The following is a 144,179-nucleotide window of genomic DNA, read 5'->3' on the forward strand; positions in this document are numbered from 1 at the left end:
TACCAATTTTGTATTCCTAAGATAAATCCCAGTTGATCATGGTATATAATATTTTACTGTATTGATGGATTCATTTGCGAATATTTTGTTGAGGATTTTAGCATCTATGTTCATCAAGGATATTGGCCTGTAATTTTCTTTCTTTCTTTTGTCTTTTCCTGGTTTTGGAATTAGGATATTACTGGCCTCCAAAAAAAAGTCCGGAGGGCTTCTCTGTCCATTACTTTTTTGGAATAGTTTGAGAAGGACAGGTGTTAGTTGATCTTTGAATGATTAGTAAAATTTGTCTGTGAAGCCATCTGGTCTAGGGTTCTTGTTTGCTAGGAGTTTTTGATTACTGTTTTGATTTCATTAGCTATCATTGGTCTATTCCAGCTTTCTGTTTCTTCCTGATTTGGCTTCAGAAGATTGTATGTTTCTAGAAACTATTATTTACCTAGGTTTTCCACTTCCTTGGCAGATAGTTTTTATAGTATTTTCTTCAATATATTTCTGTGGTATCAGTTGTTACTTCTACTTCTTTCATTTATGATTTTTATTGTTTGGGTTCTCTTTCTTTTTTTCTTTTTGATGAATCTGGTTAAAAGTTCATCAATTTGGTTTATCTTTTCAAAGAACCAGCTCCTGGATTCATTGTTTTTTTTTTTTGAATTGTAGTTTTAGTTTTTATGTCATTTATTTCCATACTGATCTTGATTATTTCCTTTTTTCTACTCACTCTCGAATTTGTTTGTTGTTTTTCTACTTCTTTTACATGTAGGGTTAAGTTGTTTATTTGAGATTTTTCTATATTCTTTAAGTAGGTCTGTAAAGATACAAACTTAGGTCTCAAGACTGCTTTCCTGTGTCCCATTGGTTTTGGATTGTTGTGTCCTCATTTTCATTTGTTTCCAGGTACTTTTTGATTTCTTCCTTAATCTTATTGTTGACCCATTCATTATTTAATAATGTGTTGTTTAGTATTTTACATTCAAATACTCCAAGTATTTTAATATTTTTGAGTTTTTAATTGAGGTTGATTTTTAGTTTTAAGTTATTGTGATCCAAGAAAAATTTTGCTATGATTTTTCTGTAATTCTTTTGTATTTGTTAAGACTTATTTTGTGTCCTATCATGTGGTCTGTCTTTGAAAATGATCCATGTGCACTTGAGGAGAATTTGTATTCCGTGGCCTTGGGATGAAACACCTGTAAATGTCAATCAAATCCATTTGATCTGGTGTATCACTTAAGGTAACTGTTTCCTTGTTGATTTTTTGTCAGGTAGATATATCCATTATTGACAGTAGGCTGTTATAATTGCCTACAATGACAGTGTTGCTGTTGATTTCTTCCTTAATTACTCCAAAATTTAAAAAATATATTTAGGTGCTCCTATGTTGGGTGCTTATGTCTACAAGGGTTCTATCCTTCTGTTGGATTGATTCGTTTAGTATTACATAGTAACCTTCTCTGTATCTTGCTACAACCTTTGTTTTGGAGTCTGTTTTGTCAGATATAAGTATTACCCCCACAGCTTTTTTGTCTCCATTTGCATGGGGTATTTTTTCCATCTCTTCACTTTCAGCCTCTATAAATCTTTTGTTCTGAGGTGGGTCTCTTGTAGACAGCAGATAGAGGAGCCATGTTTTCTTACCCATTCAGCTACCCTATGTCTTTTGATTGAAGCATTTAATCCGTTTGCATTTAAGGTTATTATTAATAAGCACTTATTCATTGCCATTTTTCCCTTTGAATCTGTGTTCCTCTTTCTCCCTAGTTCTCCTTCTTAAAGCAGTCCCTTTGGTATCTCTTGTGATGCTGGTTTGGTAAAAATGTACTCTTTTTTTTTTTTTTTGATCTGGGAAGCTCACTATTTCACCTTCTATTTTAAATGATAGCCTTTCTGGATAAAGTAGACTGGGTTGTAGGTCCTTGTTTTTTATTACTTAAATACTGCATTACAATCCTTTCTGGCCTATAGTTTTTCTGTTGAGAAATCAGCTGACAGCCTTATTGGAACTCCCTTATAGATAATTGTTTTTCTCTTACACCCTTTAAGATTCTCTTGTTGTCTTTCAACTTCAGCATTTTAATTGTGATGAGTCTTCATGTGGGTCTCTTTGGGTTTATGTTGATCGGACTGTCCATGCCTCCTGAACTTGTGTGACTTTTTCCTTCACCAAGTTAGGAAAGTTTTCTGTCATTATTTCTTCAAATGGGTTTTCTGTACCTCACTCCCTTCTCCTTCTGGTATCCTTATGATGTGACTATGTTACATTTCATGTTGTCTCCAACCCCCCTTAAGCCCTCCTCCTTCTTTTTAAGCTTTTATTTTTCTTTTTATGCTCTGACAGGGTGTTTTTTTCCTACCTTGTCTTCAAAAGCACTGATTTTATGCTCTGCTTTATCTAGCTTGCTTTTAATTCATTCAAATGTATTCTTAATATCAGTTACTGCATTCTTCATTTCCAAGTGGTTCTTATTCATAGTGTATTATGCTGATGTAGTTCCTTGAGCATCTGTAGTTCCTTGTAACTCACTGAGTTCCTTGAGCATCCTGATAACCATTACTTTGAGCACTATGCCTGATAATTTTCTTGCACCAATTCCATTTAGCTCCATTTCTGGGGATTCTTTCTTTGCTTTTGCTTGGAGGTTGTTTCTTTGTCTCTCCATGTTAGCTATCTCTTTTTGTTTGTTTCTGTGTGTTTGATAATTTGCTTTGAGTTCCTGCCTTGGTGGGATGGACTTAGGTGGTAGAAATGGGGGACCCAGTGATGCAACCTCCATGATCTACTGATGTAGGTGCTGCAGGAATGTCCTTTGTATGAGTTACGTAGACTCTCCTGGTGTATTTGGGTCCTAATAGCTGTTGGCCCATTCTGTGGTGGGATCGCCCCTCTGGTTGGCTGACTGAGAGGCTCAACCCCCTACTACGTCTTGTACACTATTGTGTAGGTGCTGACAGAGCAAAGCAAAATAATAAAAACACACACAAAACACAAAAACCAAAACAAGCAACCCTAACAACAGCAAAATCAGTGACAAAAAGAATAAATAATAATAAAAGTTGAAAGAGAAAGGGGATATTAGAGAAAGGGGGGAAATGAATAAGACAAGAGCAACAGAAAGAAAAGTGATTACAATAAGAGAAAAGAAAGAGAACTAATATGAGTAATGCATAGGACGAGGTAAACGGGAAAAAGGACAAAGAAAGCGAAAGAATATCAAAAATATGAAGAGGAAAGAAGAAAATGGAGTAAGCAAAGGTAATAGTCAAATAAGAGAATGTAAGAAAAGTATATCAACAAAAATAGAAAAAATTTAAAAACTTTAAAACATAATAAAAAGGTTATGAAAAAGAAAAAATCATGAAAAAGAACAAAATAGAATTTGTCTCAACAGAGTTTAGTTCTTACCTGCTGGGTTCTCCCTTTGGATATGGCTCTGACCTTGTCTGAGGCTGGTGTGAACCAGTGTCAGGTGCTGTCCCCACCTAGCCCTCGCCAGCCTATTCAAAACTACAGGCAACCCACAGGTTTTGGCTGTTTCCTACTGGCTTGGCTGCACACAGGATGAGTCAAGTTTTGTTCCAACGCTGTCTTTTATCAGCACTGGGTCCAGTGGTGGGTCAGCAAACACCGAAAGCCATTGCAGGATCTGCCTCTGCCTGCCTTTGCCTGCAAGCCTATGGTCAGTCTTAGACTACTCTCTGACCCTACTGTTTCTGATGGGGCTTCCGGCAGAATCTGAGGGATGGGACTCCTGAATCTCCTGTGGGAAGTGTCTGTGCCTTTCAGACTTCAGGGAAGATGGTGGTTGTGTTCCCCTTCCACTCTCTAAGCCGCTTGTCTGAGTCTAATGGGGTTTATTTCCCTGAACTCAGCTACATAGAGTCTGTAGGGGGTGGGGTCCTCAGAGCCTAAACTTTGGGTCTGCTGGAAACCAGGAGGGTTTTTCTCTAGCTCTCTCATGAGGGGGAAGAGCCAGTCTGTTTCCCCGGGAAAGAGTATGAAATGGCTGTGCCCTCCGACACCCCCTGACTCTGCATATGTTGCTGCATCCTCAATAGAGGTTAAGATGCAGGGGTGAAGATGGGGCAGGGTGGGGGGAGAAGAGAAAGAAGAAAAGGAAAAGAAAACAAAACCAAAATAATAAAACAGAACAAGAGACGCCAGGTGGGGCTAGCAGTATCCCACATGGTGGGGTAATTACTTTTCCCCTGGGAGTGGCTTGCTCTTCCCCTGGGAGTGATGGCTGCTGCAGTATGGAGTTATATCACTGCACAGCAGTCCCCACAGTCGCTCCCTCATTTCTCTCCTCTGTGCCTCCCACTCCAGACTTTCCTCACATGACTCCAATCTGCACCTCCTTCCCTTTGGTCGAACCCAAATTGAGTGTCTGCGAACCCAAAACGTGTGCTTTAGACCCTTTAAGGGGAAAAAAAAAGGTGCCCTTGTCTCCAGTGGGTTCTATTCCTCCCAGCAGACAAAACCCCCGTGGCTCGTCACAGCTGGAATGTACACGGGTTGCCGATCCAGGCATTGGCGCTGCTCTGTGCTTGGGAGCCTGGTCTGCGGTCCCTGCTTTGCTCCTCTCAAGAGCCGCACCTACAGCCAAGCCGTAACCCCCGGGGAACAGGGCCACATCCCTGGCCTTCTCGCCATCTCCAATTGGTTTACGGCTGTCCTTGGTTAAAAGTCCTCTTTTCAGGTTGCCTTGGGTTCTTTATTTTGTGTGGTTGCTCCTCTCTTTCATTTTATTTCCAGGTTTGTTCTGGAAAGAGGTGCATGATATACCCTCCTGCTCTGCTGCCATCTTGCGACCCCCGCCTCGGAATCTTCAAAGTTCCAGTTCAGCCTTAAATTCCGTCTATTGAGTGATTCCAAAATTGAGGCCTTATAAACCAGTCTTACATTATCATGATTATGTGAAGTATATTCACAGCAGAATCTAGCAGTGAGGTTGTCTTTCCTCGACACAGTTTTTGGACGAGTCTACTGAGGCTTCCTCCTTGTGGACTTAAAACACCATAAACTACGTGTGATAGAGAAAGCTTTATAATATTCTATCCCAACAGAAGTTTATGTATAAGATGAAAGTGATGATATTAAATACACTTACATCATCATAGCTTGTATTTCCATGAGAATTTTTTGCTTACATAAAACTTTGTAATGTCTTTTAGAGAGTAATGGAGACCTGCCTCCTGATACCCATAATATGAAAATGTAGATCGTAATTGGTTATTACTGTTGTCCATCACCTTGGGATAAAAGACCTGGACAGGCTGCCTCGCAGAAGAGATTCAGTTATCTGTAGATTTTGGCTCTAGCTGAGTCAAATTTTTTAAATCCACCTTTTTAAAGATAGAAGCAGAGTTGGTGGGTACAGAAAATCCCAGGTCTTTGAAACAAAGACAATACTCAGGTGACTGAAGTTTGAGAACCCAGTGTATACAATCACTGATTATTAATTAAGTTGAGTAGCAAATAAAAGGAATTTTTCCCCTGGAAGTCCTTAAACTAATGTTTGCATTTTAACGGTGTGAACTTTTTATTGCTTTAGTAAAATACCTTATTAATTAATTTGGCTCAGCAAGAACAAGGGAGTCTTTTTTGATCTTTGGCCAGAACAATTTCTTAAAATAGGTTAAGAGCAAGAAACATAATCCTGTGTCATTCAACTGTGCCATTGGAAGTATGCTATTCTAAGCATCAAAAGCACATATGTTCTTTTAGAAATATTCTTCACTGTGTTTTTTTCTTTATTTCTGCATTACAAAATAATTAAAGCAAAGTAGAAAAGATCTGTTGCATCTTCCTTAAACTGTTTCTTGCCTCCATAAGATAGAACCTGGCGGAAATATAATTAGTTTCTTCCACGCCTATGGAAAAGTGACAGAGCTTTTCTAGTATGTGGCTTCTATTTATGCTCAACGTTGTATGGCAAATTACTTGTATTTATTAGCTCTCTTTATTTTTTGTTTTGAAGTTACTGTTTTTCATGCTTGGTTTACTTGCTAGGCATTGTACTAATCTTCTCAAAGCCTTAATGTTGCCATTTTAGAATTAAGAGGATAACTGATGGAACCTAGACTCAGCTTATGTCTAACTCAGAACTCATCATTTATTTCGCTCCTGTGCATTGTACACAACACTGTATGCAGCTGAGAGAACAAGCAATGTCACATAACTCATAGTGTTCCATTTAATCACTTCAGCTTGCCTGCCCGCTTTAATAGTAAGTCTGAAGAGCCCTCCCCTTCAAGCTGTCATATCTTCTATACTAGACAATAAGCTCTTACAGGGAAGTAATGATCACTTAACAATGTATCTTCTTAAATCCTGTGCTTAAAATAATACCTTGGACTAGGAGGAGGTAATAAAGCTATATTATTGATGACAAAGATAATAACTATTAGCATTTGGTATTAGCAGATAATTTCAATTTCTGTTCCCTTCCCATGCACATTTCTTACAATTTCAACTTCAACTTTGAAAGCTTCCCACACTTCTCCATCCAGTTTGACTTCAGTTTTGTACTTCACACTCGGAACCACCACAGAGTGAGAAGCTCAGCTATCAGAACTTGAGAGTCACCGTTCTTCTTTTGAAATAAAAACTTATGCCAATCCTAGGGAGTGGGCCATATCATAATAATGGGATGGAGCTGAGATAGAGCTCATATTTTTAGAATGCCAAGGTGGAGTTCAAAACTTTTCTGAAAAGTTTCTGTAATTCCTAGATAGTAGAGGCACTAATTAAAACCTGCGGCTCCTTGCAGCACACACACGTGACAAATAGTGACACTGCACTCGGCACATCAGTGGCCTTTACTGTGCAGCCTGAGGAAGCCTCACCTGTGCCTTCTCCTATCAAATCACCTAAACTCTTCAAGGAGGTTAAATGACATAGCAATGGAAACAGCAATGGAGAGGCTGACAGTATTTGTTTTATGCTTTTTACTTGCTTTAGTTTTATATTTTTAATTTTATCTTTAAAATTAAGTTTATTGAGTGAAATTAATAGGACCATATAGGTTTAAAGTATGCATTTCTAGGATAGATGATCTGTATACTGCAATATTGCATTGTGTGCCCACCACCCAAAGTCAAATCATCTTCTGTCATTAGTACTTGGGCCCCTTTATCCTTTACTATCTTCCCATCCCCTTTCCTCTGGTAACCACCATACTGTTGTCTGTGTTTATGAATTTCAGTTTTGTACCTCACACATGAGTGGAATCATATGGTTCTTAGCTTTTCCTGACTGACTTACTTCACTTAGCGTAATATTCTCAGGTTCACCCATGTTGTTGTAAATGACAGTACTTCATCTTTTCTTATGGCCAAGTCATATTTCATAATATATATGCACCACATCTTCTTTATCCAGTCATCTATTGAAGGACAATTCAGTTGTTTCCATGTCTTGGTCACCGTGAATAAGGCTGCGATGAATATAGGGGTGCATGTATTTTTTCAAATAAATGCTTTCAAATTTTTTATAGGTACCCAGAAGACAGATTATTGGATCATATGGTAAATCTATTCTGAATTTTTTGAGGAACTTTATACTGCTTTCCACCGTGGCTGTGCCAATTTACATTCCCACCAGCATCGAGTGAGAGTACCCTTTCTCTACAACCTGTCCAATACTTGCTATTACTTGCCTTGTTGATAATAGCCATTCTAACACGTATGAGGTGCTATCTCATTGTAGTTTTGATTGGCAGTTCCCTAATAGCTAGTAAAATTGAGCATCTTTTCATATATTTGGGGTCATTTGCATGTTCTGAGTGTCTCAGGTCTTCTGTCCATTTTTTTAGTTGGATTATGTGTTTGATGTTGAGTTGTATGAGTTCTCTACATATTTTGGAAATTAACCCCTTGTTGAAACTGTTGTTTGCAATATCTCTACCCATTTGGCTGGTTGCCTTTTTGTTTTGGTTGCAGTTTCCTTTGCTTTGCAGAAAGTTTTGAGTTTGATATATTCCCATTCATTTATTTTTGCTTCTTCTTCCCTTGTCTTTGGGGTCAAATTAAAAAAATGTTCTCTAAGACCAAGGTCCATAAATTTAGTATCTATGTTGTCTTCTGTGTAATTGATTATTTCAGATCTTATATTTAAGCCTCGGACCCATTTTGAGTTAATTTTTGTCTATGGGGACAAATTGCAGTCTAGTTTTATTCTCTTGCATGTGGTTTTTCAACTTTTCTTGCAACATTTATTGAAGAGTATTTCTTCTCTCCATTGTCTGTTTTTGGCTCCTTTGTCAAAACTTTTTTTGCTTATATACATGTTATTTTATTTCTGGGCTCTCAATTCTGTTCTATTGGTATGTGTGTCTGTTTTTCTGCCAGTCATGCTATTCTGATTATCAGTGCTCTGTAGTATAATCTGAAGTCATACCTCCAGCTTTGTGTTTTTATCTCATGATTGCTTTGGGCATTTGGGATCTTTTGTGGTTCCATACAACTTGATGTTTTTTTTTGTTCCGTTCCTTTTAAAAATGTGATGGGTATTTTGATGAGGATTGCATTAAATTTGTATTTTGCTTTGAGTACTATGGACATTTTAACTTAGTTGATTCTTCCAATCTATGCAGATGGAATATTTTTCCATTTCATTGTGTTTTCTTCAATCTCTTTTAACAATGCTTTGCAGTTCTCCATTTATAGGTCTTTCACATCCTTTGTTAAATGTATCCCTAGGTATTTTTTTTTTTGATTGCCATGCAAAAGGAATTTTTTTCATTTCTTTTTCTAAAGTTTCATTGTTGGTATACGGAAAGCGGTAAATTTTTGTACATTGATTTTATATCTTGCAACTTTACTATATTTGTTTATCATTTCCAATAGTTTTCTGGTGGAGTCTTTAGGATTTTCAATATAATGAATTGTGTCATCTGCAAAAGTGACAGTTTAACTTCTCCATTCCCAATTTGGATGCCTTTATTTCTTTCTCTTCCTTCATTGCTCTGGCTAGGACTTAGATGTTGAATAAGGGTGGTGACAGTGGACATCCTTGTTTTGTCCCTGATCTTGGAGAAGTAGCTTTCAGTTTTTCACCATTATGTATGATATTAATTGAGGGTTTGTCATATATGGCCTTTATTATGTTGAGATACTTTCCTTCTATAACTATTGAGTATTTCTTTTTTTTTAAAGATTTTATTTATTTATCTTTAGAGGGGAAGGAGAGAGGGAGAGAAATATCAATGTATGGTTGCCTTTTGTGCGTCCCCTGCTGGAAAATGGCCTGCAGGGAACTGGCCTGCAACCCAGGCATGTGCCCTGACTGGGAATCGAACCGCGATCCTCTGGTTCACAGGCTTGTGCTCAATCCACTGAGCTACACCAGCCAGGGCTAACTACTGAGTATTTCAATCACAAATGGATGTGGTATCTTATCAATTTTTTGCATCTATTTATAAGATTTTTTAATTTTTTATTCTTTATTTTGTTAATGTAAACCCTTCAGGGTACCAACATTTGTAATTTAAATTCACACAGCCTTACTATAGAATACTGCAACCCAAGCAAGAGAAACCTTCCCCTAAAACATGGCCAGCACCTCAAAGAAGCTGTATCCTTTATCAGAATGCACGCACACACAGGCTTAATTTGTATTTGTGAGCAAAAAAACCCATGGGAATCATAAACTTGTGATACTAGAGAAGGCAAGTAAAGACCTGCCCCTAAATTTGAGTACACAGGTAAGGTTTTATAACTTAAAACTTTGCAAACATTGTTTAATGTGTACTTAAGTTGAGGTGATCCAGACTCACATTTGGTCAACAAAATAAATATGTACATAGAAATCAAGCAAATTCGTATTTTAAAAAAATGTCTCTCAAGTTCAACTTTCTATGGGTTTCATGCCCATCATCAAAACACAGCCCTAAACAGTAGTGATAGTTAAAATATCTAGCCGCAGGTGTGGCACGAGGCACTGACTTACAAGGACAGATGGCCTCAAAAGAACAAGAATGATATGATTTCACTCCTCTGTGGAATAAAAAAACAGAAAACAACAAACAAAACAAACAAACACAGATGAGTGTGGTGGTTACCAGAGGGGAAGCGGAGTTGAGTGAGGATGTAGAGGGTAAAGGGGTCAAATATATGATGACAAAAGGAGATCAGACTATGGGCGGCAAGCACACGATGCAATAGACTGCCAAGAATTACCAAATTGTATACTTGAAACATATAATCTTAGGAACGACTGTGAACCCCAAATATTTAATTAAATTTAAAAAAGAAGAAAAAAGTCAAAGAAAAGAAAAAAACCCAGATGGGGTCACTTTTGCCAGGCATTAACCCTTTAGGTGCTGGATCTTAGAGCCATATCAGGTCCCAGGGAAGGAACCAGGAGGGGCGGGGGGGAGGGGCACCTAGGGAGTAAGTGAGCTCAGAACAGCAGCTATATATCAATGGTACTAAAACGTTTCAATATTTTAACACCTTATCAAACAAATGTTAACTTCGCTAAAAGCTCATTTATGTTAACAGGTGACACTAGAATTTTGATGCTTAGAAATATAAAAGACTTTTAGTGGTAAAATAGAAAAGTTTAGAAATTCTTCCAGTTGTTGGAAAAGGACCTCAGGCTTGCCCATTAATCTTGAATATAAATTAAAGTAGTTTTAATGCTGATCCTCACTGAGAAATACAAAGCAGAAAAAAGTTAATTTCTTGTGTCCCTAATACATTATAGTCTCATTTCATTATCTCAATAACCCTGTAGGAGAACATATTAGTGTACTAGGGCTACTGGAACAAAGTACCACAGATTGAGTGGCTTAAACATCAGGGATTTATTTGTCACAATTCTGAACGCAAGAAATTCAAGTTTAAGGTGTCAAAGCTTGTTTCATTCAGAGGTGTCTTTCTTTGGTTTGTAGATGGCTATCTTCTTCCTGTGTCTTCATGTGGTCTCTCTCTCTCTCTCTTGCCCTCTGTCTGTCCAAATTTTCTATTCTTAGAAGTCAGTCACATTGGATTAGGGCCTACCCTGGCTACCTCATCTGATCTTAATTATCACTTAAAAAACCCTATCTTTAAATTTAGTTACATTAAGAGGAGGTATTGGGAGTTTGGACTTCAACATACGAATTGGGGGTAGGGGGGGTGAAGCACAATTCAGCCCATAAAAGAAAGTAATATAATCTCTCCTTTTTGAAAAAAATGATTATAAAATATTTTGTAAAGTTAATTTTATTAAGGTATAGTGTATATATAAAAATATATCCACATTCAGTGTTTGGCTTGAGTGTTAGCAAATATGTACACCCATGTACCAGCAGCAAAATCAAATTACAGAAATTTCCATCATTTCAAAAAATTCCCTTATGCTTCTCTCCTGGCACTTCCATTTCATCTCTGGCTTAGGACAGTCACTGGTTTGATTTTTTTACTAGTGTTTTATATAAATGGAGTAATAAAGTACTCATTTCATTATATCTGGCTTCTTTTTTGTAGCTTACTACACAATATTTTGAGATTCACCCATTTTGTAGGGTGTATTAGTAGTTTGTTCCATTTTACTGTGGAGTGGTATTCCAGTCTATGACTATACCATAATTTGTTTATTACTTATTGCTTTGGCTAGAGTTAATAGGAACATTTTTGTTATAGATATTTGTATAGCTAGGACATAAGCATATTAAAAGGTTTTATTTATTTTATTTTAGAAAGAGGGGAAGAGAGGGAAATAAACAATAGATGCAAGAGAGAAACATGAATCGGTTCTCCTATGTGTCCTGACTTGGGACAAAACCAAAAACCCAGGCATGTGCCCTGACTGGGAATCAAACTGGCAACCTTTCATTTTGCAGGATGATGCCCCAACAACTGAGCCATACCAGTTAGGGCAGGACACACATTTTTGTGTCTCTTAGGTAAATACATGAAAGTGGAGATACTATGTCATATGAGAAGTATGCATTTAAATTTTTTCAACTTTTTTCAAGAATAATCTGCTAAATTGTTTTTCAAGCAGTTGTATGATTTTACATTCCCACTAGCAATGTATGAGAGTTCAGGTTCTGCCATATTCTCACCACCAGTTTGCATCATTGGCTGTTATCATTTCAGTCATTCCTGTGGATCTGTAGTAGATGTGTAGTCTCATCATGGTTTTAAATTTGCATTTTCCTGATGAAAAATAATATTGAGTATCTCTTAATGTGCTTATTGGGAAATCATGTTATCTTCTTTTCTGAATTGTCTTTTCAAATATTTTTCCTGTTTTTTAGTGGATTAACTTCTTTTATGTTTTTTGAGTTCCTTACTTGTCTTATATGCAAGCCACTTGTCAGAGGCCTATATAATGTAAATATTTCCTTCTATTTCTTTGCCTAGAATCATCAGTATACTATGCTCATTTGAAGAACAGAATTTGTAGTGTTGATGAAGTTCAACTTTTTATTTGTCCTTTAGTTGGGCTTTTACATCGTCCTAGTTAGAAAATCTTTACTGACTCTAAAGAAGGCAGGTGTTATACACTTGGATTTCAAGTTGTTTTGCATGAGGTATAAACTAATTGGTGAGCTTCATTTTTATGCACATGTATCTGATTGTTTCAGAGCTATGTGTTGAGAAGATGACTTTTCTCATGAAATTACTATGACATCCTTGTCAAAAAGAAGTTGATAATATATACACATGTATATAGGGGGAAACCATACATTTCCTATTTAATATTCCATTCCATTGATTAAATTATATTGTTTTAATTATATTTTATTGATTGTGCTATTATAGTTGTCTTGATTTTTTTCCCCCTTTGTCCCCCTCCACCCAGCACACCCACTCCCTCAGGCAATCTTCCTCCCATTGTTCATGTCCATGGGTCAAGTGTATAAGTTCTTTGGCTACTCCATTTCCTAAACTGTATTTTACATCCCCAGGGCTATTCTGTAACTACCACTTTCTACTTCCTTATCCTCTCACATCCCCACCCATTCTCCCCCCCCCCACCCCAATCTGGCAACCATCAAAATGCTCTTCTTATCCAAGATGCTGTCTTGGTTCTTTTTGTTTACTTAGTTTGTTTTTTAGATCAATTGTTGATAGATAGATATGCATTTTACCATTTTATTGTTCACAGTTTTGATCTTCTTTTTCTTAAATAAGTCCCTTTAACATTTCATATAATAATGGTTTGGTGATGATTAACTCCTTTATTTTTTCATGTCTGGGAAGCTCTTTATCTGCCCTTCAATTCTCAATGATAGCTTTGTTGGGTAGAGTAATCTTGGCTGTAGGTTGCTGCTTTTCATGACTTTGAATATTTCCTTCCAATCCCTTCCAGCCTGCAAAGTTTCTCTTGAGAAATTAGCTGACAGCCTTAGGGGAATTACCTTGTAGGTAACTAACTGCTTTTCTCTTGCCACTTTTAAGATTCTCTATCTTTAATCTGTGGCACTTTAATTATGATGTGTCTTGGTGTGATCCTCTTTGGGTCGAACTTGTTTGGGAGTCTCTGTGCTTCCTGAAGGAAATAGACTTGCATGTCATTATTTTTTCAAGTATATTTCCAATTTCTTGCTCTTTTTCTTCTCCTTCCAGTACCCCTATGATGCAAATGTTGGAATGCTTGAAGTTGTCACAAAGGCTCTTTACACTATCCTCGTGTTTTGTATTCTTTTTTCTTTTTGTTGTTCCGATTGCTTGTTTTTTGCTTCTTTATGTTCCAGATCATTGATTTGATTGTTGGCTTCATCCACTCTACTGTTGTTTCTTGTGAATTGTTCTTTATTCCAGTTAGTGTATCCTTTGATTCTGACTGGATTTTTTTATGCTCTTAGAGATCCTCACTAATTTCCTTGAGCATTCTTATAACCAATGTGTTGAATTCTGCACCTGATAGATTATTTATTTCCATTTTGTTTAGTTCTTTTTCTGGAGCTGTTATTTTTTCTTTCATTTGGGCCATGTTTCTTTGTCTCCTCATTTTGTCAGCCTCCTTGTATTTGTTTCTATGTATCAGATAGAGCTGCTATGACTTCCTGTCATGCTGGCATGGCCTAATGTAGTAGGTGTCCTGTAGGGTCCAGTGGCATAGCCTCTCCTATCACCCAAGCTGGGTACTTGAGATGTGCCCTTTGTGTGGGCTGAGTACACTCACCTCTTGTAATTGAGATTTGGTTGCTTTTGGCGGGTCAGTGGTAGTGATTTACCCAGGCCAGTCAGCTGCAAGGACTGGCTGTGACAACTGACCACCAATCCCACGTTCCATGGAGGATCAGCTGTGCAGGGACAGGGTGGTAGCCCTCCAACATGGTTTGTATCTGTCCACTGGGTGCACCAGCCCTGGGATTTCCTGGATGGTAAAGGCCAAAGTCACACCCTACCTGTGTTTTGCCCAGGGCCACCCTGCCTGAGCTCTACAACAATCTGAGAGGGCTGCTACTTATGCTAGTCCTGGAGATTACCAGGTGAAGCCAAGCTGTGAATCGCAGCTGGCTCTTGCTAGTGCTGGGCCTGGAGCTCACTGAGGCCTGCTATTGTTTGTGTGAATGGATTTAGGAAGTTGTCCAACAAGAGTCAACATGAGCCATTCATATGAAAAAGCAGCTTGGGTAGGTCCTTACATTGGGTTTGGTGGAGTCTCTGGGGATCTCCAAGGTGAATCAAACAGTGTTGGACAGATTGATGGAGTCTTAGATATGGCACCAGCTTGTTGGCTCTGTGAGGGGAGAGTTTAGAAAAGAGTGCTGATGCTCAGAGAGAGTGAGTCTGAGTAGGTGAGTCTATGGGTGGGTTCTTTGATAGAAACTGCTTGAGGCTTCAGAATTTTCTCCCACCAATGCAATCCCTGCAGGTTTTTGCAGCCAAAAGTTGTAGGGACTTATCTTCCTTGCACTAGAATCCTGGGCTGGGAGGCCTGATATAGGATGGGACTCCTTGCTTCTGAGATATCTCTCCTGAATTTGTATCTACTACATGGTGTGGGACCAGGCCATTCCACACCTCTATCTCTCTTACCAGTCTGGGTGGATGTGGTTTCTTTAATTCTGTAGTTGTCAGACTTCCAATCAACTCAATTTCTGACAGTTCTGAGTGATGGCTGTTCTATATTTTACTTCTAGTTTTCATGTGGTTGTGTGAAGCAGCAAGCCATATCTACCTACACTGCCATCTTGACCAAAATCTAATCTAAATTATGATTTTAGGTCAATAGTGCACTGTCTTGATTACTGTAATTTTAAGGTAAGTCTTTAAATGTAGTGGTGTGAGTCCTTTATATTTAAATAAAATGTTTCAGCTATTATAAGTTTATTTCCATACAAATATTGGAATCATAAATGTCTTTCCAATCAAAGAGGAAAATTGGTTTGGACTGGTATTGTGATAGGTCTATAAATCAATTTAAGTAGAACTGACATGTTAATAATATTAAGTTTATGATGTTTTGATATGGTTTTCTTTAGTTTCTCTCATCTTAAAATGCACAGGGTATGTACATATGTTGTAAAATTTATCCCCAAGAATTCTATATTTGATAGCATTTTTGTAAATGGTGTACTTTTTCAGCTTTCATTTCTTTGTTACTTAGTAAAAGAAATCAGTCTACAACCACAACATATTAAACATATTAAATTATTAATTCTATTGGTTTTATGTAGATATTATAGGATTTATACGTGAATCTGTAATCTTCCTTTCCAATCTCTGTAAGACTTTATTTTCTTTGCACAGATGTATTTGTAGGACCCCTCAGATTTAATGTTGATTAGAAGTCATAAGATTGGATATATTCACTTTGTTTCTAATTTTAAATAAAAGCTTTTTATTTCTCCGTTTTATGTAAAAGTTAGCTGTAGGTTTCTCATAATTTTGCATTATCAAATTGAGGAAGTTTCCTTTTAATCCTAGTTTAATGAGAGATTTGATCATAGATTAATATTGAATTTTGTCAAATGTTTGTCTATATCTGCTGAGATAAGAATATATTTTCTTCTGTATGCTGTAAATATGTTGAGTTACAATGACTGATATTCAAATGTTAGACCACCTTAGATTCCTGGGATAATCTCACTTTTAATTTTTTTATATTGCTAAATTTTATTTGCTAATATTTAGTTAATGGTTTTGATATTTTTGTATTTATGTTCATGTGGGCTAGAAGCCTATAGTTTTATTTCCTTTTACTTCCTTGTAATGTCTTTGGCTTGTTTTTATTATTAAGATAATACTGTTCTCATGGAATTAATCATGAAGTGTCCATCCTTTTTGTCACTTCTGATTACATTTTTATTAACTAATTTCTCTCATGGCGATTGTTCATGATTTACATCTTTGGAAGCATCTATATAATTTTAAATTGGAAGATGAATATTTGGAACTTCATGTTGCTGAGTTGTTGTTTTGCTGCACATAGTTTGTTTATAAAGGTCATTAGACTTTGCCCTGGGAGATCTTTAAATATTTTGTGGATTAGCAGCTGTTTTCTTTCAAGGCTTGCTTTTAGGTCAGGTTAGGCCTTTACTTTAGGGGTATTTTTTTAACTGTAAATCATTTTTTATTTTTTCAATATTAGTTGGCATACAATATTATATTAGTTTCAGGTATACGGCACAGTGATTAAACATTATATAACTTACTAAGTGATCATCCCCCAAAATCTCATAACCCTATGACACCATTCATAGTTATTACAAATTATTCACTATATCCCCTATGCTGTAGTTTACAGCCCCATGGCTATTCTCCAACTACCAATGTATACTTCTTAACCATGTGACTTTTTTAACTCATCCCCCCACACTCTTCCCCTCTGGCAACTGTCAAAAAGTCCTCTGTATCTTTGAATATGTTTCTCTTCTGCTTGTTCATTTATATATTTGTTGGAATCAATTGTTGATATGTATGTTTTTATTGCCATTTTATTATTTATATTTAGATCCTTTTTCTTCATCTTAAAAGTGACCCTTTAACATTTCATATAACACAAGTTTGGTGCTGATGGACTCCTTTAGCTTTTTCTTGTCTGGGAAGCTCTTCGTCTGTCCTTCAGTTCAAATGATAGCTTTGCTGGGTAGTCTTGGTCATAGGTCCTTGCTTTTCATTACTTTGAGTATTTCTTGTCAATCTCTTCTAGCCTGCAAAGATTCTGTTCAGAAATCAGCTGACAGCTTATGTGAACTCCCTTGTAGGTAGCTGTTTTTCTTGCAGTTTTTAAGATTGTCTTTTTTCTTTCTGCTGTTCTGATTGGGTGTTTTCTACTTTTTTTTTTACTTCCAATTGATCAAAACTGGGTTTCCTTTAAAAAGCATCCAGAACAGGAAATAGGTATGCTCAAGCCCACAGGACAAAACCCCTTAAAGCAATGACGAAGCATGCTCATTTAATGGAACACGAGAAGTCTTGTTTGTGCTTGTGGGGAAATTGCTAAGGGGAGACCTCTGGATAATCCATTACAAATTCTCAGTTCAGGGTACCTATTATTTAATTAATCACAATGATGGATATCTTTAATATTAGGCAAAAATTAACGGTTTCATAGTCTTGAGATTATCATTACTCTAAACATAACTTTTAAAGGACATACTCAGCTTTCTTTTTAGGACCTTATAAAAACTCGAATGATCATAAAAAGAGCTTAAGTAAGACAAATCAGGGAAAGCTGGTAGGTTCATTGTTGGTGGTTCTCTGGTGTCCTGAGTTGATCCTCAGGAACTTAAGCATGGCAGGTAGACAACAAAGAAGGCACAGATTTGTCAGAAATGTAACGGAATATTTTGGCTCTGCAAGGGGAATTTAGAAGTTTTCCTCTGCTTGCTTGTCACAGCCAGTGTGACAGCCAACAATATCCTTTTACTGTCAGGTAACAATACTGCCAGTTAATTAGCTCTTGTTTATGTTTTGACTATTGATAGACTTAAATTATATTCATACGGTCTTGCAGAACAAACATATAGAAAAGTTTGCCTTGGATCTAAATACAACCATTCCTTTTCTATAGTGACATTAGAGCTGTACATCAGAATAAAAAGCTTATAACAAGTCAGGCATAAAAAGTAGACAATTTAAGTCAGATAATTAAAAACATCTGATTAATGATAATATTGGCTTGATAACAAAATTTCCTACTTCAATAAGTTTAAGATGATTTATAAAAATGCTGACATTACCTCTGAGGCTGATGGTACAAAAATGCCATTAATATCTCTGCAAATTTCTCAATCCTCTCATCACTTTTTAAAAAAAATGTATTAATTTATTTTTACAGAAAGGGGAAGAGAGAGAGAAAGAGAGGGAGAGAAACAGTAACGTGGGGTTGCCTCTCACACACCTCTACCTGGAACCTGGCCTGCAGTGCAGGCCTGTGTCTTGATTGGGAATCGAACTGGTGACCCTTTAGTTCACAGGCTGGCACTCAAACCACTAAGCTGCACCAGCCAGGGCATCACTTAAATTTTTTAAAGATATAATGTTAGAGTTCTTAGTATAAAGCATATTCTTTATGTGCAATTCTTGAGCCAGAATGAATTTCATTTTTCATTACCATTAAAAAGCTTTCCCTTTCTCCAATTGTTGCAAATTCTTCCAAAAGTTCTTACTAAAAGTCAAGAAAATGTTTTTTCTAGACACCAGAATGACATATCACTTGCAGTAATTTATATTGCAGACGAGTTTGTTTGTGTGCAGTACATTCTGTTTAACAAGGCTTCTGCTGAGAAGCTCAGTAGAGCATTCTAGGGGTACTGGAACATTTTCCTTCTGAAGACAAATGCCCGTGGATGGCACACTCTGGCCACTGTCGCTCCAGTTTAAAAGTCTTGTGGGTTAGAGTAGAGCAAGGACAAAGCATCTCTCAGGGAGAGTGTATGTGCTGAAGATCTTTGATCTTTTCTCTACCCTCTTACTTTCTTTTTCCCCTCCAGTTTCCTGTCTTTCTTCCCAAAGAAGCAGAAAGAGACACCAGTCAGAAATAGAGATATGCTTTCTTGGTGTCTTGATGTCCAGATATAAGGAAGCTAAAAGCAAGATGATTATTTATATAATCCCTAAAGCTGAACGTTTTGAAACACGCTGCAACAAAAGAAATTTAAAGGGCAGGTTTATATACAGCATTCTGTCTCTACTACCCTGCCCGCATGTCACTAAATTGATTTAGCATCGAAATCAGTTTAGTTCATCATAAAAGTTAAAGAGCTGCCACTGGCAGCTTATGAGTTTCCAAACTTTGCACAGAACTTCCACCAACATGACATTCTGATTGTATGTGTCCAATCAAAGAAGTGGTCAAGGTTGGTCTGTCAGCTTTCCACAGAGGAAAGTGCTCCCGATGGAGCGGCGGCTAAAATCTCTTGTGTGTGTGTGTGTGTGTGTGTGTGTGTTTTGGGAAAGGGATACACTGAAAAGTAATATCACAATTATATATTTATAAAGTGTTCATTTCTATAGACTGGAGATTTAACAATGGTTGCTAGGACAAATTATTACATTTCTAAAAGAAATAAAAAATGTACAAACAGTATTAAAAAAGAAAAACTTTCAATCCTGTTTATCTTCTTAGTGAATGCAGTACAGAGAGTTATAAATGCCCTTCTATCCTTGCTACATGGCATGAATTACAAATATACCAAAGATACGGTATGACTTACTTCTAACAGGGTCTGATATGTGACTTCTTTGTCCCTTTCTCAATTATTGCAGATGCCTTTCATTATAGAGTTCCCACAATCTCATAACCCATCCAACATATTCATAATTACAGAGGACAATACCATTGCCACTTTCAAAGTCATCTCATGATTTTTAGTATTTTGAATAGAGTAATTATTTATTACAAGTTACACATGAAAATATGAACAAAAATATCTTTATGTACAAGGTGGCACATCATGATTTCTAATATTTAACAATACACTTGCAAATTTCCCTGCATTAACATACTGGAAAACAATAAATACAAACATTAGGTAATAGAAGAACACTAAAAAGTAGGAAAGTCCCTATGGATAAAAACTGTCAGCTCTGGGAAGTTTAAACTCAAGGAAAGGTCCTAACATCAGTGAGCCCACACCCCTGTGTTCTCAGGTTAATGGCTCACAAACACCTTTCCTAAAACTTGTTCTGAGAATGTTCTTATAAAATGTACAAATGTGACTTTTCCTGTCTCAAAGGACAGGGGACATCCAGGATTTTTTGATTCTATCAGATTATTATATGTCATCTTGGTGTCACTTTGTTGGGACAGGTGATTGGTATGGATTGGTGAGCCGGATTTGAAGTCAGGATGAATTCCACAGGGCTTTTTCTCTTTCTACTTCTGGAGCACAGAAGCTGAAGATTAAGCCTATAGGGGAAAAAAACAGTTCATATTTCAAGAAAGTGAGTAAGTGGAGGTGTTGGGGGAGATGATGGGGGGAAAATAGCTGAATTTTTTTCCACCCAGTAGGATCACTTGAATCTCTCAAAAGCACTTCAAACACAACACACCTGAGAGGGAAACCACAATACTGCCTCCCAGACCTGTCCCCTGTCACTTCACGATTCCCAACTGCGCCCTTACCTCCGCGAGTCATCCAGATACTCATGCTAGAAGTGTGGACATCATCTGTAGTCCTAGTTTTCCTCATTTCCCACTGCCCACATTCAATCAAACTTTGGAGAATTTTATTTGCTAGACATTTCTCTATTCCATTCTCTCTCTTCATCTCCATCTGCACTGTCCCTGCAGATGTGGAAAAGCCCTTGTTTTTTTACCTAGAGAATGTTGCACTCGTCTTCCAACCTCTGCTTATAGTCTCACTCCCTTTGAGTTACTCTTCCAGAGTAACATTTGCTCTGTGTTTCAAGCACAAATTGCATCATATTTCTATTCTGATTAAAACTCTTAACTACTCTATCCCCAGTGGAACACAATTCAAGGTCTGTTGCTTGGGATGACAATGTAATTAAGAAATTTATTGACAACATCCATTCTTCAACTAATAAGTAGGGAGAAGAATGAACAGAAAACTCTCTACTTCTCCTTCACAGGAGAACCAGAACTTTGGTTGACTACATTTTTTTAAGCAGGACAGAAACAGCTCTCTCTCCTTGTCCAAAGAGAAGCAGGAGATAGTGGCGTCTGTGCCCCGAGTGGGAAAGGGGTAGTGGCCTGACCCAGCAGAGGTTAGAGGTTTTCTTCTGCTGTGGCAGTGCTGGGGGTTTGCTAGAGTCTGGGAGGAGGATGGTAGGGTGGGGGTGGGGGTTGCCAGTGGTGCTGGGGTGGAGACCTGAACCCTACTCTGTCATGGCCTGGTTGGCACAGGCAGGGTCCTCGGCAGGGATGGTTGCATGGTTGCCTTGCATGGGGAAGCTGGCCACTGGCTGCCGTGGCTTGGGGGCAGTTTGAAGATCAGGCAGTGACCATAGGCTCTCTGTCAAGACTTTGTCTGTGGGAAGAACTGCAGAGCAGAGTGTTTCTGATGTTCTCCCAGAGCATCTGCCAGTGACAGAGGGTCCAGCAGACGCCGGAGCATGGTGTGGCTCTAGAAGGAGCACCATGATTATACGGATGCCTGTGGAACAGACCCTCCGTCTCTAATTTTGGACTCATTTCCTGGGTGTACTTCATATCCAGAGTTGGAGGGTCTCCCCAAATGAGTAAGTGACTTCCTGATGGCATTAATGAAGGAGGAAAGAATCTGATTTTATTCTGTTTAGAAAAAGAAGGTATTTGACTCTCATACTATGAAGACTTCATAGTTTACTGTGGTAAATGGAACTTCCTGTGAGCTTCTGGTGCCTTTTCTGCTCCAGCCTCTTTTCCCAGCCCTCTGGAACTGAACTCTATCCTGTGGGCGCGTGCTTCCCAGGAATCCTACAGTGAAGAACCAGGAACTATGTGCCATGTGACTTTTGAAAAAATTTCTAATCAGCTGCCAACTGATTTTTTTAAATTACAATAACACGAATGGAATGTTGGAGCAATATCACATTGCTCTAACAATTTTTTATTTTTTAAATTTTAAAAAACATTTTATTTACTTATTTTTAGACAGAGGGGAGGGAGAGAGGGAGAGCAATATCAATGTCTGGTTGCCTCTCACATGGCCCCTATTGGGGACCAGGCCAAAAACCCAGGCATGTGCCCTGATTGGGAATTGAACCAGTGACCTTTCATTTGGTAGGCAGGTGCTCAATCCACTGAGCCACACCAGCTGGGTCTAACACTATTTTTTAAATATTTGTACTCAGTTTCTGTTACTCTCATCATGGAACAGTATCAATGGCTCACTGACCCAACAACATATGTATGCAGTGCAGCTTAACGCTAGCCAATTATGAATTACTTCATACATTATGCAACTTTACAATTCTCTGAATTTGTAAATACTGTTCACCATCCATAGAGAAACCTAGGTCAGTTTTTTTTTATTATTCTGTAAGTCCAAAAAACCATCTTCTTTAAAAAATTTGCCATTAAACTTCAAAGTGCCACGTCTGTCTTTCCATACCACTATCTTATTATTTCCCATATTATATTAAAGCAATATTCCTTATGTTTATTTCTTTCCACTTTTATGAGCTCCTTGAGGACATTAACCACGTCTTGTCCCTCTTTATACCTGGCTGAGTACTTGGCAAGGAGTAAGATCTCTGTTACTTTTTGTTCAACTGAATCACGCTCCTCCATAAGTGAGTTTCCAAGTGAAGTCAAGAGTTTGCAGCATAGATCGGCAAGGTAAACATCTGGATTTATGTGAGTAGGATAATGCTTATGATTAATATTGCATTAACCTTTCCCCCCCAAAAGATCTACCATGAATATAGGAACAAACTGAAATTTCATCAGAGTGTCCATAATAGCATTTTATCAGTGGCTGGACAGGATATACAGATCGTGGACACAACAATATTCTCTCCAGAAACTACCCCGATGCCTGCCATTTTTGTCAGGCCAAGTCTAGGCATGTATGTATTTTTGTTCTTTTTAAAACATCTATGGTTGTCAGGGGGCAAATTCTTCTGCACGTTCTAAAAAGCATCAAACACTAATTGTGAGGGCACTTAATTAATGCTTCTTATGAAAGCTAAATTAATCAGAAAAAAACCTTCGTAACAAGTCTAGGAAAGCAAAAGACAATCCCATGTTAAGCATGGACAGTTCCTTTCAGCAGGCCTAAAATTGGCCTGAGCTATTTTAATGAGCTAAGAAGCATTTAATGAATCAATGCTTTGTACTGATTCCTGGTCAAAGCATGAAGCATGCAGAATACCAGTGTTTCTTGTAACCAGAGTTTTGAAAAATTTAAATTATTTATTGATTAACTTATTGTAATGAAATTGACCATGTGCTCATGGTTTCAGGGAAACACCTGGAAGGCTCTGTCACTTAGCTAGTTTTATAGCAAGAATTTTCCTTCAGGGCCAGCTGAGTATAAAAGAGCCCAGGTGAGACTGCATTTTGGATCATCTTCTGTGAGGTGTTTGGTTCCTGGACCTAGAGAAGAAGTACATCTTGGTACACCCCTACTGAGGAAGGATAGTCAGACCTCTGGGCTGGCTTCTCTGGATTTCATGGCCTGAGCCAGCCTTTGCCTGTGATGTACATCCCAACTTCAATAGCTATTGTCTCTTAATATCTCCTGCAATAAACTACAGTTTGTAGGCATTGTCATTTGGAGCCCTTCAAGTCTTCAATAGCAATAGAATCCTGTCTAACTGGCACTGTCAGTGTGTGTATAATGGCCCAGGTAAAAGGAAACTGCAGTTAGAAGGAAACATTGTCAACAGGCAGGAGGAGGGAATTGTGTCATTCCTGAGGTAGGCAGGGCAATGGGGAGAATTTTTTACAGCCCCTGGGCCATGTATTACTCTGGCAAATCATTTCAGTGTTTGTTTTTAGACAAATAGACAATAATGATTTCACTAACACAGATCGTTAACTTTCCATCTTATAAAAGTCTTTAAGAATAATCTAAGCTGTACAGCCTAACAAAACAGGTATTAATGATGAGCTCAATGAATGAAATTGGGAAACTTACGTATTTACTGCCCAGGTGTGGGGAGGACTCATCACGCTGTCAGTTCTTTGTTTTTCCTTGTGTGGAGTGCTCACCTGAAAACAGAGGACATGTTTGCACCTGTAAGCTGAGAGGGCGACTAAGGAGGAAAATAAAGTTTCTTGGCTTGTTCTTTGTTTTTCAAGAAAAATCTAATTTCCCTGCAAGCATGACATTGAAGCCACAATTTACCCCTTGGTAAGGTCTGGAAATTGCTCGCAAAGATTTATGAGCCTTTTTCAGCCACCCTCTGTTTTCACCCTGAAGGAGCAATGCTGACTCCCTCCCTGGGAGGGGGCAGGGCTGTGAGTGGGCCATGATAGCAAGAGAGGCCCCCTAGGGAATGAGTGACTGATTTTCTCTTGTTCTATTAGCTGGCCCTGCCTGAGGAAAACTATGTCATATATTTAAAGCGTCATTTTGTCAAGAAGACATTCTAGGATCTTCTGTTTAATTCAGTGAGAGTTTTGTGAAAATGCATTTATGGGTCAACATGAACACTTTGGTGACATACTGAATGACACAGGAGACATTACTCAAAATAACAGTGTTACTCCACTGCCCAATATAAAGACAACTATTAACCTAGGAAGTTTAGAGATATGCCTCTGGATTTGTGGTCAACACATTTCACAGAACCTGTGTCATTCAGGTAGATTCAAGTTTCAACACCAGTCACACTATACAAAAACAACATGGATTAAAATTTCCAGCTTTGAGAATAAATGTCATCATTTTGCTCTAGGTTTTATCTACCATATAGGGAATCTGTCTTTTGGGGATGTCGTTGATGTCACCTGTTACCTGCCTGGTCATGGAAGTAATAAACAGGCCAGACACCTATGAGGAGCACAAACTGGGCTTGCTCGGAGGGCTTTCCTTGGGTCCCACGCTCTGAGAATGCCAGGCCCGGAGCGATGGCCCTCACAGCCCCAAGCCCAGAACAGATCTTTGCCCACTAAAGGCACAGCCCCACCTGGGAGCTGTGGATATGAAGTACAGGAATGACAAGTAAACCAAATAAACATTTACTGAACACCTACTGTCTTCCAGAAGTCATGTGAAACAAATGATAGGAAACTCATTACAATTCTTAACCTGTTCCTTCAAGGACTCTCTAATTGGGAATAAAGAATGTGAAAAAGATTCAACAGCAATCTGATTCCAATAACAGTGAGAATAATGTCATGAATGGTAAAAACAAATGGAACACATGTACCTAGAAAGAGCAAATGGACTAAAATACTCCAAACATCAACAGTGATTGCAACAAGGTTGTGTTTCTTGAAAATTTTTAATTTTTTTGTACTTTGCATTTTTCTATCCTCCGTCATGTGTAATGTGGTCAAATATTAAAATGGGAGTTTAAGCAATAAAGAGATATTCCAACATGGTAATGTATGTTGATTTGCTAGAGTATCAGTAAGAGGAGGGAAAGCCCATGTACAGCTGGGGGAGCTGAGGATGACTTAGTGACAATGCACACAGATGAGACAACTACTGAAGGACTGAGAAGGCAGAAGCTGAATATGGCTTTATAAATCTACTGATCTTCTTGTTGATCTTTACACTTTGGCTCATTTCTTGTTGTTGATAAACTTTTACTTGTAAATATAAACAAGCAAATACAAGTGTGCCTGTTAATAATACAATGACAATGGGTAATTACCATAATTTAGGCTGGGAGGGGAGGGAGACCAAGACACCATCTCCTCATTCAGAAGACCTTGACTGCATCAAGAGGGACAGGGCAGGGGATGAAGGACATTTCGGGAGTGTGCCCTGTTAAGTGGTTCAAAAGGGAGCCAGGGGAGTTTGGTACACCGTGGCCGGCCTAGCAGACACGCTAAAGTGTTTGGAATGAATCTGAGCTAACAAGATACCTATCAGAGTTTTCTAAGCAGAGCAATATTATAATGAATTCGGATCTGCTTTTTCTTCTTCCAAATGTTTTAAATTTAAGCAATGTTGTGAAACTAAATTCAAAGGTGCTATATTTTCTTTTTTTCCGTGGAGTCATGTACTTTTTTTAAACTAATTTAAGCAGTTTCTCCATAATTCTTATTGCCTTTAATATTACAAATGAAATAAGGTGTTTAACATTCTCAGATATGATGTCAGTGGAAATCACATTTAGCGTGCATTGTCTCACATGCATACCCTGCAGTTTGCCATGGCTGAGTTTAACTCGGCCCGATTTCTTACTGAAGCTGTGTGGTGTCTCATGTTTGGTGTTCATTTTTTCCTAAAAGCATGTTCTTATTATACTCTAGTAGGCTTTCTCTTTTACTTAAAAAAAACCCTCCTAATTTAAGTAATCAAATTTTGAACATGTACATGCTAATATTTTCAGCAGAAGATGCTGCTGGAGAGAGAACATACTTCAAAGAAGCAGGGGTTTGGAAAGATGAACACCATGGCTGGTCTGAGGAGGCTTGAAGGCAAGGAACTGTCTTATCAGCAATAACCATGGTTCACAGAGGCTTCTAGAAACCCAGACAATTTAGCACCCACTGGCATTTCCTTTGAAGGTAGGTGGCTGCAGGGCTGTTTCCTTGGAAACATGATTTTCTGACCTCTAAAATGACACAACTTATTTTCAGATATAAGACTAGAGTTATAAATTGAAATAGCTAGAGTTATTCAATTTATAAGTTTATAAATTGAAATACTGACCAATCCAGTGAACTAGTATGGTCACAGAAGCTCAAATTCCATTGTGTTACCACTTAGGCGCATTAGTGCCCACTGTGTTTCTTAGAAGTACACAGCATAAAATGCATCACTTACCAATTCTGAGTGATGGATAGTCAGGTATTTGTTCTATCAAAGGATTTTCTGTATTTTTAAAATTTCTTTAAAAATCTATACAAGAGTTAGGGGAAAATTGGGCTAAATCTGTGAACTTAGATCAAACCTAATCATTTCAGATTTTATTTTAGTTATATTTTAGGAAAGATATCACTATTGGTTAAAGATATTAAGTAAAGGTAATTACAATGTAACTTCTGTTGAGTGTAGTGAACATTAGTCTATAAAGAAAGCATGTCTGAATAAGTTTGAAATGCAGTGGAAAGAGATTTGTGAGTGTTTTCAGGGACCAGATTTCGATGAAACTGTGGCAGCACAAAGAGCATTTGGAGATCATTAGGTTTTAGATTATTAACTCTAGGCTGTGGAAACTGACTCTAAATCACCAGTTCAGTCTTGTCCTCTGACCAAACATTTCCCATGGCAATCAGCTGGGTTGACCATTAAGAGGTTATTGTATTAAACGAGGCGTGCGTTCTAAGCAGGGATTGGAAGAAATAGAAGTACCAGAGAACAGATCTCATTATTTCCATGATAAATGGGCCTCCCTATGAAGAAAATGGAGCTTGGAGAGCTGAGGGTCTTGACTGTCCTGCCACAGTCTGTCCCACTGCAGTTACTCTATAAGCGAGAGGTATCAGCTTGTCCAGCATTCTCCCTGGGCCTTAAAGAAGAGTCAGATATTACATTTGTCATCAAGTCACAGGAGGTTCTTCTGAGTTTTCTCCCCCAGAGGCCTCAATTCAGGTGTCAGTTGTCTTTCCCCTGGCAGAAAAGGATGGTGCGGTAGATGGTCTGGATCCCAGCCCCCTCTTCTCAGGGGCTCCTACGTGGAGGCTTCATCCAAGCACAGGTTAGCACACCCACCCGAACCTGAAGAGCCCTGAGGCTGCGAAGTTAGGTTAAATTCCCACAGGAGTAAAGGAAAGTGCAGGAGATTGTTATGGTGCCTGCTTGCAAGTCATGGGCAGATTCTGAGAACTCTTCTTGACAAGTGGGATAGTTACGCTCAGGATTCTGCTTGAACTTACTCAGGACTAGTTCACATTTAGGCTGCTTTTCCCCGACCTGGTAGAATAGGCCTGGCTACTTAGTGGCACCAGGTGAATAGCCAAGGAAACCTTGTGAGTAGTTTCCAGTGATTTCATGAATGAAGTTTACTCCTCTGCGCATTCAGATAGTTACCTCTGAGAGAACAATGTAGGAATAAAGGAACCAGGTACATTAAAGAGTGGAAGAGATACATGAATGAAGACAGTGTCTCTTAAGAGAGTGGCTCATGTGAGGGGTTTGGGCATGTCTGCAGGTTTTGGGTGCTGACACTTTCACTTCTTCTATTGTCTCTCTCTTCTTTTATTTTGACACTATTCCAGGTGTCTCCCATTTTCCTCCCCTTTGCACAGCTTGTAGTTTGTTCTAGTTAGAATTTTCTGACTAAAATTTAATGCAGCCTTTCATATCTTGCTCTTGAGGTGAGAAAATATAACTTTTTGTTTTACAAAAAAAAAATCTGCTGCCCTGGCTGGTGTGGCTCAGTGGATTGAGTGCCAGCCTGAGAACCAAAGGGCCACTGGTTCAATTCCCAGTCAGGGCACAGGCCTGGGTTGTGGGCCAGGTCCCCAGCAGGGGATGCGCAGAAGGCAACCATACAATGATGTTTCTCTCCATCTCTTCCTCCCTTCCCCTCTCTCTAAAATTAAATAAAATCTTTAAAAATTGCTACATATTCATAATGTTATTTATTCTATAATTCACACTTTACATAACATCTGTATTCTCAGACTATTTTGCATTGATAAAATTGGGAGAACTGAATATTGTAAATACATTAATGTAACTTGGTATTTAAACTAGAGCCACATGGATTTTTGGTAAAATTAATAATTACTTCTTAATTATCTGTTTTGTAATATTGATGTTTTAAGTATGCAGTCTACTCAAAGCGAGAAAATAATCTGTGCCTTTTAATTTTAAAGCAATGTAGAATCTCACTTATTATTGCTGTTGATACAATATAACTCATAGAAATCATATTTATATTTTGAAAAAAACCTTTGCATTTCAAATCAAGCGAAATTGAAACCTAAGAAAAAGGAAGATGAAATGCAAATTTTATCAACAGGAAACTGTGTTTTGTCTTCATGGGGAAACTCAATTAAAATCACATGAAATTTATACAAAACATGATTTACATTTTAACTGACAAAAATCCTGGATCCTGTGGGCTACACACAGCCATTACCAAAAATGAAACAAAATAACAGCGATAACAAAAACCCTGTAGCACATGCAATGTTCTTTTTACCCCTACTAAGGAGTGAAAAATGCCCCTCGTTACCACCCCTACTTTAGAACACATCTACACATTATAAAAAGCAACTTCTAAAAGCAAGATAATGTGATAATTTTACCAAAAATTACATTTGGGATTGTCTTTTCTTTATAGAAAAATTTGGTATTAGTGGGAATTACTAACTGGCTATTTCGAAAGAAGTTATACTTTTCAGTTATGTTTTAACACAAACAAAATCCAAGTCAGATTTTGAAATAAACATTTTTCATCTAATCAACAATTTGGGAGCTTACCAGACTCATGAGAAATCGTCTTCACGGTGAGAAGCTTCACACTCTCTTTATCAGACTGAGGTCTGTTTGGAACAGAAACCATGAAATTAGCACCACAGTAATTAGCATCACATTGTCTGTGATAGAAAGTAAACACGATCTATACGGGATGAAAAAGATGCACAAGCACATGTGTTTGATGTGTTTCTATGGCAAAACCTGTGTTTCACACACAAATTCACATACTTTTATAGCATTTTCCACTTCTGGATCAAGCCAATAAATTGCCGTCACTCTGATACAGCAATGATCATCTGATAAATGGAACATCCAGATGGATCATGGGGAACACTTGTCACAAGGTCTATATGGTATGACTCCAGTCCTGAGTTATGAAAGGGGAGATATAGAAATGCTTCCGGACTTTGGGGGCTACTGCTGAGTTCCAGGGGTGTACCTTCTTTTTTTTTAAGATTTATTAATTTCAAGTTAGCAGGGGTTTTTTTTAGAATTTATTTATTTATCTTTAGAGAGGAAGGGAAGGAGAAGAGAGAAATATCAATGTATGGTTGCCTCTCATGAGTCCCCTGCTGGGAACTGGCCTGCAACCCAGGCATGTGCCCTAACTGGGAATCGAACTGCGACCGTGTGGTTCGCAGGCCCACGCTCAATCCATTGAGCTACACCAGCCAGGGCCAGGGGTGTACCTTCTGATGTGGCCCTGGATTCTGTAGTATAGGGTCTGAACTATTTTAACTGAGTTCTCACCTGTCCTCTCTCAGATTCTAAACAGTTTCAAACTGCTGCTCCTTTCCCTGGACATCTCAAAAGCCTTTATTTCTAATTAAGAAGGGTAGGTGATTTTATTTCAAAAGTTCATAGTCTGATAAACATGCAAAAACACCTACATAAAGGCAGGGTACAAATTCAAGTCAACAAAGGAAACCACAGAAATGTTTTTTGACATTACAAACCACGGAACTGTTTTTTGACAGTTTGTCTCTTCGCAGCACCTTGATTGCACCAGCTGGCTGGACTGGTAACAACTGTTTCTCTTGTTTTTAAAAAGTCAACACAGAACACACTCTACCATCAATAAAGCCACTCAGAACTGTCTCGACGGGCAGCCATGTTTCTCCCTAGCTGTGAGAAATGCACTAAAAAATTCCCTGGGAAAACTATTGTAAAATTCTAGGTATGTTTTCTATGGTATTTATTCTTGTAGTTATATTCCTTCCTCTGTTTTTATATTTTATTTTTGATTTTCCACTTTAATGCTTTATTCGAACTTAAGAACAATGCTCTTTTAGTTGTTGGAATTTCCCTGTTGAAAAGAGAGAGCTCTGACAAATAGTCCAACTCTATTTACAATACTTTCTATACAAATTCTTAAAAAAAAACCCGAAAAGTATAAGTAGAAGATCAATATTTTTCCTCTGTAAATGATACCAGCAGAGCTTCCAGAAAAAAAAAAAGTGATATAGCCTTACTTACTGGTCATTTCCATTGTCTGGTGTGCCTAAGGAGAGGAGAGAATCGTTACTAGAGTAGGAAGAAGCTTGGCTACAAAAAACAAAAACAAAAACAAACCTTAAACCCTGCCCTTTGTTATGCAAAGGTACTTCTAAAGCCAGTTTTAACCTTTTTTGTTCTCTCCACTCCCTGCCTTATTGATCAGCTTCTCAGATACTCATACAATTACCACTCGTTCCTCAGGATTGTGGCTAACAGGTTCATGGGGTAGTCCCAGCCAGGGCAACCCCACTGAACTCAGTTTTTGTGCTGACGTTCATCCTGTAGCTTCACATGGTGATGTTATGACACATTCCACAAACACCAGAAACTGTCTCTTTATTTTCATATTTCTGGAAAACACTCTCCTCAAAGTACTGAATTACCCTTTTATATCAGAGAATTGAATTTCTGACATTTCTTTACACATTACTCTTTCTGGGGACACAAATCACTGTATTTGTGGTGAACTACAATGTCAATATTGCTTCTAATTGCATTCGAATCATACTAATTCGATCTCTCAAATGTGCCCTGCAATATGTCACTGAGGCAACTAAGGGCGACTAATATTTTGTAGGCTTTGCCAGGCTGCTCCCTGGGGTCTGGCAGAAACCAACCCGGGCTTAGAGTCAGAACTCAGGTGATTTGTTCTGCATAAGAACTTGGCCTCCAGAAGCCATGGTGGTAAAACTTTGCATTAACTGTGGGCAATAGCTTAGGTAAAATATGTAATCACTTAAGGTCTCCTTTGTTTTGTTTCCAAGTTTGTTGTGGTTTTATTTCACTGCTCCTTAGTTGCCCTCTCCTCTTTCCTTCTTTAATCTAGCTCTTGTCGTTGGATATATAAAGCCCTTTAAATATAATTCTCCTGCCTCTGAGCATCATTGTTTTATAAAGACCTTGGTTTCCACTAATATTTTGGCTACTTCTACTTCATCTTGGCTAACGCACATCACCATGACCCTTAATCCCCAGGATTTAGTTCATGTGATCATGTGCTGGTCACCACTTATATTGAATTTTGTCTTCTCCACCATCAGTAGGGTTTTAACAGCATTTTAGAATTCCTATTGTAAGTGCTCTATAGGATATCACCTGTGATGCTCATAACCCTGTTCCAACACGAGTTGGTATTTTTTGTATGCCTGTTTTAAGATTTTTTCCTTGGAACACTGTAACGTGGGTTTATTTTACCAGATAGATGCACACCAACAGACTATATGTGGTTCTTATTTTGGCTAGAGCTCAGACTATAGTCAACATTATCCAGATAAGCTCAGTTTCATAGTCAATCTGATTCATGTTGTCTTCCAGTGAGCAGAGTAGGTTTACTAATTTTCTGAACTTAATGAGTCTCACCAACATATTGAAGAATGATTGCTGTGGGTGTTTAATGGTGCTAATTTAATGATAACAATGCTACAAATTCTGTTTGGCAAACAAAGTTAATGATAACCAAATAGATTTGGGTAATTGTGCAATTGCCAAAGTTTGTTATAAAGTATTATATGTCTTCAGAATAACTCTCCATAGTGGTAAAAATTTTATTTCATTTTCCACGGTAGAACGAATTTTATACATTTCTTCCTGAATGATTAATTCATTCATAGAGTCCTGTTTAATAGCAAATGTAAACTTTTCAGATAACTTATTTGCAAATCTTCCTCTGCAAGGCAGTTTTCAATAAAGGGTAATTTTACAAATGGTCTAGCACATTAAGTTTTTACTTTTCCTATGTACTCCATAGACTTCAACTTGAATGGTTGATTTCTCATAAAAGATAATATTGGTGGTTTAGAAACTTAGAGAAATTAAATTGATTTATAAAAATGATATTTCCCTTCTGGAAACTCAGTAAAAAACCATATTTTAGACATTATTAAGAAGTTTATTCACTAACTTCTCAAGGGAGAGTCATTGATTTGTTTTCTTATTACTTTCCACCAAGGGCTGAAATGAACACTACTTGTTTTTTTCTTTATTTCTTTTTGCTCATAACTTCCCTTACATTGTCATGCTCTTGCACCAATCCAGCCATGCAGTGCCTGGTTCAGGACTGGCCTCAGGAGAAGCATTCATTAGCATCCTGGGGACACACTCTCCATGGGGTAAACAAAGAATAATGTGGCTTATATATCTTATAAAAATGGATTTTTACTTTTTAATAGTTTTTCAAACTTAGGTAGAGTTCTGTTAATGCAATATTTAGAATTGAGGTGAGGAAAGACAAGGTTCTAGTTTACTGATAACTTAAAAATTCAACTCATCAAGTATATAGTAGGTTCCACTATATATTATCCATAATGCAGGGTGAATTCTACATGGTGTGTGGCTGGAGAGGCTGCCTGGTGTTATGGACTGAATGTTTGTGTTCCCCTAAAATGCTTATGTTAAATGTCCATGCCCAACATGGTATTAGGATGTTGGGCCTTTGGAACTTGATTAGGTCATGAGGACTGAGTCCTCAAGGACTGAGCAACTATAAAAAGGACCACAGAGAACGCTCTTGTTCCTTCTACTATGTGAGGACACTGTGATAAGGTAGCCACCTATAAACCAGGAAGAGGACCCTCACCAGACACCCAATCTGGCACCTCAATTGGATCTCTCAGCCTCCCAAACTGTAACAAATAAAAGTTTGTTGTTTAAGCCACCCATTCTATGCTATTTTTGTTATAGTACCTGGAAAAGACTAAGGGGGAACAGGCACACAGAAAAGTAACTCTGCTAGAGCATGATGAATATTATAAAACTCCATAGCATTTAAAGTGAGAACCCTCCATTCTGCTTAACGAGATGGCATGTTATAAAAAGATCGGTTGAACTGGTGTTTGACCTAGATGCTAACAGAGAAGCTGGAGATTGGGCACGGTCTGAAAGTTAAATGGCAAGCTGGACATTCTGGGAGAAATACTTAGTGTGGACCAAGGCATGTATACATAACACTGCAGGGCAGGGGTCTGGGCAGAACGACTGATTGACACTTAAGGTAACAGAGGGAATTGTGAGTGATGGGAACTGGAGGTCAATTCAGGTGAAGCGATAAATAAAAACCTCCACTTCCTGGAACAGAAAAAAGACAACAAAGATTGGAAGAAAGCTGACAAAGTAGGAACCTTAGTTAATAATAATGTATCGACTGGGTATTAGTTAGTTAGTTGTGATAAATATGTCACATTATTAATGAGAATAACAGCTATAAGGTATACAGGAATTCTGTGTAACTATCTTTGCAGTGTTTCAGTTAATCTAAATCAGTATTAAAATAAAACATCTGTGTAAAAAGAATAAAAATATAATTACATTATAGGAACTAGAAGTATTTAAGAGGCAGGGAGAAGATGAAATAACAAGAAGAAAAAAAGAGTGGGGATGTTTAAGAGGGAGCAGTGTCATTTTGAAGAAAAGGAAAAGAGACGTTAAGAAAGATAATAAAGAATTTCAAACAAGAATTCCACTAAAATTTGCAATAATGTTCCATTCTGAGGAACCAGTTGGATGAGCAGAACACACTGTCGTGGAAGACACTTTCATCGGATGGAAGCTGTGCCTCCCAGGGGAGGGACTAAATCCAGAACGTTCTTCTTGATATTATAGGCCCCTGAACTAGATTCTTAGCAAGACTTTTCTTTACCCTCTATTCCATGGAAAACAAAAAGAAAAACAATGATGAAAACAAATGTTCACTACAAAAAAGCATGCATTTTTTGTGGTCTTTAATACCACATTCCCCCAAACACCCACAAAGCTGGAGCTATTTCATTGAAAAGTATCTGCCCCCATCTGAGAATATCTGCCACTGGTAGTTATCACGGATTTCTCTGTCCCTTCCCCACTATTTTTGTGATCGAGCAATGTGGCTCAATTTTATTTCTTTCTATAATTCCTCTCTCCCCTTAAGAGTTTAAATTAAAGTTTTGATATAGCGTGTGTATTCTCCTCTCAGGAAACCAAAATGAAACAGAACACTGTTACCCACCTGGGTCTGTCTTCCTGCACATTCGGTACAAGCCCACCAGAGCAAAGACTGAAAGTGTTAGTACAATCAAAGCAATAACCACCGGCAAAATAATACCTAAAAATATTGGAGACATTGTCAGTTAGTGTGGAATTGAATTTCATGATAAATAGCTTACGAACTGAGCAAAAGCATGCATACTTTCTTTTTTAAACATCATTCTATTTAAAATACTGTATTTCAAGCAAAGAAAATGTATCTGATTCATGGGTTTTGCCTTAGTTGTCATTTCTGACGTATCCACTTGATGTCAGTCTTGTAGCCTTTCTGAAGTAAAATTTCAAACCTTTCTTTCCCTACTTTCCTAGAGACCAGAGGAGAGAAGATATGGGAAATAAGAGGCAGAGGATGTTCTCTGGACCTAGAGTCAGCTCTGCATCCACACATTATATTCGTTACTGCTTTATATTATTACTTTATAGTGAAGTTATTGGACAAAAACAACATACCTAGCCTACACTGGGTCTGCTTTAGTTATAAAGCTGGCTTTCTAAAATACTCACAAATATCTTTCCATAATAATATCTTAGAACTAGAAAAGGCATAAAATAACATAAGTGAATATAATTATATATCACAGTGCATATTTCTAAACATGAACGACATGGTTCAAGAAAGATGTGCACATATATATAAATATAAATATGGGTGATTATGGTGTTTCCTCCTTTTATTAAGAGGAGGGTTTTACTTTTTTTAAAGATTCTGCCTTCTTTTCTGGCAGTCATTTCCCAGGTTAAAATGACAGTGATGAAAGGAGAACACTGTCTTAGCGATATAACTAGAGACATAGAAATTATTGTTAGCATTCAGTTAGGTGTTCTTATCTTCTTGCTTATGCATTCATTGTGTTTATCAGGGAATGAAAGTGGTTATCCGAGTCATTTGTAGGGTGGTTTATTCTTCCATTGTTATTAAATATTTGTCTCAAGTAAATTCTTCTGGGTTCATATGAGACCTTGAGTGACATCTCCCCAGATGGGGATGTGAGTCAGCAGGTCAGTAAAGGCAAAGCCACCCTATTGAATGGAATGGCTTTACCCAAACCTAAAATAATGTTTTAGAATTCCAGCTTCATATGTATTCACCTTACTCTAAATTTCCAGGGAAATTAATGAATATTCTCCTAGTCCCAGCATACACACATACAGGGTGGGGCAGAAGGAGGTTTACAGTTGCGAGCACCTGAAACACAGTTTATTCTTGTACTATGATTGATCAGCTATTGTACTCTTGTCCATATGAGCAACTGTAAACTGGCTTTGCCCCACCTTGTATGTTATATGACATACATCTGTTTTTGCTAAAATGGAACATTTATTAAAAGGCCATTTTTAACATAAAGGGAAAGTTTTGTGGAGGTGAGCAATTCATTTTTATGGAGAGCTCTGTGCACTTTGGCTTATCTGAGATTGGTCTTATGAATTCACCTTGAAATTTGGTGGTAATTGCTTAGCACTAAGGGAAGAAAATAATCTCAAAGCTGTGCTCATTAAAACCAGACTCTCAAAATTCTTGAGGAAATTTGCTCAAAGAATTTTCTCAAAGTTCTTTGAGGAAATTCTCAAAGCAAGTGGCAGTTAGATGGGATTATAATGGGATTGCAGGTTCAGGAAAGCTGGTAAAAGTCTACCTATAATCCAACCCCTTCCCTTACTGGTAACATTCAAATATTCCACATATCTATTGTCATGAATGTTACTCACTGGAACGAGATGGGTTGGTCGAAGAAGGACTTGCATTTTTTGCATTCTGAGTGCCTATTATTTTAAGAAAGAAAAAATAAATTACTTTCAGGTAATGTGTGCCAATCTTCACAATCCTCCCCTCCTTCCCGCATAACCCCTCATTGAAGTAAGCCTCTGTGGTCTATAAATATGGTACTTCAAATAAGTACATTTGATCTCATTCTGAAAGAACTCTGTTTTGCAAATCAAGACTGATAGGGAGTTAATGTATACAATTTGATGAGCCGGGACATACATCCATGACACCATCACCACAATGAAGTAATAGGGTATGTCACCTCCAACAATGTCCTTGTGTCTCTCCTTTTGTAGATGTGCATTTTTTAATATCAATTATAAGTTAATAAAGCTTGTTTTCTAAAAAATGATAGGGTTTTCTTGGTGAGAAGGAGTTAAACAAAGCGAGTTTCTAGTCATGCACACAGTATTCGTACCTTGAGATGCTGAGATGTTTTCTGGAATTGTTGTTGATACTAAGGGTGATATACTAGTTTCAGAAGTTGAGGCATCTGGTTGTGGAGTGCTAACTGTAGAAAAAAATCAGAAATGTCAGATTATAGTATCAACTCTTCTTATTGCATTTCTTTGCGGATTCAAACACTGCATCTCTTAAAAACTGTTCCTTATTGAATAATAGGATACATATAATTGTACATTAAATCCTAAGTTCTTCTATTACTCATGTAATGAGGATCAAATTTAGAATCACAAAACCTGGGTATCAGTATTATGTTCTCAAGAACTGCCCAGAAAACTTGGGCACATCTCTTATCTTAGGCTATAGTCTGTATCACCAGCTGCACGAGGTTCTTCTGGGATGAAAATCTATGCAAAAGCATTAATCACATTTCAGACACAATAACTTTGGGTGATAGTGATCTTTTCCCATCACCCATCCTTAAAGTGAACATAAATACACATGACTTCATTTCTCTTCATTTCCATAGTGTTTCTTAATGGTTGAAGAGAAAAATTGCAGTAGAGGCTACGGTTAAAAGGATTGGGGAAAAGTAAGAAAATTCTTTCATTTTCATCTTTAAAGCTCAGCAGGCACAGAAGGAAGTTTATGTGTCTTATCTAAAGAAGCTGCTGCTTGGTTTCCACTATTATCCATGATATTTTCTTCCAAGGAAAATGTAAATTGAACTTATTATAATTTTTTTGTGTGTGCAAGTCAACATTTGCCATCTTTGGTGAGAAGGACTGAGACAAAAAATAAATAAAAATGTATTATTCAAAAATCCATAAATCTCAAAAAATTTCCATGAAATATATATAATCAAATGTTTTATAAGAATATAGTACTGATTCTTGTAACTTTGGGATAAAATGAAATATGTATTTAGAAAATTTTTGAAAAATCATTCTCTTATTTTTTAGTATGAAGTGATATCTTTTGATCACAACTGTTTGCCTTGTCTCTCCACTGCACTGCAAGGTCCTGGAATGGGAAGACCACCACTCTCACCATACCCCACGTGGAGCTCTGAGCACACTGGGTGTGCAGGAAAACAGCTGACAGCCTGGATAAACTACAGAGGCATCTCTTATAATTATGGCTCCTTGAGGAGTACTGAGGCCATGTATAATTTTCTCAAAGAAATTGATATTGCCTATGGGTTGTCTTGAATCTTTCCTTCTGTGCCACCCACAGCCCAGCAAGTACTGCATGCTCATGCATTTTTGACATCTGTGGGGGGAAAATAATGGTTAGAGTCTGTACCATTCTTTCCATGCAAGAGATATGTGGGAGGAAGCTAGATATATGCCCCTAAGAACAAAGAAAAGTGCACCAGGCTAGTGCAACTAGGCCAGCCCAAAAAGGAATATTAAAAAAGAGTGGGATCTAGCTGAGACCTTGGCATTTTTAGTTGCTTTTTTCAGTGTCAAGTGTTTTAATAAGGATGAATGACCTTTCAGTTGTTTTGATAGAGAATGAGATGGTTGATTAAATAACCAATGGCATTAATCCATCTGGAATTTTTCCTTTTTTAAATTTAATTATTTTTCAAGTACAGTGTTCTATCTATTATACCCATCCCATCCCATCTTCCTCCCCGACTCCCTCCCATTTCCACCCTTCTTAGTTGTTGTCCATGTATCCTTTATATTTGTTCCTCTAAATCCCTTCCCTATTTCCCCTGAAATTCCCTCCCCTCGCCCCTCTGGTCGCTGTCCCCCTGTTCTCTATTTCAGTATCTTTAGTTATATTTTGCTTGCTTGTTTGTTTTGTTGTTTAGCTTCCTGTTAAAGGTGAGATCATATGGTATTTGTCCTTCAACACCTGGCTTATTTCACTCAGCATAATGCTTTCCAGTTCTATCCATGATGTTGCAAAATGTAGGAGCTCCTTCTTTCTTTCTGCAGCATAGAATTCCATTGTGTATACGTACCATAGTTTTTTGATCCATTCATTTTTGATGGGCACCTAGGTTGCTTCCAACTCTTGGCTATTGTAAATTGTGCTGCTATGAACATTGGGGTGCATAAATTCCTTGGGATTGGTGTTTTAGGGTTCTTAGGATACAATCCCAGCATTGGAATTGCAGGGTCAAAAGGCAGGTCCAATTTTAGTTTTCTGAGAAAATTCCATACTGTTTTCCATAATGGTTGTACCAGTCTGCAATCCCACCAACAGTGGACTAGAGTGCTCTTTTCCCCACAACTTCTCCAACATTTGTTGTTTATTGCTTTGTTTATGATGGCCATTCTGACTGGTGTAATGTGGTATCTCATTGTGGTTTTAATTTGCATCTCTCTGATAGCTAGCGATATTGAGCATCTTTTCATGTGTCCCTGGATCCTCTGTATATCCTCCTTGGAGAAGTGTCTATTCAAGTCCTTTGCCCATTTTTTAATTGGGTTGCTTGTCTTCTTAAAGTGAAGTTATGTGAGTTCTTTGTATATTTTGGAGGTTAAACCTTTGTCTGAGGTATCAATGGAAAATATGTTTTCCCATACAGTTAGTTGTCTTTTTTTTTTAATACTGTTTTCTTTATCCACACAGAAGCTTTTTATTTTGATGAGATCCCATTTGTTTATTCTTTCCTTTATATTCCTTGCTCTAGGGGACATACCAGTAAAAATGTTACTGCGTGAAGTATCTGACATTTTCCTGCCAATGTTCTCCTCTAGGACTTTAATGGTGTCATGGCTTATATTTAAGTCTTTTATCCCTTGAATTTATTTTGGTGTATGATGTAAGTTGGTGCTCAAGTTTCATTTTTTTGCACATAGCTGTCCAGTTCTCCCGACACCATTTGTTAGAGAAGCTATTTTTACCCCATTTTATGTTACTGCCCCCTTTGACAAATATTAATTGACTGTAGAGAGTTGGGTTTATTTCTGTGCTCTCTGTTCTGTTCCATTGGTCTATGTGCCTGTTTTTATAAACAGTACCAGGTTGTTTTGATTACAGTGGCCTTGTAATACAGTTTGATATCAGGTATTATGATCCCTCCTACTTTGTTCTTTCTCAACATTGTGGCTGCTATTCGGGGTCTTTTATGATTCCATATAAATTTTCGAAGTGTTTCTTCTATGTCTGTGAAATATGCCATTGGTACTTTAACAGGTATTGCACTGAATCTGTAAATTGCTTTGGGTAGTATGGACATTTTGATGATGTTAATTCTTCCAATGCATGAACACAGTATATGTTTCCATTTGTTTGTGTCTTCCTTGATTTCTTTCTTCAGTGTTGTATAGTTTTCTGCATACAGGTCTTTTACCTCCTTGGTTAGGTTTATTCCCAGATATTTTATTTTTGTTTTTGCTATATCGAATGGGATTTTTTTCTTGATTTCTGCTTCTGCTGTTTCATTGTTGGTATACAAAAATGCCTTTGATTTCTGGATATTGAATTTGTAACCCGCTGTTTTGCCAAATTCATTTATTAGTTTGAGCAGTTTTTTGGTAGAGTCTATAGGATTTTCCATGTACACTATCATGTCATCTGCAAACAATGACAGTTTTGTTGGAATTTTCCAAGGGTTAATTTTCAAGAATCCTACATTATCATCTTCTCACAGACAGGTTAAGTGGCAGCTACAGTTCTGAGTATAATCTGTCTGGTTCAGCTGAAACTCCAATTTTCCTATTTAAAATGTGTTGATGACCCAGTGCCAACTGTTACCAATAATGTTCTATAGGTAGGCAATAAAATTAATTTTTCTTAGAAGGAGAATTCCTTGGATCCCTGAACAAAAACTTAATTTTTTTTGTTTTACTTTTAACCTCAGCCTTCAGTTAGTAAATCATTGCTCAATCTAGCACACACACACAAACACATACATATAATCACACACAATTTACCTCTATTATATGTAATGCCTTCTGATGTTTTCTATTTTTTTATTTGATTTTTTAAAATACTGGTCATGCTACACTAATGGAAATTAACTCATGGTTGTATTAATTAAATTATGGGTCTTGGCCGAATTCATCAACTGTGAGCCTAATGGGATTCATTCTGTGACTAAGAGTGGGAACCACAATGTGTTCAGAGCTAATTATCTCTGCAGATTTTGTTGATATTCTGCTATCCTACATTACTACTAAAGTAGTATTGACAGAGGAGATACAAGAGAGGTATAATAGATAGTTAAGAACATAATTCTGAAGACTAAGTACCTGGTTTCAAATCTGATTCTTGCACTTATTTGTTGTGGAATCTTTGGCAAGTCACTTAACCTCTTTTTGTCTGAGTTTCCACATCTACAAATGGTGATTACAATAATTCCACATCACGGTGTTGTGAAAATTAACTGAATAAAAATAATTTAAATTGCTTGGAAAAGTCCTTCATACTAATATTTTTATATTATACATGTTATAAAATTATACAGTTTAACTTATATTTTATTAATGTATTATATTATAATATGTTGTTACTATATTATGATTAGGCCCCTCGAAAGCTGTACTTTTCAACCAAATTTCATGTGTCTAATTTTCTCCAAAATTTTGAGTGTAAAAATACATGAAATAGATTCTTAAGAAATCTCCATGTTTTCAGATACTTTTTTTCTACAGTCAGGGGAAAGATAAAAGAAAGTGGGTGGTACTCTCCGATGACTTGGGTTTGCTCTTGAACTCTGACTTTTGGTGACTGGAATGATTATTCAGTTGCTGACATTTTGTGTCATGATTTAAATCCAATTTGCAAACTTCAGGCCAGAACTTGCAGGCTGTATGAGGTAGAGACCCTCAGAACAAAGTTCATTGAAATGAAGAGACCTTCAGAACCAAGACTATTATAATAATATGTATGCAGGCTTATCCTATTGGTGTTTGACAGTGGTACATACTTGGCCCTTGCTGTAAACCAATTACTAGATAAATCATTGGGAGTTTTAAAAACAGAGACCTTTTTGATGTCCCAGAGCACCGAAAAGTAAGACCATATTCTATTTTTATTTCCCTTATGTGTTGTTCTACACTTTTTATTGATGTGTGTACATGTGTATGAGGGGCTAAATCCAATTGAATTGAATGATCATTAATTGTTTTGAATTACTTATAAATAATTGAAACTAGTCTCTAATTGCAATTTGATGGATTTCTGTTCCATTTTTTAAAAAGAACTTCTCAGTATTTGAAACTAATCATTTACTTCTTCCTAAAATATTTTCTTCATGTGGCTGCTGGTAAAGCACATTCTATTTCGTTTTTTCCTACCTTATGGCCTAATTTTTGGTCTTTTTGGATGGTTCCTCCTTTTCTCTCTGACTCACAGTTTTGGTGGTCCCAGGACTTAGTCCTTACTCATCTCTAACTACACTTTCTTCCGTGACTAAATTCAATTTCAAGGTTTAAATACAACACTAATGCCAATGATTGCCAAATTTATATTTCCAGCCCAGACCTATATCCTAAAATCTAACTTCGTAAGTCCAGATGGTCACTCAGAAAATAGTAACAGTCCAAACTCAACATGTCAAACTTGGACCTCTTCTTTACCTACAGCCCTCTCATCTTAGCTGATGGCAATCGTCCCTTCCACCAGCCCAAAGATCTCAGAACTATTCTGACTCACCTCTTTCACCCTATCCCACACATAATCATCAAGAATATCTATTGAATACACCTTCAACATTTATCCAGAGTTTGAGTATTTCATGCCTTCTCCCCTTACACAATCTCAGTCTAAGCTACTATCATCTGGCTCTTGGAAAATTTGCAAAAGGTATTCCTGATTCACTGGGTGGTCTCTCCTCAGATCTCACAGCTATACTTATGAAACATGAATCAGATCATGTCACCTTTCTGTTTAAAACCTCCAGTATTTTTCCATTTCATTTTTATAGAGAGAGCCAAAGTCCTTGCAATAGCCCACAAAACCGTGGGTAATGTGCCCAGCCAATCCCCTGCCTGCCCCCTGCCCATGTACTTGGTGCAGTTTCTTAAACATACCAGACATCTCTTCAAGTTCTATGTCTACTCGGATACTCTTCCCCCACCTATTGGGTTGCTCATTTCTTGTATTTACACAGATCTTTTCAGGGATGCTTACCTGACCACCTTTTTAGGTATGCAAACTGCACCTCTCCAGAACTCATGATCTCTCCTTCCTAAATGGCTCTACATCTTCTCTTTCTCACAGCACTTATCATCTTCTACCTTACTATGTAGTTTAGTTAATTAATATATTTACTAATACAGTTTTTCTGCCATACCAAAATAAAAAAGATTATTTAGGGCAAGGATCTTTATTTTGCTCACTAATGTTTCCAAATGTTAGAACAGTGTCCAGAAGAAGGGTCTGCACAAGTCTGCTAAATGCATAAACTTTTTGTCAGCAAAGGTGACTGCTGTTGAAGGCCAAGTGTATTAGTGAGACGGCCTTTTCAATCTTAGCATTAGGTTTGTTACGTATTTAAAATTACTGCATTTTTAGTTTTTACAGTAATTTTGCAATAATGGAAAAGAATAGATACATACTCTGGGCCCAAGAGTAGATGTTGAAGGAAATACAACAGAGTACAAGAGATTAAGGACTTCTAGCACAGCCCAAAATCGATAGATGTAAAGAGATAAAACTAAAGAGTATGTCAGGGATCAAAATAGGAGAGACTCCGTTATTGTTTATGGGCTCTTACTTAAAAATTAACTCTTATCAAGAAGGATTTGAGGAACTTAAGCAATGATATATATTGTAAAATGAATGCAATAGAAATAGGAAATCAGAACAAATGCAAGTTGAAGAAACAAACAGGTTCCTTCTCAGAGTTAATGTAGTTGCTGACATTGCCAAAAGAATTGACTCTGAGCACCTTGACTCTCAGGGAAAAAAAGCATGGTCTACTCTAGGCTTTTGCTATCATAGAGGAAAATGGTTTATTATAAAATAAATGGCACACAAGTGTTACAGACAATAAATGCTGTGAGCACGTTTGGTACCATTCTGTGTTCTGAGTTGAGAATGTGCTGATGTAATCCCTGAAGTCTCTTTTGTCTTTTAAGATTTTTAGATTATTGTCAGGGTTCTTTTCTCTTTTTTTTTGGCATTTTGTTTTTTTTCTAATTTTTATTTTTATTTAATTCTTGTTCAAGTACAGTTTTCTGTCTTATATTCCCAGCCCTGCCCCCCCAGTGCTCCCCACCTCCCTCCCATTTCCGCCCCCCCACCTTAGTTATTGTCCATGTGTCCTTTATACTTGTTCATGTGAGTCCATCCCCCTTTCCCCTATGATTCTCTCCCCTCTCCCCTCTGGAGCCTGTCAGGGTTCTTTTCAATGCAGATTTTGTCATAGCTAGAATGTATCTGCACCAGTGATGGCATATCTGTCTACTTAATAGGCAAAATATCAAAGGGGAAGGTTTTTGCCTTCACATGATGAGAGCTGATTTCTGCTCTCATCAGACCTTACCTTTCTTACATAGTTTTATTCTTAATGGAAGAAAAACATTTATCTCCAATGTCATTTACTTCACTCTGGGCCATCAATGTGACTAAACTGAGGTAATAGTGTCCTCTAACTCAGCAAAAACTGTGAGTAAAGATTCATTTACTTTAAATAAGTCTGTGGAAATGTATGTTGAGGAAGGAGGATGTATTTTTCTTTCGTGATTTGAATATGACTAGGTATTAATTTACATGTGTAAAATATACAAAGAATGAATGAGGAACTGTGCTAATCACTTCCATATGTGCTAATTTACCTTATTCTTAAACATTTTAATCCTGTGCGTTACAGAGGAGAGATACTGTGGCTCACAAAGATAAGGTGACTCATCTGACGACGGTGGAAGAGCTAGACTGTCAGCCACGTCCGACTCAAAGCCCTCTGTATTTCCTTCCCATTACTCATGTAACCAACGCATTTGAAATGAGTTAGCTTACTTCTTAGTGGCATCATTATTAATGATCCAGTGAGTGTTTTTCCGAGCATTCTGAAAGGTTTAGAATGTTCTCACCCCTCCCCCAACACACAGAGTCACAATTTGAACAGCGTGACCTGAAAACACCAAGAAGCTTTTTAACACGGAACTGCATCCATGCAACATGCTTTCTGAGAACATGAATATAAGCAGTACAAATGATGGCCATAAGAATATTTTCAAAGATTTGATCTTCAAGCCCTGGATACTATGTGCCAGACATTATTCGAAGTGTTTTACAAATATTAACTTACTCAATTGTAGTATTATTAATATTTGTATTGTACAAATCGGACACTGAAACCTAGAGAGATTAACTAACTTGCCGAAGGCCACACAGCAAGTAGGCAGCGGAGTGGAGATTTGAAGGCAGGCTCTAGCTCTGTGTACTTAGCCACGCAGTGCTGCCTGAGCTGCTGTATTTCAGTGGGAATAAGTTATAAATCCATGCCTGGTAGTTTTGTTACACGGAATATAATCTATTTCAGTTTAGGCTCTTGTCAAGAACGTATTTTTTCCTTGAAGACAAACTGAACACCTCCTTCCTTCAACAGGCCAAACTGGACCATGCAGATGGATGCAAGCGGACAGAGAGAATTATTCTTAATGTGTTGAAATAAAACATGTTGCAGAGTTTATTGGAGGAGCACGCACCATGATAATACCATTGAAAAACATTGGCTCATAAAGTGAATGCTGGTAGGTTGAGACAGATTTTGTGGCCTTTCAGTGTGGCCTGGAAAGGTACTAAGGGCAGGGCAGGACATTTCAGAGATTTAGCGGATCTCAGAACCAGAGGAGAAACCACTTAGCCACACCCAGAGTTACACCATTTTTTAAGCGGACGTGTAGGGTAGACCCTCCCTACCACATAAATATCGATATACTTCTCATTCTATAAGTGAGTTCTTTTATTCTTAACTAATCTTTCAAGCATCATAAAATTTCCAAGTTAAAAAAATACACACCACTAGGTATCGCTTTGGTATATGTGTATTTTCAGCTTGAGTAGATCGTAAGTGAACAATACTGTCAAAATTACATCACTGAAAATTAAAATACTCAGATGAACAATCTTATGCATATGATGAATCATACTTCATGTTATATAAATTCCTGGAAATCAGCAACCAATGTCTAGGCAGTACATAGGATGTTAAGCACAGTGAATGTAATAGGACAAAGTATCTCCTTTTTGAAGGCCAGTGGTCAGGATGGGTAGTACTTTTTATATCTGTTCTGGCTTCTGATTTTCCATCAAAATTAATGTCTACAGTACATTAGAGCTTCTACAATACAGTGAAGGAATGTGAAGAAAATAGGTACAATGAGATCCTTCACAAGTTGTGCTGGTCACTACCGGAATATTGTTGTAATGATTAATTTTATGTGTCAACTTGACTTGGCCAAGGGATGATCAGATACTTGGCCAAATGTTATTCTAAGTGTATCTGTGAGTGTGTGTTTGGATGTGATTAACCTCTGAATCAGTGACTTAGTAAAGCAGATTCCCCTCCAACGTGGGTTGTTCTCACCTAATTGGTTGAAGCCTTTAACAGAAAAAAAATTTGACCCTCCATTGACCACAAAGGAATTCTTCCTGCCTGACTGCCTTCTGCTGGGTCATCAGTCTTTTCTGCCTCTTGATTCAAAGTGAAATACTGACTCTTCTTTATTTTTTAAGTATATTTTATTGATTATGCTATTAGAGTTGTTCCAAATTTTCCTTCTTTGCCATCACTGCCTGGTACCCCCTTCCCTCCAGCAATACCTGTCACACCCCCCCCCAATTTAGTTCATGTCCATGTGTCATGCATATAAGTTCTTTGGCTTCTCCATTTCCTATACTGTTCTTAATACCCCCCTGTCTACTTTGTACCTACCAATTATGTTTGTATATCCCTGTACCTGTTCCTCCTCCTTTCTCCATTCATCTGATAACCCTCCAAATGATCCCCATGTCTATGCTTCTGTTCCTGTTCTGGTTGTTTGCTTAGATTTTTGTTGTTGTTGTTTTTTTTTTTTTTTTAAGATTCAGTGTTGACAGTGGTGAATTTGTTGCCATTTTAAAGTTCATAGTTTTGACCCTGGCTGGTGTGGCTCAGTAGATTGAACACTGCATTGTGAAACAAAGGGTTGGTGATTTGATTCCCAGTGAGGGCACAAGCTTGGGTTGTAGGCCAGATCCTCAGTAGGGGGCACTCAAGAGGCAATCACACATTGATGTTTCTCTCCCTCTCTTTCTCCCTCCCTTCCCCTCTCTAAAAATAAATAAATACAATCTTTAAAGTTCATAATTTTGATCTTTTTTTCCCTTAAGTAAGTCCCTTTAATAGTTTATGTAATAATGGCTTGGTGTTAACGAACCAATGCTTCACCTTTAGCTTTACCTTGTCTGGGCTGCATTTTATCTGCCCTTCCATGATATATGATAGCTTTACTGGATAGAGTAATCTAGGTTGTAGCTCCTTGCTTTTATCACTTTGAATACTTCTTGCCTGCAAAGTTTCTTTTGAGAAATCAGCTGGTAGTCTATGGGAACTCCTTTGTAGTTAACTCTTCTTTTCTCTTGCTGCTTTTAAGATTCTCTCCTTATCTTTAATCTCAGGTAATGTAATTATGAGGTGTCTTCGTGTGGTCCTCTTTAGGTCCAACTTGTTTGGGACTCTGTGTGCTTTCTGGACTTGTATGTCTATTTCCTTCATCAAATTATGTAAGTTTTTTTTTCATTCTTTTTCAAATAAGTTTTCAATTTCTTCTGCTCCTTTGTCTCCTTCTGGTACCCCTATGATTTGGATGTTGGTACTTTTGGAGAATTCCCTGAGGGGAGTTCTCCAAAGCCTCCCAGAGCCTTCTTATACTATCCTCTTTTTTTTGAATTGTTTCTTTTTGCTATTCTGGTTGAATGCTTATTTCTGACTTATGTTCCAAATCATTGACTTGAATTCTGGCTTCCTTTCCTTCACTGTTGGTTCCCTGTAGATTTTTATTTTTTTCACTTAGTGTAACCTTCATGTTTTCCTTTATGCTGTTGCCATGCTCTATGAGTTATTTGAGCATCTTGATTGCCAAGCCTGCTGACTTTCAGACTGGTACCATTGGGAATGACACCACCAAGTTTCCTGGGTCTCCAGGCTTTCAACTTGTCTACTGCAGATCTTGGGACATTTTAGCCTCTGTAGTGCATGACCCAATTCCTTATAATAAATCTATCTGTATCTATCTGTTTCTTTCTTTCTTTTCTTCCTTTCTTCCTTTCTACCTTTCTTCCTACCTTTCTTCTTTTCTTCCTTACTCCTTTTTTCCATTCATCTATCTATAATCTATCTATCTATCTATCTATCCCATTTGTTCTGTTTTACTGGAGAACTCTAATATAGTTTTTTTGTATTTTCTAAAAAATTAACGGTAAATGGTTTATTCCTTTCCTAATTCATGGAGGCATGGTATATCCATTTTTTCAGAGCTGAGCTCTCTTATCAAAGAAATAAAGAGGTTCATTTACAAGGAGAAGCCTGTGAAAAAATGATAATACTAAAGAAAAGTGAATTTCATCATTGCTTAAACTTGTAATGGCCATATGCCACATGATGTCTATATATATCTCTATGGAGTAAATAGCCTTTCATCACTTTGTACTAGGTATTTCCATCCCCTCATGAGCTCAGTTAGAAAAATGAGTAGGCAGAATAATCTGGCAGCTAGAAGGTCACTTCTTTCATAAACTCATTCCTCATCCTTCTTAAATTGTTTTCCGCATGCATAATGAATAACATAACTGCAGCTAAAAAGAAAAAATCTATACCTCCACCAATCTTAACATAAGTTTATCTGAAAATTTTCTATCATTTTATACCTACACAAATTCTAGAGTTTTGTAATTATTTATGATGCTGACAAGTCTCCCTTGGGGACACTTAGTGGAAGACTTCATATTACTGAATGCCTCAGTGATGGGCACGATTACTCCACAGTTAGTGCAACATACTATTCTGTGTATTTAACAGGGTGTCATCCTAAATTTGAAGTCTTGCCAGATCTGTTACAATGGGCAGCTGAAGTTGTATACATGCTTTAGACATTGAGCATATTACCTCACACTTAGATAGCTGTTAACTACAGCTATCTACTGCATACTATTGAATGGGATGAATGGATATGTCTTCAGATCTGTATCAATCATTTCCATACAACTACTATTCTTTATGTTTGTATATAGTATTAAACATCATATGTATGTATAATTTCTTATAATTTACACTTTATATACTCTTACCTTACTGATTTTGGATTTCTGAAAAAGATCCTATACAAAACAATCACCATCTTCTAGACCCTTACTAATAGTTTTTGAAGTGGGTGATTAAAAACACCAATTTTCAAGAAAATTAAAGCTGTATGCACATGAAAAGTGTCAAACGTGAGAGGTATGTACGAGGTAGTCAAACACATGCATACTAGCTCATATTTATTTTTAAAAAAGCAGATTGATATTTCTGTAGGATGGAATTCTACCTCACCTTCTACCCAAAAAGAGAAATACTAATTATTTTGAGAACCTTGGACTTCTGGCCAGAATGAAGACATAGGTAGGCACACTGCACCTCCTTGCACAACCAAAATAAGAATAACAAATTTTAAAAATAAAAAACAACAGAACTGCCAGAAAATTGAACTGCATGGAAGTCCAACAACCAAGGAGTTAAAGAAGACACATTCATCCAGACAGGGAGGAGGGGCAGAGACAGCAGCCAGGCAGAGAGGACTGTGGTAAGGCAGTGGCTGGCAGAGCAGGCAGTCCCACATGTGCATGCAGATAAACTGAGGGGACCAACTGGGGAGTAAGACAGACCACACAACCCAGGGTTCTGGCATGGAAAAATAAGGCCCCCAAACCTCTGACTGAAAACACCTGTGGGGGTTGAGGCAGCAGCAGGAGAAACTCCCAGTCTCACAGGAGAATTCATTGGAGAGACCCATAAGGTCCTAGAATGTACACAAACCCACCCACCCGGGAATCAGCAGCAGAATGGCCCAATTTTCTTGTGGGAAGTGGGAGAAGTGACTGAAAGCCAGCAGAGAGCAGAGCAAGTGGCACTGTTTAGTCTTGGATGCCTCTCCCACATACAGCACCACAATGCAGTGATGTGGGTTGCCCTGCCCTGGTGAACACATGAGGCTCTGTCCCTTACTATGTAACAGGCATGCTGAGACAAAAAAAAATAGCCCAGATAAAAGAACAGATCAAAGCTCCAGAAGAAATACAACTAAGCAACGAAGAGGTAGCCAACCTATCAGATGCACAGTTCAAAACCCTGGTAATCAGGATGGTCACAGAAATGGTTGAACATGGTTGGAAAATAGGGGGAAAAGTGAAGGCTATGGAAAGTGAAATATAGAAAAATGTACAGAGAACCAACAGTGATGGGAAAGAAACAGGGACTCAAATCAATGGTGTGGACCAAACGGAGGAAATAAACATTCAACCAGAAAACAATAAAGAAAGAAGAATTCAAAACAGTGAGGAGTGGCTTCGGAACCTCCAGGACATCTTTAAACATTCCAATATTTGAATCATAGGTGTACTAGAAGAAAAAGAGGAGGAGTAGGAAACTGAAAACTTATTTGAAAAACTAACGAAGGAGAACTTACCCAGTCTGGCTAAGGAAATAGACTTCCAGGAAGTCCAGGAAGCTCAGAGAGTCCCAAAGAAGGTGGACCCAAGGGAGTGCACATGAAGGCACATGATAATTACATTATCCAAGATTAAAGATAAGGAGGGAAGATTAAAGATAAGAGATTAAAGATTAAAGATAAGAGACAGGGAGACAGTTACTACAAAGGAGTTCCCCTAAGACTATCAGCTGATTTCTCAAAAGAAACCTCAGAGGCAAGAAGGGGCTGGAAAGAAGTATTTGAAGTCATAAAATGCAAGGACCTACATCCAGGATTACTCTATCCAGCAAAGCTATTATTCAGAATGGAAAGGCAGATAAAGTGCTTCCCAGATAAGGTCAAGTTAAAAGAGTTCATCATCACCAAACCCTTATTATATGAAATGTTAAAGGGACTTATGTAAGAAAAAGAAGATAAAAAATATGAACAGTAAAATGACAACAAACTCATAGCTATTAATAATGAAACCTAAAAAACCCCACAAAAACAAAGTAAGCAAACAACTAGAACAGGAACAGAATCACAGAAACAGAGATCACATGGACAGTTATCAGCAGGGGAGTGGGAGAGGAAGGGAGGGGGAAGAGATACAGAGAATAAGTAGCATAAAGGATAGGTAGAAAATACACAGGGGGAAGTTAAGAACAGTATAGGCTATGTAGTAGCCAAAGAACTTATATGTACAACCCATAGACATGAACTAAAGGGAAGAAATGTGGGTGGGAGGTGTGCAGGATGGAGGGAAATAAAGGGGGGGATGGGACAAGTGTAATAGCACAATCAATAAAATATATTAAAAGAAAAAGAGATCCTTATCCTTGATCTTACATGTGAATATTTCACAAATTTGATATTCCAACATCTTTGATAAACATATATAACATTATTTTAAATAAACACACACAGTTACAGTTGTTAACAGAGGTATAATGAATATCCTGTTAATAAATGCTATTATTTTTTAAGTAAATCTTGATTTGGTCTTTAGCCACAACATATATCTCAAACTTGAGCCTGACTTTCCTTGTGGCTCAAAAATCAGTCTCATTTCTTTTTAGCCCACTATTCAAATCATTGGCTCATTTTATTTTATTTCTGTTTTAGGAGAACTCGTTTCCATAACTCAAAATGAAAATCTAAATGGGCTTTTCAATACATTTAAAAATAAATTATAGTGAAATACAGAATTCTGTAAATCAACGTTTCTAAACAAAATAAAGCCTGCTTCATCCTCCTTAAAAGGAGCTGAGAATTTTGGCAGCTCCCTATTTCCCCATCTGCAGCTTCTCCAGGGTAACCAATCCCTTAAGCAGAGGGGAAGAACTTCTCCAGAATGCGCACAGCATCAGCCAATGCAAAGAAGCCCTTTTTGCCTGGATGCACTGTTTTTGTGTTTTGTTTTGCTTTGCTTTTCCCAGTTCTCTTTTGAGTGCATTTCCAGACTATGTAGATGGAAATAAGAGTAAAAATATGGTGATGAGATGAAATGCAGAGAATTAATACTATAAAATACCTTCATTCATGAGATATGTTATGTGGAAGATACACACTTAAAAGTTAAAAGCATAATCAATTCAGTTTTGAAGGCTTCAAACACAAAAAGTAGAATCTAGACTGATGATCATTTTGGACATTTGTTGTGAAAATGTGATTAGAGTCACTCAAAATTTTCATGGCCTTATTTTTCCAATTTTTTAAAAAAGTTACACAATCTAGCCCTGGCTGGTGTAGCTCAGTGGATTGAGCGCGGGCCTGCGAACCAGACGATCGAGGTTCGATTCCCAGTCAGGGCACATGCCTGGGTTGCAGACTGGTTCCCTGCAGGCCAACTCCCAGCAGGGGGTGCACGAAAGGCAACCATACATTGATGTTTCTCTCCCTCTCCTTCCCCTCTAAAGATAAATAAATAAATAAATAAATAAAATATTTTTAAAAAAGTTACACAATCTCCTATGTTTATTTAACATATTTCTCATTTTATAAATACCAAAGGTCACAAGGACTGAGAACCTAAGAGATTTGTCATTTACTCAAGTACCAGGTAGGATGTGGAAAAACAAGAATCATCCAGATAATTCTGATTTCAAAACAAGAGGAAGATTTAACGTGACCATCTTCCCCTGCCCAATGATTTCTTTCAGTTCCTATGGCTCCATCATCCAGAATGGGTTCAGTTTAAAACTAAGTATGGCAAAGCAAGCAATTTGACGTGACAAAATTTGACGTGACAACATTTTAGGCCGTTAACTGTCGTTTATTAACATCATCTCTTTGGATGCCAGGACGAGGCTTAGTTTGGAAACAGAGAAGACAGCTCACATACACTTTCACTATACTTCTGGGAGAGGAGATGCCAACCAGCCATAGAAACAGACCAGAAACAGCAGGTTCTGGTCAGAGGACAAGTCCACATGCGTCATCCGTTTACCAGGGCTGGTTCCACTCATTAAAACCACAGAACATTCACGCACAACCTTGCATGGTCCCTGGTCTGCATTTATTTTTAAATGCAAGGTCTCCTAAACATTTTAGTTACTATGTAATGTTTTCCCTGTACTATCTCACCCTGTGCTCTGATTGGTTTTGTCTCATTTTGGGGACTTTACACATGAACATCCTCAAAGGGTAAAACCTTAACTTACCTGGTATTTGTGTTGTATTGATTGAACTTGGATTCTTAACTTTAAAAGAAAGAAAAGAAAATCACTCAAATGAAATGCTGAATATTAGATCTATTCTTATAATTATTTCAAATGGCAAATGAATACAGAGCTTCTATATCTATGCTCATCTATAACTCACTTTCTCTTAAATAATAAAATCACGAGGCTTCATGATTAAAAGATACTTTAGAGCAAGGGTCAGCCAAGTTTTATTTAAAGGGCCAAATAGTAAATATTTCAGGCTTGTGGGCCATACGCCTCTGTCGCAACTACTCAACTTCAGTGTTGGAGTGTGAATGCAGCCACACATAATACCTGAAGTATAGGTACATTTGTGGGCCAGTGAAACTCTACTTAGCAAACCACATGAGGGCTGGATTTGGTGTGCAAGCCACAATTTGCCGAATCCTACTTCGAGCATCTGGGACAAACCCACATCTTGAACACACCAAGATAACACAGACAACTACAGATCCTTTTGGCAGGTGCTCTGTGTGTTGTGTGCCTAATAGGATACGATGGGTCTCCTGACCTGGGGAAAATCCAGGCAGGTTCAGACAGATATCTCTGAAACTTATGGAACTCCTTAAAAGTAAAAACAGTCCAGAAGATCTTCCTACAAGTCAAATTACTTGATATAATTACCATCAAAGGTCATTTCAACAACTGTGAGTATATTCAACATGAACAATATTTGGCACGTGGAAAATATAGAAAATATTTTTGAAACAAATTAGGAGCCCAGTAATAAATGTTTAGTGTATCCGTTTTCCTCCTTGGTGCCTTCAATTGACTGGTATCCTTAAACCTGCTTTTCCCCCTGCCTTCCTGGTTTGGTGCACAGCTCAGCTGCCCCCCAGTTGCACGGTGCCAAATGCAGTGGCCTTTCATGATTCTCTTCTGTTTCTCACCTCCATCAGCTCTAGCTTCAAAATATATTCCAAATATGTCTCATCACTTAAGTGCCTACTCTTCCTCCGGAACCCATATCTCTCCCCTTGGTAGCTACAATAATAGCCATCTAGAAAATTCTTTTTAAATTTCAACTTGGCTGCTTTATTAGTTCCCTATTCATATTAGGGCTGGCAAGTCTTTACAGTAAGTAGTCCCTGCCTTGTTCCTCAATTCATCTCCAACAAGTCAGGCCCTGTTTAGATCAGAGTCAGGGGGCTCTCCCTGCTTCAGGATTCTCTGCTTTTCTAAGCGTCAGTGTTATTCTCTCAAGCGGACATCAGCTTTCTCCTACATTTAATGGCTCTGCTCAGATATTGCCACTCAAATAAACCTCCTCCAACCACCTTATCTAAAGCTGTATCTTCATTTCCTTTCATACTAGCTCACCAATCTGCTTCATTTACTCAGTAGTATTTACATTACTAGAGTGACATACAATTTATTATTTTAAAAAAAATTTGTTGTCAGAATATAAAGTCCATGACACAGAGATTTCTTTTTTAATTTTAAAAATGAAAGTATAGTTGATATGTAATATTATATTACCTTTCAGTGTGCAACATAGTGATTTGGCATTTACATGCATTGAATGTGATCACCACAATATAATATGCCAAGTAACAAAAATTATTATGACATTATTGACTCTATTCCCTATTATAATCTATAACTTACTTGCTTTATAACTGAACGTTTGTACCCCTTCACCATTCTACCTATGTTCTGATATGTTTGTTCTGCTTGTTTTGTTCCTATGGGTCTGTTTCTTTTTTGTTTGGTTTGTTGATTTGTTTTGTTTTTTAGATTTTGTAGATAAGTGAAGTCATACTGTATTTGTCTTTCTCTGCCTGTCTTATTTCACTTAGCATAATACCCTCTAGGTCCACCCAAGATTTCTTGTTTTACAATAGTTCCAGTGCCCACCACTAGGATATGGCAAAATACAGGGCCTGGCACAAACAATACCCCATTTTTATCGCAAAACATTTTATTACAAAATCATAAGCATGTAATTCTGTAACATAACACTATCACACTCAAGAATACCACAGGACATTTTAGGTGAAATGTCCAAATTAAAGTTATAAGTTACTACACCCTTATTAGTACCCTACCAACCACACTCAAGCAGTGGTTACTTCTGCTGGACCCTATAGATCTCTGGTAAAAAAAAAAACATATGGAATGAATAAATGAGAATAGAAAATATTAGTAATGATAATAAATAAATTAGGCTAATTATATCTACTTGTGTCTAAGGGAAAATTAATGCTTTATTTAAGATATCTATTTGGATAATCAGAGCTACCATTTTTGAAGCACTCTTACGGTTAGTCTCATATATTATGTGTTGATGTCTGCAAGAGAGATTCTCATTTTGCACATCTGCAAACATTATGAGACAAGTGAAACTACTTTCTCAAGGGAGTACATTGATTACAATTCAGATCTCTTGGTCATAATATCCATCCTCTTTTACTAAAATAGACAGCTCTTTCTCCCACTAAACTATTTTGAAAGGAAACCTTACATAATTAAGTCCTACTTTTCATAATGCACATGTGTTTTGAGAAAAGGCCAAGATCTGATTTATAGAGGGAGTGATTACATTCAATAACAAATGAGTGTAGTGCATCCTTTTAACCTATTCTCAAATTTAGATGTTTAATAAAGACCCACATCTTAGTCAGGGTAGTTGGTCAATTAAAATCTCTTTGCTGAATTTGATTTTCTAATATGAAACTAAAGTCTTATGAAATGCAAATGCACTGCCAAACTGCTGAACTTTAATTCACATTAATCCAAAGCTAAGCTTCACTCAAGTAATTTGGCTTCAGAACAGTAATCTGAAACAACAGTACAACAAATAAATGCTAAATATTCTTATCTGACAAAGGCTATTGTGTTTCCCATCATATAGAGGAATACATAGTTACACACAGAACATCATTAGCAGGTCCAAGAGAAAAGACATGCACAGCTATTACAATTATTTACTGATTTGCTTAAAAGAATTTACTATAAACAATTCAATTTCCCTTCTTCGTCTTTTATACGTGGCATTGACTGAATCGTTGTATATGAGATTATTTTTCATTTGTCTGAACCATGACTTGTGACTAAGACTTTGTTATCTTGAGGATTCATCTTGTGTCTGTTCACAAGAAATGATACAAACTAATTAACATGTAAGAAATGTTACAACAATATTCCTACATAAGTGGCATAAATAAATCATGCCATTTACAAAAGAAATAATGAGTCTGGGAGATCAGATAAATTAATGTTTCCAAAAAATGAGATGCGCAGCACTGTGTGAGAGATTCTATGAGGTGGTCGTAGGGAGTGGCATTCAACAACATTGAAACACTCAATTAGGAAGTTATTTCTTTTTTACGTTTCTTTCAAAGACTATTTGATTATTTCAAAGAGGAAGCTTTAAAACTTCAGTTTCATGCAAATATGTCAATAATAACTATCATGGGTTTACCTTGACTTTCTTCTTCTTGTTTTCAGGAGAAAGTGAGAACACAGTCCAGCACTATGGCAAATGACGCAGATGAGTTTCCCACATTTGGGGAAATTGCCGGGGCCAGCACCTCCAGAGTGCAAGAGATAAGCCTGGCCCTGGGAAAACCATCTTCATGATCATGGTACCTCCCCTGCCAGGTACTTGATTAATTTTTGTAAACAAGGACAAGTAAGCTTCAAACTCAGAGCCTTTGGTGAGCAAGAAAATTTAGCTAGAACTTAATTTTACTTTGCTTACATCATGGTGATTTTCGAGCTCCTGCTTATGCCAAGTAAAACTGGTTTTTCATTTGTGATAGTTTTCTTTTCAAACAAATGTAAGAATAAAAAGTACATCGGTTTAAGGAAAGTACTAAATAAATAATAGTGCAGATGGTACAAATATCCGGCACCCCTCATTCGGTTGTGGGAAATACTGAGGTAGGTATAGAATTTGAATAAGAAATTGGAAGAAGGGCAAGGGCAAGGAGACATAAGGACCGTACTAATGAGCAGGCAGGAAACACAGACACATAGGAGGTCAGGAGTCAGTCTAGCATGGAGGGCAACCTGGAGAAGCACACCCTGGTTAGCACTGCAGGTTTATATTCTGTCGGCCAGTCACCAGTCAGTCTTTTGTGCTATACTCATCCAACAATACTTGTGAAGCATATGATACACCCGATTAAAAGCTAGTTGTTTTCTACTTCCTTTAGATCCTTTACATAAAGTATCTGTACTAACAGTAAGTGTGCTATAGTAAAGTATATGGGGTTTGAGGCAAGAGAAACAGGGTCTGAATTTCATCTTTTTCATTTAACCCTGGCCAAGGTATTTAATCTTCTGCACCTGTTTTCTTGTTTATGGAACTGGTATCATCAATACCAACAATACCTGGCTTTGCAAGGACATTTATTAATAAAATAATAACTAAAATTTACTGTGTTTACTTGCCATGTACTGTTTTAAGCTTTGTATGTTTTATCTCTTTTAATATTCTCAGGAATCTGATAAGGATATAATATTATCATAAGCTATTTTATGAATGATAAAACTGAAGCACAGAGAAGTTAAGTAAATAAATGATTGTATCATTATTTGACCCTAAGCAATCTGACTTCAGAATTATTATTTATAGCCAATAAGCCATGTTTCTCTTGGCATGGTCAGGATGCACAATTTTCTTGTTAAGAGCAGTGTGTTGCCTTGAAAATCACAGGCTTGGGTGTAGGCTCCTCTCATGTCTAAGCATTATTATATCTAAAATGTCTACTATGTCTACTTGGTTATCATACAATTATCTATGCTTTGCATAAAAATAAATCCCATATTAAACTAGGACAAATTATTTAAAAGAAAACATGAGAAAGATTACTTATTATATATAAATGTAAGGAAGTCCTGCTTAGTAGCCTACTGATTACCTATGCGTTGTTCATTTTGAATTAACAAAAGCCAGGTTTTCCCCTTCAGTTTTTAAGTCTGTAATATTGCATATGCTATGGTAGCAGAAGTTTGGGCTCTGAAAAACCCAAAATTCTATTCCATAACTCGCCCTACTAGAGTTGTGTATTGGCATTTTGCTTATCTCAATTTGCCTTCTACCTAAAATCTTATTCCACAATTTTTTTCCCTTGGCTAAGTCTGAATTCACCATAGGAAGATCTTGTAGTAGTATCTTCTTCCCTACAGTCTTGCTTTCAAATCTGGTTATTGAAACCTGAATGATTCATTTTCTAGCAAGAAAAGCATCTATTTTGCTTTCTTCCTTCTATCTTCCTTTTCCTTTTCTCTTCTTTCCTTAGAAATCATCAGAATGTGCACAGGAAATGAAAAAAGAAGAGTCAGAGAGGATGCCACATTTTCAAACCTTCAGCAGAAATTGGGAACTCAGGAAGAGACAATCTATAGTCTTATGACAGAGTTTCCACCCAGTCCTTCCACAGTTTAGATATTGGAGGCTCGATTTTTCCATGGAATCGCCCCTCAAGGTAGCAAGGTAGCCCTGCATGTAGAAAATGACAAATGTACTGGTGAGGGAATCTAGGTGTTGCAAGGGCAAATTCAGGACATTGTCTGGAGTGGGTTAAATGGTTACACCTTTTCCTTCCCTCAAGAGATATGTGCATCTGAAACTTGTGAATGTGAACTTATTTGAAAAAGGGTCTTTGCAGATGTTATTAAGCATCTTGAGATGTAATCTTTCTGGATTAGATTAGGCCCTAAAACCAGTGACACTTGTCTTTATAAGAGAAGACAAAGACAGAAGAGGAGGCATAGGGGAGAAGGCTGTGTGAAGGTGGAGACAGAAAGTATAGCGCTGTATCTACAAGCCAGGGAACACGGAGGGCTGCTGGCCCTCCCCAGAAGCTAGGAAGCATGATGGCACACAGATACCCTCCAAAAGATCCTTAGTGAAGGAATTAATTTATAATTAATTCAAAGAGCCCCATTTCTTTAACTCTAATGTCAAAACAGTGAATGAGTGAGGATTTATATCTTAGAAAATTTAGGATTCCAGGAATGTGTCTTCTACAGGCAGAATAAAACAGAATGATGGCAAATGAGATAAATACACTCACATTCATTAGATTCCACATATATGTGAAATCATATGGTATTTGTGAATTTTAATGTTTCTTGTAATGTTGGTTTGGTGATAATGAACTCTTTTAGCTTGTCTTGTCTGGATTTTTCAACAGAAACATTTCAGGCCAGAAGGGATTGGCATGAAATATTCAAAGCCATGGAAAGCAAGAACCTACAGCCAGTACTGTTTTATCCAGCAAGGCTATGAGAGAGAGAGAGAGAGAGAGAGAATGAGAATGGGAAAAATGGAAGAAAAATGTTTTTGGACATCTTTTTTTAGACCTTCATTCTGCCTTTCTACAGAGTAAAGCAGAATCTTTACTAATGCTTCTCTACTCCAAATGAAACCTGCACTTGACATAATGTACCCACAGTGCCTTTATCTGATATCTGTGGACCACTTGCCTGTATAGGTCTTATACCAAGAAATGAATTGTCAGCTGTTCAACCTTCCCTTACTAGCAGGTTGTTCTGTTCTCTTCCTGCCTCTTGTCACGGCTTCACTAATTTTAAATGTTTATGTATCTGAAGGAGGGGAATAGAAAGGGTGTTAACCAGGAATCTGGGCAGGCTCCCGGTTTCACCACGTACAAATGGAAATGTGTATAAACTCATTATATTGCAGTGGAGTCCATGCTAAGTAGGAAGCACCTTGAGAGTGAGCATGATCTGGGGAGAAGCAAATTTCATAACAAAATATCTAAAGGACTTAGCATAGTCCTTGGCTAATGGAATGAAAAATAGAAAGGGCAGCAGTAAACACCCTTATTTCATTATCTTGCTTTCCTGGGTAGATGATTTTTCGAGAAATGGCTTTGTGGGTGTTTTTTAAAACTATTGGAACAAAACAAATTCTAACTGTTTAGAAGTCAAATGAATACAGTAGTCCTTAGATCTGAAACGCAGAGGGCACTTTACTGTACAAATCAAAATAAAATGAGGAGTCTTAAGCGACTCATAGGGTTGGCCACTCAATTCTGTGTAACAGTTAGTGTGAATAAACTATTAACCTGAATGACATTGTCCTCAGTCACTGAATGTGTGTATGAGTGCAGCATACTATTTGAGTGTAAGCTTCCACTGTTATACGTTTTGCAGATTCATATTTACTTTTATTTTTGTTTGCATTCAAGGAAGTCATAGGATGAGATACATGAGGTTTTGATTTCCTAAAGGCACCTTTCAGATATATATTGCCTACAAAATGGGTTCTACTTATAAGAAGCCAAACACTACCCCAGGAAATGTTCTTCATATGAAGTAGAAATGACCCTGCTCTTCCAATTCCTCTACGTGCCTATTCACTGCCTCATAAAAAATATTAGTTCACAATTATTACGTAAAACCAGACTCATTCGAGGTAATCTTCTTTATGTTGTGCTTCACATGATTACAATAAAAAGGAAGAAAATGGATGCTCCTGATGTCTTTCAAGACAACAGTGGGCCTTGGAAATCATGGTTCCCACTTGCCATCTCCTTTTATCTAAGAGGTCTCCCAAGAAGAGACATAGAGACTCAGAGTCATCTGTAGCTTCTGCTTACTAAGGATGATGGATATGTCAAAAATGCATCCATTATTGATAATAAATGGTATCTGGTAATGCTATTATGACAAATTACTAGCTGTTCTAGTTAAGATAGTTTCAGTAAAAGGGCAGATTCCTTTATATCATGAAGGCCAGGATACGGGAAGTGCCTGTTAAGATGGCATAAACTGGAACTGGCAATCTGTCAGGAATTTGTCCTGCTACTCTCTCTGTGCATCACGGACAACTTAATCTTGCTTATAGGGTTTCTCCATCTTTCCATATACTGTCTCCATCCTTCTCTATCAACTCTACTTGTTCAAAAAGTTTTTATTGTGTTGTAGGTAAGCATGGGAATCACCACTTTGGTCTCAGACTCACTGTACCGAAAGCTTGCTGCTTCAGTTTCCACACCTAATCACTTTTTTTTTTGTTTCTTTGGATTTCCTAGTTCATATGACCCAGGGAATTGGATTGGCCTAGGTCAACATTTTCTTTTCTTTAGCTTTTTTAAACTAAGCATTATAAAGAAGTTAAAAACTAAGTCAACTAATTTTAAGTCTATAACTCAATACTTTTTAGTAAATTTATAAAAGTTGTGTGACAATTAATATAATCCAGTTTTAGAACATCTTCATTAATACACAAAACTCCCCTGAGTCTTTTTTTTGCAGTTAATCTGTAGTCCCATCTTCAGCTTCAGGCAACCACTTGTCTGCTTTCTTTCCCTATAAAAATGTTCATTTTGGATGTCTTATATAAATGGATTTACACAATACGTCATGTTTTGTGAAAGGCTTCTGTCACTGGGCATAATATTTTTGAAAGTTCATTGTGTTATAATTTATATCAGTATTGTATCTCTTTAAATTGCTGACTAGTATTCCACTCTATGGCTATCAATATGTTTTCAAAAACTCCAAATCCATTCCAAATGGAAAGTCCAAAGGAATATTCCATTTAATCAGTTCATAGATATTTGAGTTATTTCCAGTGTGACTATTATTAATAATACTACTATTACCATTCATTATCTCAGTGTTATCAGTGATATCAGAATTATCTTGATAATTCTATCTTCAGAGTAAGTTTTATAATTGGCTTGTGTATGCCTTCCAACTTTGTTGTTTTTTTGAAAGGTGTTTTGGCTATCGCAGATCCTTTTTATTTCTATATAATATATTTTAGGATCAGCATATCAATTTCTACAAAAAACCTTTGATGTGATTCTGACAGAGATAGCATTGAGTATACTAATCAATTATTTATCAACTTGGGGAGAACTGATATCTTGAAATATTGAGCCCTCTAATCCATGATTATATAATGTCTCTCCATTTAATTAGATACGTAATTGCTCACAGAAAATGTTTTGTAGTTTGTGTATAAATCTTATGTCTATGGTTACATTTATTTCTATATGTCTTGCTCCTTCTCATGCAATTGTAAATGACATTGTTTCCTTTATTTTATTTTTGAATTGTCACTGCTAATATATAGAAATATCATTTATATTTATATTTCATATGCTGTGATACAAAATATTCTTTATTAATTCTAGTAGTTTTAGCAGTTTCTTGGAATTTTCTACACAGATAATGATGAGATCTGCTAAGAAAAACTTGTTTTCTTCTTTCTAATGCAGATAAATGGTTCTGTCTATCTGTTTGTGTCTCCATGTGTATGTTCCAGGTCTTAAAAGAAAAACATTAAGTTTTTCACTATTAAGTATGGTGTTTGCTGTATGTTTTTCATTGATGTCTTCTATCAGTTTGAGAAAGTTTCAATTTATTTCTTATTTCACGAGAGTTTTAATTATTAGTATTAGTTAAATATTGTCAATATTTCTTATACCTACTGATTCTATGAATGTGGTATATTATATTTGATTTTCATATGCTTAACCAAGCTTGCATTCCTGGATAAATCTCATTTAATCATAATTTTATATCCCTTTTTATATGTTATTAAATTTGGTTTGTTAATATTTTATTAAGGCTATTTGAATCTATATTTATGAGGAATTTGGCTGCAGTTTTCTTAACTTGCTTTTCCTTTTTATTATTTTCTAACTTTGGTAGTAAGGTAATACTGGCCTCAGATATTTACTTATATACTTTTCCCTTTTCTACTTCATGAAAGAATTTGAAAAGAATTGTTTCATTTCTTTTGAAAATAATTTATAGAATTCACACGTGAACCTATCCTGTGTGGAGTTTGCTTCATGGAACAATTTTAAATTTCTAAAGCAGTATCTATAAATGTTTTAGGTCTTTTCAGATTTCCTACCATCTTGAGTCAGTTTTAGCAATTTGTTGTTTCTAAGAATTTTTCCACTTATCAAAATTGTCTAAGTTGTAGGCCAAGTTCACATTTTTTGTGTGCCAGATACCGCAGGTGACTGTCCACCCTTGAATTTGAACTTCGTCGGCACCCAGTCACTTGTGGCTGTGGGGGGGTACAGTATCACTGTACAAACCAACACTGCCAAAGGGTTGTTTCATTAGGCAGAGACTAGGAGAGAATTTGGGGAAAGCATGACTCTTCAGTCGCAGTGGTCTAGAAAAACATTCCGAGTCTAATTCTATCTAACACGCTAGTTTGACATTTCAGCACAAATTCTTATACTTACTTTTGTCTTGGGCACTTTGTAATGTTGAAACAGTACTTGGAAGTGAATGATTTCTCACTGTTACAGTTGCGGTAGTCAAGTTTTTCTTCATGACATCACTGGTTGTAGCTCCTAATTATGTAAAAAGAATCAGCAGCCATCAGAGGTATAATCAACTACCAAACAGTCTCATTAGTATTCATATTAACATCCAGTTACAACTTAAAGATTAATTACTGAAAGTCATCTGATCAAGATTTAGAAATTGAACATTTTCATGTCTACATTTTCATGATCCAGTTAAAACTAAGAGGCACATTAGACTCTCCTATATGTTTGCAATAGGTTATCTCATTTAAGTATAATAGTAATCCTATGAGTAAAATAATAATTATGATAATAATTTCATCTAAAAATCTCAGAAAAGACTTCTAGCCAACATGGAGGTATAAATAGATACACTTTACATCTTTGCACAACCAAAAGAAGGACAATGGCAAGTTAAAAACCAAAAGTAACCAGAACTGCCAGAAAATTGAACTGTATGGAAGTCTGATAACTAAGGAGTTAAAGAAGAAACATTTACTCAGACTGGTCGGAGGGGTGGAATGGATAGCTGAGGTGGAGAGGACACACGGCAAAGCAGTGCCTGGGGGACCTGGCAGGTGAGATGGCAGTGGACTGGGAACGTCCACATTTGCAGGTGGTTAAACCAGGAAAAACAACTGTGGAGCAAGAACAAACTGCTCAACCCAGTGTTTCAGTGTGGGTAAATAAAGCTTCAAAACCTCTGGCTGTAAAAACCTGTGGGGGTGGAGGCAAAGGAAGAAGTTCCCAGGCTCATGGGAGAGTTGGTTGGAGAGACCCACAGGATCCTAGAAAAAACACAAACCCACCCACCCAGAAATAAGCACCAGAAGGGCCCACTTTGCTTGTGGGTAGTGGAGGAAGTGACTGAAAGCCAGGTGACAGCCAAGCAAGTGGCATTGTTCCTTCTTGGACCCCTCCCCCACATACAGCGCCACAGTGCAGCCATGTGGGTTGCCCACATAGTGGATTCCTGAGGCTCCACACCTTACTATGTAACAGGTGAGTCCAGACCAAAAAAAATGTGTCCCAAATGAAAGAACACATCAAAGCTCCAAATATAGAACTCAGTGATGAAGAGATAGCCAACCTATCAGATGCACAATTCAAAACACTGGTAATCAGGATGCTCACGGAAATGGCTGAGTATTGTCACAAAATAGAGAGAAAAGTGAAGGCTATGCAAAGTGAAATAAAGAAAAATATACAAGGAACCAACAGTGAAGGGAAGGAAACCAGGATTCAAATCAATGATTTGAAGCAGAGGGAGGAAATAAACATACCACAGAAACAGAATGAAGAATAAAGAATTCAAAAAAAAATGAGGAGAGGTTTAGGAACCTCTGGCACAACTTTAAATGTTCCAATATCTGAATCATAGGGGTTCCAGTAGGAGAAAAAGAAGAGAAAAAAATTAAAAACGTATTCAAAGAAATAATGAGGGAGATCTTCACCAATCTCACAAAGGAAAATAGACTTACAGGAAGTCCTAGAAGCTTAGAGAGTTCCACAGAAGTTAGACCAAAGGAAGCGCACACCAAGGCACATCATAATTATGTTACCCAAGATTAAAGATAAGGAGAGACTGTTAAAGGCAGCAAGAGGAAAGGAGACAGTTACCTACAAAGGAGTTCCCATAGGACTATCTGCTGATTTCTCAAAAGAAACCTTACAAAGCAAGAAGGGGCTGGAAAGAAGCATTTGAAGTCATGAAAGGCAAGGAGCTACATCCAAAATTACTCTATCTAGCAAAGCTATTATTCAGAAGGAAGGGCAGATAAAGTGCTTCCCAGATAAGGTCAAGTTAAAGAAGTTTATCACCACCAAGCCATTATTATATGAAATGCTAAAGGGACTTATCAAAGAAAAAGAAGGTGATCAAAACTATGAACAGTAAAATGAAAACACACAACTATCAACAACTGAACCTATAAAAACAAAACAAAAACAAAGTAAGCAAACAACTAGAACAGGAACTGAATCACAGAAATGGAGATCACGTGGAGGGTTATCAGAGGGGTGGGCAAGTGGAGAGAACAGGGGAAAAGGTACAGGGAATAAGAAGCATAAATGGTAGGCATAAAATAGACAGGGAGAGGTTACAAAAAGTATGGGAAATGGAGAGACCAAACAACTTATATGTATTTCCCATGAACATGAACTAAGAGGGAGGAATGCTAGTGGGTGGGGGTGCAGGCTGGAGGGGAGTAAAGGGGAGCAAAATAAATGGGATACCTTGTAATAGCATAATCAATGAAAAATATTTTAAAAAGACTCAGTAAAGTTAAATAATTTTCCCACAGTCTCATAACTTGTAGCAGAAGAGAGCCAGAACATGCATCCAAGATTTTGTGATGGGAAAATTAATCACTCAACTACCCTAGAAAGGGTAGGTAAGGAAGCAGTAACAGTTGCATGTAGTACCATGGTTCCCATGCTATATGAGAAATAAATAATTTTTAGGTAGGCATATTAGGCCTAAGGAGAAGGATCACAGGATAAATAAAATACTCTTTTAATTATACTTTATTCATTTTTAAAAAGAAAGTTAACAACAAAAGTAAGCTGAGCTTTCAAAAATAACATTAGAATAAGTCTACTTGAAACAACACATTTTATAAAAACAAAGTGATTAATGCTCTTCAGCCTTTTTTACTAACAGTGGGTTAGTAAAGAAAAAACATGTATGCTGGTTGGTGAATGCTTAGTGTTAACTAGATAGGATGTTGGCCAGAAATGGGGAGAAAGTGATTTAATAGATTTTTATCAAGAAAGTAGGTTGTAACCTAGAATTGCTGGGGCCTTCCAGAAATGCTCGTTTCCATTCTATAGCATAAATACCTCTCCTGTAATGCAAACCCTTAGTACTGTTGAGAGATTTATTCTAGAGAAATTAATAGTTGGCAAGAAAACGTCACAGGCCATGGGTAAATATGTCTACACACAAAAAGCCTTCAGGAACTGGCATGCAAACAAAGGTAAAATAAACTCAAACATAAGTTACGTCATTAACACTGCATATGAGAAAGGAGGAGCAGCAATGGGCATAAACTTCAGAGACATCTCGAAGTACTCAGCTGAGAGGGAAATACTCGGGAAAGTAAAGTCTTTTTGTAGCAGGAGGGCAGAAAATGATGTCTATGATAGCATGGAAGTGGGAAGGTCACCCAAGGGGCAGAAACTCAGTACTTGACTATAGAGACCCATGTAGATAGGGGTAAAGATTTTGCTTCTCACTAGAACTAAAAAAAAAAAAAAACCTTGGAAAACACCAGAATGGGGGATTCCCTTCAGAAATCTTTGGAGAATAATTCTTCTGTTAAACTAAAATTAGAAAACATGAAAAGGATACCCTAACCATCTAACAAATTTCATAGTATAAAGTAGACTCAACAATCTTGACAATAGAAAGAGAATATACAGCTAAGAAATATGTGAGGAGCTGCTAGGTGAGAAAAATACAAACAAAAGAGTAGGATAATGGAAGAGCTGACTGAGGATGCAACACCAAAGATCTTGCTTAGGGAACTACCTATTACTAATATGGAATACACTTCACAAATGAGAATAGATGTAGAGTCCACACTCACTTTATGAGAGGCTGTCAATGATACAGTTAGGCAATGGAAGGAATCTTGAATGCTTCCAATTAGGTAATGGAAAGAATCTCAAATGTTTTAAAGGCAATCAAAATATTTTTAAATATCCATGGTGGACCTTCAACGAAGAGAAGAAAAGATATAGATAATAATGCTGCCAGAGTTCTAAATTTTACTAGTATAGTAATATGTTTCAACTCCTAGTCTCAGGAGAGGGGAAAATGGGTGACTGACACATATTAATATATAAGAATCATAGCCTTCTATTAATGTCTTGTTGAAAAAATTGTTTTAATTGCATTATGGATTAACTCATAGAAGGTTCTGAACTCTTGCCAAAAAGTGACTGTCACCTCAGAGAAAGAAGAAAACCAGTCTTAAAGCTATTCTCCATACTTATATGGTTTGTCTTGTTTTCCATCTGGTCATTTTTTCTATCTGGCCATTTCTCCCCAGATACCACTATGTATTTGGTTTACAGCAGCAATTTTCAACCTTTTTTTAAATCTCATGACACACATTGAGCTAATCCCCAAAATTCTGTGGCACACCAAAAATATGTTTTTTCTATCTGACAAAAAATATGTATAATTTTGATTCATTCCCACTTTATGGCTATTGTTTTATTGGCTGTTGTCATTTTTTTTAACTTGACAATCTAGGAAAAAAGAGGTCAGTGTCCCTGACTAAATAGTTGGGTATTGCATGTTTTAAAAATTCCTGTCGCACTCCAGTTGAAAATGCTAGTCTCCAGGTTCACACTACACTGTAAATCAAGGTAATAATATATGTATTAGATTTGACAAACATTATTTTAGTTGAGAAATATTAATTTATATTGCAACATTGAGATAACTTTGGCTTTAGTTTTAGGATTTGTGTTTTTGAAATTCATGCTGTTTTAATTCTAAGAATTTTGTTTTAGCTGAAATGTATGCAAGACAAAATGTAAATAATTTTTAATCCAAATTTGAATTGGAATAGGAAAATCTAGCATAAGAGATACTTGAGAGAGACACATTAATGCTGGAGTATAAGTGCAGAGAAAAGGGATTGAGACCGTTTTATAAGTGTCTTGAAAATATTAATATGGGATTCATCTTGTGTATTTTGGGAGATTAAGTTTGGGGAGGAAGCTGTAAGTATAAACATTAGTTACATTAGAAATTTAAAGTGTATTTACAACAGATCGACTTGAAAGGAAGGGATTATGGAGTTAAATTTTTCAGGGAAGAGAATTAAGCAGCTTTATTCTTCTGAAATTATAAGATTTAAATTATAGTAATTTTTTATAGTCAAATTATTTGAAGCTGCATAGATTTTAAAATCAAAGAAATGTCTGTGGTAAAATTACTAAGATTTAAAAAAGTGTTAGTGTGCATTATAAAACCCTAGGGGAGAGTGTTTTTATTAAGTAATTTCCCAAGAACCTACATTTTCAGGGATCACTTTATGGATTAGTATTCCCTAGAAATTCTGTCCCCATGACAACATGAGTAGTCCAGGATAAATTAATTAAATTAATGTCCAGATTCATTTCACTGACTTCTGGGGTAATATTAGAGAACCACTCATAACAAGACTGTGAGGAGCATAAATGTGTGTACCTATGGTCCAGGGAAATGAGTCAAAGCATGCTCAAGATTTGGAAAAGAAGCTTCTTAAGGTTTAGATTAGATTCTCTTGATTTCCTTTCTTGAAGTGAAAATCAATGCCCCAGACTATATATAAGTTTAAATGTTAAGCAGAAGAGAAAAAAATAAAAAAAATAATAAAAGAGATGTGAAGGAGTCTAGGCCAGAGGAGCAATTCAAGAACTTAAGACCACATCTCCTTTCGTCCTTCTCTCCTACGGCACCAGGCTATAGAAGAATTTCAAAGTTTTTGAAGAAAACAAAATAGTGCTGTTAGAGAAATAAAAGTAAATTTCAAAAACTACGGCTTTTGGTGGGAGACCAGAAGAGTTTTATTTTAATGTAAATTTTATATTTTTTTCTTTTCCATATCATTTACATGGGGGTTAAGTTCATGGCCCACTGTCCTCCCTCTTGCAAGACCACTTAGAATCTAAGTGTAACCCCAAGGCAGGGGAGCCGGAGCAGACCACTGCAGGGCTCCCTGCCACCGAGGCGTTGCTAACAGGTGTTGAGGTGTCTCCAGTTCTGTCCATCCTCTAACCCAGTTTACGAAGGTAAGTTCATACAGGAATTTGGGATGGAACCCAGGCCAGTAATAAAGTTGTACTTAGAGGTGCTATTTGCATATGTAACCCAGAAATCAGATGTATTGGAGTAGTTTTGTGACTTCACAGGTACCTAGTAATTTGGGATTCGTTTTCAAACCTTTGCTTTTCCTTATAGACTTCACTACTGAGTAGATGTTGACTTTCTACTTCCCTAAAATCTATTTTAATTGTGTATTTTGGAGCCAGAGAATATATTGGTAGGAGCTTCTCCTTTATTTTCTCTTATCTAGTGGTCCTATTTACCTACAAGTTTTTATATATCAGCAAATAATACCAATGACACTTATAGGGACATTAAAAGTTTCTAGAATGTTTGAGTTGCTCTTTTGAAAACTGTGGTTCACAACAATTGCACAGTGGGGTACTGTGCAATTGGTGGTAATGAAAAAGATTTGCTTTGTTTCCTGATTGTAGAATATGACTTAGGACCCCAAAATATGGGACTTATTTAAAAAATTGTATATTTATTCTTAATGGTTAAACTTTAGTCACCTTCAAAGTACTCTCCATTAGATGCAATACATGTATTGAGACATTTTTCCCTCTGCTCAAAACAGTTTTTGAACTAATCAATTTTGATGCCTTTTAGAGCTTCTGCTGTTTTTGTTGTTGTTGTTGTTGTTGTTGTTGTTCTTTTTTGGTCTCTTCTACATAGGAAAAACATTTCCCTTTGAAGACTCTGTTAATTGAGGGAAACAAAGAAAGTTGCCCAGAGCAAGATCAGGTGAATAGAAAGGGTGGAGTATGGGGGTCATGTTGTTTTTGGTGCAAAACTGCTGAACACCCAGCACGGTGTGGGCAGGGGTGCTCGTAAATCACCCGTCATGAAATAGACAAACATACTAAAAGAGTCTTCAAAAAAATTTCACTGAAGCATAACACAGCCTCTCACAACAACACCAGCTGGTGCACTGATACAAATGGGTTCCTAGAACATTCACCTAGTGGGAGGAGCCTGTACTACAAGGGGCTCACCCTCCAGAAGATAACTTTTTAAGTGTCCACTCTCATACATTTTTCTTACTGTGAATGGAATTTAAATAAGCATAAATCTTATTTCAGTCCTTTTTAACTGTACTAATACTGTAGCCTTAAGGGCTCAGTGGGAAAGTCAAATAGACTACCTTTTGTGGTTATGAGGCAGTAATGGGTAGAAGTCCACCCTACCCACCTACCAACGCCACCACCAAACTCTTTGAAATTGAGCAATTCAACTTCTATTTGTTTGATACATTGGCATTCTATACATACTAATAAGATTTTCTGTGGATATGTTTCTGCCAATTAAAAAATTAGACAGCAACTGTGTTATTGAATAATGAAGGTCCACAATGATAACCTTGCCATTCCACACTAAAAGTAAGAGGAAGAGCTTCAGAGTAGACAGAAATAACAAGATCTATTGTTACTGTGAAATTCGTGCGCAAATAGTATCCCTACACAATGCTCAAGAACATGACCTTTCGTCTGGACTTATTTAGTCTTTTGTAAACACAATTCCAACAAGTTGTTGTGTGTGCATGTTCAGTTACTTGCACTTAAAGCATAACTTAAAATAAATAACCATCCATAGCAGGCTGGCAATGTCTTCAAAGGGATAACTGGAGAGCAGGGAAAAAGAAGAGCATGTACCCAAAACAAAAGAAACAAACAAATATTTACACTTTGGTGACCACTTTGTGGAGGAAAAAAAAGAAAAGGTATGTAAGTCTTATTAATACTTGAAGGGATCACTATTCAATAGCCAAGATGAATTCAGATTAAAATAATATCAATTCATTAAGAAATAGTTGGTTATGAATTTGTTAAGTAGACAGAAAAATTGAAGTTAAAGGATCAAGGTTCAAATTAAAAATTGTTATTATAAAATTTGTTTTTAGAGCCCTGGCTGGTGTAGCTCAGTGGATTGAGTGTGGGCCTGCGAACCAGAGGATCGCGGTTTGATTCCCAGTCAGGGCACATGCTTGGGTTGCAGGCCAGTTTTCAGCAGGGGCCAGTTCCCTGCAGGGGATGCATGAGAAGCAACCATACATTGATGTTTCTTTCCTCTCTCCTTCCCTTCCCCTCTAAAAAGATAAATAAATAAAATATTTAAAAAAATAAAAAAAATTTGTTTTTAAAAAACTGTTATGCCAGTTAACCTTTCTGAAACTCATATTCATGTCTTTAAATAATAATGTTAAACCAATCTAAAAATGATAATACATTTTTAAAGATGAGTGCCAAATGCACTATTTTAAAAATACTATTTAAAAACAAATTGTAAAGCACTTGCAAGTCAGGCTTATTATGCTCTGCCTAAAGAGAAAAGGATATCCATAATATTCCTTAGAATAGTCTCTATACCATTTACTTTTTATTGAAATCAACTTAATTTTAAAATTAAATGCTTAAGAAGAGTAACCTCTGATAGACAGTAAATGCACAGAAGAAAAATATTTTTAAAAAACTTAGTAGGGAAGAATTAATAAATATGTAGATGTTAAACAATGTAATCCTAAAAAACAAATTGGTCAATAATTAAATTACAAGGGATATTAGAAAACATTTTGAGATGAATGAACATGAATATGTAGTATATGGGAATGTACCGGATGTAGCAAAAATAGCACTTAGAGGAAAATTTATTGGTGTAAACCAATGATTATTAAAGAAGAAAGAAGATTTTAAATCAATATCCTAACCTTCCAACTTAAGAATTTGGAAATAGAAGAGCAAACTAAACCTAATGAGAGTAAGAGGAAAGTAATAATAAAAGATTAGAGAGGAAAGAAGTATAATGAAAGTAATAGAGAAATCAATAAAATCAAGTTATTTTTTAAAGACTGAACAAGTCGATGAACTTTTAGTTAGACTGACAAAAAAGAGGACACAGATTACTAAAATAATGAATTAAAGAGAGGACATTACTACCATCTTAACAGAAATAAGAAGGATTTTGAAGCAATGCTATGAGCAATTGTGTGCTAACAAATTAGAGAAGCTAGCAAATGGACAAATTCTTAGCAAATCAACAACTAGACAAGTGAGTCAAGAAAAAATAGAAAGTCTGAATAGACATATAACAGAGAAAGGGGTTGAGATACAAACTTTTTTTACAAATAAAATACAAGGACCAGATAGCTTCACTGGCAAATTCTGACAAACATTTAAGGAATAACTCTTCATAAATGCTTCCAAAAATTGGCAGAGAAGGGATACTTCCCAATTCATTCCATGAGGCTAGTACTAACCTCATACCAAAATCAGACAAAAACATCACAAGAAAAGACCCCACAAAGCTACAAGCCTATATCTCATAAGTGTAGGCACAAAAATATTTACAAAATAATATGTCATATCCAGCTATATACATAAAAAAAACGTTATATGCAATGACCACCTGGGATTTATCCAGGAATGTAAGCTTGTTCAGCATACAGAAATCAATATCATATGTCATATTAACAAAGCGAGAGATAAAAATGACATCAAAATCTCAATATAATAGGAGAACATATATGACACAGTCCAATGTCTTATAAGAACTCTCAACCAACTACTAATAGAAGAGTATTTCCGCAGCCTGATAAAGAACATCTGTGAAAAACCCACAATAACATCATATTTAATGATTAAAAACTAAAGGCATTCCCTAATAATTAAGAACAAAACAAAGATACCTCCTCTCACCACTTCCATTCAAGGTTGTATTGAAGGTTCTAGCCAGGGCAGATATGCAAGAAAATAAAATAAAAATCATCCAGATTAGAAATGAAGAAGTAAAATTGTCTCTAATTGTAGATGACTCTTGGATATAGAAAATCCTAAGGAACCCCCCCAACACACACACAACACATGCACAAACTGGAAACAATAAGTGAGCCCTATAAGGTGGCAAGATATATTTTTACTCTTTGAAAATAAATTCTATAGTAGCAATGAATTAATAAAATTAATAAGTGATTTCACTTATAACATCATCACAATGAATAAAATGTTAGAAATAAATTGAACAAAAGAAGAACAAGTCTTTGATACTGAAAACTGTAAACATTACCAAAAAAAATTTGAAAAGACCTGAATAAATGAAAAATAAAAACATTGTATTCATGGATTGGAAAAATTAAGGCTGTTAAAATGCTAACATTTCCCAAAATGATCTGCCCAAACAGATTCAATGTAATCCCTATCACAATCTCAGTTGACTTCTTGAAGAAATTGACAAATTGATTCTAAAATTTATATGAAAATTCAAGTGATTCAGAATAGCCAAAGTAATCTTGAAAAAGAAGAAAAATGTTGAGGCACTCATTTCATAATTTAATGCAAAACTATGGTAATTAAGAGTGTATAATGCTGGACAAGGATAGACATAAAGATAAATGGATAAATTTGGAAGTCCAGAAAAACACCCATGCATTTATAGCCAATTGATTTTCATTAAGAGTACCAAGACCATTCAAATCAGGAAAGAATAGTCTTTTCAAAAAATGGTGTTAGGACAAATAAATAATTACATGTGAAAGAAGGAAGCCAGATTTCTACTCTACATCATATACAAAACCAAAGACTTAAATGTAAGACCCAAAACTATAAAATTCTCAGAAGAATACATTGGTATAAATCTTGTGACTTGTGTTGAGCAATGGTTTCTTAGATTAGACCCCACTGCACAAGTGACTGAACCCAAACTATGTGTGTTTGACAAAAATTTAAGCTGAAGGCAATTAAGAAACAGCAAACACAGGAAAAGCTGTCCCTTTTCTGCCTAAAGGCAGGATGTAAATTCTTTTACTGGAGACAAACTTTTATCAGCCTGGAGAAGGAACCAGAGGAATTTGCCAACAAAACTTAGTCCATTAAATTTCCTTTCATATATTTACCTTCCTCAGTCTGCCACCCTACAGAGGCTTAACCATTTTTCTTTGTCCTGCCATTCTCTATTTTCCTTTCTCTTTTTTCTTTTTACAGATTTATTGGGTTTTTTTTGTTGTTGTTGTTGAAGATGGTACATAAGCTGAATTCTAAGCTGCTGTTCTGAGTTACTTTTTGTTTCAAGTTTCTCACACAATGTGCACTGCATGTGTTAATAAACTGTTTTTTTCTTCTTTTTGGTTGTAAGTCTTTTTGCTAAGTCCCCAGCTGAAAACCTAAGATGGGTAAAGTTTTGCTTATTCTACATGACAAAAGAAAATATAAATTTTGCTTCATCAAAATTAGAGATTTTAATCCTTTGAAGGATACCACCAAGAAAATGAAAAGACAACCTATAGAATGGGTGAATGAATTTGTGGATTATCTACCCAATAGGATCTAGTTCAAAATATATAAAAAACCTTTACAACCCAACAATAAAAAGACAAATAGTTCAGTTTTAAGAAGTGGGCAAGGACTTAAAGAACATGTCTCCAAAGAAGATATACAATAGTCAATGAGTATGTGCAAAGATGCTCGACATCATTAGTCATTAGTAAATCAGAACCACAATGACATACCATTTCACACCCCCTGGAATGGCTATGATGAAAAAGACAGACAACAAGTATTGGTTAGAAAATAGAAAATTTTTACTCTCATACGTTTCTGGTGGAAATGCAATACAATGCAGCTCTTCTGGAAACCAGTTCTTCAAAAAGTTAGACATAGAGTTACCACATGGTAACTCAGTATTTCAAGGCATACACCCAAGAGAAATAAAAATGCATGGTCACACAAAAACTAGTAAACAAATGTTCTTAGCAGAATTATTTATAAGAGCCAAAATGTAGAAAAGGCCCAAATGTCCACCCATGAATAAATAGATCAATGAAATTTAGTTAATAATCCATATAGTGAAGTATTATTCAGTCATAGAAAAGAATGAACTACAGAAATGTGCTACAGCGTGGATGAACCTAAGAGCATTAAACTAAGTGAAAGAAGCAAGACACAAAAGGTCATAGATTATGTGATTCTATTTATATGAAACGTCTAGAATAGGCAAATCTATAGAGACAGAAAGTGGGTTAGTGACTGCCGGGAGCTAAGGGAAGCTGAGAGTAGCAAGTGATTACTAACAAATACACAGTTTCTTTCTGGGGTGATGAAAATATTCAGGAACTGGATAGTGGTGACGGTTATACAATCTTGTGAATATACTAAAAACACTGAATTCTGTACTTTAAAAGAATATACAGTATGGCATATGACATTATGGTGTGAAAATTACACATAGAAAAGAAAGATGGTGGCAAAACACATTATTACTCACCTTCACCTTTAGCCATGGTGGTTATTGAAGTAAATGGGGGCAGCGGAGATGTTTGTATGGAGTCCTTGATAGTCGTTCCTAGGTTGATAAGATAGATGGCATTATTATTAATCACAATTCCATCTCCCCTGTCAAGGAGTAAATAAAAGTCGGTCAAATCTGGAGGTGGACTGTAACTGTCTATAGAGGTACTGGATAAGTGTTTGCCTATCTTTATTTTGTGTGTTTTCCATCTCCCTTTGTCCAAAGTGGGAAATGTAAGGACTGAATACTTGACTGGCCCTATGGAAATGCATACATATACACACATGCACACGCACATATTTTTCTATTAGAGGCCTCAAAGCAAGGTTTACTATGGTTTGTTACCTGAGGATCTTAAAATGTGCAAAAATATTCTTGTAAAAACAAATGATTTTCCCATGGGAAAAATGACCTGGTCAATAGGACCTGAGAATAAGATACCTTTTTTTTGTTTATGAACCACATTCCATTTTGTTGATTTAAGACTGAAATTTCAGGTTTATTTTTGGATTTTAGAAGTTCGATTTATGATAATCAGTGTCTGCAAAATGTTGATTTTCAATTCTGTCCATTAGCCTTTGATACAAATTCAGGAAGAGATCAAGTCCTGTCTCTCTAATTGGGTAAACCTCCTGAGAGCAAGCCCTGCTCTGGGCAGGGCTCTATCCATCACCTTTGCCATCGCTGCAAGGGTTCCCATCTCAACTGCACATTTTTCACTTTTCTGATGTTAAAATTTTTGCCATTTTCAGGAGAAAGAAAATATACATACTTTAGAATACACTTAAGCACCATAGCTCTGACTGGTATGGCTCAGGGGTTGAGCATCATCCTGCAAACTGCAAGGTCATCAGTTTGATTCCTGGTCAGCGCACATACAGGCCCAGGTTGTGGGCCAGGCCCCTGGGTGGAGGCATGCAGGAGACAACTGATTAATGTTTCATATATCGATGTTTCTGTTGCTCTATTTCTCCCTCCTTTCCCCTCTCTCTAAAAATGAATAAGATCTTTAAAAAAATTGTATTTATTTATTTTTTTACAGAGGGGAAGGGAAGCAGAAAGAGAGGAATAGAAACATCAATGTGTGTTTGCCTCTCGAATTCCCCCTACTGGGTACCTGGCCTGCAACCAAGGCATGTACCCTGACTGGGAATCGAACGTGAGACCTTTCCATTTGTACTCAAGCCACTGAGCCACACCAGCCAGGGCAATGAGTAAGGTCTTTAAACAAAGAATACACGTGCACACTATTAAATCAAGTGTCTTTTGACCTTTGGAAAAGATAATCTGATCGGGAAGTTTTACGATGAAAATAAAGGAGCTTCTCCATGGCGTGCCTTTTTTTGTTGTTAAAACTTTTATTGTGGCTAAAATGACAATGTCAGCCATGAGGATGAGGGGACTATGGAATCACTTCACTATAGATACACCTTTTGTGACATTATTGTGCAAACTAAAGATAGTTATTTTGGAGGACAATATATTGTATAAAACTCCCCAACATGCAAATCCTCTCACAGGTCTGAAGTTAAGAAAACATACTGATACACTGCTTAGAATATGAGAATTCAAGACAAATTTCTCATCACCTTCACTATTTGTGTATTAATTATATTACTTTTAGGATCATGGGCAATGTCCAGTATACGTAGTTCACCTTCCTTACACCCTAATACAAAAATGCTGATGAAGTAAGCCAGACAGAAAGCAGTTCCTTTCTCTGCCTTGCTTCCCTGCTAATTTTCCAATAGACATCATGGACCGCCCCCCACCCCCCGATGGCCCCATCCAGCCAGCCACCATGCCAGACTTTCTGTTGCCCGTCCTGTGTTGGAGCAGACTGTGGCCAGAGTCTGCCTTTCCTCCTTCCTCTGCCTCCCACCACCACTCTGCCGGCTGCCCTCCTGAGAGACTCCAGAGCAGACTCATTCCCTGCCCCTAACCCCTCTTCAGTGCTAAATTTAAGGCTACTATATTTTGAACCCTTAAAATCCCTCTAAACAAATATTAGATGATTCTAAGAGGTTGTTATTAACTTCAGGGATTTATTTCATAATGACATTGTAGCTGTGTAATAAATTGTCCATATTTTTGAGATGCACATTTAGTACGTCGACATAAAACAGCATAAAGTCTGGATTCCATTCAAAATATTTTATAACCAAATAAAAAGAGAGAAGTGAAAGAAAAAGAAAAAAGAAGACAGGAAAAGAGAGAGGGAGGGAAGACAAAAAAAATAAACAAACGTGATAAAATCTTGGTTCTGGGAAATGAGCATATTGATATTAATTAATAGGATTCTCTACTTTAGAATTTATGTGAACATTACTATAAAAATAAAAAATGAAACTTCTCTAGCCTATTACAGTTTTTAGCATTGAATGTAAATAATTTAAATGTCTTCTGGGGTACTCTTGAAACACACAGACTAGACTTTAACTTTTGTTAACTGGGGATTATGTGACCATGAAAAGGAATGAGAAGTGTGTGTGTGTGTGTGTGTGTGTGTGTGTGTGTACATACAATCTTGAGTGCTCTAGGCACTTCCTTCAGGGGAGGGTGCTTCAGGGTCCCTTTACAGAAGCCCCCAACTATAAAGGGGGCTGTGCTTTACATGAGTAGATACCGAGTTTTCCTTCCAAGTCAGAAACATGAGATACATTCCTGGTATCAGAAATGACAATTCTGTCTGAATTCCTTCACCAAATGCCTTTTCATTGTCTTTCACACAGTGATTACAATTTGTATTATTTGCATAGCATTATGCACCACAAATTATTGTAGGCAGGCTTAGGGGGCTTTCTATTGAAAAATCATAAGTTCCAAGTAATTAACATAGTAATTATGGAACGTCAACCTTTTGGGTCTGCATGTCAAGCCAGTATCTAATGATGGGGCATTATTAACCCTGGAAACAGAACTGAGACAGTTTTTAAAAACCATAAAAGTACATTGTGTAGGAGTGGACCGGAGGCCTCATGTTTCCTGATTATGTCATTCAGAGCTTCTGTTGGTTGAAAATAAAGCCTGCACTACATTCTGGAAATAAAATTCCCTGTGGTGTCCTCACTGTGTAATGCTTTCTCCTGGTTTGTAGAGAAATTCTAGGCATTTAAGGTTTCACCTCAAAATTAAACATTTCAGAAATAATGGACTATATTCATAATGTCCTCTATGAGAATCGCCACCACATTCAGGCCTAATTAACTAGCCCTCATGTGTCCTCAGCATGTGTTTAAATTTGGCATTTGAACAAGAGGTGAATGAAGGATACAGAGGCAAGAAAGACAGCTGTGGGAATTTAGTCAGTCATTCATCAGGGTGTATGATTATCAGGTCTCTCTGTGAACGCACCATTCTAACCAGGTTTTCTGCCCACAGGTGATCAACAATTTTATTTTTCCTTTCCATTGGTTATTGGACCTGAGTGAGCTGCCTCATTTTATTATGCTGCCGGACAAACAGCGGAGTATTCATTGGGTTGATAACCTCTTCAGTTTTTAATTCAACAATCTCAATGGCTCCTTTTACTTTTCATGGATGGTAAGGTAATTCCCTCTAATACCTAGAGCCATAAAACGTGATGCCGTTGTCACTCAGTCCAGTAACAATAATGATGACATTGTTACTGAAACCTACAAATTAAAGCTGTAACCAGCCTGATAAAACTAACAAAATCAGCTTGTTATTAGTACAGTTTTGCCTTGTCAGCTGCGCTGCTAAAGTGGAGAACTAAAACATTTAGGAAGATATTTTTATGACTTAGGAAATGGTGATTTTATTCTACTCTAAAAATAAACTTTGTGTATGTAACCTTCATAATAGGATACTTCTCCAACAGGAAGTGACCCAAGGGGACATTAACAAAGAAGCCTACTGAGATCTCAGGGTTCTGTATCTAATCCAAAATAACACGAGTTCCAAAATAGTAAAATAGCACAGAACTTCATAATAGATATAAGGCCCCAAATTATTTTCCTGTCATTAAATTACATAGGTGGTACTAATTTTATTTGTTAAAGTTAAGAGTAAATTTCACTAAGTGTTTACCCTACCTTTGGGAGATGTTCCAACTGTTGATGTCATAACAACATCTGGTGATGACGACTTTGTGACTTGCGTTGGGACAGACGTTCCTGTTGCAAAAGCTGCTGCCGAGTCTAATGCAGACGTGGTCTGATTATCTGAAAAAGTAAATTATGTTGAAGTGGTTACCGTAAAACTTACATTTATTTTGCCCAATCTCAGACTATTATATTTAAATAAAATAAACTATATGTAGGTTACTGCTAACCCAGTCAATGGGGCATGAGTTTGAAATTAATTTTCTGATTGTTATGAATTCAGCCTTGAGGTTATTATTCACTTGCACTCCCATCTGCTTTTCACCAGTGACATGAATTTTCAGGATGGCTGGAAGGAGCAGTCTGTGGGTCCGAAACAAACTAGTGTCTGAAAAAACTAGCAAGGAATGACTGTGTGAATTCGAATTTAACACTATTTTTAAGTCAGCTAAACTAATGCCAGATGAAATAACTACATAGGCACTGTCTGGGCAGTGACTATTTTACTAAATATTACGATATTCAACATGCTTAAATTTTTGGTCATTAAGCCACCATAAATCTGCATTTTCAAATGGTTTACTTTTCTAAATTATAACAACCAAAGGCATGGAAATAAAGGCAATTGTGATCTATATTATTTATTTCCTTCTTAAAAATATATTTTATTGATTATGCTATTACAGTTGTCCCATTTTTTTCTCCTCTTTATTCCCCTACCCCCTACACCCCTCTTCCACCAGCATTCCCCACCTTAGTTCATGTCCATGGGTCACAAATATAAGTTCTTTGCTTCTCCACTTCTCGTACTATTCATAACACCCCCTGTCTATTTTGTACCTACCATTTATGCTTCTTATTCCCTGTACCTTTTCCTCTATTCTCTTCCATCCCCCTCCCTGCTGATACCCATCCATGTCAACTCTATTTCTGTGATTCTGTTCCTGTTCTAGTTGTTTGCTTACTTTGTTTTTGTTTTTGTTTTTTTTAGCTTTGGCTGTTGATTGTTGTGAGTTTGTTGTCATCTTACTGTTTGTATTTTTGATCTTCTTTTTCTTCAATAAGTCTCTTTAATATTTCATATAATAAGGGCTTGGTGATGATGAATTCTTTTAATTTCACCTTATCTGGGAAGCACTTTATCTGCCTTCCCATCCTAAATAATAGCTTTGTTGGATATAGTACTCTTGGATGTAGGTCCTTGCCTTTCATCACTTGAAATACTTCTTTCCAGTTCCTTCTTGCCTGTAAGGTCTCTTTTGAGAAATCAGCTGACAGTCTGATGGACACTCCTTTGTAGGTGACTATCCCCTTATCTCTTGCTGCTTCTAGAGTTCTCTCCTTCATTTTAATCTTGGGTAATGTAATTATGATGTGCATTGGTGTGCACTTCCTCAGGTCCAACTTCTGTGGGACTCTCTGAGCTTCTTGGATTTCCTGGAAGTCTATTTCTTTTGCCAGATTGAGGAAGTTCTCCTTCATTATGTTTTCAGAAGTTTCCAATTTTTTGCTCTTCCTCTTCTCTTTTTGGCACCCTCATGACTTGGATGGTGGAATGTTTAAAGTTGTCCCAGAGGATCCTGAGCCTCTCATTTTTTGAATTCTTCCTCATTTGGTTCTGGATGAATGTTTATTTCTTCCTTCTGGTCCACACCATTGATTTGAGTCCCTGATTCCTTCCTGTCACCATTGGTCCCCTGTATATTTTTCTTTATTTCACTTTGCATAGCCTTCACTTTTTTCTCTATTTTGTGACAATACTCAGCCAATTCTGTGAGCATCCTGATCCCCAGTATTTTGAACTGTGCATCTGATCGGTTGGCTATCTCTTCGTTGCTTAGTTGTATTTTTCCTGGAGCCTAGATCTGCTCTTTTATTTGAGCCATATTTTTTGTCTGGGTGCACCTGTTACGTGTTAAGGGGTGGAGCCTTAGGCGTTCACCAGGGTGGGGCAACCTGACTCACTGCTTTGTGATGCTGTATGTGGTGTTGTATGTGGGGGTGGGGGGCAACGTGAATGTTTGATCACCTGCTCTGTCAGCCATTCCCTCTCCCGGTCCTCCAGCTGCCACTGTGCTGCAAGTCCTTGCCCCGCTCTCCCCAGCTATTGGTTTCAGCCCTTTTACCAGTCTAGATGAATGTTTCTACTTTAACTCCTTGGTTGTTGGGACTTTCATACATTTAAATTTTCTGGCAGTTATTTTTTGTTTTTATATTTGTTGTTGTCTTTCTTTTGGTTGTGTGAGGAAGCAAAATGTATCTACCTGTGCCTTAATATTGGCCAGAACTATGTTTACTTTCAACGATTCTGTTTTGGCAGTGAGAAGTCAATATTTTATAATAATTCTTAAAACTCCCATTGAAATTTATTACTTTTTCAGAATGTGGCAGGAGTTAATTCTCAGTGATTTATGAAAAAATTTTTTCATATAATATTGTGATCTATTAGCATTTATACAATCTTTTAATCCTGTATTTTGTTATTCTTTTCTCTGTACACTCACTGTTAGTTTGAGGATTGAAAAACAACAAACAAATGTCTACAAAGGACTTAGAAAAGTATTCATGTCCATAGAAGTCATTATTTTTATGTTGTAGGGTGAATGGAATATACTATTGCATTTAGTTAGGAAGGATGGATTTTGAGTAACAAAGACATATTCAAATCCTAAACCAGCTATGTCATTTCAGTAAATGTATACTATCAGTGTGACTTCTTAAATTTAAATTTCAGCCAAAATTTTTCTCTTTGAACTATTAAATGTCAACTGTAATTTTAAACATTTAAAAATTTAAAATATTTTAAAAATAAGACATTAAGCCTGGTATTATAATTGTGCATTTTTACATTCCAAAAATAGTACAATTTAAATATTGTCCTTGGGTATACTAAAATAATTGTAATCATTTAAAATGCAGATATAAACTCATCAATTATAACTGTTGTTATATTAAAATATAGTGTGTTAACTTCTTCAGTTATAGTGAGGAAAAATAAAGTTAGTTAAAAATTTTTTCTCTTTGAATCTGGGAATGATCAATAACCTTTCATGTCAGTGAAAAACAATATTTCAGATGTCATGAGATAAGGTATATGTCCTATTTCACTTTATAGCATCCATTTTCAACCTTTTTGGTCTCATGGTACACATAAAGTAATTTTTAAAATTCTCTGGCACACCCAAAAATATATTTTTGCCAATCTGACAAAAAAGTTATCATTTTGATTCACACTGGATGGCTATTGTTGTACTGGCTGTTGTCATTTTCTTTAAATTTCAAAATCTAAGGGAAAAGAGATACCCCCGATTCTATAGTTAGGTATTGCATGTTTTAAAATTCTTGTGGCACATTGGTTGAAAATCACTGCTCTATAGTTTTGAGGTGCCTGGAAGTGTTAGTGCTTAGTACCAACTTTGTTTATAGACCATGCACAGAAATTGCTTGATATATTCAGCAAATATAGATGTGTTCAGTGCATACAGAAGTGACATAACTACCTTTTCACAGGATTTATGGAAATCAAGTCTAAAACTTTTTTTTGCCTCTTAGAGGTGGAAAAGTTTTTGAAAAACTTCACATCCTTGGTGTAGCCCCACTCCCTCCCACAGTATCCATCACAGAGAAAGGACATAGCATGGGTGAGGTTATCTTCTGTTAGTCATTTTGTTCTCACTATTTTTTTTTCTCCCAGAGTCCATGATGTGACACTATTTTCTAAGTTTAGTTTGTGGTTAAAGAAGTTATTCAAAGAAACATATATCACACTGATTGGAAAATTTTCTTGTGCATAACTTGAATGATTCCCATCTATTGACCACCTAAACATTAACAACCTTGACTTCTGAGTTTAACTGAGATCTTCAGAAATATTTTTATTTCCTTCCTCTCCCCTCCCTCACTTTCTCCCTTTTTCCCTTTCTTCCTTTCTTTCTTCCTTCCCTTTTTCTTCTACAAATACTTAACAACTAATATGAAAGGCATTATTTGATACAGTAAAAGATTCTATAAGGTACCACATAGTATCACCTTTGTGTACCTTTCAATCTGGTAGGGAACATATGCTTCTACAAAATAAGTAATAAGGGATATTTTGTACATAGACCAGTGTTTTTCAAAGTGAAGTTTATGATGCAGTTACAGAGTGATTTAAAACTGTTTTGTGCTTTAAAACTGTTTGACCACCCAAAGTCAAATCTCCTCTGTCACCATACCCTCACCTTTGGGTGATGGGCACACAAAGCAATATCCAGATCATGTATTATAGAATTGTACACTTGAATTCTATATAATTTTATTATCCAATGTTACTCAAATAAATTTGACTTAGAAACAACAACAACAAAATCTGGTTAGTGGATCATAGTTAGGCCTTTTGCCAAATTAAAAAAAAGAGAGACGATACTAGAATGATTTGCAAATAATCTCATGAACCTTCTGTGTAGATGTATATGTGTGTAAATTTAAATGAAACGTGTGCCAATACAAAATATATTTCTTACTGTAATTCCAGCTAAAAATTTGAAAGATATTGGGCAAGACTTTATAAGATAAAAGATGACCACCCTGCTGGCATGAGCAAGGAATGTTTCCTGAGAGTTGACATAGCAGCTGGAGGTTGAAAAGTGTTTCCCCACAGGCTAGAGGAGAGAGCATGAGCAAAGGTCTAGAGTGGCAACTTGAGAAGTAACCGAGAAGACTGCAAATGGTTCTGTTTTGGCTGGATTGCAGTATTCTGTGAAGGGGTATAGTGGATGTTTGGTAAAATTTGAGAGGCCAGATTATAGAGAATCTTGAACACCAAGCTGGGGACTTGGGACAATATCAATGCATCAGTAGGGAGCTTTGGAAAATGATTAAACAGAAATTGTTCTGTATAAAAAAATGATGAGGAAATGATGTGGCAGAGAATGAGAAAAGACACCAGTAGAAGTGCACTGAAAAGTCCCATTGTTATGTTGGAAATGTCTTCTGCCCTCTTGAAGTCAGCAGGTGAGATCAGTGAGTCCCCCCCCATGAAATAACTTGAGGTAAATTACAAGGAGGCTAATTTCTAGTGATAGAAATTAGATAGATAGAGAGGGACTGGAAGATAGAGAGGGACTGGAAGACTTTGTCTCCTCACCATCCTCTTCCACACATATGGCCACTGATTTCCTTGAGTAAACCTTAATCTATAAGCACTCATAATTACCATTTCTATTATTAATTCTTCAGCCTGAGTATGCCTTCTTTAGCAAGTACTGACAACAACTCATAAAAGTATTGAATGTCACTACATGCCAGGTTCAATGTGAGTGCTTTCTGGGGATTGTCTCATTTAATCCTAACAAAAGGCAGGCAGTACGATGCTTATACTCTAATGAGCATCATTTTACAGATGAGGACTCTGAAGCTCTGAGAGGCTAAGCAGCTTGCCCGCACTGTGTACGGGGGAAGTACTGCAGTAGAAATTTTCATTCAGACACCCTTGACCCCAGAGAAGATAGTACTAACTACCACACATTTTGCCAAGAGTAGGTGGCTCCCCGCAAAGCCACCTGCTGGCTCCACCTGCTCTCTGAACAAAGTGTGGTAGTAAAAGGGAGGAAGTGACTAGCGTTTTGCCTTTATGCACCTAGAATGAGGAAACAGGCATAACTCACCATTTTCTTAAAAATAACATTCATTCTTTTACATACATGTACATACACACATAAAATGTTTCCATACTCAACAACACTTGAAGAGAAACTTCCAATCTGCTAAAACTATATTTAAAAGTAAAAATAAAGATTTACACAGTTTAAAAATGCTGCAAATAGAAGCTTTTTCTTATTGTATGGTGAATAAGAATTATCCCCACTAACTCCCACTATTGAGGATTTTATTGTCCATGATGCAGGAAGCAGTTATGATTGTGCTGTATTTATGGCTTTTCTAGGCTTGATTTGATGTCATAATAAACTATTTATTCTGAAGCATTATCTCTTCACAAGATATAGTAAGGTAGCATTTCCCTTCTCTTTCTCTCTAAGGTGATCAGTGATAAATTTAACAAGACCTGTGTTCTGCTTGTGCCAGTGGCTTTGCTCGTGCCAAGTGAGAGAGTGCTACTCTTGGGAAGTTCTGAGAGAAACAGATGGCGTTTTGTCCTGATTCTGCCGGAGTCCACATACCCAGCCTGGGACACCGTGACTCTGGTTTCCTGTGCTGTCAAAGGGCAAAGCGTTGCTGGGATTTTAATCAATCATAGAAATTACATGATAAATTTATGCTAAGGTATTTACATAGACCCTGAATAGTCTTCCTTTCTCTGAAGGTCAAGGTATGAAATTCCCCAGTGTCCATACAGAAACCCATCTGTGACATTTCTTAGATGAATTTATACATTTTGCCTTTGAGATTTCAGCTATGGCTAGAAACCATGTATCTCATTTTCTCCTGTCTTCAAATGGCTGAGCCATCAACTCTAATCTTTCTAGTAACTCACGAATAGTCTCTAAAAGTTAGAATTTTGTTTATCCTCATATTGAGCAGCTCTCTCCCCAGTTACCTCTTTCCTTCCCACATCCATGTCTGAGGCCCACTAGAAATCCACCAGTGAAGAGAACAGAACTTGCTGCTAGGTCAATACTAATAATACTGGATGACTAAGTTGGCTTCCTAGGACCTGAAACTTGCCAAGAAGTTTTAAATAACCTAACATAATATAATCTCTATACTTCATGGCTTAGAAAATATATTAGTTTAAGATAGTTTCAAAAGATCACCACCCCAGTTAGTAAAAATGGCCCCCTGATTCCCGATTCAGTGCTCTATTATACAGCATAGAAAGATCTGCTTTTGTTCCTCATTCTATTATATGGGCAGGTGAGATGTGAGTACACTCCTGAAGGAGACAGTGTTGTTTTCCCCTGAATTACCTTTGAAAAAAATATTTACTTTGCCAGGTTTAGCTAGTAACAAAATTTCAGAAGAAAGATTTAAACTCTTTAAGGAAGCAAAAGAACAATTTCTTTAGAAATATGTAATTTTGGTAAAATGCTAATTACTAAATGGTCCCATAAGTCCTCAAAGCACCATAATTAGGTAATAATTTTCTAACCTAGACCAACTAATCTACAGAATTTCAGATAAAGTAGATAATTCTGTACTTTAATAGTGTATCATGTATTATTTCCACTAATTCACGTCATGTTCATGCAATGCCACCATCTATATATATTGTTATGCTCTCAGGCATTCATAAATTTTACACAGCTTTTATCATGAAGCAAAGCACTTGTCAGTTGTTTAGTTACAATTGCTGATGCTTATCGCCTTCAGCATCACCGCTTATAATGAACGTGCATCCACTGGTAAAGTTTGTATGTGATAGAAATACATAAATCAGGGTATTATAATTGCTAGGAGGGTCCCTTTTCATAATAATTTGTCAGTAATTGCTAGCATTATAATTCTTGTTTAATGAGACCCTTATACCATAATTGTTAGTAAATAGTCAATAATGAAGTTTGAGTTGAAAATTCCAATTTTCTCTCACACATTAATGAAGTTTGAGTTGAAAATTCCAATTTTCTCTCACACATTAAAACATGCATATTAAGAAACAAAATATAATATATGGCAAATTTCTATATTAAATAAAAATATATTTCAATTCATTAATTAAGTAAACTATTGCACCTCTCATCATGTTCCCAGCAAAACAGAGCCTTCATGAAAGATAAAGTAGCCACTGCTTTTGGTGGTCAGTTTTGTATCAACACTTCCTTACTCTGATTGGCGGTCCTTGTCCTTCTCTTTCGACATAGCAAAGGTCCACTTTAGTTCACCGCCAATCCAATATAATGCACTTAATTTTTCTCAGTTAAAAAAGCAATGATTATGTTAGAATATATCCTTCATGATTTCTCTTATTGGCATTAATCCAAAACTTCATAACTCCTCTATGAAACATATAAGTAATACACTAACCAAGAAGTTATTTACCTCCATTAACTTTTATTAAATAAAACTATGTTTTTTAGAGTTTGTCCCTCAAGATTATATATATATACAGAGACAGAGAGAGAGAGACAGAGAGATAGCTGTAAGATTATGCTAAAGTGCTATGTCAAAATGGTGCTGTATGATTAGTTATATACATAGCTAGTTTTACACTGTGTGAAGTGAAATCAAAGTATGGTGATGTCTCTTTATGTGTCTGGAATAGCTAGAATTATTTTTTGTGGAAGAAGAGATTCAAGAGGAATCAAATAATTTAGCACAACATGGAAAAAAGTTTCATCTGGATAGTTAAGGAAAAGGGAAAGCCAGTAAGTACAGTCCATCTAATATCCCCTGTGAGGAGACACTGATGACTTAAGACACTATAAGCAAAGTGTTTTGGGAGAGGTAAACAGGAGAATTTACTTTTTAAGAAAAACATCAGAGCCAGTGGCAACTCAGAAAATTATTTTAAATTTCAAGTACACTTTTAATTCATTTTAACAAGGTACTGTAGCAAGCAGAAAAGTTGAGACTGCTTCAGTTTTCTAGGTGGAGTAAATTTGGGGGATAAATAAGAAGAAAATTTCATTTTTTACAAAGAGAAAAATGTGCAGATTAGTGGGAGAAAGCTGTGCTCAAAACAGGAATCTCCTCAGGTTGCCAGCCATCTGCGAGGTGTGGAGGGAGTGCCAAGCCCAGCAGGCTCTGAGTGCGGACAGGTGTCTCAGCCACCTGGCCCCTCTGGGGAGAATGGTAAGGCAGCATTATGTTGGTGAATTTCTTAAACAGAAAACAACAATATCTGCAAAATGGACCTGAAGATCTGAGGTGTTTTGCTGACAAATGAGTGGAGGTGTACAAGGCAAATGCCTCTATTCACCCAGGTGTTAGGTTGGAAATTATGGGGCAATGCAGTTATTCTTCCTTCACAAAATGACTGTGATTCTTTAAGATCGATATTCCATAATAATGAGATATTTTTAAATGGTGGACTCTATGATAAAGGATTTTTGTATACTGTACCAAGTTTTCTTGAGGAATTTCAATTCCTTGAGGTACAAAAAGGCAAAAGTTCTAGTTAACATTTATAAGGGTGGGAGTAAGAGGGAAAAGGAACAGCCTGGCCATACTGCTGGGCTTGTAGACAACTGTCCCACAGTCCCTTCCACCCTGCTGTGCTCTGACTGCAGAGAGGAACTGTGGTTCTACAGGTCAAAAAGTACCTTCCAAGGAAACGAGATACTTCGCCTTCACACACTGGGGTATGCCCCAGCAATCCTTACAAGCAAGTCTCTTGGGCCGACATCATGGCTTCAGGAGGGGCATCAGTTTGGACGCAGGGGGATTCCTCTCAGCCCTGGGAGAAACGGCGCTGCTCTATCCCTTCTCTGGGCTCCATCTAGGGCCCATGATAACAGAGGAAGTTGCACTCCTGTTACCTGTCTAATGTCAGCTCCCAATTTCCTCTGAACTTAGAATGTAGTCACTTGAAATCTTGGGTCTCAACTAGAGGCTCTCCTGAGCATTTCTTCAGAAACAGGGAAGGCCTCACTAGACACATTTATCAACAGATCCCATTAGCTTGGAATAGTGACTTGCACCTATGAAATGACATGATGGGAAGAAGAAGGAAAACAGATCCGGCAATTCTGACATCAGCTAATTATGTAACTTCGATTGAGCCACTCTACCACGTTGGGCCTCAGTTTTCTCTCTGTAAAAAGTGGCTGTTGGACAGTCTTTACAGCTGTTTAATGATAAAGTAAATATTCATTATGGCAAAAAATAAAGTTAAGTTGCATTTGTGTAGCCCATGAGAATGCTTGCATTTCAGCACTTTACACAATAGCTTCATGGAGATATTAATCTGTTATCTGGGAGAAATCTGAGCCCTAAAAGGAATTCTATATTTTGAGGAACAAAAATGTCTACATTTATTTGCAGTTTGACAATTTGTCTGGATAAAGCATATTTCCCTTTAGAGTGTTTGTCTACACAGAGCTAAAGGAAAGATGAAAGACAAAGTTTGAAATAAACCTTTGGAATCCTTTTTTTAAAGTTTTCTTTTCCACATAGAAGACCAAGTGTAGTGCAAGGAAATATTTTGTATAGGTAAATTAATTCCTATGTGAGGAAACAGAGCTCATATCTAACAAGCTGGTCATTGCCCTCCCACTGATGTGCATATATGCATGGTGTGTGTTCATGTCTACATTTAATGGTGGATGACTGAATTTCTAAAAATAGTCTGCTACATTGCATTTGGAGCTAGAACATATAAACTGAATTTGAGATATCTTATTTATCATATAATCTATGTTGTTTTTTCTTCATCAAATGTAAAGAAAAACTCTCTAGTTGATTTAAAATGTTACTTAATTTGAAGAAGAATCTGACAGTAACCAGAGGGGAGGTGGGAGGGGATGATGGGAGGAAGGGTTTTCAGGAACAACTATAAAGGACACATGGGCAAAACCAAGGGAGGTGGGGATGGCTGGGGTGGGGGGAGTGATGGGGGGTAAATGCAGACAACTGTAGCTGAACAACAATAAAGTAATTTTAAAAAGAATAACAAAAGGAAAAAATAAAATGTTACTTAATTTGTATCAGTTGAAAGACTCTACTTTTCATTAAAAAGATTAAAATTACAAGACAAAAGTTGATTTATACCTTCTGAAAATCCAAAGACAATCTTTTATTGCCCTGAAAAGAGTTATTTAAAGAGACAAACAGCTTTAAAGGATGGACATTGGGAGAACACAGGCGTGTGTAACAATCACGGAGCTCTGACGTCCGCATTCCACCGTTCTCGGTCTTTCCCTCTGGGTTGCCTAGAACCTTGGGACTGCAGTCAGGTCTGTGGCCACAGTATCGCTGTGCGACACTCCAGCAGTCTAATGACTTTAGAAGCCATTTTTATGTTATTGCTAATTGTCATGGAAATAAATATAACTAATTAAGAAAGGAAAAGCACTGAAAGTTAAAAACATTGATCACCAATCTTTGGTTGACCAGCCAGCCCCTTTATCCATCAGGGATTATTACATAAGTCAAAACAAAACACAATCTCTTGGCTCCAAGTTTTACCTTATCTTGTTCATTATTAGAACAGTAGTGTGAAACAATTTAACTGGAAGCTTTAAAGTAAAATAGTCAACTTTTTATTGTAATATCAAATGACTCTGAGAAAATTCATGCAGGATTTTCTAAGATATAACTTCTTTAGTGTCCTTATTACTTTACTTGTCACTTGTCCTGTTTTTAGGGCAATGTTGCAGAACAATGTTTATCTTTTTTTTGTTTTGGCATAAAGTAGCAGTGATGTGGTAAATATATTATTATTTGATCTCACTTGTATAGCAAAATCACGAATTACTTCACCTCGATTACATCAAATAACAATTTTGCCCTCTTTATTTCATTTGCATCAACTTATTTTTTACCTTTTGTATCTAATGTCTCATGTGAATTTAAGAAAAGACACTGAATAATTGAAGATAATCTGTGAGCCTGAAATAAATCAAGTGTCAGTGTGGTACAGGAAGGGGGTAATCACAGGGCTCTGGGGCCGTGTGCTGGGTTCGAGGTTGGGCCCCAGCACTTACCAGTCACGCAACTGTGGGCAAATTGCTTAATCTCTTTAGCCTCAGTTTTCAATATTATAGAAACCCACCATGTAGGGGTTTTGTACAGTCAAAATATTAGTATATATAAAAAGATGCAGCTCATATCTGAGTTGCACTTAAATTTACCATAAAAACCACTAGGTCAGACAAATTTATGTCTCTTGCTTATACTGTCCCTCAGTACTTGATTAAATTCTTACAGGGCCAGGTCCAAAACAGTCGGTAGGTTCAAGGTAGTAAAGTCTTTCTGAAAAAAATTTAAAATCTTTTCTAAATCATAACCTGTCTCCCACTTATGTCCTAACTTTGACAACTGCTTTGCCAGATTTTATAAATTAGTTTATTTTCTTTTTCTAACACCCTTACACCATTTTTTTTCCAAGAACGTTTGATTATATTAGTAGAGTGGAAAAATTTCAGAATCACAGAAAGAAAATGAAAGCTGTTTCCATGCAGTGGGAGTAGGAGACGTTACGTGGCGCAGTTTCATAGGCCCGGGATTGCTACGATGCTGCGAGCGTGGTGCCACTGGGGTCAGAAGACTCTTCCCAGGGATTACTAAATGTGTATCCACACTCAATACAGTCTGTGTACTAAAAAAAAGTCACCCATGTATGCTACTATTTTAAAATATGTATAGCTTCTACTGTGAGTAATAAAATACAAAATTTTTTAAATTGCTAAATATTTAGAAGCATTCTATTTCTAAACATCTGGGTGCCATTATTATCTTTGTGGAAAAGGAGTTCATAATAAATTCCACATAAATGAGATTTATCATCAGAAAATTAGGGTCCACTTCGTTGTACGATACATCTTTGGATATCAATAACAGTACAATTTTGTTATTTTGACTAAAGGCTTCATCTAGCATCACAAACTGACTCAGAATTTGTTATCTTGTTTCAGCTGTTCCAGGCAAATGGTTAGGGACACTCTTTACACACCTGTGACTCATACTTTTTAATTAGAAACAAACAAGCGAAGACTTACAGAGCAAAGGATTTATAAGCCCTTTTGATTCCAGTATATCCCATTTCTAAGTGCTTTCAGTAAATCTACTTCCCACAGTTTCTCCACGTTGGTTACAGAAAAACTGCACAGACCCACATGCCCCTTCGGAACATCACGAATTTACACAAGGACAAGGGAGTTATGGTGTGTACTTTCTGATTTTAGAGACTAGCTTTTACATGGCATGTTTTCCAAGTTAAAAATATTCTGAACTTTTCATTAGAATGCCATCAAAGTAGTCACTTGTGGTGGGTTAATTAAATCTAACACATTTAAAAATAACTCTGTATGTCGAGGGACAGATGCAGCCCTTGGGAAAAAAAACAAGTTACACTGAACATTGCAACAGATTTTTGTATTTAATAGTAGGCAACAGACGTTTCCAGAAAATGTTTTCAAAGCCTGTTTGGGAAGTATCTGCTCTCTTGATGGGGGAGAAATCAGGAAATTCATTTGTCTCATTATTTTAAAGTAGTACCTTCTTGCATGACATCATCCACTTTTAACTACAAAAATGAACCCTCTAAAAATCCATTCCCAGATGCCAAGACTAGGCATGGAAAATGAAGACTTGGATGGAAAATTTGTTCTCATCTGAGAACAAATGGTCAGATGTGGCCTTTCTAAAGGTGATTTTTGGAATGCAAAAGGATGTGCAGGCTGTAAGCGACATAAGAGAGAGAGAGCTAGAAAGATCTGAATAGCTCTGCTCAACAAAAACAAAAACAAACAAAAACAAAAACAAAAAAACCCCAAACAAACCCCTGAAACAATTTGTTAGTTTTCCCCGCTGAGGTTGAAAAGGCAGAATATATGAAGGAACAGAAAAGAGAAAGGGCCAAGTAAGAAGAAATTTTAATAGCAGAGATATTTAGAACTCATCCTTAACTCTGACATAAAACCTTCCTTTCGTCGAACCTTCCTTTCTTATGTAAATTCGGTTTCTACACATGCAGTCTGCAAATACCAACCCAAATTGTAGTTCAGAGGACTTTTCTGGGCGTGTATGAAGGAAAGGGGAACTATGTTTTCATTGCTGCTAATGCAAAGCTGAATGTTGCAAGACACCAAATGGAGTACAAGATTTAGAGGACACAGGTAGCTGCAAAGAAACGTGAGCCCGAGAACCTAATCTTCTCTCTGCCGCAAGGGATTGGTTTGCAGAAATGTCGAGCATTGATCTTCCCTCAGAGAAGAGAGTATGTGTTCGATCTGAACATATTTTTATATTAAAGGATGGACATATCCCGGTGACTTCTGAGTTATATAAAATTAGTTTCTGAGTTTACTAAATATCATTTACTGGATTCAAAACTGCTAAGTCACATTTATCCAGTGGCTGAGCAGAGGATGATAATAAATTTGTTCTGTAGTAAATTATTCCAGACAGAGTTGGCTATAAATTTGCTTCATAAATACAGCAAGATAGATAATAAAAAATATAGATCCTCAAGCTATGGAATAAACACTTCAATGCAGCTGCAATAATTACTGAAATCTGAGATATCACTGGTAGTAAGCAATAAAGTATTTTCTAACTGTGAAGGTTGCCATTAAATCACAGTTGACATTTATTTGTAAACTGATTTTTTCTGGTTGTGGAGACAAATTCCTGTCTGAACAATTAAATTTACTTTCCTGACAGAGTAACAGAGATAGTAAGAGAAACCAATTATGTATAATCTGTCATTATTATCAATATATAATTAGTTTATTTTGTTCAGAATGCCTAAAAAGTACAGTGCCTTGTATAATTAAACATTTTTACTTGTTTAGAATTATTATGTCAGATATACCAGAATGATAGATTTCAAGCAATTAGAAATGAATACCAGGTTAGCATTAACATTTCTGTCTACCTTCTACTATGAGTGCTGTACTGGAAAAGAGAGCTTTATTAAATTGTAAATATAAGTAAATTTTTTCCTGAATAGACAGAATCCTCAAAATGTTATAATTATACTGTATTTTATCTTTTAAATATATTTTATTGATTATGCTATTATAGTTGTCGCATATTTTTCTCCCCTTTACTCCCCTCTGCCCTATACTCCCCTCTCACCTACATTCCCCCACCTTAGTTCATGTCCGTGGGTCACACATATAAGTTCTTTCGCTTCTCCTTTTCCTATGCTATTCTTAACCTCCCCCTATCTGTTTTTTTTTACCGACTATTTATGCTTCTTGTTCCCTGTACCTTTCCCCCCATTTTCCCAGCTCTCCCTGCTGATCTCCCTCCATGTGATAATCCTCCAAGTGATCTCCATTTCCGTGAACCTGTTCTTGTTCTAGTTGTTTGCCTAGTTCATTTTTGTTTTTACTTTTTTTTAAAGATTTGGTTGTTGATAGTTGTGAGTTTGTTGACATTTCACTGTTCATATTTTTGATCTTCTTTCTCTTAGATAAGTCCCTTTAACATTTCATATAATAAAGGCTTGGTGATGATGAACTCCTTTAACTTGACCTTATCTGGGAAGCACGTTATCTACCCTTCCATCTGAATGATAGCTTTGCTGGACAGAACAATCTTGGATGTAGGTCCTTGACTTTCATGACTTCAAATGCTTCTTTCCAGCCCTTTCTTGCCTGTAAGGTTTCTTTTGAGAAATCAGCTGATGGTCTTATGGGAACTCCTTTGTAGGTAACTGTCTCCTTTTTTCTTGCTGCTTTTAAGATTCTCTCCTTATCTTTAATCTTGGGTAATGTAATATAATATGCCGTAGTGCATACTTCCTTGAATGCAACTTCTTTGAGACTTTCTGAGCTTCCTGGATTTCCTGGAAGTTTATTTCCTTTGTCAGATTGGGGAAGTACTTCATTATTTGTTCAAATAAGTTTTCAATTTTTTGCTCTTCCTCTTCTCCTTCTGGCACCCCTATGATTTAGATGTTGGAACATTTATAGTTGTCCTGGAGGTTCCTTAACCTCTTCTCATTTTTTTGAATTCTTCTTTTTGTTCTGGTTGAATGTTTATTTCTCCCTTCTCCAAACCATTGATTTGAGTCCCTGTTTACTTCCTGTCACTGCTGGTTCCCTGTATATTTTTCTTTATTTCACTTTGCATAGCCTTCACTTTTTCCTCTATTTTACAAATATAACAACCATTTCTGTGAGCATCCTAATTGCCAGTGTTTTGAACTGTGCATCTGATAGATGGCTATCTCTTCATTGCTTATCTGTGTTTTTTCTGAAACTTTGATCTGTTCTTTCATTTGGGCTATATTTTTTGTCTTGGTGAGCCTGTTATAAAGTAAGGAGTGGAGCCTTAGCTGTTCACCAGGGGGGGGCAACCCAGTGGATGTATCCTCATGCTGTATGTGGGGGAGGGGTCCAAGAGGGAACAGTGCTGCTTGCTGGGCTCTTGTCTGACTTTCACTCACTTCCCCCACTTCCCACAAGCAAATTGGGCCCTTCTGGTGCTGATTCCCATGTGGGTGGGCTTGTGCACATTCTAGGACCCTGTGGGTCTCTCCAATGAACTCTCCTGTGAGGCTGGGAGTTTCTCCCACTGCCTCACCCCCCACAGGTTTTTTCATTCAGAGTGTTTGAGGCTTTATTTCCCCATACCAGAATCTTGGGTCACACAGTCTGTTTCGCTCCCCAGTCGATCCTCCCGGTTTATTTGCATGCAAATGTGGGGCCACCCGCTCTGCCAGCCACAGCCTTGCCGTGAGTTCTCTCTACAAGGTTGCCCAATCTCCGCCCCTCCTACCAGTCTGGATGAATGTTTCTTTAATTCCTTGGTTGTCAGACTTCCATACAGTTTGATTTTCTGGCAGTTCTGGTTATTTTTTGTTCTTAAAGTTGTTGTTGTCCTTCTTTTGGTTGTTCAAGGAGGCAAAGTGTACCAATGGCTAAAAAGTAAATCTTGGGTTGAATTTATGTGGGATATATGATCTACTGTTGAAATTTTATACTGAAATTGAATTCCTGAGTTTAAATTTGTTTGTAAATCATTATTCCTTATGCTTTATTTGTAAACATATCTCTGTTCTTTTGTGACCTCAACAGTGTAGAATTCTGCATAAATTTGGATTTACAATTTTTTCCTGGTATAGACTTACTTTAAAATCTGGGAAGAATTTATAGGAAGAATATGTTTTTTGGCACTTTTCTCATCTTGTGAGTCTTCTGTAATATTTGAAAACACTACCCTTCATACTCTTCTGAGTTATAAAGGTTGAAATATAATGTAGTTTTTCAATTCATAAGAGGCACTTACCAACTACCAAAGTGTCCTCAAAGCTCTTGCCCATTTTCACAGCCAACTAGTGAGAACAAAAGAGTTGACAGAGGGAATGCCAAATTTAGCTGTGGCTGCCTCCTAACATTAAATCTGCACCAAAGTGTGTCCCAAATTTAACTCACTCCTCTACCACTTTTAAAGGTTTCATACTCTTCATCTACTATTACTTCCTTATTTTCTTAAAATCAAAACACTTTAAAAATTATATTTAATTTTTAACTGAAATAACCATAAAAATAAAAATATGGAAAAAGTCATTTTCTATATAGAGATCATGAACGATGATGGTTCCATGCTTGAGTCCTGCTCTCCCTGTATTGACAAGTGGAATCAGTGAGTATAAAGCATAGCAAAGACATAAGAACACCAAATGCACACTGATACAACCAGAAGTATGGTAGAGTTTTCAGTCAATGTTACTTAAATCTGTGGCCATATATGCCTACAGTTATCTCCAGTATCGCCAGTTGTACTCATTACATATCCTAGGAATACTGCTTCAGGTGAAAGGCTTTTAAGGCCACCCAATCAATCTTTTTTTAAAATTGTTGTTCAAGCACAGTTTTCTGCCCTTTACCCCCATCACAGCCCACCCCCTCAGCCCTTGCCTCTTCCCTCCCATCTCCACTTCCCCTTGTTATTGTCCATGTGTCCTTTATATTTGTTCCTGCAAATGCTTCCCCCCTTCCCTTGAAATTCCCTCCCCTCTTCCCTCTGGTCCCTGTCAGCCTGTTCTTGATTTCAGTGTCTTTGGTTATATTTTGCTTGCTTGTTTGTTTTGTCATTTAGGTTCCTGTTAAACGTGAGATCACGTGGTATTTGTCTTTCACTGCCTGGCTTATTTCACTTAGCATAATGCTCTCCAGTTCCATCCATGCTATTGTAAAGGGTTAGAACTACTTCTTTCTTTCTGCTGCATAGAATTCCATTGTGTAAATGTACCATAGTTTTTTGATTCATTCATTTACTGATGGGCACCTAGGTTGCTTCCAGCACTTGGCTATTGTAAATTGTGCTGCTATGAACATTGGGGTGCATACGTTCTTTTGGTTTGGTGTTTCAGGGTTCTTAGGATATACTCCTAACAGTGGAATTGCTGGGTCAAAAGGCACGTTCATTTTTAGTTTTCTTAGAAAATTCCATAGTGTTTTCCATAGTTGTACCAGTCTGCAATCCCACCAACAGTGAACTAGGGTCCCCTTTTCTCTACAACCTCCCCAATACTTGTTGTTTGTGGCTTTGTTCCTGATAGCCATTCTGAAGTGGTATCTCGTGGTTTTCATTTGCATCTCTCTGAAGGCTAGCAATACTGAACATCTTTTCATGTGTTTCCAGATCCTCTGTATATCCTCTTTGGAGAATTGTCTATTCAAGTCCTTTTCTCATTTTTAATTGGGTTGCTTGTCTTCTTAGAGTGAAGTCATGTGAGTTCTTTATATATTTTGGAGATTAAACCCTTGTCTGAGGTATCATTGAAAAATATGTTTTCCCATACAGTTGGTTGTCTTTTGATTTTAATGCTGTTTTCTTTAGCTGTGCAGAAACTTTTAATTTTGATGAGATCCCATTTGTTTATTCTTTCCTTTATGTCCCTTGCTCTAGGGGACGTATCAGTGAAAATATTGCTGCACAAAATATCTGAGATCTTCTTGCCTATGTTCTCCTCTAGGATTTTTATGGCATTACAACTTATATTTAAATCTTTTATACACCATGAATTTATTTTGGTGTAAGTTGGTGCTCGAGTTTCATTTTTTTGCATGTAGCTGTCCAGCTCTCCCAACACCATTTGTTGGAGAAGCTATTTTATGTTGCTGCCCCCATTTGTTGAATATTAATTGACCGTAGAGACTTGGGTTTATTTCTGGGCTCTCTATTATGTTCCATTGGCCTATGTGCCTGTTTTTATGCCAGTACCAGGCTGCTTTGATTACAGTGGCCTTGTAGTACAGTCTGGTATCAGGTATTGTGATCCCTCCTACTTTGCTCTTCTTTCTCAAAATTACATCAGCTATTCGGGGTCATTTGTGGTTCCATATAAATTTTTGAAGTGTTTGTTCTATGTCTGTGAAATAGGCCATTGGTGCTTTAATAGGTATTGCATTGAATCTGTAAATTGCTTTCACCAACTCAGTCTTAAAGTACCACGTAGATGCATCAAGTCACAGCTTGTGCATATGGCAGAAAGTCAGCCTTGACTCCGTTTTTCTAATCCTCACCATTTCCATTGAGAAATGAATTTTTCAAACCTGTATTGGTTCTTACCCTTTAAAAGGCCTCACTGAAGCCCAAAGATCAGTATTGCTTAAATGCCTGATAATATTGGTAAAAAGGAAGGGCTAAGTAGGTGATTGATAATTACTTACTGTCTTAAATACCTATGTGGAGGAGAAAATATATATGTTTGTCCCCCTTATCCATGGTTTCACTTCCCACATTTTCAGTTACCCATGGTCAATCATAGTCCAAAATGTTAAATGAAAAATTCCAGAAATAAACAATTAGTGAATTGTAAATTGCCCACCCTTCTGAGTAACATGATATAATCTCATGATATTGGCCTTCTCCTCCACACTGTGAATCATCCCATTGTCTAGTGTCTTCACGCTCTGTGCACTTGCTGCCCATTGGTCCCTAGTAGTGTTCTCTGTTATCAGATTGACTGCCACAGCATCGAAGTGCTTGTGTTCAAATTACCCTTACTCTACTTATAATGACCTTAAAGCATGAGAATAGTGATACTGGCAATTTGGATATGCCAAAGAAAAGCCATAAAAGGGCTTCCTTTAAGTGAAAAAGTGCGATTTTGGTATTGTCTGTGGTTTTAGGCATCCACTGTGTGTCTTTGAAGTATTATCCACAGACAAGAGGGGACCACTCTANTTTGTGGTTCCATATAAATTTTTGAAGTGTTTGTTCTATGTCTGTGAAATATGCCATTGGTGCTTTAATAGGTACTGCATTGAATCTGTAAATTGCTTTCACCAACTCAATCTTAAAGTACCACGTAGATGCATCAAGTCACAGCTTGTGCATATGGCAGAAAGTCAGCCTTGACTCCATTTTTCTAATCCTCACCATTTCCATTGAGAAATGAATTTTTCAAACCTGTATTGGTTCTTACCCTTTAAAAGGCAAGGTCACTGAAGCCCAAAGATCAGTATTGCTTAAATGCCTGATAATATTGGTAAAAAGGAAGGGCTAAGTAGGTGATTGATAATTACTTACTGTCTCAAATACCTATGTGGAGGAGAAAATATATATGTTTGTCCCCCTTATCCATGGTTTCACTTCCCACATTTTCAGTTACCCATGGTCAACCATAGTCCAAAATGTTAAATGAAAATTTCCAGAAATAAACAATTAGTGAATTGTAAATTGCCCACCCTTCTGAGTAACATGATATAATCTCATGGTATTGCCCTTCTCCTCCACACTGTGAATCATCCCACTGTCTAGTGTCTTCACGCTCTGTGCACTTGCTGCCCATTGGTCCCTAGTAGTGTTCTCTGTTATCAGATTGACTGCCACAGCATCGAAGTGCTTGTGTTCAAATTACCCTTACTCTACTTATAATGACCTTAAAGCATGAGAATAGTGATACTGGCAATTTGGATATGCCAAAGAAAAGCCATAAAAGGGCTTCCTTTAAGTGAAAAAGTGCGATTTTGGTATTGTCTGTGGTTTTAGGCATCCACTGTGTGTCTTTGAAGTATTATCCACAGACAAGAGGGGACCACTCTACAAATCAGAAGTCAGGGCCCTACAATAATCTAGTTAAGATTGACTAGGCTTTTGATTTTGACATTAGAAATTAGATTATAAGCCAGTAAAGGACAAAATGAATTTAGGAGTCTGGTGCAATTATGACCTGGTTTAGGAAATAGAATATTATCAGCTGTTCAGAAGCTCCTTGGAAATGTTCTGTGAGTTACACACCTCTCCTGCTGCTCTAGAGGTTACCCATCTGATTTATGGCCATCGCTTCTAACCATTTTTTATAGCATGCATTTTCAACTGGTGTGCTACGAGAATTGTTAAAACGTACAATACCTGACTACTTTAGTCAGGGGCACTGACCTCTTTTCCCTTAGATTGTCAAATAAAAGAAAATGAAGACAGTCAACACAACAATAGCCATATGGTGTGAATAAATCAAATTATACCTTTTTGTCAGATCAGTAAAATATATATATATATATATATATATATATATATATATATATATATGCCAGTACCAGGCTGCTTTGATTACAGTGGCCTTGTAATACAGTTTGGTATCAGGTATTGTGATCCCTCCTACTTTGCTCCTCTTTCTCAAAATTACATCAGCTATTCGGGGTTATATATATATATATATATATATATATATATGCCACAGAATTTTATTGGTTTACAGTTACCATTAGATGGAAAATATTGAAAATCACTGTTTTATAGATTTACTGTCTATATGCACATCTCAATACAATAAAACTTAGATTTGACTGTTTTTAACTTAATGTAAATGGAAATATATTGTATTTTTATATCTCATTTAATAGTATATTTTGTTGAGTACAGCTGTAGTCTGTTCATGGTCACTGTCTACAGTTCATTGAATGAATAAACCATAATTTGCTTTTTACTTGCAATTGTAGTCATTTGTGCTCCACTAATTTTTGCATATTATAAAAAATTTCTATAAGCATACTTTATTTCTATTCTTATGAAAAAGTTAAATACCTGTGTAAGTCTGCCCCTTTTTGGGATTGGATTATTTTTATTTTTCTAACTGATTTATAATTTTTAATATATATTTGTAGATGAAGTTTTTTTTGTTAGTTGTAATCATATCAGATATTTTCTGCTATTTTGTGGCTGTCTTTGCACTTTTGCTACTGTCTTTTGATAAGTAGAGTAATGAATTTATTTTTGTGTTAATATTTTATTTATTTATCTTTAGAAAGGAAGGGAAGGAGAGAAGGAGAGAAATATCAATGTATGGTTGCCTCTCGTGAGTCCCCTGCTGGGAACTGGCCTGCAACCCAGGCATGTGCCCTGACTGGGAATCAAACCACGATCGTGTGGTTTGGAAATCTGTGCTCAATCCACTGAGCTACACCAGCCAGAGCTAGAGTAATAAATTCTAAAACAATAAAGCACATGTATTTTCCTTTATGGTTAGTGCTTTTTGTGTATTTTCCTAGAATAAAGTAACAAGAATATTCTCAGCCCTGGCTGGTGTAGCTCAGTGAATTGAGCGCGGGCCTGCGAACCAGAGGATCGCAGTTCGATTCCCAGTCAGGGCACATGCCTGGGTTGCAGGCCAGTTCCCAGCAGGGGACTCATGAGAGGCAACCATACATTGATATTTCTCTCCTCCTTCCCTTCCCCTCTAAAAATAAATAAATAAAAATTTTTTAAAAAGAATATTCTTCTATATATTCTTCTTAAAGTTTTCGAGTTTACATCCTAGTAAGTAATGCATCTGGGATTGGCTACTTGAAGTGTTATACAGGAATCCCATATAATTTTCCCTAATGTCTTCCTGATAGTGTCAGCAGCATTTAGTGAAAGGCCGATGCTTTCCCAATACTCTGTTGTTCTATCTTTATTTTATATCAGAGATCTATATACCTGTAGGTTCATGTCAGAACTCTCTAGTCTATCTACTGATCTACATGGCACTGAAGCCATTATTGTTTAATATGTGTAACTTGCAATAACTTGACAATTTTTGTACTACATTTTTGTTATGGGACTTGATATCTGGTAGAGCTAGTTCTCTTTTCTTGTATTTCTCCAAAAATTACTAAGATTTTCTTGACTGTATGTATTCCCACATAAAAATTTATAATCATCTTCTTATATTCCACAAGAAAATCTATCAGGATTTTATTTGTAATTACATTGAATGTATAGGTCTTTTAGGAGACAAGAACAAAATTAAAATACTGGGTTGTTAAATCTAGGAACATTATTATATATTAGTAATACTTAAGGTATTCTTTAATTCCACTCAATAATCTTTTATTATTCTTCTCATAGAAATCATGAATATCTTTTATTAGAATTATTTATAGGTACTTGATATATTTTGATTTTCTGTAATGGCATATTTTTAAGTTTTTCTTTAAAAAATTTTGTTGCGTAGATAGAAATATAATTAATACATAAATTCTACATCCAGAAAACTCGGTGCATTATTTTTTCATACTCACCTAAGGACATGCTTATTGATTTTAGAGGGAGGGCAAGGGAGGAAGAGAGGAAGAGAAACATGAACGTGAGAGAGAAACATCAATTCGTTACCTCTTATACACATCCCAACCGGAGACCCAATCCACAATGTAGGCATGTACCCTGACCAGGAATTGAACCTGCAAGCTTTCAGTTTCAGGGACAACACTCCAACCAACTCAGCCATACCAGCCAGGTAGATGAATTCTCTAATTCTGGTAATTTATCAGTATTCTTGTGGGTGTTTTACTTACACAATTATATGTCACCCACAAAAATGTTTTATTTTTTCCTTTTTAATTGAGATGTTTATTTTCTTGCTTTACAGCATTAGCTAGTATAGCTAGTACAATGTTTGATAAAAGTAATATTTCTAGGCAAGACTGTATTATTTTCATTATCAAAGGGAAATCTAACATTCCTCTATTATGCACGACTTTTTTGATGATGGGTATAGTTTTTGAAGCTACTTTATCAAATTACAAAAATCCCCTATAGTCTTATTTCCTAATTTTTTATTAGGAATACATATTGAATTATTAATAGTGTTTTTTATGCATCTGTTCAAATGATTATATATTTTTCTCTGTACCCTATCAATGTAGTGAATTACACTGACTGATTTCCTAGTGTTAAACCCACTTCACATTGCTAATGAAATCCCAACTTTGATGAACTTAAGTACCTTTTTTTAATGATTTAGTGTATTTTTACATTTTTTTAAATAATGAATTTGGACTATAATATTCCTTTCTTATAATATTTCTGGCAGGTTTTTATTTCACCCATATGCTAGCCTCATGAAACAAGTTAGGAAATAAAATCTCTACTTCTATTCTCTGGACGATTTTATATAAAACTAGTTTACTTATTATTTAAATGATTAGTATAATTTTCTGGTAACACCACCTGGACTGGGAATTTTTGTGTGTGGGTGGGAAGACCCACCCATATTTTTTAAAAGATTTTATTTATTTATTTTTAGAGAGAGGGGAAGGGAAGGAGAAAGTGAGGGAGAGAAACATCAATGTGTGGTTGCCTCTCTCATACTCCAAACTGGGGACCTGGCCCACACCCCAGGCCTGTGCCCTGATTGAGAATTGAACTGGCGACCCTTTGGTTTACAGGTCTGTGTTCAACCCACTGAGCTACACCAGCCAGGGCCAATTTTCTAAATGGTTAAAGGCCTATAAAAGTTTGTGTTTCTTCTTGAGTTAGTTTTGATTGGCTATATTTTCTATAAATTTATTCAGCTATATAAATTCCAAAATTATTTGTATGAAGATTTTCATCTTATGCACTTAGTAAACAAATGTTTAGCAGCATCTGTAGTACTGTCTCCTTTTAATATTTATTTATTTGTTCCTTTTTTATTTTTTTTATTAGTTTTGGCAGAGGTTTAGCTATCTCATTATTGATACAGAAATTGTTATGTTATATATTTCTTTTCTATTTTATTAATATTTGCTCTAATATTAATATTCTTTTCTATTTCATAAATATTTTATTAATATGATACTTTTATTTTTTTCTCCCATCCATTTTATTTAGGTTTATTTTAGTCTTCTTCAAAACAAATTTTTAAACTAATATGTGCTATTAAGACTAAAAGTTCCCTCCCTCTAATCACTGGTTTAGTTGCATCATGCACATTTTGTTATAAAATACTTTTTCTCTTTAAATTGAACATATTTTTCATCATGATTTTTCTATATTCATTGGTTATTTATAAGTGAATGTCTTAATTTTTAAACATACCGAGGTTTTATTTTTATTTTTATTTATTTTTAGAGGAGATTTCTTTTTTTTCAAGATTTTATTTATTTATCTTTAGAAGGGAAGGGAAGGAGAGAAGGAGAGAAATATCAATGTGTAGTTGCCTCTTGTGTGTCCCTTGCTGGGAACTGGCCTGCAACCCAGGCATGTGCCCTGACTGGGAATGGAACCACAACCCTTTGGTTCACAGGTCCACCCTCAATCCATACTGAGGTTTTAATTGTTCTAATTACAGTATTAATTTTTAGCATAATTACAATAAACTCAGAAAAAATAGACATTTGGGTCTTTACTTGTTTCAAAGGAAAGATTGATACAAGCTATCTGGCATGGAATGTGGACATTAAACTTCTAATCAGGTATAAAGATGCAAAATTACAAAGGGGTGGGGAAATAATCATACACAGATTTTCAAATAAAATAGCTGAAGCTTGTTTTGTGGACCCTTGAATTCTTTTGTCCACTTATAACATCAGAAAAAATCAAAACGTGAAATAAGACATGTAGATATTATCTGAGAGGAGCTTCTCTTTGCAGAATATATTTTTACATTTCTGAGTCCCATTTCCAGTTTCCCTCCACCAAGGAGCAAGACTTGATAACCTTCCGCAGTTCAAACCTACCTTAACATGTGGGCCCCACTATAGCTGAAAGGCACAGTGGCCTCAGATCTGACTCATACCTGAGAAATCAAGAAAATGAAAGTTTGCTGCCTAGCTGCTTTGGTATGGGACTGGGAGAATCATTACTATGTTGAGAATAAGCCTGCCCTGGCAGAGATTTAGAGAGAGTGGTAAATAATTGTTTCCTGTGGACCAAACGGAAAGAGAGATCAAGTTCTTGTCCTTAGAGCTATGTAAAGTTGGACACTTCAGCATCTTGAAGGTCTGGTTAATACAGGACTGCCAGTGCTTTGGAAGGTGTAAGCAGTGAATTCCCAGAATAAGGACCCATCCTTATGAACCAAGGAGCTACAGGAGAGAGGGGCCCAAAGGCACACATTTGAGAGCCCCATTAAAATGCCTCATTCAGCCGTTGGCTTTGGGCACAACTTATAGTGCCAGGTCAAGTAACACATTTCATTAAATGTTTTCACGGCCCCCTCCCCCTGCTTGCAGGCTGGAGAGAGAACAGAGAAGCAGAAAAATAGAGAACATATTAAAAAGGTCACTTTGTAGAATTTTATTCCACACTGGCATGAGCTACAGGACCGAATTTTCAATTATTATAAAAATAGGCAAAAGGATTAACTCAATGGTCACAGGGCCTAAGCAGCGAGGTAAACAAGAGACTCAGGTAACGTGTAAGTGTGCACAAGTTTGTGGGAGAGAGAGCATTTCCCTATTTAAAGGGACACATTATCCAGCTTTAACTGAATGCTGCCGTGAGGAAAACGTGAGACCCAGAGTTGCCCAAAGAGCTAAAAATAGGATTTTCTCCGGGTTTTTTTCTGTTACTGTTGTTTTATGAAATGTTCTTATTTTTAAGTACTGTTCCCTTGTGCTCTTCAAATGATGTGGCCACACAACACACACCTGCAGGTTACAAGTCAGAGGCTGCTAGTTTGTGAACTTTGTGAGAAAGGCTGTTGACATCTAATAGCTTATCTCAGCTTACTAAGTAATGGCAGAGTAATGAACCCATTGACAAATTTGTTTGCCATTTTCAATACTAGACGTTTTCCTGTATATCTAGCTCAAATTTAGAACATCAACGATTTTTCATTTCCTTTCATGCTCACAAATTATTTATTACTACTCATCTTTTAATCCCCTACTCTGAAAATTCGCTAGGAAACAGAATAAATTGTGTTTGGAGTATCAAACACATCCTGAACCTACTTGCAACTTTGATGAAAATCACTGTGGCTGTTTCCCTAATCAGATACTGTCCTATTTGAGGCGGCTAATTTCTGTGACAAGTGTATGGAGAAGAGGCCCAGGGTCTTTCAGGGTGAATGAAAATAGGTGGGAGGTAATTAGTAGAATTGAAAGCAATCAGTAAGATCTTATAATAAGTAGGGAATGAAGAGTATCTCCTCAAGAAGAGACGGTCAGAAAAGCTGGAATTTAAGCCTGTGTGCCTAGGGATATTTCATTCCTTCAAATAATATTTGTCTTGGCCAAATCTCGTTTTCTATTAGCTTGAATCAGTACAAGCAAAAAAAAAAAAAAAGAGAGAGAGAGAGAGGGAGAGAGATTACACTGAATTAATATGAAAATTTTCCCTGAGAACACTAGATCCCAGAACTTTCCTTGAAAGGTAAACATCTCTGTTTATCTTGTGGGTATGGGCCAGTCAAAAGGACTCAGCTGACTAGTCAGGAAACTTGAGTCCAGTCCAAGATCTCTCAAAGAACGTGTTGATGTACCAGTGTGTAAAAATTATCAGTAGTAATTGCTGGAAACAGTTTCTTTTTGTTTGGTTGGTTTTGGTTTTGTTTTACTGAAAGAGGTTCTGGGGATCTCTGGGGCTGAACCCTAGGAAAAAATATTTTTGATAGATACTTAGGTGATTCTTATGAGTAATAACTGTTAAGAGCCACTGGTTTATGTCACAAAGCGTGTGTTCTTGGGCTTTCCTTCTCTGATAAGGAGCACAGACACCACCAGTCTTCTCAATCCCCTGGGCAGTTGCAAGGGTTCAATGAAATAACTGATGGATGAAAGTGCTTTGAAAATGTAGAATATTCTGCAAGTTAAATGCAGAACTAAGGGCCGGCAAGAGATTCAATAAGAAGAAAGAACTCTGCTGGGTAGTGGGCCTGTAAAAGTGGCTAGAGAGACTTTGGGGAATACTTCTCCCCAACAGCATTTGGTAGTCCCTTCATCTCTCTACCGTTCTTCCCCCTCCTCATTCTTCATCTTTCCCATGCAGCCCTATCAGAGAGACTCTCTCCTTCTCATAGACTCTATATCACTATCTCATTTTTTAAACCTCATTCTTTCTTTCAGTCTTTTCAATGTCAGTGAATTTCTCTCTGTCTCTCTCTCTCCCCGACCCCTCCATCTTTTTTTCTCTTCCTCCCACCACCAAATCTCTTATATACAAATAACACCATAATACCACAGGAAAAAAAGTCTTTTTAAAAATGTTGTTTGTTGGTGTGTACTGTGAGAAATGTCTCTCAAGGCAGATAATAGGCCTTTCACATGCAAAGCAGATACTTTCCAACAGTCCTATCTGAAAATTCCTCAAGGAGGTAAACATTAGGAAATACAATGGAAACTTTGCTCCTGTAAATATATCTAGGAATAATGGGATGAAAGTGAAGCAAGATCACTTAAGGTGAAATATATATAAATTGTTGGTTATAATAAGATTATGCAATCATAGATCTGGAAGAAAACTTGAGTATCACTGAGATAAACCACACTCGCTTTGTAGACGGGGCAATTAACACCTTAAGCGGTTAAGAAACTTTGCTTGGCCCAGGCACACAGCAAGCTTGGTAACTAAAACCAAGGGCTCCTGGCTCCCAGGACAGCGCCATCTCCACTGTGACGCAGTGCTGACGTATGTCACTGGTCAGAGCTCAGTGAACATAAAACATAAGAGCTTTGTGATACTGTGAGAGGGAGAGTGTGCTAAAGTAGCCTTTACTTTATGTAAAATATTGGTAAATAGTACACATGTTGTAGGGGTTTTGTGTCTTTATTTGAAAAACTAAAAAGCTGTTAATATAAGATCGCTTGTCCAAAGGTCATTTTGATTATTTATTGATCAGTGAAAGTTTAAATACCTGGGAATAACTGAATTATCTGATGTCTTTGCTTCTGGACATGATTGAGAATACAGTTAATTTCCCAAAACACCAAACCAAGACTACAGGAGTAGAGAAGTGAAATCTATAGTCAGCATGTCTTTATAACTGAATTTCCATAAGTTTACATTTTATTCTAGTGGGGGTGAGAATTACTCTGATTTAAATTACTCAGTATTCCATGATAAATGATGTATAGAATTATAGGATACTGATTTTTTGTATGTGCATGAGCAAAACTTGGGAATGATGATTCAACACTTGCATTCAGATAATCATGTCATTCTTGTGTGACTTGGACAGTTAATATGAATCACAGACAGCCATTTTCTGTTATTTATACTACAATAAGATGGCAAGTCAATTTGGTAAAGCAAGTCAAATAAGACCAACCAACCAAGAGAGTATTCCAAAATGACACTCACATCTTCTCCACTACATAGGCCAAGGGTAAAAATAAACATTGGCCTCAAATTACTGAAAACAAATCCAAACTGCCTTGGGCATTTTCAACTCTGCTGACTTTTGAAGAAATACAGTTCTCCAAATTAAAGCGAGAGCTGGCTAGTAAGCATAACATAAGTGTCAAAAGATATGTTCTGGGTGAAAAGGGGATTAACTACCAGGGGACCCCCCAAAAAACTAATTATCTTCTGGAGGGGGGCCCTTTCTAGTACAGGCTTCCCCCACTAGGTGAGCATTCTAGGAACCCCTCTGTCTCAGTGTACCAGCTGGTGGTGGTGTGAGAGACTGCACTTGGCTTCAGTGAATATTGGAGCCCCAAGCACATTTTTTTTCAAACATCATAACAATAAAGTAACAATGAGTAGGTATGCACATGTCTACAACTCTTTCAACCCATTCCCTAAGAATTCATAATATTAAGAGGATTGTTATCACTAAAAATTCATTCATAGCTCTATTGTCTTAGCTGTCGGTTTAGGTGGGCTGAAGGTGCTCTGAGAGGTAGCAATGGCTTCTGAATTATTCAAGTGGTACGCTTCTATCCCTGTTATTTTCTATCAGAAAAATTCAGCTACTGCAGTTTCGATACATTGGAAGGGATCAGACTATAGGGGAAGATTTTGAAGAACAATGTCCTTTGGTTTAATTGTATTACCTTAGTATAACTTCATATTATCTCCAAACCTCTGTTTCTTAATCAGTAAATAGGAATAATAAAGCTGAACTTGAAGTGTTGTGATGGAAGTAATGTGTTTAAAGTGCCAGGCACAATAAATAGTAGATGTCAGTAGATGTTAAGATGATACTTACTTGGGTTAACTTGTACCAAACCCAGTGATGATCTCCAGTCTCTGGTTTTTGGCACAACTAAGTTAGATTTAGGCTATACTATGACTGATTAAATGGATTAAAAAGCAGTTCACATTTTGGATAAGCAACATACCAAGAATGAAATCAATGACATAGGCATTTTTGACTACTAACCTTAAAATATAGTTAATTACTGACTCTAACAGACAAATGATTGCTTTAGAATAGGACCTGCTTAGAATATCATTTAACCTGTGCAACAAAAGATTGATCAAAGCTTTTTAATTTTAGGTTTTTTTTGAAGTGAAGAGGAAGAAAAATAGTGAGTATTAATTAGTGTTAGAGAAACTGTAATGAATCTATACCTAGGCATACATTATTATCCAAACTAAAATGTTTCCATTAAAGAATATATAATAAATCCTGCACTATCATAGCAATGGCTGGACTAAAAACACGGCCAGAGAGAATAGAGGGGAAGACAAAACAGGTCTCAGTTAATATCGTGGTTGCTTCTAGAGACTAGTGATGACTCCCTCTACGAATACATTATTCTACAAGACCTAGAATTTCTAGTCAAATTTAGAAAACGATTTTTCCTATGACTGCCTGAAACTGGGCTACCATCTAGTGGCCCTTCTAGATGTAATGAACACTGCTGATGTTTCCCTTGTGGATGTTAACATTGAGAGTAACAGTACAAAAGGATTTGTGTGCTAACTGATAGAGCTTTCTCTAGCACTGCACAAGGCATTATGATCCTAAACTGACAGAAAGACCTATGATTCATAGGAATTCAGTAGCAGGAAGAAAGACACTTACTACACAGGAACTGGATGTCCCTTAGAGTAAGTTCCTGCTCTGACACTCACTGTTTGAGCAATGCACATCTCAATTTGTTCTCAGAGGGGAAGAGGAAATTGGTAAATGATGACTAAAAAAACAAACAGAAATTACTTGGATTATATCATTATTTACAAGTTAAAATATTTACTTGAAGTTTGAAATGTAACTTCATCAATGGAAAGAAAATGTTGGACAATCAATTCTCCAGTAAATTTTTTTGAGACCCTCAAAAAAAAGTTCATTGTTTTTCCTTAATGTCTGAATAATTACACTCAGCAGGATTAAATTGCCAGAGAATTTGCTGGTGACCATGGTTATGAACCTCTTCAAAATAGGAATTCTAGAATGATCACACCTACTTTTAGGTACAGACCACTAAAAAAATAAGTAGTGGAGAAAGAAGGCTAACCAAATGGACTGGGAACTGAATGCTTTTCCTGTAGATTTGGTTCCATGTTGGGTCACGGTTCCTGTAACAAATCCCCTATTTTATGTAATATCTGTTGATAGTAATTAAACTGAAAAGAAGTTATAGTAAAATGATCTTTAAAGCAAGTTATGTGTTTCCTAAAATAACACATGAATTACCATAACAATGTGTAGTAGTTAACTTTCTTTCAACTTCTCTTTTTGTGAACTTTGCTTTTTTAGAAAGCCATTTGTATTTTGGGGAAGTTGGTTTAGAATGAGGTTTCTCCTTGAATATTTCTAACTACAAGAAAATGTTTCAAGTATTTGATGCCCCAAAGCAGGGGAAGTAGAGTCAATCTATTTAGATACTCTTTCTCCCAATGATTATAGACATAGCAGTTTCTTCTTTCAGATTTTGTGTAAATTATTACCACCTGAAACTAGGTTGTCCATCTACCCCTATCATTTTCTTTCCTGCTGAAATTTGTGAATTGGCTTAACTTTGATAAGAAGCCCCTTTCCTTATATTTGATGTCTACTTTCATAGCCAAGATCAAAATAATCCTACACAGTTAGGAAGGGTAAAAGTTAAAGTTATATCCATGTTAAGTTCTATGATTCATACCTATCCATAACCTTTTCACAAAGTCAAGGTAGTAATCTGAAAAGTGATTGTAACAGGAAGAAACGAAAAATTAAAAAGAGGGTAACTGTATCATTCATTTATACATTTATTTAGCAAATTATGCCCTTATGTGTTTAGGACCTTTACTAGACAAACAGACAATGAATATAGACTATACTTTCAAAGTACTTTAGTTTGGTAAAGGAGGTAAGTTATAAACACAAACAACTATGAGAGAATTAGAAAGAAGTACCATAAGGCAGTAAGAAATATGAGCATCTAGAAGAGAAATCAATTGCTTTGTATGTTATTACTTTTACAATGAACATGGTTAAGAATTCTTGGAATTCAAGAGTAAAGAAAACTTATTCCCTCAACATCACCTCCGGTTCCAGAGAAATTCCAACTACTCACCAGACAATTCCAATTTACCACTGGGTGTATCTATTTGAATATCTTATTAGGATTCCAAACGTACCATGTCCCAAATCAAATGCGTTGTTTTTCTCCCTAAACCACCTTCTCTCTTTCCCTGTCTCTGCTCTGGAGCCTTTTCCTACTGATAGTATTAAAATGACCCTCTGTATATCTACGCCACTTTCTCCCCCATTGCCAGCAAATAACATGTCAAATCACAGACTTCCCATTTCTTAAAACTTTTCCTCAGACCTTTTTTTTTTCATTTTATTGACAGACTCTTAGACTTGCAATAATGTTTGAACTATTTTCTTTAACTTTTACCCTTCCTAACTGTGTAGTCAGTCTACATCCTGCTCACAGATTAATCTTCCCAATGTATAGCCCAATCACATAATTCCCATACTCCAACACATTTAGAGGCTCTTAATTAATGAATTAGGCTCTCATATAATTAATGAATTAATTAATTCATTAATTATATGAGACGATATTTTTCATCCTGGTATTCAACCTATCCTGAGGCTGTATTTCCATCCTTATTTTCCAGCATTTATCTATGTTCAACCTGTGACTGTCTTTCATTTCTAGACTAGACTATACTGATGTTTAATACTCCTACTCAGGCATTTTCATTCATCTGGAACCTTCTCATTTTCAAGCTTCACAGTTTATCATAATTTCCACTTTTAGATGAAGATGTTTCTGATATCTCTACACCCAAAACTAAGACACAATCTAATCAAAGTTATAATTATTTGGTTTCTCCCCTCCCCCCCCAACTTCTAAAAGCAAAGGCTGAGTCCAACTGATCTCCATAAACCTACAGCATTCAGCATAGTGTGTGTTTCAGTGTGTACAATCTATTTTCCCCATGGAATTAAATGTTCAATCCCTAACAAAGGAATTTCTCCAAGCAATTAAATTATTTTCTCAGACACCAATAAAGTGATATTTGTTCTTACTTGCAAGTACCTAACACATTTTAATAGTTCCTAAATTAATATAAAGTTGAAAAATCAAATGACACTTGAAGATGAAATTGCTTCAAAGCATCCTTTTTCTTGGGATCCCCCTTTTATTTAATTTCGTTCAGTCACAGCACTCCAAAGCTTGTCGATGTAGATTTACACGTCAAAAGGGCTCAAAAGCCACTGTAGGGGTCTGTTCAGTTTGGAATATAATTTGGAAAACCTCAGGAAAGAATGACAAGTCCTTTTTGGGAAACTTCCATATATATCTCAATGGAGCAGCTTTCCAAATTGGAGACTGTAACATATTATACCACAAACCAAGTAATAGAAAGTCATTCACTTCCACATAGAAAGATTCCCTTGGTTTTCTCAAAGGCCACAAAGGACTATATTGCATTAATTTAAATCCCAGACTGACTTGACAAAAGAATAAGAAAGAAAAATAAAGTAGCTAATTTCCTTAAAAGATCATTATTTAGGAATAAATTACTGTGCAAAAAAACCCCATGGATCTTTTTGACAACTTGTGAATTGAATACAGCTGAAACTCCTCCCTCCCCATCTCCAAAAATCAACTCTCTCAATGAAATATGTTAAGTATTCGAAGTTTTGAGAATATATAAAGCTTTGAAGTCGAAGTGTTCCCGGTTAAGGGAGTTAGGGAAAAATCTTAATAAATCAGCTTGGGAAATGCTTCATTTCCTGCACGGTATCTGCAAAGGAAAACGTAAAACAGGCAGAGCCAGGTGCAACAAAATCATTCACAGGGGTGGGAAAACCTCTGCCAGCTCGTTGGTACCACTTGGATGGTCAAATTACACTCCCAAACTAGAGCTTTCTCTTCCAGGACAAATGGAGTGGTTTTTACAAACTCTTGCCTAAAGTTAACAGATAGGCTTATTGGCAGAGTTTGAAGAAGATAGTCATTATGTAACTGTTGTCCCTGCTCCAATGAGAAATTATCTTACTTGAGTTAGTAGTTCATTAGAAAGAAGACACTGTTAACCGAGAGATTAGGCTCATTACCAGGGAGCTAAGGGAGGCTGGTGTTTTCCCAAAAATGCCCTTGTTGAAAAATCTGCTAGGCCATTTCTGGGTTGTCCTTCATTTTTCACCTTTCCTTCCAACAGAAGCAGGCTGCTTCTGTTGATCTTATTCCTCTTTGCTTTCAGAAGGACATATTCACTCAGAGTTTAACAATGCCAGGAAAGTAGTGTCCTCACAGTGCTCATGGACCTGAAACGGAGAGCAGCCTCACCCCGATTTTCAGTTTGCATTGACCTGACACCTGCTTGTGACCAGTGTTTTCAGGGCATCAGGATTCTGATTAGTCGTTCCCATGCATGCTAAAGAGCTACTTCTAAACCAGTGCATTGATTTCTGTGACACCTCATAAATATCTTTTGTTTAAGAAATCAGATTTTTAGTAACTCTTCCAAGTATATTTTATGGCCTTGATAGCCATGGCAATGTAACCCTGAAAACTTCAAGATGCAAGGCAAACAATCATTATGATTTTGAAGCATTCAGGAATTTATCCTAAATTTACAAATATATTTGAGAAATTAATGGTAAATGTATTTTAAAAGAGTGTGCTTGTGTTTTGTTACATTATCAGTGGAAATTAGAATTTTATAAGAAGCAAACTTTTGAAAAGAGCACAAGCAAAATGAAATTAGAACAGAAGTTTTTACTCCCCCTACCCCCAAGGCTCCTTAGAGTCAGAATCAATCTTTCCCAGCTGAGTTCTTTTATGACAGTTCGTATCGTATTTATTAAGTCTGTCTTGTATTGAATTACATGCCTATTTCTCCCAATAGTATATTTACCACTATGGGCAAGAACAATGCCTTGTTCATTTTTTATTCCTTGCACTGCTGAGACCATGGTAAGAGCCTAATAAATTGGTTGCATTTAATTGTTTACTGTGAATACTTCTAAAAGGGTTAAAAGACAAATGTCATCATTTCTTGCAACTGGTCACTAATAGAACCGGGGCTTAGGCAGGTACATATATAGCCTTTAATACACAGCCTTCATCTGAGTTTCAGAACCTGCAATCAGTGGGTAGGTTTTTGTGTCTAGAACACACTGAAGTGTTATGCAAAATGTTGTGTGTAAATATGTGCATATTTCTGGAGCAAACATCTATAAACTTTAATCAAATGACTGTCCTCTTTACCTACTCCACTCCTCAAAATACTATGATTTACTCCTCTAGGAAACTTAACTTTTCAATTTATCAAAGCTGAAATAGAGTTGGTAAAAGCGTAGGCCAGCATCTGCAATGAGATTTTTCCAGCTACAGCCTTTCACCCCTACATGACAACCTTGTTATTTCTAGACTTATGTCTGAAAAGAGAACACTTTAAACCAGCTTTGAATCCCCAGATTTTTATTCTCTAAAAAGGTCATTGTATATTTCCAGTACCTTTATGATGCCCTCAACTACACTTCAAGGCTGCTGCACGGGCAAGCATTTCCCTTCAGGGAAAGCAAACATCCTCACTGGGGAGCCTGCTCTAGGCACTCACAGTCAGCACCCACACCCTCCACTCAGCAAATGAACTGCTCCGTCTAAGTTTCAGGGGAAACTCCCTGACGCTAAACTGAGGCTAACAGCTCCAGCTAGTGACATCTAATCCACACCGTCAGAAGAATAAGAGAAAATGGTACCGTTGCCTTCACTGCTACGAAGACTGGAAACAAGGAGCAGACAAAGGATGGTCCCTTGCAGCAGTGTCATGGTGCCGGTGGAGCGTTGCAGTGGCTCCTCACTCCAGAGTCAGACAGGGACAACTCCCTTCCAGTCTGGCAGGCCCTTATTAGCAAATGGAAAAGGTGTGCTGAATGTGAACAACCACTGCCCATTCCTACTTATTTCGGGGGCTCTGATAAAGAACCGGAGGAAATACACACACTCCCTTTGGGAGTTCAGCAGAGAGGAGATTTATTGTTTCAGTCCCTTACAGGAACTTTTTTTTTCTCTCTTCCTTTGGCAGCCTCTTGTGTTTTTGTTACTACATTATTTTGTTCTTCTTCAACAAAAAGGTCAGGGCGGGTTTTCAACAGAAACAGATCTTTCTTGAGAATGGGTCATACGGCTTTCTAACTTTTGTTTTGAAATTGCTTTTTGGAGCGCTTATAAAGGGGCCTCTTTAAAGAGTGACTCAGTTTGGATAAAGAGGCTTTAAGTGCCCGAGGGTTAAACTTTGGAGCAAAATCCACGAGGAGTCAATTTTTCTTTTCTATTTCCAAATTGAAAGCCAGATTAGTGACCGTCTTCTGAAGATAAGTGCAAAACCTTATTAAACAGAACATGCCCTGCTCTTCTTAAGCAAAGAGACTTCTTAGGGATGTCCAGGGAAGTTTCTCAGGATATTTCTAATAGAACTAAGCAAAGACATGTAAATGTTCACTGATTATTACTGGTTTTTATTGTTGGAATTTGACGAATAGGAAAAAATACTTACAATCCCCTGAGGATGCCCTTCTCTAGAAAATGCTATTAGAAAAGAACTGGCATGGGATGCTCTTGCAACACTTTCGTAGGTTGGGGGGAATGAATTCCTCAAATCAGAATGCCAAGCAGGCTAGATTCTTTGTGTATCAGCGGTCTCTTTAATATTAGAAGCAATTGACTAAAACACGGTGAGTACACAGCCACAACCCTGGCTGCAGTCCCTGTGTGCCAGTAACGCTCCACTCTTCCTTGGCTGCCGTCTGCATATCTCATCTCAGCTGGTTGTCCTTTTATATACTTTTAGGCATAAGCCTCCCGGGCAAAAGAGTGTCCATGCATCACTATAGATTCATCTGCTCCACAAAAACAAGAACAAACAAACAAACAAACAAACAAACACCATTCCAAAATTATACATTTATCTGTTGATAAGGAGGATGTACATTCATTTCACTACTGCTTAGGGCCAGGAAGGATTCATTATGAGAGGGGTTAGAGTAAGTCAGCTGATCAAACCGCCCCCCGAACACTAGCTTGTTTTACCCGAAGTTATGCCACATCTCAGAAGAGCCTCTGAGTTTCCATTTTGTGTATGTGTGCAACTTAATTATACCATCTTTTCTAATTAATTTTCTAAGACGACTGCCTTTGCAGTTGTGTCTTTATTTGGCATATCCTGGAGAGAATAAAGATAGCAATGTTTGTGAATATATGTCACATGCACAGGCCAGAAATCAGCCGGGATGTGGCCATGTACTCACAGTCCAGCACTCACATGACCTCACTTCCTGCTCCTTCTAGGCTTTATCTCTGGAGCTTTCAGCACATGAGGTCACCACTGATGCTGGTTGTGATCGCTGTTGCAGGGATTCAGTAGCAGTGTGATTTCTCAGCCCTCACTGCGAGGCATTTCCATGAAAAAGACTAGATACCTTTCCAAGAATGCTTGATAAAAGTATTATGTCTAGTTAAAAGACAGGACCTATAGATGAAAAAACTAAAATAAAAATAAAAACAAATTCATTTTAAAAGACTAGGTAAAAATAGAAAAGTAATATGGTGCATCATTATTGTCTTAATAAATCAGAAGGTATTTTAAGGTAAAATAATCCATTAAAACAGTGGTGATTGCCACTGAGGAGATGACTGATCAATGATATAAATAGAAATTACAGACACAGAAATATATATAAATATAGATATATTTACAGATATGTATAGATATATAGATATAGATGTATTTGCAGATATCTGTAGAAAGAGATTAACGACAATAAGTGTGGTTAGTAGGATGTATTACTTAATAAGTGATTTTTGACAAGTTGTTAACCATCTTAAAATAAAGTTTCTATTTTACTTCAAATACCAAAATAAATTTCTTACATGTTAAAGATATAAATGTAAAAAATAAAATCAAAATGTTTTAGGAGACATTGACCAGAGGTGAGAGAGGAGGGAATTTCAGGGGAAAAGGGAAAAGGTTTACAGAAACAAGTATAAAGGACATACGGACAGCAACTAAGGGGGGTGAATAGGGGAGGGAGGTGGGGAGCACTGGGGGGGAGGTGGGCTGGGATGGGAGTAAAAGACAGAAAACTGTACTTGAGCAACAATTCAAATAATTTTTTTTCAAAAAAAGTTTTAGGAGAGACTATGGATGACTATTTGCTTATAACTGGGCGAAGAGGACATTTTATACATGACGACAGAAGCAGAGCACCTCAAGGAGAGATTTGATCTGTTAAATGAAAATTAAAAGATTTTGGCTGAACACATCATGACCAAAGATGAAATGGCAAGTAACAAACTTGTAAATATAATACATGATAAAGATTAAATATCTTTAATACATAAAGACTTCTTACTAATCAGCAATAAAACAATGATTCTGAAAATGAAAAGTAGACAAAAGAGCATCATAAAAGAAGTTCAACAAAATGAAAAAATATATGCATCTCACCCTGGCTGGTGTGGCTCAGTGAATTGAGTGCCATCCTATGAACTGAAAGGTCACTGTCAGTCAGGGCACTGCCTGGATAGCAGGGTGGGTGGTCCCCAGGCGGGAGCCTTGGAGAGACAGTGTTTTCTTCTCTCTCTTTTAAATAAATAAATAAATTTAAAAAAGATATGCATCTCATTAGAAAGCAAATGAGTAATCATAAGGTATGTTTTCTGACAACATTAAGTTTCAATGAGTGCTCAGGTTTGGTTACTGTCTTATTCTTGGGGTCTGCCCTTTCTGGGTGTGACTTGGCAGCATACATCAAAACTCTTAAAGAATCATACGCTTTGAACTTGAAATGAGTTGTTTAGAAAGTTTTATTAAAAATGAAGATGCTCCTTAAAGTCCATGTTCATGTTGCCAGCAACATTAATTATTAGGAATAAGCTGAAATAGTATTCTGTGACAAAACAGTATTAGAGAAATATTATATATGTAAAAATGCATTCATGATATTTTATGTACATATGTATTTGTATGCACACACACATTTAACATATATGCAATGTATATGTGTGTGTGTGTATATATATATAGAGAGAGAGAGAGAGAGGGTGAGAGAGAGAAATAGGAAATGTTAACAAGTGTTAACACTGTTCATCTCCTGGTAGTGAACTATGGATTTTTTAAATCTTACATTTGTTTATTTTTCTTAAAAATTTTAGATAAACATGTATTTTTTATCTTAAAACACAGAGCTTTTATTTGATCTGATACTTTTGTTTAACTTAATATTTTGAGAAAATATTTCTATAAAAATATTCTACCTTAATTGAATATTTTAATTATTAGTGTGTGACTTAAGAGTATTTAATGACATAGCCCTGGCTGGCGTAGCTCAGTGGATTGAGCGCGGGCCTGCGAACCAGAGGATCTCGGTTCGATTCCCAGTCAGGGCACACGCCTGGGTTGCAGGCTGGTTCCTTGCAGGCTAACTACCAGCAGGGGATGCACAAAAGGCAACCATACATTGATGTTTCTCTCCCTCTCTCCTTCCCCTCTAAAGATAAATAAATAAATAAAATCTTTAAAAAAAAGAGTATTTAATGAAATAAAACATGTGAAAAGAACTAAACCACCTAAAGAACCTAACCTGAGAGATGTGCAGATGTTTTTGCTTCTGTTTTTTCACAATTTACCTTCTGCATTCCTTGTCTAATGTAAAAGATACGTTGTTGTGATTTTTTCTTTTGCTTCTCTTGCCCAAGGAGATATATCAGAAAAAACAGTACTAACAGAAATGTAAGAGATTTTACTGCCTATGTTTTCTTCTAGGAGTTTTATGGCATGAACCTTACATTTAAGTATTTAATTCATGTTGGGTTTATTCTTGTATATGGTAGTAGTATTAAGTATTTAATACATTTTGCATATATTCCTGCATACAAAAAGTAGTCTAGTTTCATATTTTTGTATGTGTATCTGTTCAATTTTCCAAACACCAATTATTAAATAGACTGTTTTTACCCCATTGTATATTCTTGACTCCTCCATTAAATAGTAGTTGATCATATTGATGTGGGTTTATTTCTGGGCTCTGTATTCTGTTCCATTGACCTATAGGCCTGCTTTTATGACAGTACCAAGCTGTTTTTATTATTGTAGTCTTATAGTGTATAGTTTGGTAAGAAGTAGCATGGTTCCTCCAACTTTATTCTTCTTTCTCAAGATTGTTGTTATTATTCGGTGTCTTTTGTAGTTTCATATAAATTTTTGGATTACTTGTTCTAGGTCTGTGAACTATTCCATTGGTATTTTGATAGAAATTGCATTGAATCTATAGATTGCTTTGGGTAATAAAGATATTTTAATAATGTTAATTCTTCTTATCTATCAGCACAGTATATACAAGAGAGGTCTGTCCAGGAGGTATCCAGCCATGTCATATGAAAAATAAAGACATTTACTGAAGAAGATACAAGATACAAGATATATTGTATATAGGATAATGATACTTCAGTCCCCTTCAAAGTAGGCACCTTGGGACTTCACACAATTCTCTCAATCACCATCACCTGCCCCATTGTGTTTTCCTGAATCTCATCAACAGTCTGAAATCTCTTCCCTTTCAAAGGTGATTTTAGTTTTGGGAAAAGCCAGGAGTCACAGGGTGCCCAATCTGGGCTATAACAGGGCTGAGTCACTTGGGTGATTTGATGTTTCACCAGACAACTCTGCATGAGATGTGATGCGTGAGTGGGCACATTGTCATCATGCAGCTGCCAACCTCCAGTTGACCATAGCTGTGACCTTCTGAATCACCTGAATATTTTCTGTGAACTGTTCAACCTTAATGTAAAATTTGATGCAGATTCATTGCTCTACCTGCTCAGTCATTTTGCATGCAATGGCCACACAATATGCACACTCACTCGATAGCATCTACTGCCCCCACTGACTAGTGCTGTAAGAAGTCATTATTGTTTATGCATGCATATTCCAGTCCACTCTCCTTGGCTGCCAGGTTACAAGGATGTTGTGCAAACCATTCTTGTTATGTTAACAATGGTTGGACTTTTTCTGGACAGACCTAGTACTTCCATTTATTTAACTTCTTCAGTTTATTTCTTCAGTATGTTTTCATTTGGGGTGTACAGGTCTTTTATCTCCATTGTCACTAATCTTCAGGAAAATGCAACTTAAAACCACAATAAAATATCACCTCACACCAGTCAAGATGGCTATAATTAATGAATTAACAAGGAGCTGGTACTGGCGAGGATGTGGAGAAAAGGGAACCTTAGGGTAATTTTGGTGGGAATGCAGATTGGTGCAGCCACTATGGAAAACAGTGTGGATGTTTTTCAAAAAATTAAAAATAGAACCATCTATTTGTAGAATTGTCTATTCTTTTAATAGAACCCAGCAATTCCACTTCTGGATATTCATCAACAGAAACCCACAACACTAACTTGAAAGAATATATACACCCCTATGTTTATTTCAGCATTATTTATGATAATAGCCAAGATATGGACACAACCAGAGTGCTCATCAATAAATTAGTGTATTATTACTAGGCCATTATTAACAATAAACAATGGATTATTACTAGGCCACAAAAAAGAGTGAAATTTTACCATTTATGGTAGCGTTGATGGGTCTAGAGCCTATTATGCTAAGTGAAACAAGTCAGCCACAGAAAGACAAATACCATATGATTTCACTTACTTGTAAAATCCAAAGAGCACAATAACCAAATACACAGAATTGGAACAGGGTCATAGATACAGAGAACAGACTGATATAGCTTTTGGGGAGGGAGTTTGGGGGACTGGGTGAAAAAGGTGAAGGAACTAAGAAGTATAAATCGGTAGTTACAAACTAGTCCTGAGAATATAAATTATAGAATAGGAAATACAGTCAATAATATTGTACTACGTGTGGTGCCAGAGAGGTGCTTGAAATATCAGGGGGACCACTTTGTAAAGTATGTAATTGTCTAACCACTATGCTATACACCCTAAACTAATACAAAATAATATTGAATGTAAATTTAATTGATGAAATAATAAAATAAAGATGGTTTTCTCACATCACACAAACTCCTTAGCTTGATTGGAATTAATCTCTTAAAACACTTGATATTTAAAGACATAAGTATGGGGGCAGGTGATCATAAAACACAGTTTCTCAAGATGAGATATACAAAAAATTACTTTAATACATAGTCGTACCTAACATTTTCATTCAGGAACCTCACTGGCAAACTATGAATGAGCCTGCATATCAGCAGTTGAAATGATCAGACCTCATTGCACTGTGAGGCCATCCATTCTCCTGTTGGACCATTCTCCTTGATAAAAATTTAAAAACGTTTTCTTTATTCTTATCTGCTTTAAGAAGCTCTGGAAATCACTGTCATAGACTGATTTTTTATGCACAAACCTAAACTGAAATGTATTTTTTTCACTAGTCATATAAATGACAAGAATAAGGAAATAAGATTTTTCCAATAATTTGGGGGGAATAAGCTAGCTTATAGTTTATTTAATTGTGTCTAATAAAGCACAGTAATGATTACCTCCTTGGAAACCTAGAATATGCAAATAAACTAAAACATAAACAGGCAAGTATAAAGTTCTTCAATAGTTTTCTCAATTTTCAATGTAGTCCAGCATTTGCCATATACTCCATTTCCACGACTTCTGTCAGATGTCTCAGTTTTTATGTGACAAAAACAGTATCTTAGGAAAAATATCCTTTTCTCCTGTTAAGTAGTATTTACTAAAAGTCATTGACTGTGTAGTACATGCCAGGGAGGTTTTATAGATAAGCTCCTAGGAAAGTGTGACACGTAAGTTGTGGACCCTGACGAAGAAGATACCTACCAAGAAGGGCTCCCAGGGCCAACCGGCTTCAAATGTAAAAAAAAAACACAGCCAGCAGCCATTTCTACACAGGGGCCTCCCGTGCAAACTGCATTTCAGGGAGAAGCCTTCGCAGAACTCCCTGCCTCTGTGCAGAACTGCCTGCCTGCACTGTGCTTCTGCCGTCCAAACCAACCCTTTTAAAGGAGTTTCTGGAATTCTTTTTCAGCTGGCAAGACTGAGGCTTTCCTCATCCAATGGAAGCTATGCAGCTATATCTCCCATCAGCTTCTTCATCAACCAATCAGAGCAGTTCCTTTCTGATCAATCAGGACAGTGCTTTTTAGACCAAACTGTGAGGATTTGGAGTCTTCATTCGCACAAGGACAAACCAATCAGGGAGCAGGGTAGGGTAGTTCTTTCTATGTAAGTCAGCACCCCTCTGGCTCTGAGAGCAACTTTTCCTTTCCATGAAAGGTAGGAGACTGTGTTTCCCTTACTGGAGCTGAACCACTGAAGATAGCACAACGAAGATATCTTGCTGGAACACAGTGAAGCAGACCAACATAGGGCAGAGCAGACCAGGGCAGAGCAGAGCAGAGCTGTCTAGCTACAGAGAGACCTGGCCCCAAGGTTGCCTCTTTGCCTCAGAGCCTCCTAATAGAAGTGCTGTGTCATAGTGGAGCTGTCTGCACTGAATGGTTTCCTTCCTGACCATACCCCAAATTGGGGATTCCAGTTGGTGTTGAACTGACTCCACCAAGGACACTCAGTTGGCAAAGTAAATAGTGTCTAAGCGCCTTTACTTTTCACTTTATATATGTTCCACTAATTTACTCATTTTGCTTTATTAAATTACTAATTTAAAATTCTCTCCTTTTACTTCCCTGCTCATTTTAGTTCTTGTTCTCATTTTCCCAAATTCCTTTTTTGTGTTATCTATCTCTGGCCATTTCATAATACACGAAAGAATCTTTCGCAGGACCAGATCTGAACCAATTTAAAAGCTGATGAGGTGATTTATTTACATCTCCCATCCAAATTCCAGATGAATGAAGGTTGAAGTAAATTATCTAAAAACTGTGTTGTTTTCTCTTTCTCTTTTTCCAAACAGAGAAAGGCAACTTGCAGGCACAGCTCTCTGGTATTTATAGAAACATGTAAACTTACAGTTAGAAATGGAATGTTTGTACTGGCTTACTTTTCTTAATAAACCACTCTACACATAACTCCATGAAAGAGGTACGTTACTAATGGTCCCTGGGTCATGCCCCAGGGAGTCAAGAAACTGCTGCTTGCTCTTTGTCTATATTTTATTCCCATTCTTTGGTCATTCTCTTCCAGGGTTCTGACTTTTAGCCTAGCCCATGTCTCTCTCTTGTTGCTGTTTTAGTGTGGTTTTCCTTCGGATGCTGTATCGCAGATCAACATTATGCTAACCTGTGGAGAGATTTCCCAGGTGATGATATTCTACACCCTCCACCCAGATTCATGTCAAAATTGACTGAGATTTGTAGCCAAGACTTCTACTGCCTATCTACCGAATGTCTAGCTCCCCATATTAGGTAGGTGTATATGGCTAGTTCTGGCCAGAGGCTTTTAAAAAAGTAATGTATCATAGACTGAATTAACAAACAAAACAGAAACAGACACACAGATCAAGAGCAGATGACAGCTCGTTGTAGGGTTGGGGAGGTTAGGGAATGGAAGGATTGAGCAAAAAGGAAAAAGGATTCATGGACGTGGACAACAACGTGGTGATTGCTGGGGGGAGGGGGTGTAAGGGGACTAAATGGTAATGGAAAAATACAATACAGATTAAATAAAAAAGTTAAAAGGTAACGTGCCACTTCCAGAACAGTATATGAATGAACAGGTATAAGTCCTCTCTGTTTTTTATTCCCTTCTCACGGCACTGTTTGAGACTATGCATTCCAGATGGTGCATCCTGCATGCCTGTGCGACTGTGCGGGGCAGAGCCCTCCACCTCCAACACCATAGATCTGTTGTGAATTTGCGTGGGCAACCCATGAGCAGCTAGTAGATGTAACCACCGAGATTTCAAGTTTATGTTGTTACTGAAGTGTATCCTGACCAGTAAGGGTCTTATTTACTACTTTCTTCTAAAAAATGTTGATGTGACAGAATTAAAATTAAATTGGTTGTATTTTTTCAGACATCATCAGCTTCCCACACTACAGTAAACTCTTCAACAGCAGACCATTTGTCTTGGTCATCTATCCCCATAGTTCAGCACAGTGTCTGGCACAGAATAATTACCTTTTTTTGTATCATGTAGGTTGATCTCACACTCCTGATCCTAACCTTTTAGAACAATCTTATTTTGAGTCCTGTTTTCTCCCCCACATTTACTTGCTCTATTTTTCCTTCAGCAATAAAATGCATTGAAGCCCTTATTGATCTAGTTGAAGGTTCATTGATTGGTCCAGGAGGTAGGTGGAGAGGGAAGAGGTCCAAACAGCTTTGTAGAGATCATGTAGAGTTTCTTATTTCACTGAGAGGAGCTAATATAACATGAGGATGTGGGTGTTAGGGGCAAGCTCTGTCCCTAGCTCTGTCATATTTTTCTATGTGGCTAAGGTCAAGCCCTCTTGACCTTAATAAAGCCTCCTAATACCCTATTTCTCATCTTTAAAATGGACAAAAGAAATAGTTTTCTCATGGAGCTGTGGAAATAATACATGAGATTCATGTATGTAAATTACCTGAAGCATTTGATACTCCTAACATTCCTGTTACATGACACTGCAGTGGAAGCAATTTTTTCATTGAGTCTTAGTTTCCTCATTTACCAAATGACAATGACAGTTCTTAGTTCTGAAACTATCAAACTGATAGTATTGTTTCAACAAGTAAAGATAATTGGAATGAATGCATTCTAAAACCTATTAGTTTTTACATAAAACTAAGACACTATTTTTTGTTTTCTGAAAATTAAGAATATGTTTCAATAAGTAATACAAATAGTTTTATGAAAAGAGTGTTAATAATTAAGAACATGGCCATTATTAAATGCCTTGTCGTGCCAGAATGCAAACTGTTTTAGCAAAATGCAAATGGTTTTTAAACCAAGCTACTCAAGATAAGTCATTTCCATGTCACCACCAGCTAGAATAGTTTATAAATGTTTTGAACTTGATTAAACTAGCACTAGCTAAGTATTTTCTCACCCTGTGTAACTAAACATAACGGTATTTTGGATGAAACACAAAGCCGGCCCCGCCTTTGACCACTCCTTTCAGTTGGTCAGAGGAAATGACACAGCAACAGCTTTCACAAGAAGATGAGTGTTGTATCTGAGCACACGTCCAATCACAGAATCTGAATTTCCTGCCTTAGGAAGTTTTCAATACTGATATCCTGGACTGTCCGATGTTCCACAACTGACAGTTTTGCCTACATTTACCATGAATCTGGTTATCAGAAATATCTTATGTAGTTTTTCAAAAACATATTTTTAGGCTTTGCCCATAAACTTTCAATTTAGGAAGTCCAGGGTGGGGACCAGGCATACATATAAGAAAATTATGTACAGGGTCTGGCAAAAATAATGCCCTATTTTTATTATAAAATCTTGTATTACAAAATTATATGCATGTGATTCTGTAATATAACAATAGCACACTCAAGCACACCATATGACATTTTAGGTGGAATGTTCAAATTGTTCTTCATCTCGTGTGAGACATTTATGTACCCTGCCAACCACACTCAAGCAGGTGTTGGACCCTGTATATGTTCTTGGTGATTTTGATAGTCACCTCAGTTAATAATTAATGATTTAGATCATTATAAGATATATTTTTAACACATGTGCTTATTAGTATTTAAAAGGAAGCAACTTCATTTTCTGGTCCTCACTCTCAGCAAACATGCCAAAAGTCTTCATTTTAAGAGTCTGTTAGTCAGCGATGTTCAGCCGCTGTGCCGTGGTACAATGGTGTGCTCAAGAGGCACACCGTGAGAACGTCTGCAACATGCAAAGCCTGACTGTTCAGTCAGGGCCCCTGATTTCTTTCCCCTTAAATTCTCAAGTTAAAAAAATGACAACAGCCAACCCCACAAAAGTCATCTGGTAAAAATGAATCAAAATTATACCTGTTTTTTGTTAAAACAGCAAAAATACATTTTTGGTGTGTTGCAGGATTTTAGTACTTAATTTATGTGTGTCATGAAGTGAAAAAGGTTAAAAATCATTGCTATAAGTCTTTCTAATTGATTATTTATCAAGCCTTCTCAACATCCGTATAATGAAATTTTCAAAAGCAGTAACCATATTTTAGAAGTTCACTTTTCCAGAATTTTTACTGTTTTAAATTAAAACACAAATTCCATTTATATTGTCAAACTCACAGCTAATTAATCCTGGCTTGATCTTTTCAAGCGGCAATGAGTCCAGTCCATGGAAACACATAATTACTTTTTATGACTTTGAGCCTTTAAATCCCAAATATTCTAAATTGCCTTGAATAATTGTTCATGAGTCCCCCTTGAAATCTCATTACATTTGCATCCTGATTTATAGAACAAGAATACAGTACCTCCATCTTCTTGAGGTAATGGTTGCCTTCCAAGTGGTTTTAGGTTTTTTTCTTTCTATTTGGCTGAGGTAAGCACTCAAATCTGAGACATGGTGACTAAGCTGTGATTCTATTAGAATGGTGTTCTATCTAGTCAGTTTAGTTATACCACATTTTGTTTCATGCTGTCCAAGTAATCTTCTCATTATACATTTACAATTAAAGTGGAATTATCCTTCTGGGAAAAAAAATGCCATGCTGACCAATAAGGCAAATGTCTCTGCTCCTTAGCAGTAATTACTATATAAATCCATAAATTAGCATTTGTGTTTCTATGCAACCAATCTCTTTTGACTATAAGTAGGTTGGTTTAATTCCCCACAGTTGAAAAATTTGAGTGTCTGGATTTTTGAAACTGAAAGCCAGTAGCTGATCCACTGCGACCCAACCAAGGCATGAGTGCATTTGATGACATCTCCATTTTTATTGCTGTTGTTGCTCCTGTCACCACAAAGAATTCTAAACTTCATTATCCACTGAACTACATAGAACACATGCTTTTCTTTATTTTTTCCAAACAACTCTTTTGAACTTCAAGGATGACTCTTTAAACCTTGAATTCTGTAATTGAAAATTGCTATCCCATTTTTATAAACTCTGATGGTAGTCTATTTGTTTCTTTAAGTACCATTCCATTGAAACTCTAGTTTGTTAAATTACTTGTTTGAAGAAAGATTTTTTTCTTTATGCTCTTGTTAAAATCTACAAGGAGTTTTGGTGGAAGCTTATTGCAAGTAGCGAAGACAGATAAATAGCAAGCACACCATTGTCACAGTGCCCACAATCCTATGCAATGGGTGCCCACTTCCAGTATTAGAATTAGCAGTTTTATCCTGAAATTTTTTTGCAGCCTCCTCCTTTGTCCTTTAAAAATGAGAACATCCTATAAACTCCATGGCTGACACTGTTCTTGAATTGAGTAGCTCTGAATTTCTGAAACTGATTTGACTTTTAAATAATGTATGCCAAATTTCCATAGCAGACTGGATACAATTGATCTTGCTTGCTTTCTCTAAGTTTAATTCTGGAAGACATTTATAGTTTATTGACAAGAAGAAGTCAAGAAATAAAATAAAACTTGTAAGTGCATGGTTTAGATGGATATATGACAATTATTAAAAAGATTAAGATTTACCCAAGAGGTTTCTTGTCCCAAAGTCCAATGTTAACTTTTGAAAAATATCTTAAGTTTTTATAAAATGTTAAAACTGACCACTACACCAAAAATAAAACAAAGAAACATATAAAAATTAGAACAAATTATTAAATGTGGAAAGACAAGAAGAGAAAAAGAGAAAATACTCAGTGCTTATATATGAATTCTATTGGTTCTAACCCAGTCTGATGTTAAGCTAAGTATGAGTAATAGCCATCAAGAGTCATGGTTTGTCAACTCAAGCCTGAAAATATTGTAGTGCAGTGCTTCTCCAAGCATGAAAATCACCAGGGATGCTTGTTAAAAAACAAATGAAGAGCATGGGTTTTCAGTCTGGAGGAAACAGTCAAATTCTAAAGATAAGACCCCCAAATTATACTATTGAGAGGTTTGCGCAGGCAATTGTTATGTATGCTAAAGTTTTGGAAGCACAGCTATAGGTGTTTTGGTTTGTTTTGGTGTGTGTTTTATTTTATTTGTTTTTTTTTTAAAGGCTTTCTAAGTGTAACTTCTATGTGGAGCCTGGGATCTGTCAATCAGCAACTAAGAGAACCAAGCCCTTTGTACTTGGTGATAATCAATGTGGTTTTCAGGAAGATATTCAATCCATATTGGATGTTCAAGGTCAGCTTTCAAATAATGGAGTCCATCAATACCCTGGATTCCAGCCCTAACCCCCACACATCCTTTCTAGCTCATTAGTAAGTATAGGATTGTTGGTGAGGAATGAAAGAAAGGGAATGTTTCTGTTTATTTAAATGCCAGTTTAGTGACTTCATTTGTTATAGAAAACAAAGGCCCACAAAGTACAGATTCAGACATTTTTCTAAACCCAAACCTGCAGGGCAGTAAAATGTGTTTTGGGGAATTTGCTCACAGGTAGACCTGAGGCTGAGATAGTCATCGTACAGTATAAAGTTATTTGACGATTACAGTGATCTGAGACTTTAGAAGGACAAAGACTATATACAGAGCAACAAATAAACAAACACAAGAAAGATATCACTAGAGATGTGAGAAAAACCCGTAGCCTGAAACTTTGTTTTCTATTTTTCTCAGATATGTTCTTATTATGGTAGTAATTATTCATGCATAGAAAACCTCCAAAAAAAGCAGACCCTGTTTCTTCTGTTGATTTTCTTCATGATAAAAATAATGAAAAAATAGAAACACTGGCTATACCAAACACAAATTAATTTTCCCCTTGACATTTCAGGAGACAGAATGGCTAGAAGACAAAATATGAGCCTCAGGACTACTAGCCCTTTAAGAACCCATGGCAAGAGCCTCTGCTGTGCAGGAAACCAGACTTCCTCTCCACTTAGGTGTCCTTCCCCTGTCTGCATTCTGCAAGGGAAATCGTACACTGATGGGTGAGACTCCACCAGAGACAGATCTAGGGGCAGAGGCAGGTATACCACCAAGCTAATGAAATCTACACATCAGAGACTTTCACTTGCAAATACTCATGTCAAGGTTATCTGGGTGGAACATAGCAATGTTTTCATGTAGCTATACATTTTTGCTCTAAAATTTGCAAAAGGAAGATACTTTAAACTGAAATCTGTTGAAGTTATTGTCTTTCTCTCGGTTGTTTCTCTTTCTCTCCTGCTGGGTAGCACTGGAATGAATATTTTGGGGAAATGGCTAAGGGAAAATTGAGTTGGGAATTTAGTTAAGTTTGATGGTGTGTATTTTTGGTGGTTTACAGTTATTTTTTACTCAGTTCATTACCGCTTCTTTAAGTTATAGCAAGCTGTTTCAGTACGCTGTCTGTGTACAGTGTTTAAGGAATGTCTATACTGGTCATGGCACTAATTGGCTTTGCGCATGCACGGGGCAGGCCCAATGTCTGATTCCAGTATGAATATATTCTATGGCTCTTGTCCTGGAATTTTGTGGATTGTGGAAGTGAAACAATATTTAAAACTATGAAGTTGGGTGCTAATGTATGAACAATTCTTGTGATTATCAGTTATATTTCTCTTTGTTCTCTTTGGTCAGGAGAACACTTAATAAACATCATCATATGGTAAAGTATGAATGCAATATAAATTTTTAATTTGATAGGAATTATGAGAAATAGGCTTTATCAGGCTGCCAGTATTTCGTGGATTATGGTGGCAAAAACCAGGTGTATAGCTCTGTGCAGTCACAGATGTAAGCGGCTCCAGTAGAATTGACCTAACACAAGTTTTGTCCAACTTGTCTTAAGAGAGACTGGTTATTTTTCTCTTCTCCCTGTAAAACATGGTTTTACAAAATCTTCATCATATGAAGAAAAGATCAAATATTGGGAAGCCAAAGCATGTAGAATACGTGTGTTACAGGAACATGTTTTTGGTGACATTTTGTATATTTGCTGGCTTTTAAAACACGTAATTTCTGTGCCTTTTTTTTCATTCTAAATGAATCAGTACCTACATATATTGTATCTTTTTCTTAAAATGAAGACTATACTTTATAAACTTCAGGTCCCACAAAATTTTTTCTTGTCTTTTGTGGAGGAGCTAAATGGAGGGTATTAAGTTGTCTAAAATATTCAACTAAAAATAACACAGTTCTGAAGAAAAGAGCTCTAAAACTGTGTAGTGTAGCATAAAACTGCACCAGGTCTCTGTCTTTCAGTCTCTCTCCCTCTCTCACACACACCACATACTCACAGACTGTCTAGACGTTTTATACTTTAGAAAACAGAGCAGACTTCCTCCACATTCATCATTATAATTTGTGCAGGAGATCACTGAGTCTCAGTGAGAGAGTTCTATACTAACTTTGTTTTCTTGTCTTCACAAAAGCCAATTAATACTTCCCCTCTATCGATTGCAAATCTACTTGGAAAGTTCACTCTTCTCAAGCCTCTATGTCTCTAAACACTATTTATCAAGAGTAATCTTTAAACTCCTCTTACATTTCTGAGCAGTTGTCCTTGACCATTTATGCTGTAGCTGCTAACTAGGAATACAACAGGAAGAAAAGTCCCATTATCTCTGGGAAACCCTTGATCAGATGAATAGATCATATAACTAAATCTACAGGATTAATGACTGGATGCATTTTTGGACAGTCTTTGAAATAAAAGAAAACCATTCAGCTGGCTGAGTTTACACTAAAAGAAACTTGAGAAGTCTTTATTTAGTCTAACACTCACACTAAAGTCTTAGAAACTAAATAGGTCAGGCCAGGATCTGAACCAGCTTCCCTACTCTTGGTCCAGTGATTTTCTGGTTGCATTTCTCTGCTCTGTCCACAACTCCAACGAGCACTAACAGGACTGTAACAGCAATAACTTAAAGTTAAGCTCACAGAATAAAATCTTAAAAACCAGATGGAGTTCAGACTTGTGACCAATTTGGAAATTCTCAGAGAAACTGCAGTCAAACAAATAAAATGCAGCAGTCTATGAAGATTAAACCATCATTTGTTCAGCATCTATTTATTAAACACCTACTACAGTCCCATTGCTGATATAGGGACAAGGTATAAAACAATGAACAGGACACCTGCCCTCGTGGTGTCTATGGTGTGAAGACAAATTTTAATTCTTTAAAAATTACTTAATTAATAATATTTAATTATTTATTGTATTAGTTTGTTCACACAGCAATAACAAATTACTGTAGCCTGGTGGTTTAAAAACCAGAAATATATTGCTCACAAGCCTGGAGGTCCCAGATCAAAGGCCTGGTTGATCTGGTTTCTTGTGAGGACCCCCTTCCTGGCCTGCAAAGGGCCTCCTCTCTGTGTACTCACGCGGTGGGAGAGACAGGGCAAACTCTTGAGTGTCTCTTCTTCCAGAGCACTAATCTCATCATGAGAGGCAAACCTCATAACCTTATCTAAACCTAATTACCTCCTGAAGACCTCATCTTCAAATCCCATTTGTTGGGGCTTATGGTTTCAACACATAAATTTGGGGGACACAACTCAATTTTTAATACTCATTTGATTAAATACATAGAGAAACATAATTATAAATATTTAAGTATTAAAATGATCATTTAATTGCAGTTTTGATGACAGTTATAAGAAAAATGTAAATTAGGTAATGAAAATATATAATAAAACCCTCACTTCTAGTATTTTAAAATTCTCTGAGGACTAGACATTAAATGAAACCCAGAGGATGAGTGAGTCTTAGACAGGCAAACACAAAGGGCACTGGGAAGTTGTGAAGCTTTGGAAATAGAAAAAAAATCACTGAGTTCTAGGCAGAGGAAAATAGGTCATCGTGGCTGCAGACAAATGAGTAAGAAGGACGTAACAAAAGTGAGATCAGAAAGGTGGGCAAGAACCAGGTCAGGGAAAAGCTTATCTTCATAGAGCATGACAAGGATATTGAACTCTATCTTAAGGGCTAAAAGTTTTCATGGGCTTGTTCCAGGAAAGAAAGTAACTTGCTCCCTATGAGAGCAAACACTGCTTGTGAACGTACTTAGGAGGTCATCATGAGAGGACTTGATGAAAGGTTAAAGTAATGGTTGAGGGAGAGTAAAGTGTTGCTAAGTTTCTGGCTTCCAAAATTTAAATAATAGTGGTGTCATTTACAGAGATAAAAAACAGTAGAAATATACAAAAGCTCTAAGTTTGGTTTTGAAGTTTCTGCATTAGGCTCTCTTTGGATATTCAAGAAAAGATACAAGTGTCTACATGCATGTATCTATCTGAGGAAAAAATACAGGGACTGGAGATGCAAATTTAGTGTGTGCTGTGTATACATTGTCGTTTAAAGCAGCAGTCCCCAACATTTTTGGCACCAGGGACCAATTTCACGGAAGATAATTTTTTCATGGAAAGGGCAACATTAGGGCAGTGTTCAGGATGATTCAAGTGAAGCTAATGATGATTCAAGATGATTCTTGAAGCTAACCTTCTGCTGTGCAGCCTGCTTCCCAACAGACCCAGACCAATACAGGTCCATGGCCCAGAGGTTGGGGACCCCTAGTTTAAAGGAATAGCAATGGCTGAAATTGCCAAGGAAGAAAGGACCTACAGTAATCCTGACATTAATTGTTGGATGAGGGATGAGAAGTCTACAAAGACAAAAGAAATCTAAAAAGTTTAAAATCTCTTGACTAAAAAAGGAGAAGAGTTTTCCGAGTGAAAGACCCACACTATCGAATACAGTTACACATTAGCAAGATGAGGCCTTTAAAATACCTCAAGAACTTAGTAATATCTCAACAGGTAATGTGGATGGAAGCCCTTTTAGAATGGGTTGGTGCATGACTAGAAGATGGGGAATCATCCCGAGGAAATGTAGACTGCAAGTATAATAGACCTTTGTTGAGCAGTTTAGGAAGAGTAGGAGAAAATGAATTCTTGAGAAGGGGAAAATCTTTTGCCGTGGGCCCATTGTGACTAAAATATGGGAAACAGGAAATGCAAATCACAAGTACATAAAGAAAAATTTTTGTTCAACTGGGGAAAAGAGAGTAATTACTCAGAGGTAGGTGCAGGATTTAGGAAATGTTTTCGAAAGGATCACGTCCACTGCAGCAGGACAGGTAGATTGGAACCACCTATGATAAGGCCATTGTTTTAGTACGAGCAAAAGATGGCTCCGCATCGGGCAGAAATGGACCAATCTAGATGAATTACAGAAATATTTTAAAAGTAAAATTTGTAAGACTTGGTGATGATTTGCTCACAGGAAGAGAGGGTGAGAGAGGGGTCAGGTGTGGTTTTCAGATTTCTGCTGTGAGTGAACAGGCGGGTGATAGAGTCGTCTACCAAAATGAAGCAGCTGCTTTGTGGGGCAGAGCATGGGTTAGGATTCAAGCATGTTGAGCATTAAAGTGTGAGTATTTGATAAAGTCTGAGGTGTCTATAAAACACCAAGTAAAAATAGACTGTCAGCAGTTGGACTGTGGTTCAGAAAAGAGGACCGAGTCAAAGACATGACTTTGTAGGAGGCAGCTCTGAATTATACATGGTAATTAAACCCATGGAGTGGATGGGATACCAGGAAAGAACATGTGAAAAGAGGAGAGGTCATCTGAAATGCAGCCCTGAGGAACACTGTCATTTAAAGCACAGGAGAGAAAAATAAGAAAATCAGTAACCAGAAAGATAAGAGGAAATCCAGAAGAGGTCTTTGTCTTTGCCAAGGGCAGAGAACAAATAGTGAAGAAAATTGTCAGTTTGCAGCTAATAATTCTAAAAAGTTACATTGATAAGGATTTAAATAGTATTTGCATGAAGGGTCATGGGGATCACTGATGGCTATTCTGGGAGCTACTTGAATATAGGATTAGGGTTAGTGTGGAAACCAAATTGCAGAGTTAATAAAGAATAGACAAAGCATACAGACAGACGTTTTAAGGAGTCTGTAAAAAGTTGAAGAGGAAGGGGTAACTTGAGGGGCTACATGTGACTCGTACTCCTTTGGCACTGCCCCCCTCTCAGATTGTTGGTCTTAGTGGAGGCCAACCAACGCTCTATGACCAACACAGGTTCCTTGGTTGGGCTGCACTGGTCACTTGCCCTGGGAGCACCACCTCTTCCTCTTCACTACTTTGTGTAGCCGAGCTGACCAGTTGCACTGCTGGACTTTCTGGTTCTCTTATCGCTTCTAAATTTGGATGAATCACAGCCATACTTACAGATTCCAGTCTGTAATCTGGCATTTAAGAGTACCAGACCACAAATCTAAAAAAAATGAGAAGTTAACCACTCAAGGAGCACACACAGCCCAGTGGAAAACGAGAGCTAGAAGGGAGTTCAGCAAGTCAATTCTCTCATGTTTCTTTCTCCCCAGGACTATTGTGGGCACATTTTCTTCTGCATCCTGTCCAGAAATGTTACAAGTGTCAGTCATCTGTTGAACAACCTACTACATGGTTCAGAGCTTATAGCAAAGGGGTAGCTATTTGCTAAAACCTCATTTAGTGTTGCTTTATGTCCTTCTTTACCACACCTTTCCTCTCAAATATGGCATCAGAAATTTAATTTTTATACCAGGCTCTCTGGTTTCTAGTAAACCTGAGCTATTAAGGGTCCAGGAAGGCCCACCAGAATGTAAAGATGTTCAAGCGCAGAGGGTTGTTGTTTTTTAAAAGATGGCAAAGATCTGAGCATGCTACTGAAGAGAAGAATTTTTTTAAAGAAAAAATGTTGAAGATGTAGGAGAAAGAGAGGATCATCACTGGGATACAGTTTTCAAGTAAGGAGGTAGGATAGTTTCCATCAAATGCATGGAAGGTGAGACTAAGTTCCACCAAGCTCTGACTATATGCCAGAGCCTCTTCTCAGTGATAGAAATATATTGTTATTATTTTTTTAGTTTTCATAACATCTGTTGTAATTTTCATCGTATTGCAGATGAAAAAAATGAAGCACAGAACTACTAAAGAATTTTTCCAAGTCATACAGAATTTAAATGGAGGAGACAACTATATTTCAAGCATCTGTTTCCAGAACCAATATCCTCACTCAGTGAATTTTACTGTTTATCTTTAATTAGAATAAGATAATTTCCCCCGTTGGGACTAGAAAAGAGATCCAATACAGTTGCAGATATGAAGATGTCTGTGGTGGACTGGGGAGGGAGTTCCCTCATTTTCAGATTCAGAAAATTGCTCCAGTTTTCCTAGCTGCTAATGGTGAGTAGAAAGAGGGTTGTGCTGGGAATTTGACAAAGTATAGAAAATTATGTCATTTTATTTATAGGCTGTGCTATTACAATATCCTCCAATTCATTCATGCTTCTCCAGCCCTCCTCTCTCTCTCCAATATATTCTCAACCCAGAACCAGAGTAAGCCTGCCTGTTAAACTTGAGTCAGATCACATTACTCTGTCCAAACCCACCAATGACTTCTCTCATTCAGAGGAAGAACAGAACATCCTTAGGAAGACCTGTAAGGCAGCAGTCACTCACTTATGCAGCTACCAGTCTCTTGTCTGAACTATTCCCCTACAACTCTCTCTCTCTCTGATTGGTCAGCTCTAGCCTCCCATGTGAACACCAGTGATGATTCCAGTGCAGGACCTTTGCACCTGGCACCTCCTCTACCTGGAATTTTTTCTCTCTCTAGAAGTCCAAATAGCTAGGTTTTTTTTTTTTTTTTTTCACATCTTGCAGGATTTGCTCAAAACTTACTCTTTAGAGAAGTCTTCTTGGCCACAATAACATCTCAACTGTTCTGCCCATACTTCTCATCTCCATCTTCTCCTTCCTACTTTGTCTTGGGCATGTGTAATTACCTAGTATATTATATACTTCAAATTTTTGTCTTGTCAGTTGTCTATTTTTCCCACCAGAATGTAAAGATCTTCAAGAGCAGAGGGTTTTTTTTATCTGCACAGTGCCTGGCTGTGGATGCTCTACAAATGTTTGCTGAATGAATGAATTGTTGTAGAAATGAGAGAGCCAGGTATTGAGTAAAATGTACTAAGACATCGAGGCAATACAGGCCACCTAGTTCAGGGTGGTGACCATGAGTGTGTGATTCTTTTTCTATAGCTGTCCGTTGCTGGGATACAGTGACAGGAAAGGGAAGGGAGGGGCTTTTTGACCACAAGGATTTGTCTCAGAGATGTTTTTTTCTTCTTCTTTCTACCTTAGACAATCTTGGGCTTCTTGTTATGTTTCATGAATCTTTAGACAGTTGAGAATTAAAGACAAGCCACTTTTAGAGGGCATGTTTAAATTCAGATGGGAGTTCCTTGTTAGATAGTTGATAAAAATTTTGAATTAAAGAAATTATTTTCACATCAACCAGGTGAGCTTAAGTTCAAACCTTAAGTTGTACATCTGGCTTTTTCATCTAGGACAAACTTGTATTTGTTAACTGTGACTTGGCTACTTGGGTGCCCTATCCAATCAGTGTTTAGATTCAGAGCATCACAGACCAGGCTTAGAGTCCTGATATGTAAGTTAGTGAATTCCTATGTCATTTCTACTCCCAAGAAGTAGAAAAGGTTGAGTCTTGTAATGATAAGAAGCTTCCCAATCATGACAAACAAGTCTTCTAGTGCAGCTTGAAGAGATCTATCTAACCAAGGGGATAAAGGAGACATTGTAATGAGAATTTGAAGAAGGCATTTTGATCTTCACCTGATAATGACATTTATACAGGAACAGTGTTTTTTGCAAACTTTCCAGGCACAGAAAGCTGCTGAGGTGTTCTGTAATCGCAGAATCCTGGGTCCAACTCAAGATCTAATGTGTAAGCACATCTAAGGCAAGGCATTAGGAACTGAAATTTAGTAAGCATCATAGATGATTCTATTGTAAGTTGTCTATACACCAAACACAAAAAAGTTGTAGAAAATAGCCCATAATAAAAATAAAACAAAATTAGCCTTTAGGTTACTAAATTGGTGAAAGTTAGATGCCAAAGCTTCTGTATCTTACTACAGGAAGAAACTTTATGTCCTCATCCAGAGTCTTTTTATTTTTATTTTATACAAATATATAATACCATTGCTTGGTGGTTTATTTTAAGATGTTATAATTGAATTAAAACGGCAATTAGAAGAGGGAAAGATGACTGCTAAAGCCAGGCAATCTGAAGTCTGATAATAAGAACTAATGTCTGAGAGCCTGTCAGAAAATCAGAAAAACAAAACTACTTTCCAAAAGTACACAGAGCACAGGAAGAATTATGGCCTAGGACCCTTTCAGGTAGGAATAAACAGGTCTCAATAGCTCTGGAGAGTATCACTGCATTACAAGCCAACAATGTCCCCGAGTTAATAACGAAAGATTCAATCATTTTTAGTGTTCTCTGTTTAAGACTTCAGGGAAGTGTAATGAGTCTTACAAAGAGTTAGATGCAAAAAATAATATTAAATATAGATTAGAGGAAATTTCAGTTATTTGGAAAATTGACAGAAGTGAAAAACTTATTCCCCAGATTAATGAGGTCCTCACGTATTTTCTGTGTGGATAGTGGTTAAATAATGTCCTTATGTTGAACCTGGAGCTGGCCCAACATAGGAACTAGTCTGAAGAAAGGTGTTATAGTTTGTATTGAAGGTGCCAGAAACTGGGGAAGATTCCTGCTTGAGGCTCACAGAGCTGTGAGTCACAGAAGAAACTATACCCGTGTTCACTAGAGTTCCACCACAGACAGCCCGTGGACAGGCAGCTGCAACATCAGTGAGGAGCTTGTTAGAAGTACACACTCTCAGATCCCACTCCAGACCTCCCGAGTCTGAATCTGAAGTTTCACAAGATTCTTGGGCACATTAAAGTTTGAAAAGTACTGCCTTAGTGAAAGCTCAGGTTTCTGTGTCAAGAGATGGAGTCGATGTTGAAATCTGACAGTTCAGAGTTCAGAATCACACAGAGATGAGAAATTCAAAAGACAAGTTCAAATTACTATATAAAACTGCCAAGAATAACGCAAAGGCATTCATTTACTTCTTAAAGAGGGGATAGAGGTGAGCAGGGTCCTAAGTATGGTCAATATCTTATGCATATTTTTCTTTAAAAACCTCACAGGTTTATCTTAAATTCTTAAAGATGTTTTTACTATAATATCAATACTAAACAATGAACACATCATGTGTACAACTCAATGAGTGTTAAAGTTGTTTAATGAAATAAATTTTATAAGCAATGAAGTCTATGATAACTTTGGACAAATGTATAACCCAGGTGATTACCATTCTGATAAAGATATAGAATATATTTATCAGCCCAAATTAATTTTTACCTCATAGGCAAGTATTGTCTCATTTATATCACCATATAAATATAGTTTTGTTTGTACTTGAACTTAAACAATAGGTACTTTTTTGTGTCTAGACCCTTTCCCTTATCATAATGCTTTCAAAGGTCACTGCACATTGTTATGCGTACTAGTAGTTTGCTACATTTTATTGATGAGTAGTATTACTTGTTTCAATATGCCAATTTATTTATCCATTCTCCTATTGATGGAAGTTTGGGTTGTTTCTGATTTGTTTGTTTGTTTTTTGCTTTTAAGAATAAAGTAACTGTTAAATTTTTTGTATAATTCTTTTGTGAACAATGTCTCATTGCTCTTGAGTAAATATCTAAGTGTGAAATACTTTTTCTGTATTTTTTTATTTTTTATTTTTTCTCTTACACATCACATTTATTTCAACAACTATTCAGTGCAGTTTTTCCCCACAAATTTCTTTATATATTGTTCAATTACAGTTGTCTGCATTTTCTCCTCACCCCTCCCCCAGCCCTCCAAACTCACCTCCTTTCCTTGCTTCTATCCTCTCTCTTGTTTTTTTCCACGTCTCCTTTAGAGTAGTTCATGAAAACCCTTCCTCCGACTGTCCCCTCCCCCCTCCCCTTTGGCTACTATTATATTGTTCTTAATTTCAATGTCTATGGTTACATTTTGTTTGCTTTTTTCTTTTGTTGATTATGTTCCAGTTAAAGTTGAGATCATATGCTATTTGTCCCCCACAATCTGGCTTATTTCACTTAGCATAATGCTCTCCAGTTCCATCCATGCTGTCACAAAGGGTATAAGCTCCTTCTCTCTGCTGCATAGAATTCCATTGTGTAAATGTACTATAGTTTTTTGGTCCACTCATTTGCTGATGGACACTTAGGTTACTTCTAGCACTTGGCTATTGTAAATTGTGCTGCTGTGAACATTGGGGTTCATAGGTTCTTTTGGATTGGTGTTTCAGGGCTCTTAGGGTATAATCCCAGCAGTGGAATACTTATGAACTTCCAGAGAAACTGCTAGTTTTCTAAAATGGTTATACCATGTTATACCCTCTCCAGAAAGATGGGGGAATTCCAGTCACTTCACCTCCTTGCCAGCATTTAGTGTGGTGTTATCAGTCTTTTTAATTTTAGCCATGTGAAATGGCTGTGGCTTGGAACAGTGTCTCACTGTGATTTTAAACTGATAGAACAGATACTATACTTGATTTTATCCAGAAGGCCAAGAAGTGATACACTGTGTTTTTAATATGCATTTCTCTGTTGAAAAATGCATTTTTGTGTGTGTGCTTATTTTTCATCTGTCTATCTTTTATGAAAGACCTGTTGAAGTCTGTAGCAGATGTATTTGTCAAAATAATAACTACAATAACATCTCTTATAGCATATATTTCTCATATGATATATTACTGACATCCCTATTATCAGGTATCAGGGTGTATGTCACTTCATCTTAAAAGTGAGTGAAGCGTAGTGACTGCCTGGGCTGATGTAATCTGGTGGAAGTGTTGCCATATGACTGGAAAGGCTGGATTGTAAAAGACTGTATGCTTTACCTGGCTAGGTGGGAATGCTCTCTCTCAAAACCCAACCATCATGCAGTTTGTAAACCCGATCTGTAAAGGGGCCCATGTGAATAGGAACCAACAGCCAACGTGAACTTGCATAACACAAGTGCGCCACTTTGGAAGTGGATACTTTAGCCCCAGTCAAACTGTCTTAGCCAGTACTAAGTGGAAGAGAGATAAGCTGTCTGCACTGAACTTTACCCAGATGGCAGATTCATGGGCCAAGTACATGACTGCTGTTGTATGGAGCCATATAGCTATAGAATGGTTTGCTATGAAGTATTAGAATACATTTTAGTTGTTTTACCTAAAAAACTGTACCATGTGATGTTGGCTTTGTGATTAAATGATGAGAGAAAATCAGGATATTAATAAGAACACAGGGACATCAAACAGAAGTTTAGGAGAATATAGGTGGCTGTCAGTGATGGTTTAAAATAATGTGAAGAAAATATAATTAGAACCGGAAGAAAAACAGATCCTTGTGTTGGTGAGACAGGTGGCAATACTGGCATCTGAAGTGACATGGAAAATAAGAAATTTGGGAAACTCCATGAACTCCATTATCAGTTTATCAGAGGTCAGCAAACTTTTTTATAAAGGCCCAGATAGTAAATATTTTAGGCTTTCAGGCTGTATGTTCTCTGTTATAACTACTGAGCCATACCATTATTGCATGAAAAAAAACAAAGAAATATAAATAAATGAATGCGGCTGTATTACAATAAAAGTTTATTTACAAGAATAGGTGTTATGTCACAGGGTATGGTCTGCTGACTTCTCATATAGCTAATGAGATGTCCAAGGTCAATGTCCAAAGGGCACCTTATGTATTCTTGTTGTGTGTGATAAAATGCAAAAGGGGGGAGATCAGTTAAAGAATGAACAGTTAAATATAAAGGAGGCTGGACTTTCTGGATGTGAAAATAAAACTATTCCTCAGTTCTAGTTTCTCCAAATGGCAGAAGATTCAAAAAGTAAGAAAAAGTTTAAGAGCAAAGATCAAATCTAAGAAGTACCTTGAGATCCATTGTTAAGATCTCAGGGAGATCTAAAGTGATGCTTCATAGAGTCTTTTGAATGAAGAGGGTATGAAATCATGAGCTACAGACAATTATTCCCAGGCAGCAGTACTTGACCCTAATCAAGAAAGTGGCAACATACACCCAGCTGGTTTTCCAAATTGCTGGTGCTGACTCATGTGTGTGACTGATGTATGCCTCACATTTTCCTTCCCTCGGAATGTGACTATAGCAGGTAGTCAGTTATCCTTTACCTCTTTCAGTGATATATGTTGGATGTGCTGAGGGTAGATAACTTGTTGCTTTGGTTCACAGAGCTTTCCATTGAAAGGAACCATATATAAGAGGTTAAAGCAAATTTACTGTGTCTTTACCAGTATTTCATTTGGTTAACAAGATCCTGGACTTCAAATTGGAATCTGATCAGGTAGTAGATGGAACTTCTGAGGGTTTTTTGAAGAGGGGTAAATGTATTTTAGTTGTGAAAGAGATAAAATTTGTGGCCATAGGATGGACTGTGGGAGTTTTAATACGTGGTCTGCAAACTCTGTTACTTTTCTTCCATTAAGCAACAGGTTCTAAAGCCTCTTCCACTGAATCCAGGCCCTGGGACTATTTGATCTAATATGGCAGAAGAAACTTTGTGATGCTGTGAAAGACAGTTTGTGCACGCATTCCTTGAACCGCTACTTTGCCACATCAAAATGGGCATTGGGTTTTGGGGGATACTTCCTTACAGAGGGATGGAGAGTCCTCACAGCTCATGCTTGACTTGTTGCCTTGTGTGGGAATATCCGTTCCTGTCTCAGACTCACCGTGTACTCCTTCATTCTGCTTTTTCCTGTCATACAGCAGCTGGCCAAGTCCACAGTTGTATCTGACCCCCAAGGGGAAAGGATGAAGTCCTTTTGCTGCAGCACAAAAGGGACATGTGTAGGTTAATTTCTCTGCACTGGATTCCAAGTGAGACCCATGAATTACCTAGTACAGATGTCCACTACTGACACAAGCTCTGTCTCTTCTCTGTGCGAGTGCTTGACTGTGTTGTGAGTGTGTGTTTGTTTTGGCAACTTTAATACCAGTATGAAGTGTTCAAGATTCTATTTCTGATAATAGGCGACAGGTGCCACTTGCTTAACAGTGCCAGTTTTTGACCCTGGACCTTTATAATCTGTAGCTTCCACTTTTGCTTGTGATGCTTACTCTTGGAACCCACCACTCTGCTATGAGGAAACCAAGCAGTCAATTGGATGGGACAGGTGAGTGTGTTATGAACAACAGCTGCCATTGAGCTACCCATCACTGTCCAGAAACAACTTCCAGACATGTAAATCAACAAGCCTTCGGATGGTTCCAACTTCCAGGCACTGAGTTACCCTCAGTCTTACTGCCATCTGAGTTGTTGCCACATACAGCAGATATATGCTCTCCCATCTGAGCCTTTCTCAAATGAAAGATTTGTGAGAAAAAAATGATATTTTTTGTTTAAAGTCATTAAGTTTGAGATGGCTTGTATGCAGTGATAGACAACTGGAGCAAAGTTTTATGATCATTTTTAAATTAGATTGCCATTTAAAACACACAAATTTGTTTGTAGGAGTCTTATTTGTCTTATGGCCCAGCATAATTTAATTTTGTGAGCATTCTATATTCATTTAAAAATAATGTATGTTCTGCCCCGGCCTGCGTGGCTCAGCGGATTGAGTGCCAGCCTGTGAACCAAAGGGTTGCTGGTTTGATTCCTAGTCGAGGGCACAAGCCTGGGTTGTGTGCCAGTAGGGGGTGTGCAAGAGGCAACTACACATTGACGTTTCTCTTTCTCCTTCCCTTCCCCTCTCTAAAAATAAATAAATAAAATCTTTAAAAAATTAAAATAATGGATGTTCTATAGTTTTGGGGTGAAGTGTTGTTCTACAAATGTTAAGTTTAAGATAGTTAATAATATTGCCAAATTTTCTGTATTATTCTGCTTTTTTATGTCATTGATTGATGAAGGTTAGATATTAAATCCATGTGTGATTGTAGCTTTTTCTATATTTTTCTCTTTACTTATGTCAGTTTTTCGTAATGTCTTCATGAACTGATCATTTTAACATTATGCAATACCTCTGTTTATTATTTATTATTCTCTTGGATTTATTTTGTTTAACATTAATATAGCCACTCCAGCTTTTGTATGCTTATAGTTTGTATAGTATATCTTTTTCCTGTTTTTATTTTTGATATATCTGGATTGTAAATTTAAAAGGGATCTCTTGCAGACATATTGTAGTTGTGTATTTTTTCTCATTAAATATTTTATTGAAAATTTTCAAAACTAAGTAAACCAGATATTGTTATAAATATTGTGTAAAGGGAAAACAGACAGAGAAAATTCAAATGTTTAGCCTACTCTTCAAACAACAG

At 36.9% G+C, this 144,179-nt stretch overlaps 1 protein-coding gene and 1 non-coding gene across 3 annotated transcripts; both read right to left on the minus strand.

The window, feature by feature from the left end:
- Positions 1-19,806: 19,806 nt before the first annotated feature.
- Positions 19,807-115,906, minus strand: EMCN (endomucin). Of its 2 annotated transcripts, XM_037036257.1 has the most exons (12): positions 115,664-115,906; positions 79,810-79,938; positions 75,731-75,808; positions 63,589-63,699; positions 53,354-53,392; positions 37,088-37,180; positions 36,612-36,665; positions 34,867-34,962; positions 30,867-30,891; positions 29,394-29,455; positions 23,979-24,052; positions 19,807-20,299 (listed from the first exon to the last, which is right to left on the minus strand). In XM_037036257.1, exons 1-11 carry the CDS (start codon positions 115,731-115,733, stop codon positions 24,018-24,020), a joined length of 792 nt encoding a protein of 263 aa, XP_036892152.1. In that variant the 5' UTR covers positions 115,734-115,906; the 3' UTR covers positions 19,807-20,299; positions 23,979-24,017. The 2 variants fall into 2 exon arrangements, with proteins under 2 accessions (XP_036892152.1, XP_036892153.1); XM_037036258.1 differs by lacking the exon at positions 53,354-53,392 and having other exon boundaries at positions 115,664-115,904.
- On the minus strand, positions 56,843-57,006 carry LOC118979978 (U1 spliceosomal RNA). Its single transcript, XR_005065032.1, has one exon. It is a non-coding gene; the product is annotated as a U1 spliceosomal RNA (small nuclear RNA).
- Positions 115,907-144,179: the final 28,273 nt, after the last annotated feature.

This window comes from Sturnira hondurensis, unplaced genomic scaffold (assembly GCF_014824575.4).
Source record: "Sturnira hondurensis isolate 20B ecotype Veracruz unplaced genomic scaffold, ASM1482457v3 Scaffold0022707, whole genome shotgun sequence".
Taxonomy (NCBI): Eukaryota; Metazoa; Chordata; class Mammalia; order Chiroptera; family Phyllostomidae; genus Sturnira; species Sturnira hondurensis.

Excerpts from the sequence above, each read along its gene's own strand:
- EMCN (XM_037036257.1), bottom strand. The coding sequence starts at position 115,733 with ATGACACTGCTGCAAGGGACCATCCTTTGTCTGCTCCTTGTTTCCAGT. Across the intron at positions 79,939-115,663 it reads TCGTAGCAGTGAAGGCAACG|ATAATCAGACCACGTCTGCA; the intron begins GTACCATTTTCT and ends TTACTTTTTCAG. Across the intron at positions 36,666-37,087 it reads AAACATCTCAGCATCTCAAG|GCACTCAGAATGCAAAAAAT; the intron begins GTACGAATACTG and ends TTAAAATAATAG.